At 34.2% G+C, this 144,179-nt stretch overlaps 9 protein-coding genes and 1 pseudogene across 12 annotated transcripts; 8 read left to right on the forward strand and 2 right to left on the reverse strand.

The window, feature by feature from the left end:
* The first annotated feature begins 1,966 nt into the window (after positions 1 to 1,966).
* Positions 1,967 to 9,173, forward strand: LOC132269524 (uncharacterized). Its single transcript, XM_059770756.1, has 10 exons — positions 1,967 to 2,373; positions 2,898 to 2,928; positions 3,059 to 3,207; positions 4,535 to 4,626; positions 4,736 to 4,743; positions 4,838 to 4,909; positions 5,121 to 5,288; positions 6,415 to 6,510; positions 6,831 to 6,953; positions 8,610 to 9,173. Exons 1-10 carry the CDS (start codon positions 2,354 to 2,356, stop codon positions 8,757 to 8,759), a joined length of 909 nt encoding a protein of 302 aa, XP_059626739.1. The 5' UTR covers positions 1,967 to 2,353; the 3' UTR covers positions 8,760 to 9,173.
* Positions 9,174 to 11,971: 2,798 nt separating this feature from the next.
* LOC132268426 (tRNA-splicing endonuclease subunit Sen2-2-like) lies at positions 11,972 to 12,613 on the forward strand. Its single transcript, XM_059769274.1, has one exon. The coding sequence runs from the start codon at positions 11,972 to 11,974 to the stop codon at positions 12,611 to 12,613; it is 642 nt and encodes a 213-aa protein (XP_059625257.1).
* Positions 12,614 to 18,979: 6,366 nt separating this feature from the next.
* LOC132268427 (LOB domain-containing protein 1-like) lies at positions 18,980 to 20,104 on the forward strand. Its single transcript, XM_059769275.1, has 2 exons — positions 18,980 to 19,256; positions 19,565 to 20,104. The coding sequence occupies exons 1-2, from the start codon at positions 19,029 to 19,031 to the stop codon at positions 19,895 to 19,897; spliced, it is 561 nt and encodes a 186-aa protein (XP_059625258.1). The 5' UTR covers positions 18,980 to 19,028; the 3' UTR covers positions 19,898 to 20,104.
* A 5,121-nt stretch (positions 20,105 to 25,225) lies between these two features.
* Positions 25,226 to 26,489, forward strand: LOC132268428 (LOB domain-containing protein 1-like). Its single transcript, XM_059769276.1, has 2 exons — positions 25,226 to 25,393; positions 25,781 to 26,489. Exons 1-2 carry the CDS (start codon positions 25,247 to 25,249, stop codon positions 26,099 to 26,101), a joined length of 468 nt encoding a protein of 155 aa, XP_059625259.1. The 5' UTR covers positions 25,226 to 25,246; the 3' UTR covers positions 26,102 to 26,489.
* A 20,091-nt stretch (positions 26,490 to 46,580) lies between these two features.
* Positions 46,581 to 47,491, reverse strand: LOC132269751 (LOB domain-containing protein 1-like). Its single transcript, XM_059771002.1, has 2 exons — positions 47,264 to 47,491; positions 46,581 to 46,874 (listed from the first exon to the last, which is right to left on the reverse strand). Exons 1-2 carry the CDS (start codon positions 47,486 to 47,488, stop codon positions 46,581 to 46,583), a joined length of 519 nt encoding a protein of 172 aa, XP_059626985.1. The 5' UTR covers positions 47,489 to 47,491.
* Positions 47,492 to 48,726: 1,235 nt separating this feature from the next.
* On the forward strand, positions 48,727 to 49,412 carry LOC132269752 (LOB domain-containing protein 1-like; annotated as a pseudogene).
* Positions 49,413 to 61,340: 11,928 nt separating this feature from the next.
* LOC132269753 (uncharacterized) lies at positions 61,341 to 93,545 on the forward strand. The gene is made up of 4 exons (XM_059771004.1): positions 61,341 to 61,970; positions 62,075 to 62,080; positions 74,203 to 74,397; positions 93,264 to 93,545. The coding sequence occupies exons 1-4, from the start codon at positions 61,341 to 61,343 to the stop codon at positions 93,543 to 93,545; spliced, it is 1,113 nt and encodes a 370-aa protein (XP_059626987.1).
* Positions 93,546 to 97,060: 3,515 nt separating this feature from the next.
* Positions 97,061 to 112,550, forward strand: LOC132269525 (E3 ubiquitin-protein ligase RSL1-like). 3 transcript variants are annotated; one of them, XR_009469522.1, is made up of 5 exons: positions 97,061 to 97,892; positions 103,472 to 103,654; positions 110,382 to 111,151; positions 112,011 to 112,254; positions 112,397 to 112,550. XR_009469522.1 is itself a non-coding variant. In XM_059770757.1 (4 exons), the coding sequence occupies exons 1-4, from the start codon at positions 97,158 to 97,160 to the stop codon at positions 112,201 to 112,203; spliced, it is 1,881 nt and encodes a 626-aa protein (XP_059626740.1). In that variant the 5' UTR covers positions 97,061 to 97,157; the 3' UTR covers positions 112,204 to 112,550. The 3 variants fall into 3 exon arrangements, 2 of the variants coding, with proteins under 2 accessions (XP_059626740.1, XP_059626741.1); XM_059770757.1 differs by having other exon boundaries at positions 112,011 to 112,550; XM_059770758.1 differs by lacking the exon at positions 103,472 to 103,654 and having other exon boundaries at positions 97,064 to 97,892; positions 112,011 to 112,550.
* A 4,640-nt stretch (positions 112,551 to 117,190) lies between these two features.
* LOC132269526 (uncharacterized) lies at positions 117,191 to 123,207 on the forward strand. Of its 2 annotated transcripts, none has more exons than XM_059770759.1 (6): positions 117,191 to 117,862; positions 119,777 to 119,983; positions 120,207 to 120,446; positions 121,177 to 121,394; positions 121,744 to 121,998; positions 122,621 to 123,207. In XM_059770759.1, exons 1-6 carry the CDS (start codon positions 117,451 to 117,453, stop codon positions 122,882 to 122,884), a joined length of 1,596 nt encoding a protein of 531 aa, XP_059626742.1. In that variant the 5' UTR covers positions 117,191 to 117,450; the 3' UTR covers positions 122,885 to 123,207. The 2 variants fall into 2 exon arrangements, with proteins under 2 accessions (XP_059626742.1, XP_059626743.1); XM_059770760.1 differs by having other exon boundaries at positions 117,192 to 117,862; positions 119,792 to 119,983.
* A 163-nt stretch (positions 123,208 to 123,370) lies between these two features.
* Positions 123,371 to 124,037, reverse strand: LOC132269527 (uncharacterized). Its single transcript, XM_059770761.1, has one exon. It carries the CDS (start codon positions 124,035 to 124,037, stop codon positions 123,615 to 123,617), a length of 423 nt encoding a protein of 140 aa, XP_059626744.1. The 3' UTR covers positions 123,371 to 123,614.
* Between the last annotated feature and the right edge of the window lie 20,142 nt (positions 124,038 to 144,179).

Here is a 144,179-nt window from a genome sequence, read left to right on the forward strand (position 1 = left end):
AATTTATTTGTTACTGAGAGGGATATTTCGGAGAATTCAATTTGAAATTTATTTCATTCTAAATTATAAATTGGTCCAACCAAATAATATATTGATTATTATCATTCCATTCCTACACATTTCATATTTATAACAGAACAATATAATAAGAATGGTTATTTCATTCCCACTTGCATTCCATTCTATCCTATTCCTGTGCACAAAAAACAATCCAACCAAATAATAGGGGTAACCTTTGGTTAGTTTGGGTTAATTTATCCATATGCTTAAAAAATCTACCAATTGAACTTAACCCTTTTTTTTAAAAATTTTATTTAAAGATTTAATTCTTCAATTAATTAGTTTACAGGATATTAGGCATTAAAAAGAGATCCCAAAAATGTTTCATCATAATTATAGAATATAAACTTGTAACAAAATTTCTTAACCAAAGTTGGAGTTTAGGTTAAATTCTTACTCGTTCATGATTTTTTTTTTCTTTCTTTTTCAAGGTTAGAATGTTAATGATTAGTGGTTAGTTGTTAGAAGAGTGGAAGGCGAAGGGTGCAAAATTCGAACACAAGCTCCTAAACATGACGAACAATCCAACAACTCGGACAACATAGTACTTACCTTATTCGTTCACAATAACATAGCCATGTGATTTTTTTAAATTTTCTTTTATGAATAAACATTTGTGAAATGTTATAAAATGTCACCCTAAAATTCTCCATGTCTAAATATTTATTTAATCCTCTCTTTCTTTTCTCTTTTACTCTTATTCTTCTTCAAATATCTAAATATTTATTTAATCATTTTTTTCTTTTCTCTTTTACTCTTATTCTTCTTCAAATTTATTTGATCTGTTCAAAAAATTTTGTATTCCTTTTACATCAAAGTTATCTCATTTTTCTTTATTTTTTTGTTCTCTTTTTTTTTTTTTTTTTTTTTTTTAATATATATTTTTCTCTTCTTAAATTTTTTTTTTCATACACGTACAATAACCTTTTATTTTTCTTCTTATTCTTTAACTTTCTGTATTTTATGGTTTTGATATTTTTTATTGCAATTTTTTTTTTTTATCATTTTTTATAATGTTCAATGTACACATGTAAAATAAATTCCTAGCACTGTCACTGTTCATTCCAGTTGCAAAACACATGAACCAAAGGTTAATTTGGATTGAGATTTTTAATCTAAATCTGACTTAAATTAGAAGAAAAGACACAATTTATGACGGTGAATTGTTAAATTCAATTCCAATATATTCACCTGAAAAAGTAACTATCCGAATTAGCATAATATTGGTGAAAAAAAAATAAAAAATTAGCATAATATTACAATCTAGAGTTATATCACAGTGGTATTTTTCTATGGCTCAACATGAAAGGTGAAAGTTGACAAAGGAGTGTGTTTTTTTTTTGCTAAGAAAAAAGAAAAAAAAAAGAAAAGAAAAAGAGAGGAGAATAATACAGTAAGCAGCCAAATCCTCTTTCCATTAGTCAAGGGAAGCCTATAGGTTCTGTTTGGTTAGTGAGAAATGAAGGAAAAATAAAAAATAAAGGAAAATAACATAACATGTTTGGTATAAATTTTTAAGAAAAATGATAAAAAGTCTCAAATCATTATTATTATTAGTTATTGATTTAAACACTTTAAAAGAAAAAAAAATATGTCTTTATTCATCACTAAATAAAAATTCTTATTAGACACCTGATTTAAACAAAAGGAAAAAAAATAAAAATAGATTGATTTAGAGGAATACAAATTATTTATCCTTTCACTTATATATATTTATTTTTAAAAGAAAAAATATATAGTGGGAAATTTATTAAATAACTTCCTTTTTCCCATACATAATTAAGTATTTAAATTATCATTATCATTTACTTATTATTATTATTATTATTTTGGTTATTCCAGCAATAAACAGAACACGTGGACCAAACAACCTCCGTTGAACAAAAGAAAAGAAAAGAAAAGTAGGCCTGTCAAAAAGAGGGAGGAGAAGAAGTCGATACGGAATCTTCCTAGTTGATGGAAGTTGGTCGCCGTCCGCGTTACGCATCCCCGCCAACGCGCAACGTCCTTCGCTGCCACCACCACCACCACAAGTCAAAATAAAATCCAAATCCATCTTCCAAACGCCTCTTAACGCGTTGTTTACTCAGATCAGATCGCCTTCCTAAAATTCACCCACACTCTCATTACTCATTACATTAGCCCTCCTCTCTCTCTCTCTCTCACACACACACACATATCTATATCTATATATATATATACACACATCATCATCAACAGTTTCTCTAAAGCCCAAGTCTATAAGTTTTCCATTGAAGCTGCTTATTTGCACGAATTATCATCGTCCTCAAAAATGGTTCAGATTAAGGAATTGTATCCTTTTACTACAATTTATATTTGTTTGTGATCTTACAAAATTCACGCTCTTTTTTCCTTATTTAGCTGTTGTGGTTGGTTGCTGGGAAAATTTGGGAAAATAAGAAGTTCAGATTTTATGAAAATCCTTGAAATTTTCATTATTCTGGAGTCCAAGGCCAAGCCCGAAAAGATTTACTCAAATTGGCGCCATATAGCTCAACTGGTTCAACTGATTGAACCAGAGCTTTCATAACTAAAACTCACCAAGTACATCAGCATATTAACTTTCCCCTCTTTTTCCTGGTAACCAAACGGCGAGGTTACCAAAAAAGGAAAGAAAAAAAAAAAAGTCATAGTTTTAACTTATACTTTAATTCAGAAAACAATTATAATGGTTAGAAGTTATATTATTATTCTTTTCTTTCCGGGAATATATGGATGCAAATTATTCACTTATTAATTTTCTCATTTTTTTATATCTTATTTCTAATTTTGATTTCCTTAACCTACACCTCTTTTCATTGGGGATTTTTCTGAAGTCGAATTGTCATGCCAGTGTCGTTGGATGAGGTATAGCAATTCAATGAATTCAACAAATATATTGTTCTTATACAATGATATATATAATATATACACACACAACATATAAATGAAAACACAGAGCTGCTTCTGTTTGCTAAGTGGGCTTGATGAATTGCAGTATCAAATAGCGCAGATGTATATGGTGATGAAAATGCAGCAAGAGAGCACGACAAGCACCGAAGGGGTGGAGATCTTAGAGAGGAGAACTTTTGAAGATGATGTAGTTGGAAAAGGTCAATACACCTCGAAAATTTATCGTCTGCAAAGGTAATTTGGAGCAATATGTGATTTAGAATTTTAAATTCAATTTACTTGCACCAATATGAAAGACTTGGACTTTTCTGTTCAAACATCATGTGTGTTTATGTAGGTGCTCTTGTTATGTGTTCATATTGATCCCAATTTATCTCCAACCTTATTTCAATTTTATTCATTTGATTACCTACCATTGCAATGGGTTTGCCTGATATTGTAATTGACATTAGAAATTAAGAAAAGTGTTCATGGTGTGTGTTCTATTAACTTGTTTTTTTTTACATAAAAACATTTTATTTAACATATGAAGAACTTATAAATGGATTCCTTGGAAAACGGTATGGAAGGCTTGTGGTAAAGCAATGGCGATTGTTTAAAATGGTAAAGATGTGGTGAAAAGGATAACTTATGCAACTGTGACCCACAATATTATGTACATCATTGTGATGATAATCATGATAGCATCAATGTTGTTCTTTCTATCGCCGAAGATGTCGTGTTGACGTGTCAATATCAGTCAATAATGTAGCTTTGAAGATGGTTTTTATTTTATTTTATTTTATTTTTTGTGACAAGCAAAATGAATTTTTATTGATCTAGCAATCATTACAAGATCAAGGAGGATAACACCACAATACAAAGTGAAACCATAGCATTCTCAACAAACCCAAGCAAACATCTAAAAGAAGAGAGACAAAAGAATAGATGAATTGAGAGAATGCAAATGGCTTTGTTTATAAAAGAAACAAGAAAACCCTTAAATCTCTTCATTGTAGTGAAGCCCCATCCAAGATCAGCTTTAAAGATGCTTAGGTGCAGAGATATGACGATTCCATTTTGATTACAAATAAAAGCACGTGTCTGCGCCTGGGCCTGGGGTAGTTGTAGGTTGACAGTGTTGCAAATGCAAATGATATAGGACAAACATTTTAGCGCATTTCAGATTTTGATGTTCTTCGAAATAATATTTGGCCAGTTTCCTTTGTGTAATGGTGTTTCACGGTATCAATGAACTTTTACTCTGTTTATTAAATTGCAGGTTCATTTCGCCGACAGTTCACTTCATTTCCCTTCATCTTCTATGACTTTTTTTTTTTTTTTAATGATTTTTTTCATCATCCATTCTATGACTTAGTTTTCGTGACATTGTTTTTGTGTTATCTCTACATCTAGAGTGTGTGATCATTGATATTGTGGCATGGATCAAGTCAGATAATTTTTTAATCCCTATGTAGTTGCTGTTTCTATTGAATTGGATCATAGGAGAACGCTCTTGACATTTGAGTATCATTTTTCAACTTAAATTTATTTCTCTTGTTCGGTGATCCACATTTTGCAGCAAAGTTCCTGCATGGCTAACTGCTTTTGCACCAGCAAATTCACTCATCATGCAGGAGGAAGCCTGGAATGCATATCCAAGATGTAAATCAGGTTTGTCTTATTTACATTGTTTGTCACTTTGTATCATATGCTTCTCCTGGAACTTCTACTGATGTAATTTTGTTTGTTGTTATCTGCTACTGAATGGCACATTATGCAGTAATTAAGGTAAGTCATTTTTAGTTCAAGCCCAACGTTTATTTTGTGGATAGGGAAGTTTTTTGGGCTGAATAACTAAGTCTTCTGTTCTGCATTTTTTCAGTGCCCTTATTTGACCAAGTTTCTCCTGACCATTGAAACTGTTCATAAAGCTGACAATGGACACTCGGAAAATGTAAGTTGTCTGTTTGTGGTCTTAGTTATGTTTCATTCAGATCCATAGACTTGGATGGACATTAACATTTAAATGCTCTGTAACTATTCAATAAACATGAAGTATATTGTGGGAAAAAAAAGATTTTTTTTTTTTTGAAAAAAGACCAATATGCAAATTTTCTGTGTAGTTGATTTTCTGACCTCATTAAGCAGAGATATTGACTGTCTAGGTTCATGGTCTTAGCGAAGAACAACTAGCAGCCAGGCAGGTGGAAATTATTGATATTGCTTCAGCTACCAGGGACTACTGGAGTTACATGATTGGAAGTAGCACTAGTGATTTATCGAAATTCAAATCAAGGAGGACTGGCCGTGGTCCACTTTTAGAGGGATGGCAGGTCAGAATCGGTCTACCAGTAATTTGACTATTCTATTATTTTTATGGATGCATCTATCTGTATATCTTGTTGTTTCTGCCGGTTATGAGAATTTGGAATCTTTTCGGTTTAGCTGTAGACATGTCATGCTATTCACTTCCACTATAGTATTCTTGGGATTTTAAGTATGCATCTCATCATCCCAGCTGCAATGTTGGTGTCTGAATTATTGTAAATGATTCTTTTCATTCTTCTTTTTGAATATGGTCCTGCATTTGAAAACCAGTAAACATGGCATGGAAGTTGGTAAATCAATGTAGGAGTACTGAAATGGTGCAATTGTCTCATACAACTATTAATGTAGGAGTACTGAAATGGTGTAATTGTGTCATACAACTACTTTCCATGTTGATGAATGATGGCAATCAACTTCTAGACTGAAAATTGGTGATATGTGTTCGGGATTTTCCAATCTACTTTAAAATGAATTCAATGAGGAAAAATAATAGAAAATCACGATAGCGACACCAAGATTGTTGCTGAATTTTGATTTCTCGCAGCACCTGGGAGTCATTATACATTGTCCTTAAGGAACACGGCATTACTAGCTCTGTTCTGTTTTGCACATTTTTCCGTTTTCATGCTCCTTTTTGGTTTTTGGTTTTTGTCATGTTGTGCTGCTCACATAGTTGAAGCCTTGATTCTTTTACTCACAGAAAAGACCTTTCAACTTCATAGGTACAGATTTAAATTAGTTGACACTTTAAGCCCCTTAAGTATATTAGTCCATGCAAGTGGAAAGTAGTTTTGTGTTCTTTGAGATTGTAGCTTTGGCTTTTGTTGTTGTTGCAGCTATTGTTTGCTTAAGGCATCTGTTTAATCCCTTAGAAAAGGAGAAGTTAACGTTTTCCAAAATTCAAACGCTAGAATTAGTTTATGTTTCAATCTCATGCTAGGTGGCTTGAATCCTGATGTTATCGCCGAAAATTTTGCACATTAGTTATTGTGATCATCTACTTACCATTTGTAATTTTAACAGAATTTTGAACAGATGGACGGAACCGTTTGCAAAGCTTGACTTAATTTATGTACAAATTTAAGAAAATTTTGATAATTTATTGACTTTATGCATGTATGATATTTTCAGGATAGGTGTGAGCCAGTTATGACAGCATATAAATTGGTGACTGTAGATGTTCAATACTGGGGATTTAGTAGTCGAATTGAACAAGCTCTGCTTATGGTATTACCTCTTGCATGTGACTTCTGATGCAATTTTTTTTGCTAAGGCTGAAAATATCCATGTCTTTCTCACACCTATATTTTTGCATAATCAATGTAAACATATGTTCTTGAAATGAAAATGTTCCAATCCTGTGACATCTTTGTGAAGATTACAAAAGCCATGTATCTTGGGGCAACCAGATTGGGCTAGTCACCTGTATTCTAGATGTATTGACATGTTTCACCGATTTTTATCGGTGGAATATTTTATAATGATTTAAATTGTCTATTGCATTAGAGATTGTGAGATATGTGTTGATTGTGTTAAACTACTTGTAGGGTGAAAGGGCACTTTTTCTTGAAAGCCATCGGAATTGTTTTTCTTGGATTGATGAATGGTTTGGGATGACGGTTGAAACATTACGCGAGCTTGAACAACAAAGTGATTCCTCACTGAACGCGGTAAGAAGGATCCAAAAACTTTAACAAGCATTGGCTAGATATTTATTTGATAAACAAATATTACTGTTTGGTGCAGATGTGACTCTTGAAGCCCATTCTTTTGCCAACATAGATGATGCCATTGTGAAAACATGAAGTCTTCACAAAAATGGCAGTAACGATTGTTTAATGTCACCTCTTGAGATCCCCAAGTAGTGATCCAATACTATCTATAAATATTAGGGGTGCAACTTGGGCGGGCCAACCCAGCCTAACATGCGCCTAGCCCAATTTTTTTGGGACTTGGGATTTTAAATTCACAAATTAGACCCAAATAGGGTTGGTATTTTTCAAAGCCCAGACAATTCGGGTTGGACTCGGACTCAAGCCGAACCCAACCCAAAATTTAAAAAACACTTCCTTTTTTTTTTTTTTAATTTTTTTTTTTTCAGCTTCCAGATCGTTGATATATATGTATATGTATATGTGAAGTGTCTCTGTCATTTACTGAAAACCTTAATTGGTCATTGATATATAGATGTGTGTGTGTGTGTGATTGCAGAAAGAGAAAACCCAAATGCAAACAAGTATCAATGAATTGCTGGCCCGAATAATTTTAAAATAAAAATTTATTTAATAACAAATAAAAAGAAAAAAGTTTTTTATTTTTATATTTAAAATGAAATAAGGTAAGTTTTATATTTTTGTATTAATAAAAATAAAATTAGAGTTGAAAAAACGCTAAAAATAATAATTGAATACTTCACGGCCACAATACTAATAGTTTGATAAGATTTAAAAAAAAAAAATTTATTAATGAATTAAAATTTTCTGGGAAATTTGTAATAACTTTCATTTAAAATAACTTCCAAATTTTTTTTCCCACCTTCCGATTTTTATTTCTTTTTCTTTTTTCTTTCCTTCCAAATATTTGATATAGTATATATGTATCTATACATGCGAAGTGTTTATATCTTGTATTGAAAATCCTAATTGGTCTTTGACATATATATATATAAATATATATTCATATCTATATATGTGATTGGAGAGAGAACTGGTAAAGAGAGAAACAACATATACACACACACACTCTTGCCTCTTCTGGTTTTGCTATTGCTTATTCTGATTGGAGCTATTGCCCACTTGGCATCTATAGAATTAGATATATGTACACGAATTGTTTTAGGGTTTTATTCGGAGTAATTTAAAAATAAAAATTTATTTTATAACAAATAAAAAAGAAAAAGTTTTTTTACTTTTATATTTAAAATAAAATAAGGCAAGTTTTATATTTTTGTATTAATAAAAATAAAATTAGAGTTGAAAAAACATAAAAATTATTCATTGAATATTTCATGATGTTTCAAATTGAAAAAGAAATATGATGTAATTTGAATATATATATATATATATTCAAATTACATCATATTTCTTTTTCAATTTGAAACATCATGAAATATTCAATTAATAATTTTTATGTTGAATATATATATATATTATCAATTTTAAGACTCGCACTCTCTGTTATTTTTCGACTACTTATGAAGCTGAATGGAATAAGGATTAAGCCTTGATAGTCTTTTGACTAGTAAAAGACTTGTAGAATATAAAACTAGATGTTAGAATTAATTGTGGTTGCTTCCAAGTTGATGATCAATAGTGTCTTTGAAACAGATAATCGGCAAGCTGGCTCTAGCAGGAAGCAACGAGGATTCAGATAGCAAGAGAACATGTTCACTTGAGAGTGAGGAGTCCTGTAGCAAGAGGTCCCAACTTAATTCTGAGATACATGATTCTGCTGTTTCTGCACCAAATGTGAATTAAATGGTCCTTGTTATATATCTAATTGTGCATATGGGGCAATTATTTATTGCATATCTATACACAAATCTGTACACAAGTTCATGGATCATACAACTGTGGAAGAATCGTCTGAGTTTTGTTTCCCACATGAAAGTGGTATTGATGGGTGGTTCAATTTTTTATTGAGGGTCAATGTCAAATTGATTCTCATGTATTGCTATGTTATCAACTAGAGAGAGTAATGCTGTGGAGAGTTAATTGTTTCAATCAAATTTATTGGGACAAAAGAATAGATGAATTGGAGAGTTGTGACTGATGCTGCTGGAAAATGTATTGCTACCTTCGGCTTCTGTACTTTCCCATGACTGTACTGCCAAGGCATTCGCTTTCTCGTGATTTACTAGCCTTGTTAATGACAATGAACCATTCTGACTTCATTTGTTTTGATAGAAAATATTTACTACATATTTAACAATAGATTTAAATGACCGCACACTCATTTGAGCACTTGTTTATTTATGTGATACAAAATTTATTAGAGCATTCCTAAACATTCTCTATGGATTGTTACATGATTCTGATTAGTCACAACATGAACAAAATTCTAAATAAATTAAATATGTTGACACAACTCGGGTGGCACATAAGGGTCGGGACCATATAGTTCTTAAGCATGTAAACATTTCTCCGCTGTTATTGGACCCCGCTCGGGAGACATGCAAGGGTTACTTATGGGACACATTCTGTAGGGTGTTTTCTGAAATGATTTTTTATGCATGGGTCTCAAATGTAAGTATAAAAGATGTTGTGGATCAATAGAAATTTTTTTTTAAAAACAAAACGCTGTAAACCGGCGCAAACGGGCCTACCTTCCTCAAATTCACGAGAGATCTGCGGGACTCTGCTCCTCCGCCGCCAACGGCGATCTCCTCCACCGCGAGTTCGTCAAGGTTTTTGCTCTCTCACTTTCTATTTCCTGTCCTTTACCCATTTATGTCGCTTCACGTCCTCACCAGCAGCCACCACCGCACACTTCACCCACATTTGGCAATTGTTTCTGCTAGGAACTTTCTGTTGCATTTTGCTTCTTTGTTGTTTTTCTTGTTGCTCATATTTGGCCTGCAAAATATAGCAAAAATGAATAGAATATTCCACATGTTTTACTGCTATTTGGATTAGGGTTATGGAGTTTCTATTTCTGCTTTCTTTTTCGATGTGTTTTGCTATTGAACTTATGACTTATATGTAATGAATGATGAAAGATGAAAATGATGGAGGTTTACTTTAAAGATTATTACTGAAATAATGAAATGAGTTTCTTGTTTCATGTAATTGCCCTTCTTATTTATGAACAAAATTAGTGTTTACATTCATGGTTTCGGGATAAAATGAACAAAAATTCATTTTTTGTGTGTATAATATTTTGCCTTAGGAAAGATCTAGCGATTAACGAAAATGTGATAAATTCATTATTATAGAATTTTGGGTGAACTACATTAAACCCTCATTTTCTATCTGTTTTTCACTAAACCCCCCTTTTCTATTTTTTTGTCAATAAACCCCCCTCAACTATTAGAGGGAGGTGATTTAACTAACGGAAGTTAGTTGAAAGGGAGCTGTTTGGGCATTTAGTTTCTCATATATTTTTTAGACAAAAATGTCCTTATACCTATTTTAATATACCCTCACATATATATCTACTCCATTATTACTATTAGCCGCATATCTTCCACCATTGCAACAACACATACTCTTCCATCATTATAATATTATATATAATTTGTATCATAATATAATGGTATATATAATATGTACCATTAAATATTATTTATACTATATTTTCATTTCTATCCAGCCTTCGGACCAATATAAATCTAGATTTTTTTCTTGAAATTTATCTACTATATATATATATATAAGAATTATATTGTGCATTCATTTATTTGGTTTTTATTAATTTTTATTTTATATAGATTTATTAAAGGGACACTTAGAGAAATAATGCCTATTTTTTTCCTTTTTTATATTAATATTTATGCCTACATGTTTTCTTCTTCTTCTTCTTCTTTTTTATTTTATTTTTATATTTCAATATCATTTTTTTTTATAAAAAAATAAAAAATTCCTTCCATGTGAGTAATGTGAACTTGTCAGTTTAGTAAAATGTTAAAACAAAAAAAAATCCTGTGAATGATGTCGTTTAGGTTATTTAATAAATAAATAAATAAGAAGCAAAGTAGATTTTCAAATAGGCTTTAATGGTTATTTAAGTCAATTTATATTTTAGTTCTCTTTCAACTAACTTCCGTTAGTTAAATCACTCCCCTTAAATAGTTGAGGGGGGTTTTTGGCAAAAAAATAGAAAAAGGGGGTTTAATGAAAAACACAGATAGAAAAGGGGGTTTAATGTAGTTCACCCTAGAATTTATATATCTTTAAATTTCCCTATTGTCGCCACCTTGTCCATGTCCTGTTTTGTTGAGATTTGTCAAATCTGTGGTGTCAGTATCTCCTTTTCCTACTTTCTAGACTGGGGCATAATGCCATTGCCCTTCAACAAACTAAGCTGATTTAGTCTTACTGGGCATTGTTTATGGTCTTTCGATTGATTTATCTCCCATTTTTAACATTGTTTCAAGACATTCATATCCATTTATGCTTTTGCTATTACTGAAGTTCTTTTTTAAGTTGAAAGGATGGAGTCACGTGGACTTTAAGTACAAAGAGATTTCATAAATTTAGTAAAACAAAGTTACGGATCTCTTTTTTATGTGTATACTCTTGTTAAAAAAAATTACAACAAAAAAAATATTTTTGAAGAACATTTTCATGATTTAAACCAAACACCAGAAAATATTTTCCTAAAATGTTTTACATAGTAAAATTTTCTGTGAAAAAAATGTTTTACCACAAAAAAATGGAGGCTTCGTTTCAATTTGATGGCTAAAAGCACCGTCTGAGTTAGTGTATTAGACTTGGTTATTTAATTTTTGATGTTTCCCTCTAGAGATTGGCTTGATTTGATAAAATATAGTTATTTTTTCTGTTTCGATATGTAATAAAATATTGTTTTTGGGTGGCAAATATTAGAGTATTTTGGTATTCCATTTACGTTGATGAAACTTTTGTCGTGAAGTTTGTGGAAAATTCATTGTGTCTGTTCAATTAGTCAAGAAGATTTACTTATAGAAGGCGGCCCTTGTTTTGCAGCTTCTTTTACATCGTGTGATTCAATGGGGCCGCGGGGGAAAGGAAAGGGATCAGAAGCTAAAGCCCTTGCTGATCGATCCCATGTCAGAGATAGTCTCACAGCTTCAAATTCTCTGATTCAATTGGATTCTCATGGACTGCTCTCAGGGTGTAGTGTACTTCTTGGAGCAGAAACAGAACAAACTGATTTTCTTAATCGTGCGTGTTTTGGTCGACCCATAATCACAACCGAGAAGGATAAACAGTGGTTTCAGTTGGGCATGGAAGAAGCTTTTTATCTGTTCTATTCTCTAAAATGTCTCAAGATTATTGGTGAAGATCAATGTACCAAAAACAATGAAGAGTTATGGAGTTATATGAAATCCAAGGAAGATACATTCCCTGAATACTTAAAGGCTTATTCTCGTCTTCGAAACAAAAATTGGGTTGTGAGATCAGGATCTCAGAATGGTGTGGACTTCGTTGCTTACCGCCATCATCCAGCTTTGGTGCATTCTGAGTATGCTGTGCTTGTTTTATCAGGAGATGGTGATGCAAATGATCGATTGAAGGTTTGGTCTGATTTTCAGTGCACACTTCGACTTTGTGGCAGTGTTGCGAAGACATTATTAGTTCTTAATATCTTTCGAAATAACACTGGTGCTGTCTCTCCATCATGTTTGTAGGCTTACAGTGTTGAAGAGCGCACCATTACTAGATGGAGTCCTGAGCAATGCCGAGAGGATCAAAAAACGATTGAAAACGGAATCAAGTAAGAGATAGATATGAATCTTATTTATTATTATTATGTACCATTTTAAAATTGTATATGCAATTTATTTAATCTAATAACGCTTTGGTTTTTATTATTTTAAGTATCATCAGATGTTATTATGGACCGGAGTTTATTTGTGCATGTCATATGCAAACATTATATTCTCGTATATATTTATTTTCGGGTACCATCTGAGTTGATTGTGTTTTTGAGCTTCAAACTAAAGAGATCCAAGTCTCCCGGAAAATGCTGAATGGTATTTATCATAGCTTTAGGAGGTACTTTAAAAAGTTTGTTACTGTCTTTTGGAAGAACTTCAACATCTTATATTGAACCTTCTTAACTCATTCATGTCCTCACTAAGGAGTAATTTATGTCTATATGGAATGGGTTTATGGTAATTTATGATAAAAATTTGAGTACATAATTTGATGTTATTCAAGGGCACTTAAATTTCCAATTGTACTGTAATGCATTACAAGTAAAGTGCATCATTTCACTTTTTCATGACATTTTATATATATTTCTAATTGTAATGTTACCCCTTAACAGTAAAAGATTACATCTTTGTTTTGTTATACTTTTGTGGGTAAAAGTTGTCCTTTGTTTTCGCAAATGTCTTATTAAATTTCATATGCCTATTTTAGAAAGTGAAGACTTGGAGAAGAATATGATCCTTTCACTCCCTGTGTATATACAGGTATAATTCTTCTCATTTGTTTGCTTTCTGTCTCTCCTAGTACTTGGTTGAGGATGATTGAATTGTCTATGTACCAATACAGAAAGATGGAAGGAGAGCTGGATCTCACCCTGAGCCACGTCCGCATCCATCCTTATTCCTTCACGACCATGTCCAAGTTTACGTCGGTAATAAGCAAACTCACAACCAGTCACCACCGCCCTGGCATTTTGGCTTGGCGTAGCGTACATCACTCTCGTCGAATCAACAAACAAGGACCTGTAGCAAAGTGACTAGGGCAAAAAAGCACTCGAGCCAGATAAGCGTCCCATACACTTGTATGCTTTTATAGTGTTACTTGTTACCTTAAGTTATTATTTCTTGCTTGTTACCTTGGCTTTCATGGTGTAGCTTAGAGTTGTTCACTTAGGTTTACATTAACGTTTGTAATAGTCAATGGTTCTACTAGCTCTAAGAACTTGTTGATCCTAGCTCAATGAAGAGAAGATTACAGTAACAGAATCCTTATCCTAGGATCCAAGTGAAACGTACCTTTGATCCTGGCACGGAATATTTGCTTGGCTTTCTCTAGGTACTCTAGCCACATATATGAGGATCCCGGCACGAACGCGCACTGAAAAATTACAAGCAATACCCTTGAGGGCACACTTAGAGCCAAGCACAATACCAGGTAGATTTAATGACAATAAATTTTGGTAACCATTGTGAGTCATGACCCTTTTTGCTCCCATTGTGACATTTCTATGATTCTACTGGGGTTTTGGTGTAAAATTATAAGTTTAGGCTTAGTTTTGATTTCTGGATTTGAAGTTGCAAAATTATAGATGATGTAATGAAGATAAAATATTTTCACTTTCTTATTTATTTATTTATTTTATTTTTATCCCCTTATAAGTATTACGAACTTTTAGATTGTCCTAAACAATACTTCGATTTAAGTGAAGTAACCAAGGCAAAACTAAGCTTGGTTAGTGAATACATTAAGACACGTAAAATATATTTTTTAAAATTTTAATATTTTTTCTTTATAAATATTTTATGACAACTAAACATTATAAAACACAAAAATTATTTTTTGAAAAATATTATAGGATCAAACAAGAAGCCTAAAGGTGGTGGGCTCGAGGGTTTCTCATTTATTGGGCCTTAAAGTGTGTAGGGGCCATGCTTGTTTACAAACCCCATGACATTGAAATTTCAATATTTGGCTACAGTTATACATTAGCATCTTTTAAGAATGAAAAGCCTTACCATCAGAATCAAATGCATCAATGGGTAGTCTTGTGACTTGGAACGCTAGTGATTTGTGATAAACATTCATTAATGCAGGTCAAGCCACCCTGTATGAAGATATGGGTGAGCTTGGTACGCATTGTCATTGGTTCTACGGTCCTATTTAAAAAAATTCTCAACCAAATCAATGACGTGATATGCGCAGCTCACCCCCAATATTTATCTACTTCCGTGAGTTTGAGAGAGAATAATGATTTCATAATCCATTTAGGCATGAGGGAGAAGCCTATAAGTAAGAAAACACTTCTTTCATCGTGTTTCTTCCTTCCGAAATGAAAAGACGTACCAAGTAGGAAAACACTTCTTTCATTAGTTAGTATAAAATAATTTTTGTTAGAATAATGATTTCATAATCCAGTTAATCATGAGAGAGAAGCCACCACATAAAGTGGATTTTCTTGCCATAAGCTTCAGTTTTGGACCCCCATGGAAGGATATGCTTTTGTCTACATTTTGTGAATCGGATCGCAAAATACCTTGCCGGTCTCGTTGTCATCCCTAGTCTTATGAAATAATTTCAAAGTTCTGGATGTTTCAAGGTTTTGAAAGACTGGCAACTTATCTAAGTAAACCACCATAATAAACCTGTAACAATATTTCTTTCCTTTACCCTGGTCCACAAAGAAAAGACCGGAGACACACACAGAATAAATTGTTCAACCTAGTAAACCACCGTACACAATAGGATAATATATGTTAATTTGGGTGATGATGCAATTAGGTCAATTAAGCTCAATTTTAAGCTTGATCATCGATGGATATGTATTTAACTATATATATGTGTGTGTGTGTGTGTGTGTGAGTTTTTGTTTCAAACCACGTCTCCTTTCCCTTTAAGTTCACCGTGTTTTCCTTCTGAAATGAAACGACTAGTAAGGAAAACACTTCTTTCATTAGTTAGTATAAATAATTTTTGTTAGATGCAAAATATTGTCCTCATCCTTATCTTGAACGTAGGATTTCTTAAATAATCTATGTTGTTCGAAACTAATTAAGTCTAACTATGAATTATTGACCATTGGATTTCAAGAATGGTAAATTTATAGTCTCAAATAAATTACTACTCTCTCTGTCTCGTCTCTTTTGAGAAACTGTGACTTACAAAGTTTTTCAAAAGAGACATTTTTTCTGGAATAAAGAAAATACATGTTTGTACGATTGCAAATGAATCGAACTGTTCATGAATAGTTTTAAAGTTTTACTTGATCTCTTTCATTAAGTAAACGCACAAAGTGATCTCAAGCTTGAATTTTTAGCTCGTTTATTAAATAAGTCATTTCCGTACATTATTAGGTTCGATTTGGCCCGTGTAAATATGTTAACATGTTCATAAACACGTTTATGAAGACTCGCATAAGTTCACGAACAAACCAAAGCAATTTTGAATATAACTTCAAACAGAACCTATTCTAAATACAAATATGATATGGAAGTTGATTTTTTTTATTAAACGAGTTGATTCGACTTCGGCTCAGTTTTTTTTTATCTCATACTGAATTCATAGCAGAGTTCAAACAGAGTTCGACTCACTTCATATTCATTTGGTCCTACCCACTTGAGAGTTATATATATATATATACATATATGTATATATATATAGTCCCGATCTCTTATTCTCAATGGAGTAAAAAAATTAATCCATACTTTTTATATAAATCGTTAACGGTCATTTTTCAAACCTACCTATGGTATTTCTTTTTAATACAAAACCACTCTCACCCTATTTTTAATTTCTATATTTAATTTTACCATTATCACCTATTAACAATAAAAGGTAATTATTAAAATAAAAATAGAAACCTTTGAAAAAAAATAATACCAGTATATTTTACTTAAAAAATTGTTTTTATTAAGATGTTTCTTTGAAAGAAAAATAATACTCGTATCTTTCAATTTTGTAACAACAGTATGATACTATAGCTTTTTCCTAAAAAAATCTTATTGTTCTCAGTATAAGTAAATTAATATACTTCTCTAGTATAAGTAAATTTACCAACAAATATACTTTAATATTGCATTTTGGAATATCAAATTGATTTATTGGACTTGAAATTGAAGAAAATTTCATTTAAAGTTTGAACTAAAATTCTTTCTATTTCAATTTGAAGTTGGGCATTTGGTGAAATTCATTATTGAATCTGTGAATTTGTGAGTTTGATTGTTGGATGATGATGATGTACTGACTATGGTGGGACTGCAGAATCCACCTCAGAAACAACAAGGTAACCCAAAAAAATTGGGTGAAGTTCTTCTCACAACCTTATTCATGGAAAGTAATGATTTGTCCACGGATTCAAATTCAACGCACGAAGAAATATAGAGAGCTGATAATTACCATTTATTGTTACATAAGTGGTAATGGTAAAATTAAATATAGAAACTAAAAATAGGGTGAGAGTTGTATTGTGTTAAAAGGAAAGGCCAAAGGTGGGTTTGAAAAATGACCGTTAGATTTAATCTAACGGTTTATATAAAAAGTATGGATTAATTTTCTTGTTCCATAGGGAGCAAGAGATCATGATTCATATATATATATATATATATATATATATATATAATTTTACAAGTTTCCCTTAAGCAGACATGTTATCCTTTGTGATTATTTTAAATCCTAAAACAACAACTTTCTTCCTTGCCTGATTAGGGCATGTGTATATTTGAAGAAAGTAAACAATCTTGATTTATGTCCTAATTAAGACATCAACGTGTTTAAAGATAATCAACAGATATTAATTACCTCTTAGAGCTTCCAGAATGGCGGCTGACATGTATTGTGGGTCCCTCCCTCTCATTCCTTTTAATTTGAGACCACAGAAGAAAAAATATCAAACGGGTCACAAGCGGCACCAGCGGCTGCCATCGTGCGGTCGCTACCATTCGCTCATTAATGACTAAAAAAAATAATTATGGAGTAATTAATATTTTATATTATAATACAATTATAAGTCATAAAAATCATTTATACACGCAATGAAAAAATCAAATCATCATCACCATGTTTCAACAAAAGGCACGTGGAAAGCTTTGATTTCACTTAAAAGAAAAAGAAAGCGATTTTTTTATATAAAAAAATTCAAAATATTTGCGGCGTGGTGATTCAACATTAGAAAATTTGATTTCATATATTCAAACTAATTTCACTTTGTTTGATTCACGAGAAGGATTAATTCCACCCATTTATTAATTTTCAACTCCAAATTCCAATTGAATAGTGTTTAATTTATCTCGGAACTCTATTTTATTCAATTTATTACGATACATATTGCTATTTTATTTTAATTAAATTCTAAAATTTAAAATTACCATAAGGTCTTGTCCAACTAAATAATTGCACAAGTAGTTAGAGAAAATTTAAATATTGTTCCATTTAAGACATAACTATCAATATTTTGTTGCATGTAATAGCACTTTAGAAATTAGAAATTACAACAAGGTCTTGTTAAACTCTTCGCTATTAATTATTCCTAAAAAGCTCAATAAAAATTAAATATCTTCCCAGTTAATTCTTACTTATACTATATATTTTTTGGGTGTCCAACTTAAAACCTCATGATAACTGAATCAAATATTTTTTATAAAATAATATTTAAAGTAAATATGTTTTATGCGTAAGTCATATAAAAATAATTTTGTAAATATTTTACTAAAATGTCCTAAGTCAAATTTCAGTATAAATTAATGAGATATTCTCCAAGAATTCCATATTGAATGCTTATAGTCTTACTTCTCCAACATTAACTTCCAAAGATACATTGATAAGACAAATTGACTGCAACCCACTAAACCTCTCACAAGTCGTGTGTCTAATTTTAAAGTTTATGATAATATCAAAATAATGACAATTAATTTGTATGATTTGATGATTGTTCATTTCAACTAGTTTAATAGTCAAGATTAACCCTTCCATTTTATAGAAATCAAGTATAACACAGTCTTATAGATAAAAGTAAGTGTTGATCTTTTATCATCAATCTCACTTATAATACAACTTGAAAAATATGAGAGAGTTCATACAAGCATATGAAATTAAAGGCCATGCATGAATGTATAATAACAAAGTGTCAAACTTATAACTAAATAATTGACTTTTAGGCAAATAATCCCGACAATCATAAGATGCCAAAATGGACCACAAAGACTCGCAACCTAACGGTCCTAAACAAAGGCACTTGTCGCAGCCCACAATTAATTGCCATGACATAATAATAAGAGTCCCATCCCCCTATAAATATGTTAATATGGACAAACGCTCATCATCATATTCTACTACCTGTAGAACTTTCTCTCTATATTCTCTCTCTCTATATTAATTTTGTATCTTTCTGTCTCTAATATGGAGAAGAGTGCTGAGAAAAGATCAACCACCACCCTGAACTCAACATCTCCATCTCCGCCTCCACCATCTCATGTTGTAATAAGCCCTTGTGCTGCATGTAAATCCCTAAGGCGTAAATGTGCCGATACATGTTTGTTGGCGCCATATTTTCCTCCCAATGAGCCACTCAAGTTCACCACTGCTCATCGCGTTTTCGGCGCCAGCAACATCATCAAGTTCTTACAGGTACCTACCTATTTTATTTATTCGATCTCTAATTAATTGTATATCTAATCAGTAAGCCTAGCTAGGATGCATGTCTATATATATATATGTAGTAGATTGATGCATAAGATGATAGGTAAATTTACATTGATCGATATGATCAGTCCAGGAATATATATATATAATTGTTGATAATAGGTGTAGGTTGTATAGAATTTTTTTTTTTTTTATTTTCTCAACCTTGACCTAGGGGTCAACTGTTAAGCATCCATTAATTCATGCAGCTAGTACTGGATAGAATCTAATTAATTCATTGAATTGATTTTCAGGAACTTCCAGAGTTTCAGAGGGCGGACGCGGTGAGTAGCATGGTCTACGAGGCGAATGCAAGGCTGAGAGACCCTGTTTATGGATGCACCGGAGTGATTTGTCAACTTCAAAAGCAAGTCACTGAGCTCCAAGCACAATTAGCTGAGGCACAAGCAGAGGTTGTCACCGTGCAATGTGAGCAAGCAAACCTCGTCAGCTCGATTTGCTCGGAAATGGCACAACAACAAACCTTCAACAACTACATAATTAGCAGTCCACAGAGTTTCGAAAATAATCTCAACTTCCAAGATGACACCAGTCTAGAGTCATTGTGGGAGCCTCTTTGGACATGATCATCAACAAATTATATCGTCTTCTACGTATGGCTTTGTGGGCTTCGCGGGGAAATCTCTATTCAAATCTCCTAACCCTGAGTTAATGGCATTGATGAGAAGGAGAATTTGAAGATCTACATTTGATTAAGAAAGTTGGTGTATGTTAGTAGGAACTAAATGTAATATTATTTACCGAAACTAGCTAAATGTAATATTGTGTGAACAAGTAAGGCAAAGTTTGGTTAATGTCGTTTTCTAAAGCAATGTTATGTTCAATGTTGGATAGAAGAAAACAATATTGTTCCATGTCCAGATTCATGCCATCATTGAATCTAAGCCAACTTTGTTGGTCACCTAATATATATCGAGTTCTGATTAGTCTTATAAAAACACAGAAAGATCAAATTATTTTCATAGGGTAATTTCAAGAATAAGCGCTTGTATTTTATTATATTCAGATTGCCAATTTCAAAATATCTATATATATATATATATATATAAGAACAGCATTAATGATGAAACATCGTGATTATATATATATGTGTGTGTGTGTGCATATATGTTTGACGTACGTGCTTTGAGAGAGAATATGAAGATTCTTAAATGGCATCTCTTAGCTAGTATGAGATTGCATGCATGTGCTTCGTAACATTGTTTTGGAAAATGATTCTTAAAGTGATTAGACAAAACGAAATAACAAGCCGATTATGTTGACATATATCCTCAGATACATTTCTGTGGTCGAATTTGGGTCAAGTGTCAATACATCCTACAGCAATAAACAGACTCGGTTGACACTTTTCGAACTATAATGAGAATGTTCAATGTTTACGTGTTTTGGCCACACATAAAATCATATGCATGCACCAGGTGCCGACCCAGAAATATTAATTAAGGCGGGACTGATTTAGTAATGTGAAAAAAAAATTAAAAAAAATAAAAAATAATAAATTTCGAAGTTGTATAATGAAAAATAAATATATAAAACAAAATATAAAAACTGTGCGTAGTTAATTTTGGGGTTAGTTTTCCACCGTCGCCTTAGAGATGGATTCATCTTAGTTACTTTTTCATTCCAAATAATTATCACTGAAAAAAAATTGTGATATTTATCATTTTCTTTTGCTCTCTCCCTCAACATTATATATATATATATATATATATATATAGTACAAACAGGTTCCAACAGATAAGGGAGCATCAAAGACTACAACAAAGCTGTTACAGTCAAACAACAGCTAGTCACAATCCACATTATCCATGAGGAACAAATACATGTTTAACAAAGCAGAGACAGGTAGGACAACATGCTTTTGTTTTCTAGGCTAGCTTGCAATACATGATCTTTAATTCGCTACAAATATATTACGTACTACATCATCTAATCATTATAATTTCTCAACAACCTAGTGATATAATTTCAAACTTGCCAATTATTGAAGTTTTTTCTTTTTTAATTGGGCAAGTTATAACTAAAAGTACTCTTTCATTTCAATTCTAAGTCACATAATCATTCATTTATACTCTTATTCAATTTAATATAAAATTTAGGCTCAAACTTTCATTTCGATACAATTCTAAAATAATAATACAGATAGACTGTCGAGAAGGCGAGTTGAATGGAGAGCCAGAAGGCTCTCCATACAGACACTTGTGTGTGGATTCAAAAAATGGACCTCACACGTAGAAATGTGTGAATGGGTAGCTTTCGACTCCTTCTTAGTCCATCTTCTCATTATTTTTCTTTAAAGATAATGTTGAATATCTAGGTCTGAGAAGGTGGCTAGGATTAACTCTTTAAATTGAATCTCAAATTATTAATAATCAATGCGTGCGCATTTATAGCCGTATAACATGTTGCATTTTTTTGGGTGCAAGCTTATGGCCGATGCATGCATGCAGTTGGGTAGTTTAATTAGAAAATTATTAAGAGGTCAAGAGTTCTAAGTTTGTACTATATATATATATATATATATATATATATATATATATATATATCTCGATGTTGTGCACCTCCGTACGCTTAACAAGTGAAGATTTGGTTGACGACTATATATATGTTACAATTTTAGTCCCCTTTTTATGATTCCAAATACTCCATTAATGTGAAAATCATGGTTATTAATAGTGCCAAAGAAAACACGAGGGTGACAACTATTTTTGGTACGAAATGGTATGAATTTAATATATAAATAGCTAATTTTCTATCACTCCCCCACTCTCTAACGACCAAGGTATTATTAGAACAAAATATGATGATGAGACCCATACATTCAATCTCTTCCTCATATGATGCTTAATTACATCATCGGGACCCATTATATACGATGTCCAATCTCATCATCATATGATGGTTAAGTCTTGATACTCACTATTTTTCTGTTGATAAGTCATTACATGGCTTTAATTCCCTTAATATTTTCACATGCATGATGGTATAATATAGCTATAACGATAGATAGGAGATTGTGTCAAGTCCGAGTAAGTCTACAGTACTCAAAATTATCATACCATAACGAAAGTGATCGAGATCTGTCAGAGTAAGTGTACAATATTTTGTGAATTATAGAAAAATAAGCCAATGTTGATTCACTATGTTCTACAATCAAAGGAAGATAGAATTTTCACTCCCTGTGTCTCATTTTCAATCTATTCATTAATTCAATTGTTAATTAGATACTACTTTTGATTAAACACTACAATAAAGGTGTTAATTAGAGACCAATTTTGTCATAAAAAGTACATATATATTTCTATTACCGACCATTGAGTCATTGACTTCCTTTCACTAAATTAATAATCTACCGACATATTTTCTCACAAATAATGTTTTTTCCCAATGGCTTTTTTATGAAATATCTAGTAGGAAAAAAAAAAGAAAAAAAAAAAAAGAAGAAGTCGAAAATTTTCAAAAAGAGTTGGGTAGAGTTAGACAAACCAATGAAACTGTTAAACTTAGAGGACACCTGCCTAAAAAATGAAACTATCTTATAGGGCATGTTTGCATTGACAAGTTGAGTGTGAGTTGGATTGGTCCGAAGAAAAAGAAAAATTGAAAATGTGTATGATATTCTTTCTCACAAATAAATTCATTATCCAAATGACTTTTTTTTATTTTTTTTATTTTTTATTATGAATTATCTGGTTTTAAAAATAAACATAAAAAAAACTAAAAATTTTCAGAAAGAGTTAGGCAGAGTTAGACAAACCAATGAATCTATTACACTTAGAGGACACCTACCCAAAAAAAGGAACTTATAGGACATGTTTGCATTGACAAGTTGAGTGTGAGTTGGATTAATCCGAAAAAAAAGAAAATAAAATTAAAAATATATACGTAACTTCTTATAGCTAAAATCACAGCTATGCTTAGGTTCCTTTCACGAGAGTTTTGGTTGTAAATAATCTACTGCGATGAAATACATTTTCCAAATAATTTCGTTTTCCATTTATTTATTATTTTTTCTTCTGTTTGGTTAATGAATTATCTAGTCAGGGAAAAAAAAATCGGTTGAAGATTTTCAGAAAGAATTCGGCAGAATTAGACAGTCCAATGAAGCTATTAAACTTAGAGGACACCTGCCCAAAAAACAGATAGTTAAAAGGATCTGTTTTGCATTGACAAATGACAAGTTGAGTTTTGGATAAATGCAAGGGAAAAAAAAAAAAAAAAAAAAACGTTGAAAATGTGTAACATCCCGCGACTAAAACCAGGGGTAATTTGTCAAATTTTTAACCAAAATTCAGCAATACTCCAAGAACGTTTGACTGAGTCAAGGGGATCATCTTATCTAGATATCTTCAGAAACTAATGATACATTGACAGTTGTCACATGCATGCATGCATAAGGATATATTGAGCAAATTACATATGGGACGTTTACAGCTATTGTTTTGACTTCCTTTTGACTTTTCCTAGTTGAGATCGGCACCCTGATACTCACGGAGACTCGGGCAATTATCGGGCCGATATTTGGTGTAATATTAGATTAAGACTTCTTGAGTTTGATTTTGATATCAACTATAGCGAATCGGGTGTTTTGTAATATAATTTAAAAAATTAAGTTATTAGTTAATACTCAATTCATTTATACTCATTTTTTTTTTATCCGAATCCGATGTAGGATTTGTAACACCTAGACTTTAGGCAATTAAACAGAAACTACCATTTGCCTATTTTATTTTAAATTACTACAATCCATAGGTTGTTAGGTGATAAGAAAGTTAAAAATCAAATTCCCTTAGACACGAAATTGAGTAAATTCATTTTCTATTAAGTTATAAACTCCTTCAGAAAGACTTCAAAAAAAGAATAAATAGTTTTTAATTTAAAAATATATTGAACCCCACTTTAATGTATCTAATGGAGAAGAAACTTCGATTCCTCAACTTGGTGCAATGTTTTGGACTCTTTCAAATAAAAGAATAATAGTTTTTGAGTCTATATAAAGTTGATTTCTGCATCTTATTATGTTATCACAATCTTCCATGCTCCAAAAGGGGTTTTAACTTTTAATTGGACTCTTGAGACCTTGGCCCGTGCAATTGTAGGCTTTGAATTGCAAATCGGTAGTGGGCTTTTGTTGGTAGCTTTTCTTATTCACTCCCTTTAAGAGTTAGCAATGAAGAGAGTTGAAGATTTTGGTCAATATTTCTGATTAGTTCAGTATATTGCCCGACTCCAAAATTTGGCCCAGTTTGAGATGAATTTGGACTGCACATAAAATGTCAGATAATACTTAGGTCTTTATTAGTGAGGATTTACAACATATTCACTGTTAATATGGACTAATAATAAATTGACACAATAAATATGTTGTAGATCTCACTAGTGAAGACCTAAGTATAAGTTGCGTTTGTGACATTTAGGCTTAAAAACCTTTTTCTTACGCTCCTCAAATGAGAGATTAAGGTTCAATTTTTAATAAAAATAAATCGCTGTATGAGTTTTTGGAGGATAAAATATATACATATTTTTTAAATATTCCATATGATTCATCTTCACCTAAATAAAATTTAAGTAGCACATTTTTTGTGATTGGTGGGCTTGAAGTGTTGACATTTGGTGAGAGTTATGTAAGGTTTAGTAAGGCATTATTCAATGGTCTAATTGAGCGAGAGCGAGTGTCACTGCTCTAATTTGCCCCCAAAAAATGAATGAAGTATCTATAATGCCATCTACATTACCTACCAGTAAACTCATATATATATATATATATATCTTTCATAGTCTGTAAGATGGAGAAGAGTAGTGGCAAAAGTGCAAGAATTACCATGAACACAACATCTCCTTCTGGCTTTCTTATATCTTCTTCATCAATATCTTCTCCTGCTACTAATGTAAGTACTCCATCATCTCATGTTGTAATGAGCCCTTGTGCTGCATGTAAAACCCTAAGGCGTAAATGTGCAGACAAATGCTTGTTGGCACCATACTTTCCTCCCACTGACCCACTCAAGTTCACCACTGCTCATCGCATTTTCGGCGCCAGCAACGTCATCAAGGTCTTACAGGTACCTACTTTATATGTATACATTCACAGTAAGCCTAGGATATGTCCATATATATAGTAGGTATACTTGGTTTAATTATATACTATATATATGTAGTAGATTGATGCAGAAGTTAATCTTAAGATAATAGCTAAATTTACTTTAATATATATGATCAGTTCAGGAATATATATGTAGTTGTTGATAATAATAGGTATAGGTTTAATTGTATAGAATTAATACTATTTTTTTTTTTTTTTCGTAAATAGAATTTAATACTATTAGTTAGCAATATAATTAATTTTTCTTGACAGTTCAATTATTATTTAAAATTTTACTTAATTACCAAAAAAATATATATAGTAGTTAAAATTATTAGCACCGGAATTAGTTTGTATTAATTCTCAGGAACTTCCGGAGTACGAGAGGGCAGACGCGGTGAGTAGCATGGTGTACGAGGCGAATGCGAGGGTGAGAGATCCTGTTTATGGATGTACCGGATTGATTTGTCAACTTCAGAAGCAAGTCATTGAGCTCCAAGCACAATTAGCTATGGCACAATCCGAGATCGTCACAATGCACATGCAATGCGAGCAACCAAACCTCGACGCCGGACTGATTTGCTCGGAAATGACACAACAATCATCACAACAAAATTTCATATCATGTACTACTACTACTCCACAGAGTTTCCAAAGTAATCCCAACTACTATAACAATCAAGGCTAGCTCATTTTTGGGGCGGCCTCAATATTGGACATGATCATCCATCATCGATCAAATTATATTATCTTCTATGTTATATATCGATCATATATATGGCTCTGTGTCCTAGGCGGGAAATTTTCTATTCAAATCTCCTAATGGCGATAATATTGGGCAGGCGAAATTGGAGAATATATATTTGATGAAAGAAAGTTTTTATTTATTTTTATTTTTTTATTTTTTTAATGAATAATTTGGTGTATATATGGTAATGGTAGTGGGAACTAAATTTAATATTTGGGTGAACAAATTAAGAGGTGTAAGATAGCTTGGTTACTGTCGTTTTCTAAAGCTAGTCGTGGAGTTGATAGATGTTTTCATTTTCATTTATGTGTTATGTTTCAATATTGGAGAGAAGAAAATAACTTTCCCAATAAATATATATATATATATATATAATTATTAATGTTAATTTTTTTTTTAAAAAAGATGATATTAGTTGACCAAAAAATTATCTTAGATATATATATATATATATATGTATGTTGGAGAGAAGAAATAAATATTGTTTCAAGTGCTCATGCTCATCATTAAATCTAAGATAATTTTTTGGTCAACTAATATCATCTTTTTAAAAAAAAAATTAACATTAATAATTATTTTATTATTATTATTATTATTATATATATATATATATATATATATATATATATATATATATATAATGTATGTTGGAGAGAAGAAATAAATATTGTTTCAAGTGCTCATGCTCATCATTAAATCTAAGATAATTTTTTGGTCAACTAATATCATCTTTTTAAAAAAAAAATTAACATTAATAATTATTTTTTTATTAAAACAGAATATACAAAATGTAAATTTAATAAAAATTAGAGTATTGATAATATAATGATTACACCTGAAGGTGGATTATTCAAAATAACCACTTTTGTTATTTAAAATTAATAATACAAAAGGATGAAGTGATATACCTAGTAAGATTGAAAGGCACTCATCAACTAGAAAACAAGAAAAAGTAAAATGGAATGGAATGGTTTGGACACATACATCAGAGACCTATAGATGTAAAGGTAAGGTTATAAAGTTTAATTTGAGTAGAATGTAAGAGACGGGAAGAGAAACCAAAGATAACGTGTGATGAAATTATTAAAAATTACTTTAAAAAGTTAAACTTAATGGAGATAGAAAATTCATGTCGGAAATAAATAGTATATATGTAAGGCAAGGATGACTTATTTATATAAAAAAACTAAATGTTTTAATTTAATATTATCCACTGCTTATCGGAAGTTCCGAACAAGATATTGTGGATTACCGTTATGAAATAACCAATACATGTCAAGTAAAGTGTAGTCTTTTATACAAACACATAAATCACAAATTAATTTGTTTTAACTTTAAAAAAGGGTAATTTCAAGAATAAGTAGTTGTATTTTATTATGTTCACAATTGCTGGTTTTTATATATATATATATATATGTTTGACTATGAAATTGAAATACGATTCTCGGATGGCATCTTTTAATTCCGATTGCATGTGTTTGATGTAATGTTGCTCTGACAGATTTCTAATACATCTTAGACCAGTGACACTTGTGATCGTGTCATCACCATCCCATTAAAGAAAATACTCCCTCATGCTTTTGTTTTCTACGCAATATATGAACTTTAAATTCGAATGTTATGTTCGATGTTGGAGAGAAGAAATCAATATTGTTCCAAGTCCAGATTCATGCCATCAATGAATCTGAGCCAACATTGTTGGTCACCTAACATATATATCGAGTTCGGATTAGTCTTATAAAAACACAGAATGCTCAAATTACTTTCAAAGGGTAATTTCAAGAATAAGCACTTGTATTTTATTATATTCAGATTGCCAATTTCAAAATAACTAGTGTGGCATATATATATATGTATATATATATATATGCATATATGTTTGACGTACGTGCTTTGAGAAAGAATATGAAGAGTCTTAGATGGCATCTCTTAGTATGAGATTGCATGCATGTGCTTCGTAACATTGTTTTGGAGAAATGATTCTTAAAGTGATTGGACAAGCCGATTATGTTGACATATATCCTCATATACATTTCTGTGGTCGAATTTGGGTCAAGTGTCAATACATCCTACAGCTGTAAACAGACTCGGTTGACAATTTCCGAACTATAATGTTTACCTGTTTTGGCCATACATAAAATTATATATACGCACCAGGTGCCGACCCAGAATTATTAATTTAGGCGGGACTAATTTTGTGATCTGAGAAAAAAAAAAAAAAAAATGGAAGTTGTATAATGAATATATATATATATATATATATATATATATATATATATAAACTGTAGTTAATTTTGGGGTTAGTTTTCCACTGTCACCATAGAGATGGATTCATCTTAGTTACTCTTTCATTCCAAATAAATATCACGAAAAAAAAAAAAGTAATATTTATCATTTCTGTTGATCTTAATAAACCAATATTACTCTCTCCCTCAACATTATATATATAAGAAAGATGTACAAACAGGTTCCAACAGATAAGGGAGCAATATCAAAGACTACAACAAAGCTGTTACAGTCAAACAACAGTCACAGTCCATGAGGAACAAATACATGTTTAACAAGGCAGAGACAGGTAGGACAACATGCTTTTGTTTTCTAGGCTAGCTTGCAATGCATGATCTTTAATTCACTAGCTACTAATATATTACGTACTACATCATCTAACCATTATAATTTCTCAACAACCTAGTGATATAATTTCAAACTTGCCAATTATTGAAGTTTTTTCTTGTTTAATTGGGCAAGTTATAACAAAAATTACTCTTCCATATCAATACATAGTCAACTAAAATATAATTTTTACAAATATAAATAGGCTTTATAATTTTCTTTTAACACTAAACTCCTAATTTTAAAATTTTCATTTCAATTCTAAGTCACTTAATGATTCACTTATACTCTTATTCAATTTAATATAAAATTTAGACTCAAACTTTCATCTCTGTACAATTCTAAAATAAGCTTACAGATAGGCTGGCCGAAAAGGCGAGCTGAATGGAGAGCAAGAAGACTCCCCATCCGCACACTTGTGTGTGTGGGTCCCAAAAATGGATCTCACGCCAAGTAATGTGTGGATGGGGAGCTTTCACTCTCCATTCCATCGCCTCCTCATTATTTCTCTTTAAAGATAATGTTGAATATTTAGGATTAATTGTTTAGGTTGAATCTCAAATTATTAATAATCAATGCATGCGCATTTATAGCCGTATAACATGTTGCTCTTTTTGGTGCAAGCTTATGGCCGATGCATGCATGAAGTTGGGTGGTTTAATTAGGAAATTATTAAGAGGTCACGAGTTCTAAGTTTGTAGTCTACAATTGAAGATTTGACCGCCTGTTAACGACTATCTATGTTACAATTTTAGTCCCCTTTTTATGATTCCAAATACTCCATTAATGTGAAAAATTGTGGTTATTCCTAATGCAAAGAAAACACGAGGACGAACTGTTGGGAAACGTGCAAGTTTAAAAACTTTTTGAGGGATTTTGATTCATAGATCTTGATTCATCACATAGAGACAAGTTTTATGCAAAAATAAAAATATGATGTATCATTCAATTAATGGATTGAATACTTACATCAAAGGTATGAGTAAACCTTTAAATCTTTCCTCTAAAGTGAGTGTTCTCACTTATTGTAAATCTCTTAGTAAGATACCTTCTCCTTGAATCTCCATCTTCTTAGTAATTGTTTTGCCTTTAGCAATCACTCATAAGCCTCCATGAATGACCTTGGAAAATTAGGCTTGTGGGAGCCTCCATTAGATGAGAACATAAACCCTAATTTTCTAGAGAGAGAAAATAAATTCCTTTTTCCTTCTTCTAAAAATCACTCATCAAATATACATAAACCATGTATATTTATAGGCAACATAAAGGTAAAGAAAAGGAAACAACGAATCCTTCTCAATCTCTAATTTACATGTCTCAAATCTAATATGATTCCAATATCAAGTTGGGCTATGAGTGAGAATCCATTGGGCCTATTATTTTATTGGCTACAATGAATTAATAATTGGCCCGGTCCACGGACCCAATTCAATTAATTTATAAATTAATTTCTACTCCACTAAAAGAAATTAATTGAATTCCAATTAAATAATAAATAACCTCTAAGTCAATATAACACTTTGACCCCCTATGCATAATTAGTTATCGGATAAATAAAGTCATCAATCCGACTACTTAATTAATATATTTATTTTGATATCTTTGATTATTTCTGGCTCGATCACAATAAAACATTTGTTTGACAAAAATAATAATTTAAATAAATAAATATATAATAAATCATTTTGTCTAAAAACACACGAAGGCCTTCGAATTTACTTTGTGATCAACCATAATCAATACAAAATAAATACAAGTAGCAATGATGCAAATATTGAAAATATAACCCTCTAATTATTAATTACATAACTACCCAAAGTGTCGGTCTAAGGATCCCGAAGAATCCGCCGAACAAATCAAAGTAATTATTAATTAATAAAAGAGTCTATAATTTTATCATACTTAAGAGTCAAATGCCATGACGGTGATAGGGAGCAATTGCATACGACGGCTCTCGCAATATATCTCAACCTAATGCGGTTCCAGTTCAAATTTTAATTAATTATGAGTCCATCCATAATTACCGACTATGAACCATTTATGATTACTATTTATATATCATGCATTTATTGCCATTACATACATATATATAAATATCTCTTGTAATCAAATGGATACTATCAATTCTATAATGAATCGAAATATAATACATTGAATTCACCAATTGTATAAAACATAAATATTTCAGAAACGTCAGGAACATATGTCACTTTAATCCAAACAGGAATTTGCTATGCCAGGGCATATAAATCCCAACAGCTCCCACTTGCCCTCATAGCCAATTCAAATTGCACCTAACTCCAATGTTATCCAGATGATGATCAAAATTATTGATCAATGACACCTTTGATAATGGATCAACAAAGTTGTGTTCCAATGCAATGTTCTAGCTACAAGTACATTTTCTTACCGGACAATATCATGTAGAACATGATACTTCCTCTCAGTGTATCTTGTTCCTCTATAGAACCTTTGGTCATTGGTTTGGACTACTTTTGCACTATTGTCACAACATAGCTCAATAGGTAGGCTAGTATACTCCACAACCTCCAAATCAGTGAGATCAAACCAATAGGCTTCATTTGCCGCCTTTAAGGCTGCAATATATTCCACCTGCAGGTTTGAGTCAGCAGTTGAAATCTGCTTAACAATCTACCAACTGATTTCCCTTCCATTAAGTGAACATATACTAAGTCATGAACCTCATAGTATCTACTTCTGATTGAAAATCAGAACTAGCATACCTGACTAGGACCATATCATCACATCCATAAATGAGTATGATATCATTGGTTCTCCTTAGGTACTTAATGATATTTTTCACAACAGATCAGTTATCAAGTTCAGGATTAAACTGATATCATCTGACTATCCCTGCAATGTAGCGGATGTCCTGTTCGGTATAGACCACGGCATATATGAGACTCCCATATGCCAAAGTATATAGTTCCAGTCTCATTTGCTCAATCTCCTCTGCCAGTCTTGAAAAACTACTTACTAGAGAGAGCAATTTATATCAATAAAGCAAGAACTCATTCTTTGAGTTATGCATACCAAACTTAATAAAAACTTTTCTAATGTAGGATTATTAAGATAAACCTATTTTCCTTTTAACCTGATCTTGCAAAAGCTTGATCCTAGGAATAAGCTTACATCTTGAAAATCCTTCATTTAAAAGTAATTGAACAACTACCTCTTTATCGATGACAAAACTTCCATATCATTCTAAATGAGTATGATGTCATATATATATATAGAATCAGAAAAATAATGACATTCCCTTGTACACTCATGATTTATTCACTAAAAAAATCTTCTGGTATCTTTTTGTAGATTAACTTGCCTTCCATAGGAATCACCCTACTAGAAAGTTCTACAAGATCCCAGAATTTATTAGAATACATAGATTCCAACTCTGATTTTATAGTAACTCGCCAAAAAGATCTGTATCCATATCGGTTCACGCTTCCGTGTAGCTTACTGGGTCCAACTCATGTTTAACAGGGATGTCCATAATGGTCTCACCTAAAAACATGATTCTGTCGGATTGGATGATAATTCTCCCACTACATTAATGTACCGATGCAGGAATCTGTGTACTAGATAATGCTGACGCATCAATAGGGAATTCATTTATTATTCTCAATCTCTATAATAAGTGTGTTCACATGTGGTACATCTGGTACTCATACCATATTCTCTAACATTATGCTACTAGGTATGTAATTCATAATATGATCCTCCTATAGATAAACAGTGAGTGTAAACAATCAACTTTTATCATTGAGATCATAAAATAATCCATCCTAGTGACTTTTAGAGTAGCTATCAAATCTATCATGCGTATGATCTGTTTCCAACTTACTTGTCCATATCAAGCGCACATGTGCAAAACTACCCCATATGTGCATGTGATTCAAACTAAGATTTAGTCAAAAACACAGCTCAACGGTATCCTTGAGACAGACTAAGATGGAATGCAGTTCATAATGCGCATCAATGTCATTAACGCTAAACTCTTAAATGAAAGAGATAATGTGGCATAACTGATCATAGATCTAACCATGTTAAGTGGAATTCTGTTATTCCTATTTGACACCTAAATGCATTTAGCGTCAATTGCGGAAAACTGGTACACAACACCCTCATTGACCATATAGTCTTTGCACTATCCCAAGAAATACTCATATCCTCGATCAGATTGAAATGTCTTGATAAGTTTACCTAATTTGTGCTCTATATCAGTCTTGACCCTCTCGGAATATACCAAAAGTATAAGACTTGTGTCGCAACAGGTAAGTTTATCCAAAACGTGAGTAATCTTGCTTAGATGTTCATAAGACCACACGTGTCTGTGTGTACCGACTCCAATTGTTCTTTATGTCTATTTCATTTGGCTGATTAAGCCCTTAGAGTTATCTATCTTTCAAAACAGGATTCACAAGTTTGGTTTAGGCTCCTCTGCCTCACTAGGTAATAAACCTTCTTTAACCAATCTTTGAATCTCATTTTGATTGATTACAACCCAAATATTGACACCAAAAAATACAATGAGTCAAGAATAACAAATTTTCTCTTAACATTCAATCTAGATATGCAACATTAGTTTCTACATCCTGCAAATATTAAGAGTTTGTGATTATAGTATATTAACCATCTTTCAATGCACCAGAAGTAATCGCATATCTATTCAATTTTATAAAACCAATTTTACAAAATAACAACACAGTTTTTTATAAACCACAAATGAAACAAGAATAACATAGCGTCTAACTTCTATGCATAAAGATAGTTCTCTAATGCTAATATCCTCATACTCTCTAATTTCTGATGTAAAACTCCCACTGACTTAGCTATAACCTTGACATCAGGTCAGGTACAAATATATTCCATATCATCGAGGCTTCTGGATTCCTGAAATCCTTGCAACGAATTGCAAAAATGTTTAGTGGCTCCAGAATCTATCCATCAGGAATTAATAGATACAACCACATAACATGGCTTAATGATTAAATATATATTTTCCTATGCCACGTCATTGCTTAGACAGTTCGTCCTTTAGTGTCTTCGTTAGCAGCAAAAGAAACAATTTAATTTGCCCTCAACATACACTGCCTTTTTCCCTTTAACCTTTTGGATATCCATGTTTTGTACTAGCCTAGTCCTATTATCATCTTTCTTCTTTACTTTGCCCTTCCACTTGGGCCTAGAAGAAGATCGTATAGACTAGGTTAGATTGATAGGAATACTTATACTATTTGATTATCCTTTCATTTGTTACCAATTCTATAAGAATATCAGCGAGTATGAACTCAAACTGATTCCTTATTTAGTTCACTCTAAAGGAGTCGAACGAGTTTGGTAACAAGACAATCATCATGTCAACTTGAAACTTACCACCCAAGTCAGCTCTATTGATCTCCAGCTAATTTTTAAATAATAAACAATCATTTTCCAAAATTCGATTTCATACTAGAGTTCCTTAGGCTATCTTGATGGTGTTCAAGTCTGAAATAGTACGTAGGCATATGCCCTATTTAATCTCACCAAAACATCATATTGACATTTAACATGATGCTTGAAGAAAATAAAATAATGTAAATGTTAGCTTTGGAGCATATTCGAGATAAACTCTAGAATATTGCACCAAGTCATCTCATTTGCCTTATTTCACTTATTCAAAGCATTAATATTCTCTTGGGTATCTTAAAGTAAAAGGATTAGGTTTAGAAGTAGTAAATACGTTTGTACCCTTACGTTGTGAATAAAATATCTAAATTCCTTTCCCAGTCAATATTAATGAGGTCCAGTTACATTGAATATGTAAGCAAGCAGATAAACTGGATTAGACATAATTAAATTGAATATAAATGCATTCATACAATATGCAAGGTGAATTATTAATACTGTCATGCATATTTAAAATTAAAATGAGTTTGTTTACCACATAATATAATAAATCTCAATCGAACAAGAGATTATTATCATTATTGGTGAACAATCCCTTTTAATTAATGCGGGTCCCTCAACTCTGTAGCATAATAAATCAACTAATCAATATGTCAATAACTTATCCTGTTGGAGGAGTTCATTATTACTATTGTAGAGATTCATTTGCTATTAGGTGAGCACTTCCATTAAAATAATAATATGTGGGTCCCTTAACCACTGCATGAAAAATCGGATAACCAATACGCCAATAACTTATTCGGTTGGCGAAGTTCATTATTACTATTGGCGGACAAATCCCATCATCTCCATATCTCTTAAGACAATGCCTTGTTTATCTATATGAAATGATTCCCGATTATGTTTAGCCTTTCTAAAATCACCTAATATAGACCACTCCGTTGGGGAGCTAACACTATTGATTTTAGATTGAGTGTATAACGTTATTAAAACTCTAATAAAAAATAAAACATTAAATATCTTGTCATTATAATCTAAACTCTTCAAATCATGCGTAGGGCCTTATTTTTAAAGATCTAATTACAATGAACATTTAATATTTTAATTTTCATGAGACAACCATTCTTGTAATATTAAGACTCTTCAAATCATGCGTGGGGCCTTATTTTTGAAGATCTAATTACAATGGTGTTAATAACGAAGGCCATGGGGCAATGTATAAAAATCCCCGCTCCTACTCAATTTTTAATCATTCATAATTAGGGTTTTCAATTTATTCAAACACATGATATGATGCATGCAAAACGTCTTGATTTTAATCCAATTAAATTTAGAAAATATTTGGACTTTAAACGATTCACTAATATTTAATTTGAGACACACTTTAAAAATAATTTACAAAAATAATTTTTCGTTTCCCAATAAGTGCACTCAAATTAATTAGTAATCAAATCCAATTAATTTTCATAATTTAATTAATATAAATCAAGTCATTTAATTAAATATCATGGATCCAATGCATGAATAATAATAATAAGCAATTAATTATTCCATGCATCAGTTAAATAAATAAATAACAGACAGAAGCAATTTAAATGGCCAATGGATTTAGCTTTTAACATTTAATTGCTCTAATCACTGCACGAGGGTCTTCCAAATGCTTGTATATACTTGCAGGAGGCTGTAACTCGATCCCACGTGCCACCAGACACAATTGGACGCCTCAAAACCCATCTGCACCACCTGCAAGCACTCCAGGAGGTTTCCAGTGCGTGTCACGCGCTCCCACGCGTTTGCACGCGCTGGGAGGAGGTCAGGGCGCGTGTCACGCGCTCCCCCGCGCCTGCATGCGCTGGGGAAGTTGCCAGCGCGTTCCATGCTCTGACATGCGCCATGTGGCGCTGACTTGCCTCTGGCGCGTGGTCCTCACGCGCCAGTCCATTGGTGGTGCATTCCAGCCGCGAAGCACCTGATTATTTCTTAGCCTCTAATTGTAATCCAATGGCTACTGATCCAAGCGCATATGTACTGTGCCTCACCTGATCAGCCTCCCACCTGCGATGCTGCCCTCGCCGCCGGTGACGCTCCGGTCGCCGGGAAAACGCCGGAAAAATTCCAGAAAATTAATTAAAAAATTCCAGAAATTAAATTAGGCCCTTTAAAAATTCAAAAAAATCCCAGAAAAATTCTAAAAAATTCCAGAAAATTCCTGAAGCCTAATTTAACCCTCTTGAACCTCCTTGAAGCTTCATAGCACACTTTGATGAATATTACATTGCTTTAAAAAATATTTACACTTTGAAATACAATGGAAAAAATTAAATTACATCATTGAACTTTCAAACGGCTAAATCAAAGCCTTAATTACATTCATCCAAAGATAAAATTACATTCAATATTCCTATAAACCTCATCCATGGCCCAAAACACATATCATCATCCATTCACAATTATACATACATCATCATGTATCAATATATATCAATATATTAATTCATACATCAACATACATCAATAAATAAATATATGCATATCAAAATTGGATCCATGAATGATGAATTTTCATAAAATCATGATCTCTAGTAATGAATCAAACCATGCTCTGATACCACTGTTGGGAAACGTGCAAGTTTAAAAACTTTTCGAATGATTTTGATTCATAAATCTTGATTCATCACATAGAGACAAGTTTTATGCAAAAATAAAAATATGATGTATCATTCAATTAATGGATTGAATACTTACATCAAAGGTCTAGTAAACCTTTAAATCTTTCCTCTAAAGTGAGTATTCTCACTTATTATAGATCCCTTAGCAAGATGCCTTCTCCTTGGGTCTCCATCTTCTTAGTAATTGTTTTGCCTTTAGGAATCACTCATAAGCCTCCATGAATGACCTTGGAAAATTAGGCTTGTGGGAGCCTCCATTAGTTGAGAACATAAACCCTAATTTTCTAGAGAGAGAAAATGAATTCATTTTTCCTTCTTCTAAAAATCACTCATCAAATATACATAGACCATGTATATTTATAGGCAATATGAAGGTAAAGAAAAGGAAACAACGAATCCTTCTCAATCTCTAATTTACATGTCTCAAATCTAATATGATTCCAATATCAAGTTGGGCTATGAGTGAGAATCCATTGGGCCTATTATTTTATTGGCTACAATGAATTAATAATTAGCCCGGTCCACAGACCCAATTCAATTAATTCATAAATTAATTTCTACTCTACTAAAAGAAATTAATTAAACTCCAATTAAATAATAAATAGCCTCTAAGTCAATATAACACTTTGACCCCCTATGCATAATTAGTTATCGGATAAATAAAGCCATCAATCCGACTACTTAATTAATATATTTATTTTGATACCTTTGATTATTTTTTGTCTAAAAACACACGAAAGCCTTCGAATTTACTTTGTGATCAATCATAATCAATACAAAATAAATACAAGTAACAATAATGCAAATATTAAAAATATAACCCTCTAATTATTAATTACATAACTACCCAAAGTATCGGTCTAAGGATCCCGAAGAATCCGCCGAACAAATCAAAGTAATTATTAATTAATAAAAGAGTCTATAATTTTATCATGCTTAAGAGTCAAATGCCATGACGGTGATAAGGAGCAATTGCATACGACGGCTCTCGCAATATATCTCAACCTAATGCGGTTCCAATTCAAATCTTAATTAATTATGAGTCCATCCATAATTACTGACTATGAACCATTTATGATTACTATTTATATATCATGCATTGATTGCCATTACATACATATATATAAATATCTCTTGTAATCAAATGGACACTATCAATTCTATAATGAATCGAAATATAATACATTGAATTCACCAATTGTATAAAACATAAATATTTCAGAAACGTCAGGAACATATGTCACTTTAATCCAAACAGGAATTTGCTATGCCAGGACATATAAATCCCAACACGAACACCATTTTTGGTACGAAATGGTATGAATTTAATATATAAATAGCTAATTTTCTACCCCTCCCCAACTCTCTAATGACCAAGGTATTATCCGTACAAATTACATCATTACGTGAGACCCATTACATGACATTCAATCTCTTTCTCATACGATGATTAATTGCATTGTCGGGACCCATTATATATATATATATATGATGTCCAATCTCATCATCATATGATGGCTAAGTCCGGATACTCACTATTTTTCCGTTGATAAGTCATTACATAGCGTTAATTGCCACATGCATGATGTGTATTGTGGACGGTATAACATTACTACAACAATAGATGGAGATTGTGTCAAGTCCATGTAAGTCTACAGTACCCGAGATTATTATACCATAACGATAGAGAGATCGAGACTTTGTCAGAGTAAGGCTACAGTATTTTGTGAATTATGGAGAAATAAGCCAATGTTGATTCACTACGTTCAAAGGAAGATAGAATTTTCACTCCCTGTGTCTCATTTTCAATCTATTCATTAATTCTATTGTTAATTAGTAAACTAAGACAAGGTGATTAGATACTACTATTGATTAAACACTACAACAAAGGTGTTAATTAGAGACCAATTTTGTCATAAAATGTACATATTTATTTCTATTAGTACCAACCATTGAGTCATTGACTTCCTTTCACTAAATTAATTATCTTCCGACATACTTTCTCACAAATAATTTTATTTTCCAGTGTTTTTTTATGAAATATCTAGTAGTAAAAAAAAAAAAAAAATGTTCTAAATTTTTCAAAAAGAGTTGGGCAGAGTTAGACAAACCAATGAAGCTATTAAACTTAGAGGACACCTGCCTAAAGAAGGAAACTAGCTTACAGGACGTGTTTGCATTAACAAGTTGAGTGTGAGTTGAATTAGTCCGAAGAAAAAGAAAATTTGAAAATGTGTGTGATATTCTTTCCCACAAATAAATTCATTATCCAAATGACCTTTTTTTTTCTTTATGAATTATCTGGTTGTAAAAAATAAAAAAATAAAAAAAAAACTGAAAATTTTAAGAAAGAGTTACGCAGAGTTAGACAAACCAATGAATCTAATTACAGTTAGAGGACACCTACCCGAAAAAAAACAAGGAACTTATAGGACATGTTTGCAAGGCAATGGGGCGGGGTGGGACGGGGATCTCATTCTTCATTCCCATTCCTGGTCAATTTTTTTTACTCCCATCCCCGCTTCCATATCCTTTTAAATTTCAACCCCCTCCCCCGTCCCCGCCCCATCCCGCCATATTAGCCCCTGTCCCCGCCCCACCCCGCCTCGCATAACTTTTTTAAAATTTCAATTCACCTTCAACAAAATCAACACAACTATAATATTTTTCAACCTAATAATTTAATAAAGTTTCAGCACAATTATAACAATGTAAAACATATCATTTCAACCCGATCAAACTTATAGCAAAATCACATATAACATTTTTGGGAATAGTCTGAAAATTTTCAATATGATCAATCAAAATAAATAACATTCTTCCAATAACAACTATACTGTGAGGGAATAGATTTAGAGTTTCAGAAGTGAATATATTATATATATAGTTATATAATTTAGTAATATTTTATAACATGTAAGGACAGTTTTGTAAAAATGCACTATAAATGGGGCGGGAAGGGGCGGAGTTACCCTCCCCCAGCCCCGCCCTGTCTCCCACCGGGATTTCAATACAATCTCCATCCCTTCCCCATTTATATAAATGGATCCCCAAACCCGCCATAACAGGGGTGGGGTGAGGCGGGGACCCACCGGGTATGGGGATTTTGCTATTCCTAACTAAAACCACAGCTATGATTAGGTTCCTTTCACGAGAGTTTTGGATGTAAATAATCTACTGCGATGAAATACGTTTCCCAAATAATTTCGTTTTCCAATTTTTTTTATTTTTTATTTTTTCTTCCTGTTTGGTTAATGAATTATCTAGTCAGTAAAAAAAAAAAAAAAATCAAGAATTAGGCAGAATTAGACTAACCAATGAAGCTATTAAACTTAGAGGACGTGCCCAAAAAAAGATAGTTAAGAGGACCTGTTTTCATTGACAAGTTGAGTTTTGGATAAATGCAAGGAAAAAAGAAATGTTGAAAATGTGTAACATGCCTAGAGTAATTTGTCAAATTTTTAACCAAAATTCAGCAATACTCCAAGAACATTTGACTGAGTCAAGGGGATCATCTTACCTAGATATCTTCAGAAAACTAATGATACATTGACAGTTGTCACATGCATGCATGCTTAAGGATTCAGCAAATTACATATATGGGACGTTTACGGATATTGTTTTGACTTTTTCTAATAGTGGGCGGGTGACCCTGTTACTAACTAATTAATCCCTATTAAACATTGGATGTGACAGAATTAACTTCAGAATGGTACTCCAAGCAAAGCATTGCGAGACCTCTGGCCAAACCACCAGATCAGAGGAATTGAAGTTTGAAGACTCGCAGCAGGGGTATGAGCCCCATGTTCACCGGATTGCAAGGAAGACTATAACAGTCATATATTGAGCATTTGAATGCTGTTCTTGGGCGGGGTGTAACTGAGTTATTGGGCTTAATGTACACTTGGCCTATTACGTAGTTGTTGGGCCAGTCTGCCTTTCTTGGACTTGTAATACTGTTCATTAGGGATGTCAATTTTTACTACCCCGTCCCGTACCGTTAATAACAGATATGGAAACACTTTTTATACTGTTGGGACAGAAATAGATACAAATTTTGTACCCATCGTGGGTCACGGGGCGGGTAAGGGTTCAGTATACATATCCTAGGGGCCCGCCCCGTCCCACTAAGCATATAACTATATATATATATAATATTAATACTTCATTTTAGCGGCTTACTCAGTTACACATCTCTTACAATCTTAATTTGGGATGTAAACTTGGTATTAAATTTGTTTTTGCTTTGGCTATGGTCAAAATTGGAGTTTAGAACTTCTTGTGATTTGGTTGTATTAAACTTTTATTTTTGTTTATTATGTTTTCTGCATTATGTTATGTGCATGTTATTTTTTTTATTTTTGTTAGGATACATTATTTCATTTATGTTGTATCATTTACAGGATTTCCATATTTAAATAGCAGGAGCTTAAGTTCCAAAAAGTGGGAGAAAAAAATTTGTTAGCTGGGCAAGCACAGGGGCACAATATTTCACAACTGGATGGGAGTAGACATGAAAATCCAACCCGTTGAGGATCTCGGGGCGGGTATGGACTTAAAAAAAATTAAAAGGGGTAGGACGGAATTTAGAAAAACTCGTTTCAAACCCATCCCGTTGCCATCCCAACTATTCCTATCTGTTTATAAATTGAAAATCTAACTTTCAAAAAAAACAGAAAGGAATTAACTTCACGCGCCTATCATGTGTGCGTCGGAGAATTTGAACCGCACACAAAATAATGTGAGAAAAGAGAAAGTGTGCAATTAAATCATTTAAATGTGTGCAACAAGTTTTGTGAACGTGAGGTGTGCGTGGGCAACAAGCATTTGAAAAGAGAAAGTGTGCAATTAAATCATTTAAGGGACGTTTAAGTGTGCAAGTAACACATCTTGTTGTTTGTACCCGAAAAGTGGTAAAATCTTTGTGTTTGTCTGTATATGTCAAAGGAGGAAGATTAATTCTTAACTTATATATATATATATATATATATATATAAAACAATACAATATATATATATATAATATAATAACTATAAAATTCAAAAGACACGGAAGAAAAAAATTATTCAAATAAAGAGATAATTTTAAGAACCACAAAATTTAGAGCATGTGCGAAGGATTAGCAGCCAGTCAGTAGTGTATAATTTTTTTTCATATATATGAAAAAAATTTAAAAAATTATTACATATATTATAGAGTGCGAGCCAACTCAGGGGGCACATGCCCCCCTTAGGTTTTCATTGGTTCCGTCCTTGTGTATATATATACTAATAATGGGTAAAGAGGAAAAGAAAATAATAATAAACCATGTTATTTACAAAATGTGGAAAAATTTCCCTCGTGTATAATAATCCCTCTTACATTTTTCAAATTGAAAAAAAAATTCAAATTGAGGCATAGTATCTTTGTTGGCGATTAAAGTTTCAATCACCGTGTATATCAAATTGTATATGTGTTTTATATATACATCACATTACATCTCTCTAAGGCATAGATATTTAAGATTGCATCTCCTACATATAATTAGATAAACATTTGTTCATTACTATAATGATCAAAACTAATGATCTATATGACTCAATAAACAAAAACAAAGAGAGAAATTTAAAGAAAAATTGTAAAGTATTAAAAAATTAAAAAATATTATAGTTTTTGTTTTAGATTTTGTACCAATCAAATTCTTATATTTGAGTACCATGAAAGTTGATATGAAAAGTTATGAAAAACTGAAAGATAAAGAAAGAGAAATTAACGTATTTTATAGAAACAAATAAAAGTAGTAATGATGTTTATTTAAGTTAAAATTTTATAATAACACGTCATATTTTTATATCTGTCGATTTTAAGTTGGGATATTAAAGTCGTTAAAAATATCATTTCCCTTTTTTTTCTTTCACCTTTTTTTAAAGGAGATTATAACATTGAAAAACAAAATTTTGAATTTGCTCAATTTGGTGTTTAAAGAAATATAGTTTTTGGTCAAGACAAATCTACTACTTTAGGTACTTGGTCAAATAAATCAGTCTATAATTTTCAAAAACAATCATCTTTATCATAATCATTACAGATGTAGAAAATTAGCTATTAATATGCTAAATTCAAATATTTCTTACAAAAAAGGTGGTCTTTCTGATCATATTTTCTTTGGCACCATCAATAACCATGATATTCACGTGAATGGAGAGGTCAAAACTTAGCTTGTTAGTTGTTACACGTAATTGCACAACTTTAAAACTTGAACTCATGACGAAGAATAGAGCCCAAAATGGGTCCAGGGGTGCTCCGGGCCATGTTGGCCCTTAATTTTTTTAGTTTTAGGTACATGATATATAAAAAATTATATAATGCCCTCCTGAAATTATATTTTTTAAAAAAAGTTGTCTAATTTTATCTTTTTCTTTTTCATTCGTACTCTTGTTTTTCATTTTTTTCCCCCTAAATTCTCGTTAAAAAACTTGTATTCCCCTTTAATAAATAAAAAGTAAAATTTATTGATCTTAAGAGAAAATATATAAAGCTTATTTGGAATTAAGTAAATCACTACGTTTTTTTTTTTTTCTTCTTTTTTTCTTTTTTTCTGTAATTAAATGCTTTAAATCACTAAGTTGTTGAGGCGTTACAGTGATTAGATTGATGTAGTGCGTGTTAGGCATTATATTGAAATTTAAAGATCATATGTTGCGTAGAAAACAAAAGTATGAGCTGTGTCTGGTTAGTTAAACATGCCGTTTTTATCTCCCTCAGTTTCAATTTTCGAGGTGGACTTTTAATATAAAACAAAGGTAATATTTTCTATAGATCTCAGTTTTCGAGGTGGGCTTTTAATATGAAACAAAGGCATGACAGGTATAGAAGGACTATGACACGTATCAGTGGTCTATGACTATGAGGTATTAGAAATATGTCAAAGCAACAATAAATCAAACACATGCAATCGGAATTAAGGGTTGCCATTCGAGAAGCTTGTATCAATTTCATATTCAAACATATTTCAATTTCTTATTTCTTTTATTCTTGAAATTACCTTTTTTAAAGTTAAAAATAATTAATTTTTGATTTCTGTGTTTGTATAGACTAAGCTGTAATTGATATGTATTGGTTATTTCATAAGGCTAATCTACAATACCTTGTTCGCATAAGCAATGGATAATATTAAATTAAAACATTTAGCTATCATAAAAGTGTTGTTAGTAAAAACATGTTAGCTGTTTGGTGATGATATAAAGCACTTTTTATACTTAAAACAGTGTTAAATTTGTTTGGTAACAATGTTACTTAAAACACTTTTATTACTAATTTTATTGTATTACTTATACAATAATAAAAATGTGCATTAGCCAAATGCAATTTCATTCTCTTAAAAATACTCTTAACAAATAAATAAATACAAAATTTTCAGATACTATGAATGTCTTTAAAAAATCTAAGTTAGAATTTTTTAGATAAATGTAATTTACAAAATATTTATAATTTAGAATATTATAAGCTAAATGTAAAATTGTGTTATAAATGTAAAAAATAAAAAATTGGGCTATAAATATTCGGAGGAGATTGGATATGAAATCAGGCTAGCAATAGTAGTCCTGACCCTATTGAAATACTTATTTTTAAATGTTCAATTTATATATATATATATATATATTAATTCTTCTTATCATGAATAGCCTTGTAATTATGAAAATGAAAGAGGGTTATATTGTACAAAAAAAAAAAATATTAGGCATCAAACTCTATTCAAACACAATTTTAAACGCTCCGATTTTTAGCTTTATCAAAATGCACATTTTATTTATTTATTTATTAAACCTATTCTCCTAAAAGTGCGTTTTTTATTTACCAAACATTGCTGAACTTTTTTCAAATTGAACTTGCTTTTACAGGCTACAAATGCAATCCCAAACGGGCTCTTGCATATGACTTATTTCTTATCAATGGAGACATGAATTCTCTGTCTCCATTATATTTAATTTTTTAAAGTAATTTTTAATAATTTCATCTGACGTTATCTTTGGTCTCCCTTTCCGTCTCTTACATTCTACCGAAATTAAATTTTATATGCTCACCATTACATCTATAGGTCTCTAGTGTACGTGCCCAAACTATTTAATTTTACTTTTTCTTGTTTTCTAGTTGATGAGTGCCATACTTTTTTGTTTCCTTACACTTTCATTTATGACCCTATCTTTTTCTTACACTTTCAATTTTACTAGTTATATCACTATATATATCTCTTCATCCTTTTGTATTATCAATTTTAAATAACAAAAGTGGTTATTTTGAATAATCGATCTTCACGTGTTATCATTATATTATAAATACTCTAATTTTTATTAAATTTAAATTTCGTATATTCTGTTTTAATAAAAAAAACTATTATTAATGTTAATTTTTTTTTAAAAAAAATGACATTAGTTGATTAAAAAGTTATCTTAGATTTAATGATCAACCTGATCAGCACGGACTTGAAACAAAATTTATTTCTTCTCTCCAATATATATATATAGGGAGGCGATATCCGCACCCTAATTTTCAACATTTGCACTACAATCTTAAATGAAATGACAATTCTAACCTTAACTTTATAAGTAAATAATTATTACTTTTTAAATAACACAACTACCCTTTCATATTTTCTTATCTCTAATCTTTAATATTTTAAGTATTTTTTGACAACACAAATAAAATAAAATAAAATAATTTCTGAAAAAAAATAAAAAGTAACTATTTAAAAAAATTATCTCTTTTCATATGAAAAAAAAAAATCCCAAAAAAATATATTTATTGAAGAAATTATCTCTGTGAAGATCCAAAAAAACAAAGTACAAAAAGAAGATGATTAAAAAATATATTTATCACTATTAAATAAATTATCTCTTTTGATAAGACCGAAAAAAACAAAAGAGGTTATTTTTATTGAATAAATTATTTCTTTTGACAGGACCTATAAAAATATTACCAAAAAATAAAGTTACCTCTTTTGACAGAATTGGAAAAAAATAATTTTGTTGAATAAATATCTCTTTCGATTGTAAAAAATAAAAAATAAAAAGTTACTATGGAATAAATTATCTATTTTGACTGTCAAAAATAAAATTATTAAGTATGGAATAGAAAAAAAAATGGTTAAAAAAAAAATTAAAGTTGTTTAAAGGGTAGTTATGACATTATAAATTAAGGAATTATTTCAATGATTTTTTTGTTATTTCTTTTAAAAATAATAATAAATAGAGTGTAATTAGAAAAAAGTGAAGTGCGAATATACAGTTTGGCAAGGAAAGAAAGGGCCTCTCTAAGCATCCTTCTTCTTCTTCTTCTTCTAGTCTGACAGTGCTCATCTTGGGTAAGTGATTCTCTTCTCTCCAATATTGAAACATAACACATAAATAAAAATGAAAATGAAAGTATCTATCAACTCCATGACTAGCTTTAGAAAACGACAACAATAACCAAGCTTTACCTTATCTTACCCCTCTTAATTTGTTCACCCAAATATTACATTTCGTTCCCACTACTATTACCATATGTACACCAAATTATTCATGAAAAAAAAAAACTTTCTTTCATCAAATATATATTCTCCATTTCTCCTGCCCAATATTATCGCCATTAGGAGATTTGAATAGAAATTTTCCCGTCAAGGACACAAAGCGGCCATATGATATGTAGAAGATAATATGATTCGATTGATGATGGATGATCATGTCCAATATTGAGGCCCCAATAATGAGCTAGCCTTGATTGTTATGGTAGTTCGGATTACTTTGGAAACTCTGTGGAGTAGTAGTAGTGCTACGTGATTGTTGTGCCATTTCCGAGCAAATCAAGGCGTCGAGGTTTGGTTGCTCGCATTGCATTGTGACAACCTCGGATTGTGCCATAGCTAATTGTGCTTGGAGCTCAATGACTTGCTTCTGAAGTTGACAAATCAATCCGGTGCATCCATAAACAGGATCTCTCACCCTCGCATTCGCCTCGTACACCATGCTATTCACTGCGTCTGCCCTCTCATACTCCGGAAGGTCCTGAGAATTAATACAAAGTAATTCCGGTAATAATAATTTTAAATAATAAATATTTTTTTTGGGCAAGTAAAATTTTAAATAATAATTGAACTGTCAAGAAAAATTAATTATATTGCTAACTAATAGTATTAAATTCTATTTACCAAAAAAAAAATAGTATTAATTCTATACAATTAAACCTGCACCTATTATTATCAACAACTACATATATATTCCTGAGCTGATCATATCAAATTAAATTTAGCTGTCATCTTATGATTAACTTGTGCATCAATCTACTACATATATATAGTATATAATTAAACCAAGTATATATACCTACTATATATGTGGACATATCACATTTATATCCTTGTCTTACTGATTTTATATATATAGAAAGTAGGTACCTGTAAGAGCTTGATGATGTTGCTGGTGCCGAAAATGCGATGAACAGTGGTGAACTTGAGTGGGTCAGTGGGAGGAAAGTATGGTGCCGACAAGCATTTGTCTGCACATTTACGCCTTAGGGTTTTACATGCAGCACAAGGGCTCATTACAACATGAGATGATGGAGTACTTACACTAGTAGCAGGAGAAGATATAAGAAAGCCAGAAGGAGAAGTTCTGTTCATGGTAATTGTTGGTCTTTTGCCACTACTCTTCTCCATCTTAGAGACCATGAAAGATACATAATATATATATATATAGAGTGAGACTTTTATAAGTTGTTGAAATGTTGAATATGAGAGCATATTATATATATAGAGTAGTAATCCCTTACTCTATGTGGAGTAAGAAAATTTTTTCGCACTTTCTATAATGACCATTAGATTAAATTTAATGGTCAAATTCTAAACCCACCTATATACTTTCATTTTGATATAAAACGCTATCACAATTTTCAGTTCTAAATTTAAAATTTATCAATACCATTAATTACAATAATAAAAGATAAGTATCAAAAAAATAAAAATAGAAATAGCTTTACCTCTGGAACCTCTCACCACCACCACTAATCGGAATTTTTGTTTTCTTTGATGTCTTTGATAATATAATAATAGGAGTATTAAAGTAAACATTAAGAAAAACAACTAATTTATAAGGAAAAATTGAAATTTCATATAATAATAGAATTTTTTGTCGTGAATCTCCTTATCACGTCAATAAATTTTTGATATTATAGTAGAACTAGAGAAAAGATTTTGTGTGACTTATTATGACATATGAGTAATTAGAATGTGTTTACAACTAGTTAGAATTTGGAATAAAATAAAACAAAATTAACAAAAAAAATAAAACAATTTGTGACAAAGGGTTAGAGAAAACTAGATTGAATTTTTAATTTTTAAATAGTATGCATTTAGGGAGGTATACAATAATTTAAATTGTAATCTATTAAATTTTTTTACGAGTGAAGTGTTGTGCAGATCACGAATTACCTTAAGTTAATCAAATGGATAAAAAAATAGAGATTTTATTTTTAATTTTTTATTATTTTTTGGTCTATGTTTTGATCGAGCGAAAGACTCAACCTAGCTAACAGCCTAAAAGAAACTGGAACTCGGCGCAGCCACACTTCCATAATGAACCCACTCCCCCTAGGTGCCTATATTAGACCGAGTATATAAATATAGATACACAATTATTCATATGCTCTCATATTCTCCTACTATTTATTAAGGGTTCATTTAGCATGCGTTTTGTAAAATAAAATAAAATCGCATTAAACATATTTTTGTTGGTAAAATCAACGCTGTAGCAGCTCAAAAACATACAAAAGTAAAAACAGTAGAAACAAAAAGTTTGCCAAACGGAGCCTAAATATCTCTCTATATTATATATATATTAAATGTATCTTTCTGTCTCTAAGATGGAGAAGAGTAGTCGCAAAAGAGCAACAAATACAATGAACTCAACATTTACTCCATCTCCATCTCATGTTGTAATGAGCCCTTGTGCTACATGTAAAACCCTAAGGCGTGAATGTGCCAAGAATTGTTTGTTGGCGCCATACTTTCCTCCCACTGAACCACTCAAGTTCATCACTGCTCATCGCGTTTTCGGCGCCGCCAACATCGTCAAGTTCTTAGAGGTACCTATTTTTTATATATTCTGTAATTAATACACTAGTTAAGATCCGTAACATTAATTGATTGTATATCTAGCTAATCAGTAACCCTAGGATGCATAATTAATTGATAATTAAGTTGGTTTTATAATTAATTAGCAAATGGTTTAAGGCTTTAAGCTAAGCATCCAATTCATCTAATTAAGGCGGAATTTCTCTGAACTAATTCTCAGGAACTTCCAGAAATTTAGAGGACAGACGCGGTGAGTAGCATGGTTTACGAGGCCAATGTCAGGCTCGGAGATCCTGTTTATGGATGTACCGGATTGATTTGTCGACTTCAAAAGCAAGTCATTGAGCTCCAAGCACAAATAGCTACTGCACAAGCCGAGCTTGCTGTCACCAACCAACAACCAAACCTCGACGCCTTTATTTTCAACGACTTCTTCATAAATTCCTATGGGGGAAATGATCGATCATCAAATTAAGTATATTATCTTCTACGTGTGGCTTTGTGTCCTTGGCGAGAAATTTTCTATTCAAATCTCATAATGGCCGGCAATATTGAGCAGGAGAGATTGGAGAATATTAATTTGATGAAGAAAGTAGATGTATGGATATGGTAGTAGGAACTAATTAAAGGTATTAATAATTGTGTGAAACAAATTAAGAGGTGAAAGATAAGGCAATGTTTGGTTAATTTTGTTATCTAAAGCAAGTCGTGGATATTTTTTTCTTTTTTTTTTTTTTTTTTTTCGGTGAGTCACGGAGTTGATAGGTCTTTAAATTTATGTAATGTTTCAACGTTGGAGAGAATAAATCAAATATTGTTCCAAATCCATACTCTTGAGCATAATTAAAAGTTGATTTCGTGTAGAAAGGTGTAATCTAATGATACTTTTATCTCATTTCGAAGTGTAAAAAAATTTTAACATTAATAATACTAATACTAGTAAATGTCAAAACTATTCTACAAATATATATATATATATACCAATGAGGCAGATAGATATATATATATATATATATATATATATATATATATATTGCATGTGTTTCGTATTGTTTTAATTTGACAAATTTCTTCTACAACAATGATAATGATTTTTAATATCTACTTTAAATTGTGAGTAGTTGTTAGGACACTCGTCTTCACTGATTGGTTGAAACTTAAAACTAATCACTGATATTGAAATGTATACTTATAAAATTATAAAATTGTCCCCACTAAAATTACAAAAAAAAAAACTCTACAATTGTTCATATCTCATGGTTTGAATTTTTTTTATCTTCTTATTTTTAAAGATCCTTCTCACATAATTTTTTGAAATTACCCCTATACAAGAATGTAATGATATAGTACAAATAATTATTAGTATGGTAATAATTTCGATTGAACCCGATTGTGTGAGTTGATCTTAACTTATATCGTTTTTCAATTTTATTTTTATTTTTCATTTATTTCTATATATTGAAATTGTGAACGGTCTTATACAAAACTCGTTTAACAAATGTGACACAGTTGAGATGACATGGTTTTGTTTTCTACCCTTGCCAGCACGCGATACGTGATCTTTAATTGACAAATATGTAGTACAGTACATCAATCTAATCACTTTAACAGCTCAACATGCATGACTATGTGAGACAAAAATATACATACAAACATACATATATATATATATACACAACCATGTATCGCGTGGTGGCAATTATCGGATATAACTTCTTCGAAAAAGAAAAACTATACAAAATTACATCGGTTGTTGAGCTGTTGAAGTGATTAGATTGATGTATCGTAATACATATTTGTCAATTAAAGATCACGCATCGCGTGGAGGCAAGGGTAGAAAACAAAACCATGTCCTCTCAACTGTGGCATGCATAACTTGTTGCCCATTTTGGTGCGAGATTATGAAAACACAACTTTTAAAAGTTTGTTTGGGCCTAGGGTTTTTTATTTATTTTTGTTTTGTTTTGTTTGGTGGCCGGGGTAATGAAATTAATTGTCAGGATGCATGTATATTGTGGTAGTAGAATATTTACAGTCAAAACTCTCTTTCAAGGAAGTCAGTGGGCAATTTGTCACTCAAACAGTTAGTTTGTTTTTTTTGTTTTTTTTTGTTTTTTTGAAAGTTAAAAGCAAGTGACAGATGGAGTAAGAATTTGAATATGACCTTTTGGCCACTCAACCAATTTTTTTTTAACTTAAATGTATGACCTTTTTTGGTTCAATACATATTTTTTTAATTTTTAATTAGAGTCACGGTGAGATTTGAACTCAAAACATTTTGCTCTGATACCATATTAGTTTTTAGATGAGATTTAAGTTTAAGACATTTTGCTCTGATACCATGTTAATTTTCAGAGTAGATGGGTAGTTAAATATATAAAGTTTTCTCTTTTTAGAGAAGAATTAATAAATTGTACAAAAATTCTGTTTGATTCACATTTTGGAAAACTTGATTATAGAAGACATGTATTTAAATAATTGTGTTTTATAATTCTCTCAAAATATTTTTCAATTTTTAAAATTATTGAGAAATGTTTTAGCTATGGTATGTTACACATTTTAAACTTTTTTCTTGGGATTAATCCAACTCACACCCACTCTGGTCAAGGCAAACACGGCCTCTAAAGTTTCCTTCTTCTTCTTTTTTTTTTGTCCTTTTATTCTTGTGGACAGATAATTCATCAAAAAAAAAAAAAGAAAAAAAAAAAAAAACATTGGAAAGGATTGATTGGATGAAAATTTTTCATCTGGAGATCCTAGTAAAAATAAAAAAATAAAAAATAAAAAATTATTTGTGAGAAAATCATATCATTGCAAATAATTAAGTAGATTATTTACAACCAAAACTCTCGTAAAAAGAATCCAATCCTCGTCACATATGGAAATAAATATGTACTTTTGATGAAATGAATTTCGTTCTAACAAAATTAATTGGTCACTAATTAACATCTTTATTGCAGTGAATATACCTTATTAGGTGATAAAAATTCCTTTAAAAAATAAATGGAGCATATATATATTAATTTCTTATAGATGTGCAATCTGTGAAGAAGGAACTGTTAGCATATAGTATCTTTCAAATATTTCTCCAATTTATCATGTAGTTTAATGATATTTCTTGTGCAACCAAAATTGAGAGAGGAAGGTTTATATTCTGGTAAGGATAAATGGGTATTTATTTTACCAATAAAAATATATATATATATATATATTCCAAAATATAAAATTTCCCAAAGTGTAGTTCATCATAACTTAAATAAAATTTAGTTAATACACTTTTTGAGTGGGCTTAAAGTGGTAATATTTGATAATTATTATTTTAGATTTTATGATAAAATGATTCCTCCCGTCAAGTCTACTCTGTCCCGCTTCATTTTGTGATGATTTTAGATAGTGGTGATTACATATTGGATTAGACATTAAAACTAATGTAATTCGAAAGTTATAATTTGATGAAAATTAAATTCAATTTGAATCGTGAAAAGATTTAACCCGATTCGTAAAATATCAAACTAGATCAAAATGGTTCGGACCGAGTTTTCTAAACAACTCAATAATTTATTTTTTTTTTTTGCTTTGACTATGGCCCAATGAAAATAATCAGCTCTGACCCATTTAAATTTACCATGAATTTCTCATTTTGGAATTTATTATAATTATTTTTTTAATAAGGAAATTAAAACAGAAATATTTTACCAAAGAACTGATGTTCTATTTAAGGGTGACCACCAATCGAATTGGGGCATCAATCCTAAATCGATCCGCTCTATACTGATTGAAAAAATCTTAATCCTTCACCGATCCGTGATATAACAGATTGAATTGGATTTAATCGAATCGAATTTTGGATTAAAATTTTCCTAAATAGTTCAAATGTTACCAATTTTTTTAATCATAGCACAATAGATAAGATTTTAATTCATTAATATTCATTTATATATTTAAATAATTATTAACTAATACATATTTAGAGTTAATAATCATTAATTAATTTATTATTTATATATATATATATATATATATATATATAAGATTGTAACAGCTCAGATATCCTGTTTATGGATGCCCTGGATTGATTTGTTGACTTCAAAAGCAAGTCATTGAGCTCCAGGTACAATTAGCTATGGCACAAGCCGAACTTCTCTCCAAGCAATATTGACAAGGATCTTTAATGCTTACTCTAAATTACGAAAAGTGCTAGAAGCAGTCCTTGGGGCATTTGCCTTCACATTTTGAAATGTGGAGCGACAAGACAACCGTGATAAAAGGTCAAGTCACGGTTATCACGGATCTAAAAATTTATATGGTGAATAGAGAGATTTTTTTTTTTTAGTTTAGTGGAAGTAATTTTAAAATGACAATAACAAAAAAAATTCAGTGGGAACGTATCCTCCCACTACATCCTTGCCTGATTATAATAAAATATTATAAATAATTTTAAATAATAATTCTGATTGAACTAAACCACGATTGTATGGAGATCTAGGTAAATTCTTCCACCCTCACATGAGTTGATCTTAATTAATACCTTTTCTCAAATTTTTTATTTTTCTTTTACTTTTAAATGCCTTCAAGAGCTTCCAACTCAAGCAAATGTGATCGTTCATACAATCCGATAAATGATGAACTTAAAAAAAACAATCGTAAAATAATTACCAAAATCATGCTTTTTCATATTAAATGACAATTAAGTTTTCTAAATTTTCTTTAAAACTAACAAGTTCTATTTTTTTTTTTCAATTATTAATCTTCCATTTATTCCCTTAAGCTCAGTTTAGTTAGATGGAAATAGCATTAAAGAAAAAGAAATATAAAATTTTTAAACTTTTTAAGAGCTTGGATAGAGGGAAAGTGATATTTTTGTGGGGAAGTAACTTTCCGTAACCAACTAACTTTCTCACAAAATTATTCTACAAAAACACACTAAAAATTTGCTTTCTTGAGAATAATACACTAATTTTCAATTATAACCCCTTTTAATTTCTAAAATAAAATGTATTTGTGCATAACTTTGGATAAGAAAAGTATCATAGTTCGGTTTGGGCTTCAGGGTTTTGGGCCTCTTTGTCTCTTGGACTTGTTGGGGTTGTTGGTTGATTTTGGGTTGGACCTTTTCATGGTCTTTTATCTTTTCTTTTCCCTTCTTGGGCCTGTTCTGTACATCCTTTTCATTAATAAATTGCTTAACTTTTCGAAAAAGCGAAAAAAAAAAAAAAAAAAAAAAAAAAAAAAGTAGTATCATATTTGTGCATAACTTTGGATAAGAAAAGTATCATAGTTCGGTTTGGGCTTCAGGGTTTTGGGCCTCTTTGTCTCTTGGACTTGTTGGGGTTGTTGGTTGATTTTGGGTTGGACCTTTCATGGTCTTTTATCTTTTCTTTTCCCTTCTTGGGCCTGTTCTGTACATCCTTTTCATTAATAAATTGCTTAACTTTTCGAAAAAGCGAAAAAAAAAAAAAAAAAAAAAAAAAAAAAAGTAGTATCATAGTTTATCTCTCTCTAGGTGTTCTACAATATATATATATATATATTAAGGTTCTTATATTGCTTTTATTTTTTAAAATATTTAATATAATTTTATTTAGACCAATTGTCATATTTAATAATGATATGGACAATTTTGGTAAGACATAATATTTTCATAATCCAAATTATGAAATGAGATGACTTTCTCATAATTTTTTTGAAAAATTAATGAAGTTTACAAAATTTATATTCTTTTTCTTCTCTTCACTTTTATTTTGCAGTATTAATTTTCATTTCACCAGACGGACTCTTACAAAATTCAATAGAAAATTTAAGCTCAGTCTTTCATATATACATTTCAAAAGGTACTTATAAATTAATTTTAAAAAGAAAAAGAAAAATAATGTCTAGGTCTCATAACTGGCTAGCTAGGATCAACTTTTTAGGTGGAATCTCAAATTCTCAATACATGGCATGATTATATATGGGTGTGTATTGTCACACATAGCCACGCGTGCATAAAGTGTTCTATTTTGATGCATGCTTATGAAAACATGAGGGAGATCACATACCATTTTTGGTAAAAAAATATTTGAATTTAACGTATAAATAGCCAATTTTCTACCTCTCTAATGACCATGGGAAACATGTATCGAAAGAATAGGCTTTTGCAGATGTAAAGTCATTGTTTTTGAAAATTATAAATTCATCTATTTGACGAAAAATAATATTACTTTCGTCTCATTTTAAATATCGACTTCGAAAATTGTGACTCATAATTTTCAAAGTCCACATTTAAAATGAAACAAAGAAAGTATTAGACACATTAAGCACGGAGAGAACTGTATCAAAATGATTTGTTCCATCCACACCCCAAGCTACCACCAACTAACACCATTAATTCTTATTTCAAGCTGGCCCCATTTAACAGTACTTCAGCTTGGAGAGAGAAAGCCATGGATGAATGGAAGAAAAAGAAATGAGAAAAATGACATGTACTCCAATTGTTTGATGTGCGTAAGGCTAATGTAACCATAACATCAGTGGTGGCCTACTAATGCAAAATCGTTCTCTAAGTATTTTTTATTTTTATTTTTTAATGAAAAATGATATTTACACCGAAGCAATACACCGATTAGTCTTACCAAATTTATGTGTTTGTTTAGATGGATATCCACGTCAGAAGTCAAAATAGTAACCTTAAATTCTCTCTCTTCCGTTTTTCTCTCTCCGTACTTATCTTCCCTGTAAAGCCGTAAATCATATTTTTTCTCTCTCCTTTCTCATCTGTACCACTATTAATCTCTTTTTACCATATCGCTGACCACTAGCGGCAATCTAATCTTTTATATGAAAGATATAATATCCATATATATGGTATATGAAGTTATAACAGAAAATTGCATATCGCGTACTGATATTTTTCTTGATTGATGAAGTAATTATTTAAAATTTAATTTTAGAGAAAAATTGCAGGGACGCCAGATTTCCCTTTGATTTCCAAAAAGACACCGGGATTTAAAAACCCTAATGTTTTAAAAAGATTACACACCATACAAGTACGAACTATAATAAATAAATAAAAAATTAAAAAAAAATACCGAAGGAAAAGAAAAATAAGGAAAAAAGGTTTTTCTAATGAAAAAGAGGTTTAATTTGTAATATTTCTGAAGTTAAATTTGCAGGGTTATGAGTAGTGCTCATTGCCGTGCTTGGATGACCGGTGGTTGTTCGTATTTTGGGAGAGACGACCCACGTGTTTTACTAATTATTTTAATTAATTTATCGAGAAACGCGTAACTTTTGATAAATAAAAAAAAGATTAGTGTGAATCTTGATGACATGGCATCCATTTAGATTCGGCTAAGGAAATAGGTTAAAGTCTTTGGTCTGAGTATCACTACACTTTTTTTATTGTTAGATATCTCTTTCTCAAAATTTAAACTTTTTAAATTTTTTCCGATAAGATAATTAATAAATACATATACAGTGATTGAGTCAGAATTTGGACTCACGAGGGGCACAACTCTTGACTTGTATAAGCACTTATATATGCAAAGACTAAGAACAAACTCAGAGAGAGCATTTTTGTGATATTGCAAAACATATATATGGTATTTTGTGCTATTATAAAAAAGTATATATATAAAAAAAATTATAAAAAAAAAAAAAAGAAAAGAAAAAAAAAGTCACACGGTACGGTTCGATAAGGTTCCGATAGGAACCGGTCACAACGGTTCCTTAAAAATGAAACCAAAACTTGAACCGTGTGTATATGGAACCTAACCGAACTGTGAGGTTCCACGGTTTCCCACCTATGAACTTTTTTCCTTTTGTTCCCTTACTTATTTGAAGGCTTTGAGCCCAGGAGCCACATATGCTAAAATAATTAAACATAATACATTCATACAATAGCAAAAATAAAAATATAAATAAATACAGAAAATAAAACTTCAATAATATTGGAGAAGCCGTGTGACCGAGGAAGATGATGAAGCTGTGTCGCTGACTGAGATGGTGTGTGGGTGTATATCCAAGAAGTTGTGTGACTGTGTTGCTGACAAAGAAGTCTGAGATGCCAAGATGGTGTGTGGGTGACTGAGAAGCCATGTCGAGAGGACCGATGAGAGATGAGGATTGAAGATGAGAAGAGTAGAGGATTGATGACTGATGAGGACTGGGGACTTGAGGAAGGGAGGCGAGGGTGAGGCGTCTTCAAAGTTCTATGAGATGAGAGTTGAAATGAGAAGAGGAGGCGAGAGTTATGGTTATGTTTAAGTTTAGTTGTTAGATGAGAGAGAGTTGAGTTTTTAACATTTTGTGGTTTAGTGGTGGAACACGTGTTGGTGTAATGGTATGATTGACAATTACTCAATTAGTAAGTATGTTATTGATAATATATATACAGTTTCGGTTCTTACGGGTCTAGAACCGAAACCGAAACAGTAAGCCCACGATTCTTATTTTCAAAACCGGGACCAAAACCGTGAGAACCGGAACCAAAGCCATGGTTCGGTTCGGTTCAGTTCGGTTTCACGGTTCCATAGTTTTTTTGTGCACCCCTAGCATTAGCGACCTCCATCCCTGCACATATACAGGTATTGGAAAATGAAATTAATTGTGAGGAAATATTTCATTGCAATAGAATATTTACAATCAAAACTCACTTTCATAGGAAATGGATGGTTTGTCACTAAGTAAATAATTTTTTATTTTTTGATAATTAAAAATTTAAAAATTATAAAAAAATTGTGCTTAGTTCAAACTCGACAGAATTGTATTGAGTTTATTTATTTATTTATTTTTATTCGATAAGTAAGAATTTGTATTTAGTTTCATCGATTACGTTATGATAGTAATAAAAAATGGAAAAAGATAATTTTACATTGTGATGATCCTAATAAAAAATATTTTCATCTTTTCTTAAACCTTTCTTTTAGTTAAGGTTGTCCATCTGTCTTGTGTTACATACATGGTTATTACTACATCTGTATAGGTGCATTTCGTTCTTCTCCCCATCATCATCCATGTTCCAAAAAAGGGTTTTGATTCGACTCTAGGGACTTTGGCCCATGCAACTGTGGGCTTCATCGAGCAAATCAGTGAGGATTGCTAATAGGCTTTTCTTGGTCGCTTTTTCTTGTTCAGCCCTTTAACACTTGCCAGATTAACTCCAAAATTTGGCCCACTTTGAAATAAGCTTTGACTGCACATAAAATGAATAGGATTCAGTTTGGGCTTTTTTTATGGATTTGCTCAAGTTGAGTTTGTGCATATTTAGGCTTGAAGCCCATTTTCGTATCATGAAACCAGAAAGGTCCTCTGCTGGTATTATCTGGGATGAGGTTTTTTACCATCACAGTTTGTAGTTTAATGATATTTCTTGTACCTCCTAATTTGAGAGATTATTATTATTATTTTTTTGTTAGCTGCTAAATTGACAGATGAAGGTTTATGTTCTCGTAAGTACAAATGGATATTTATATAATTATATCCCCACTAAAAAATATGTACATTTTTTCAAAATATATACATTTCTCCAAGGGTAATTCATCTTCACTTAAATAAAATTTAATTAATACATTTTGTGAGTGGGCTAAAAGTGGTAATATTTGATGAGGATTACTGTTATAAGTGGTTGTCTGACATCGGATTGGTATCAGGGTCAGATTCAATCTTTGATTCAGTGTCACGTCAAACGCTCGGGTTGACGTCCGAGTGAGCCCACATCGAATTCGAATGAAAAATGAAATGAGTATAAATAATTAGATATGTAACATTATCTAATACTAACTTAAATTTTTAAATAAATAGATAAACATCCATTACAATTACCTTATAGTAAAATGACTCAAACTATTTAATTAAAAAATGATATCATCATAATGATTTTACAGACTAAGAATTGATTATTTAGTATCTTTCCATTTTTCTTTTTTGCTTATCAATTGGGGCAGAAGCGCCCTTTTGACTTGAGTAATAAAGCCACAGCTCTACTTGAAACTAGAAGGGGTGAAAGAGAAAGAAATTCTTAATAGATTTGACTTATAATATATATATTTTTAATTCGAAACAACTCAATAATTTTTGTTACGTGTGAAAAAATTAAAATAATTTTTATTACAGAGTATTATTTTTATTTATTTATTTGACTTATGGTCTAATGAAAATGAATCTGCTGTAACCAAGGGTGCGTTTAATAACTCTTTTGTTTTCTGTTTTTGCAGTCTTAAGAAAGCAGAAACATGATTTTGTTTTCTTGAGTGAAAATAAAAAACAGAAATGATGTTTATTAACACTTGTTGTTGCCACAAATTTGAAAATATAAAACAATAATTGTGTTTAATAATATAACATATTTGTTACAAAATATACATAATATTCTTAAAATTTTTTTTTTTTTTGTTTTTTTGTTTTTTTTTTTTCATGGCAAGAATTTTATGAGTTATTGATGAGAGGGGAGGGTATGGGGGAAGGTAGATGACTTGAACACGAACTCTCGGACATAGGGAACAACCCAACCACTCAAGCACGACACTTGCTTCCATTAATATCAAAAAGTCATAAATCTAGAAAATTTAATTTTAAATTATAAATCTTAAATATACCCAATACATTATAAGTACAAAAGTAGATATATCAAGACAAAAACATTCACACCAATTATGTATATAAATATATATATATATATATATATATATATATATATATATATGCATAATGCATACATTTATTATGTGATGCATAATATATTTAGCATATGAATAAAAAATATTAAATAATATATCTTATATGTAATAAAATATATATTGTGTGATAATATTGTAAATTAATTATAATGTAATATTTACTTATAATATAATATAGATATGATATATAATAATATTAAATATCTACTGCTTAGTAATTTAATAACATTATATTCTATATCAAAAATTATTTTGTCACAAAAAAATAATTTATATTATTATTTAATATATTATATATTAAAATATATTTTTATCAAATAAAAAATAACATACAATATTTAATTTATATTATAGTAAAAATATATATTTTTATTAACATTTAATATGCAACTTAGTATATAATACAAATAATATAAATTTTATTTGAAATGAATAGTGTGTAACATTAGTGAAAACGTTTCTATGCTACAATGCCAAAAACATAAGAAATATTATTTTGATGTTTTCTTTTTTCTTCACAAAAATTGAAAACGTTTTATGTTATAGAAAAATAAAAATATTTTATTAAACGCAATTTTTGTTTTCTTTTTACTTTTTTAGAGGTTAAAAAAAACCGTTTCCGTTACTAAACGCAACCCAAGATATATTTACCATGAATTTCTCCTTTTGTTAAAAAAAAAAACAAAAAACAAAAATACATAAAGACGGTTTTGCCCTGAGCAATTGCATTTTCTCTCACTTAAGAGTAAGTTGTGGACCTCGTGGTGCAAACTGAATGCCGAACAGGTACTATAAAGGGGTTAGGCTTTGTCTCTTGAAGCCGAACAAAAAGCCAGAGAAAGACAGGAGTTGGGATTGGGACGTTGCCCCATTTGTCAAACAGAAACAGAAAGGTGAGTGTTGTGTTTGAGAACTTATAATTCCCCTTTCTTCTTAGCATAGTGAAATTTAAGTCGATTCACGTATACATTTGTGTTCGTGTGTACATGGTTTAATGATTGTGTTGGTAACATCAACTATCAGTTCCTCTGAATGAGGAAGATGACACCGTGCACCTCTCCTTTCAAGCAACGCAAGGTGAGTTCTATTGCAAAAGCCCGTAGCAACTTAACTGTTCTCAGAAATTTTTATTGTTGTTATATTTCAATTTTCATTTGTAACTTTCAAGCTTTTAACTCCAATGGAATAAAAAACTCCTCCCACATGGGAAATTGAGATTTGAGTCCTAGCAATGGGCGTTTGTCTTACATACCAAAACAAAATTCATTGCTTACCTAACCAACCCAAAACTCTTATGATGTTCTTTTGGTTGTTGTAGTGTTGTGGTTATTAACTTTGACAAAGTAGTATTTTTTATTTTTATTTTTTTATGAATAGATAAATACTCATTGGAACTTTTGTTTGTTTTTTCCCAATCGTATTATTTTATTTTTGAAGATGATGGTTTCGTTTTCTTGTGTTTATGATTATTTGGATCTTGATCAGAGAAAAAAGCAACATATGAAGAAGGATGTAATTAGTGGATTGCCAGACGATATCCTCGTTGCCATCCTGTCTCTTTTGAGGCTTAAGGATGCAGATATCTATGGAGATATATAACTGGTAGTTTGAGCTTTCGTTCAATGATATTACCAAAAGATCCTGCAGATTATAGGACTTTATCATCTATTTTTGAAGAAAAGCGTACGTACTAAGTAAGTTGGGTGAATGAAGTCTTGAAATTGCATCTTGGTACCTGTATAGACGAAATGAGGATTTCTTTTGATTTCCTTCATAACTACCCTCCCGATATCAATGATTGGATTAAGTTTGCAATGGAAAAAGGTGTTCAAAGGTTTGAATTGGACGTGTTGGCTGGCTTTTTGCCCGATCGCCAGCTTCAATTTTACAATTTTCCAAGCATGGAAAACTTCAAATTCTCTTTTAGAACTTCACAAAGTCATCATGAGTCACGGACTATTGGTTCTGCAGCTGGCTTTTCTTCCCTAAAATCCCTTCGTTTGGTTGGTGTTAATATCATGGTGGAGGTGCTTGAGAATTTCCTATCCGACTGTGCGTTTCTTGAACAATTATGCATCTTGGGTACAACATGTCTAGTGAATGTAAAAATTGCTTGCCCATCACTCAAATTGACTCACTGCCACTATTTGGAAAATCTAGAAATTTTTGCAATAAATCTTGTTTCATTCACCTACATGGGACGAGATATAAGTGTGCCTTTTGAAAACGTCTCTCTTCTCTCTAAGCTATCTATTGGGGGACAATTCTGTTCGTCCTTTCTTTCTGGATCTTGCCAGCATTCCAGCTATATTCCTCAAATTAAAAAGCTCAAAATAAATTTGTCTTATTTGCTTAGAATGCGCAATAATTTTATAACGGTATGTTTTTATTTTATTTATTTATTATTTATTTTATATATAATAAATTAATTAATTAAATAGAATGCACAATAATTTTATAACGATATGTTTTTATTTTGTAGTTTAAGGTGTGTTTGCTGATGAAAGTTCTATTTATTTGTTTCTTTTTATGTATCATGTGTATGAATTTAAATAGACTTTAAATGTAAAGGATAAGAAGAAGAGAGGGAGAGATGAAAGCAAAGAGAACGTGATACTATATTTGTTGAAGAGGTTGAGGAGGTGAAAGGGACCATCACCCTGCCACCCTCGCCTCTTTAAGTAAGATCACATCTACTACTTTAAAGAAGAAACAAATTGAACTTGATTTCTTACTAAATTTATTTTATTTTATTATTTTTTTTTTTGATCCAAATGAAATTTAAAGAGCAAGATTTTTATATATTTTTTTGTGGTAAAGAATTTAAAGAACAAGTTAAAGATGAAGAAGATAACAATTAAAAGTAATGCATTCCAAAAAAATGCCATTCCAAATACATCCTTAATTTTGAAAACTTTGTGGTTTTGTGCTTATACAATTAATTTGAAAGGCAAATTGAATACAAATCTAACATTTCCAAGTAAGAAGCATGGACACAGGACATAGGTACGAACACAATACAACATGAATACAACGACATGCCAAATTCTAAAAAGTAGGACACTGAAATGGTGTGAACACGGCTAATATAAATATAAATTTTGATTTATATATCTATTGAGTGAGACAATCATAGAACTCTAGTTAATTTAAAAAATTCTATACTAGAGTTACATAAGTGAGAAGACAAGTCAGTTCGAATATAAAAAGAATATGTTATATTATGTATGATATTACTACCCGATCTTGTCATTATAGCATGTTTTGTTCCTTTATAGGTTGGACACTAAGATATATATTCATAATGTTATTTCCAGGAGTGTCGCGTGTTTGTTTATACAAGCAAACAGCACGTGCATTTGCACATGATTCAAGATCTTTGAAAACTTGTAAACAAATTTAGTTAGGCCTATTTGGCAACAGCTTATGCTTCATGTTTTTTTCTTTGGATAATGTACTATAGCGAAGCAAAACAAGAAAACGCGTTTGGTAATATTTGTTGTGATTTGAATAGTACCGAAACGTTTTCGAAAAAGAGGTGAAAACCGGAAGCACCAAGATGGTGGTTCCGGTTGCTTCCGCATACCCAAATAAATAAAAAAGGTCTTAAATGTCCTTTTTAACTAACCATTTTATTTTTCAAACTTAACAACACTTTTTTACTAAACATATTTTCATGTTTTTTGCTTCCAAAAATCTTGTAACAAATATAACGTTATCAAATGGTTCCAAATAATATTGAGCATACACCAAAGCAGAAACGTTACTTCTGTTTCGAGTTAAAACATAAGCATGAAGCAAAAGTGGTTGCCAAATAGGCCCTTAACCAGAGGTTAATGCAATGGTTGAGTAAAGTAAAGTTATAAATTTAAAAAAGTAAGTTTTTTGAAATCCATATTGTTGATCACCCAATCTTAAAAATCATAAAAGAAAAACTTATAACACATTTCAAAACAGAGAAAAGAAGCACAAATAAACATGGAACCTATAAATTTTAGGATATACCTACATAAAGTACAATAACATGAAAAAAATGGCACATACAACGTACTAAAGTACAAATATCTAATGCCGTAACATGATTATTCACTTCAAAACTTAACAAAGAGGTATATAGACTAACCAAACCAAAAGAATGAGCTTCTCAAAATTTGAGAATTTCAAATACCCTGTTTTGTTCTCTTTTACCCGCATACAAGCAAAACAGAGGTTTCAGTGTCTTTATCACAAATCACAATTGTATTAAGGAGAAGAACCAAATAAAAAAATAAAAAGTACATACATTTAATGTAAATCTTTTAATGAAAATGATTTTGTATACACGTGTTTAAAGAGAGAGAAAGAAAAACAGTGTAAAAGGAAAGAGATTGAAATTAGTGATTTGAAATCAGGGTTGCCCACTCTGGAATGGTAAAAGTTTGGATTAGGGTTGTCTTGTGATACCCCTCGATTCTAGAGTCACACGTGATCAAGTCCGAGCACAGAATACAAGGTATATCAAACAATTAATATTTAAATAAGCATTTGAATACAAAAAGAATAATAAATAAATAATAAGCTGAAGAAAACTAAATAATAAATCCCTATTTCAAAAATCCTCAAATAAATAATAATTAAAAATTCCATAATAGAATCCTTCAATCCTCTGATACCAATAGTTAATTAAACTACAACTCGGGAATCCATAATGTGGACCCCTAATAATATCCTAACTGACATAACTGAACTGAAATAAAAACTAATAATTAAACCATGTAGAAGAGTCCTACGTAAAGCCGAAGAGTGAATGACTGTCTCTGCTCGGCACGAACAATCTCTAAGACTGAAACTGACGAACACCTGAAAAATAATGGTGGGTCAGGCCCACATACAAGTTCTAATCTACTACATCCCAAACAGAGACCCGATACACATACACATCTTAATTAATTCAACAATAACTAAATAATCCATATATAGATATATACACACTAAAGGAACCTCACTAGACTATAGAGTTGTCTCACCCTGAATAGTAGGCAACATGCAAAAACGCACATATAGTGGACATGAATACCTAAACCTACCAGGGTACACAACTACACTATATCTAACTACACATCCCTGGCAATATACGCACCCTAACCACTGATCCTGAAACTCAAGCTCATATCATGGCGTATAATTATATATTTAAAATCCGTTCTATCCAACCATCAAAATAAACTATCTAATTATTATCTTAATAAAATGTCATCCAACTATTCCGTTGACCTGACACGAATAAGTAGGACTTAACACTATGGTTAATCTGTTCCCTTATTAAAAATAGGTAGGACTTAACTCTTAAGTTAATCCGTCCCTAATATGCCCCCATCCCATAATGGTGCATTAATCCATAACATAACCAAATAAAAGTTTCCAATCCAAGGATAATGTAAATAATATTTACATCTAATAATCCAAATAAATATGATATAAATCATATACACGTTATTTGCATTTATTTGAGTAAAAATATCAATTCTAATTAGCATGCATTTAATTTACATCACAAGAAAATAACATGCATCTCAACTAAATTGTACATCCCCATGTACTCATTAAATTAATTTAAATCTAAACAATTGATTAAAATAATTTAATCCAACAACATATAATTAATTTATACTTTTACAATTAAATTTTATATTTAACATGTAAACTTAAATCATGTATTTCAATTCTTAATGAATCTATTAAATAACTATTTAATACTAATCCATAATTCAAACACAATGGCGTCAGTTTAATATCCAACATTAATTAGTTTAACTTTTAAAATATTTAGTGCATAACTAACTTTTGTTACATATCAGATTCCTTTCTAACAATTTCTAACAATATAAAATTGCTCTAAGTTGACCTTTACTTCCTCATGCCGCGTGTAAGTCTTGGAAAGAAAGTGAAACTTAAATTGCAAATTTCGTGAAACAAGCTGAAACCTTCCTAAAGCTATTCTTTCTCGTTCGGCGTGCAGGACAAAAACACAAATTCTCATTATCAATTATATCACAATCTGATTTTTTTTTATGAAATCCGTTATCAATGGTTTCCTCGCTCGGCGTGCATGAAAACAAAATTAATTCATACATACACAAAAATGATTTCATACAAATACACAAAACTAATTAATTTAGAGCATTTCTCGTTCGGCGCGAACACTATATATAAATCAACTTTGATTTAATCTTAATTTATATACAAACTACTTCGCACTAAATTAATAATATATTACAACACATGAAAATTTAGCACAAATCCATTATTAATTTCTAAATAAATCCTTGTAATTAAATTCAACTAATTTATTTAGCATACCTAGAATTAATCTAGCATGCATAGGGTATGAATCAAAGGAGAAGAGAAGAATTAAAACTTGCCTTTAGTGATTTAATAAAAACCCTAACCTTCTTCTTCCTTTTTCTCTTCCTTCCTCTTCCTTCTTTCTCTCTCTAAAATATAGTACGTGATATATTTTCTAACCTCTTTCACAACTCTATAGTTATATATATTTATAGGCAACTAAAATAACCCTAATCCTTTTTCCATTCCAAGACAAATAAAAAAAAAATAAAATAAAATTTAAATACTAAAAAGGTAACTTAAATATATGTTACGTATAATCTATGTGTACTCCTTTTTATATATAATATATAAATATATATCAGATTATTATTTAAGGACTTTCCTTATATATATATATATATATATATATATATATATATATATATTTATTTATTAAATATACATATACATGGGTAATTATCCGTACCCAATAAACCCCTTATCCAAGTAGTCCATGGAGCCCAATTGATTGGTTATTTACTACTATCCACATCCAATTCCTTAAAAATATAAAAATAAAAATAAAACAATTAAATTTCTAAATAAATACACATCATCACAAACAATTCAATTTAAACAAATAATTAAATCAATTAAACAAGTAAACAATTAGCCAAGAAAACAACTAAATAATTAAATGCAATTAAAACTATTAAAATAATACCGAGACTATCCTTTTTAAATTAGGGATATTACATTCTTCCCCCCTAATAAAAAGAATTTCGTCCTCGAAATTCGCCCTTACCATCTTCCATTATATCTGGAAACTGTGAGTGAATGACATCCTCTTGTTCCTAAGTAGACTCAGCCTCATTATGGTGATTTCACTAGACACGTACTAACGATATGACTTTATTGTGAAGAACATGATCCTTGCGGTCAATAATTCGACACGTTGGCTCCACATATGTTGCATCCTGTTGCAACTCAATCTCACCCACATCTATGTGCTGATACCTATCCTCATCGCGTAAAAATTTCTGCAACATGGAAACATGAAACACGTTGTGGACTCGATCCAAATGATCTGGAAGTGCTACCCGATAAGCTACAGCTCCAACGCGATCGATAATCATGAATGGACCCACAAACCGTGGTGATAACTTCCCTTTCTTCCCAAAGCGCATTACACCTTTCATTGGAGACACTTTGAGTAGAACCTGATCCCCAACCTGAAACACCAATGCACATGTACGACGATCCGCATAACTCTTCTGCCTACTTTGGGCAGTGCGTATACGATCCCTAATAAGAGCAATCTTCTCAGAAGTATCCTTAATGAACTTAAGACCCAAGAATCTGCTCTCTCCAACTTCCATCCAACAAACAGGCGATCGACACGGTCGACCGTACAATGCCTCAAATGGTGCCATACCAATAGTCTTTTGAAAACTATTGTTATAAACAAACTCCACAAGTGGCAAATAATCCTCCCAGTAGCCCTTGAAATCAAGAACACGGGACCGAAGCATATCTTCCATGATTTGATTCACCCTCTTAGTCTGTCCGTCAGTCTGAGGATGATAAGCAGTGCTAAGATGCAATTCTGTACCCAAAGCCTGCTGAAAACTCTTCCAAAATCCAGATACGAAGCTCGAATCCCTGTCCGATATAATAAACAATGAAATACCATGTAGCTTCACAATCTCCGAAATGTAAAGCCTCGCCAACTGCTCCGAAGTGAAATCAGTGCGAATAGGCAAGAAATGAGCTGATTTGGTTAACCTATCAACGATGACCCAAATGGAATTGTGATTCTTGAACGAATTAGGCAATCCCTCCACAAAATCCATAGAAATGCTCTCCCATTTCCACGCTGGTATCGGCAGTGGCTGTAGAGCTCCTGGCGGCCTATGATGATCAATCTTAACCATCTGACAAGTACTACATCGTGAGACAAATAGAGCAATGTCCCTCTTCATACCTGCCCACCAAAACTGTCGCTTCATATCCTAATACATTTTGTCACCTCCTGGATGAACCGAAAACTCAGAGTGGTGAGTCTCAGTCATTACATCCTTCCTTAACTCATCAGCAGAAGGTACCACTAACCGTCCCTTGTACCTCAAACCTCCATCAGCCCCAACATAGTAGAATGGAATCTCTCCGGAAGCTATCTCTGCAACTTTATCAATGCACTGCCGATCTGTGAGTTGTGCCTTCAACACTTTTTGAATGATAGAAGGTGTAACTACCATACAAGCCATGAAAACATCCGACAACTCATCCACCGTCTTCAAAGCATCCCACTCAGTAGTAAATAGAGCAGAAAGACTACTAACAGGTCGACGACTGAGTGCATCTGCCACCACATTCGCTTTCCTTGGATGATACTAGATAGAGAAATGATAGTCTTTCACAAACTCCAACCATCGGCGCTATCTCATATTCAGCTCTCGCTGAGTGAACAAGTACTGCAGACTCTTGCGATCACTAAATAATCTGAAGGATTCACCCAACAGATAATGCCTCCAAATACGTAAGGCAAAGACCACCGCTGCCAACTCCAAATCATGCGTTGGATAATTAAGCTCGTGAGGCTTAAGCTTTCGAGATCCATACGAAATCGGTCGCTCCTCCTACATCAAAACACATCCAAGCCCCTGCAACGAAGCATCTGTGTACACAAGATACTCTATCTCGCTCTGTGGGGTAGACAAAACTGGTGCAGAAGTCAACTTAGTCTTCAGCTTATCAAAAGCTTTCTGACAATGTTCATCCCACACGAACCGTACACCCTTCTTAGTCAAATGAGTGAGTGGTCCCGCTATCTTTGAAAACCCCTGGATGGACCTCCTGTAATATCTTGCTAAACCGAGAAAACTCTAAATCTCAGTAGGTGATGTAAGCTGTCCCCACTCAACCACTGCTGAAACATTGGCTGGATCCACCGCTATTTCCCTTTCTGACACCACGTAACCCAGAAATTTCACTTCCCGCTGCCAAAATTCACATTTCTCAAACTTGGCATACAACTGGTGCTCACGAAGTGTCTGTAAGACTATCCGAAGATGTCTAGCATGATCGTCCTCTAACCTCGAGTAAATTAAAATGTCATCTATAAAGATAATGACAAATTGATCCAAGTAAGCCCTGAAGACTCTGTTCATTAAATCCATGAAAACCGCTGGTGCATTAGTCAACCCGAATGACAACACCCAAAACTCATAAGATCCATATCTAGTGAGAAACGCTGTCCTCGGAACATCCTGCTCTCGAACCCGAAGTTGATGATATCCAGACCGCAGATCAATCTTAGAGAAATAAGTAGCTCCATTCAACTGATCAAACAAGTCATCAATCCTGGGCAAAGGATACTTGTTACGAATAGTAAACTTGTTCAACTCCCTATAATCTATACACAAGCGGTGCGAACCATCCTTCTTCTTCACAAATAAAACCGGTGCTCCCAAGGGTGAAGTACTCCTGTGAATGAAACCCTAGCTGAGTAGCTGTTGAATCTGATCCCTTAGCTCGCGCATCTCCACTGGTGCCATCCTATACGGTGCACTAGCAATAGGCGTTGTGCCTGGAGCTAAGTCTATCACAAAGTCGATCTCGCGACTAGGCGGCAACCCTGGAATCTCCTGAAATACATCTGGGTAATCATGTACAATTGGTATGTTATCCAATAATACAGTAGTCCCCTCCTTTGTTTCCTCCTCCATATGAAACAAATATGTGCTAGTGACCCCCTTAGAACGCGGCATAGCGACGACGTACATGTCTTGACCGGGTATGGTAAAAACAACTGACCTATCATAACAATTAACTTGGGCATGGTAATGCGATAACCAATCCATCCCAAGTATCACGTCATAAGTGTGCATGTTCATGACCAATAGATTAGCTAAAAATCTGAGTCTACCAATATCTAGTGTCACAGGCCCATCACTCTCATGAAGAATGGCTGTATTGCCTAATGGTGTAGAAATTCCATGTGGTCTACTGCATACCCGAGTCATCATCCCAGACAAAACAACAAATGACCTAGCTACAAATGAGTGTGTAGCACCCGCATCAAATAAAACACGTCCAAGTAAACCATGAATAGGAAATTTACCCTCAACAGCCTGAGGTGCCTGCATATTCTGTGGCATGGGGTTGTACACCCTGCCATAATGTAACTGCTGCGGTGCCTGTCCTTGAGGTTGCTGATCGGTTGATCAACTATACATCAACCTTCGCAATAGCACGAATCATTGTAAAATAGGGCTATTGGTCGGGTAAGTCGAACCACTGCGACTGCGCTAGTCTTACGGCAACCTTAGTGTCTAGAATCTTTCTAGAATGATGAAGGGGTGTTCATAAAGGTTTTGTTTGTTGTCACTTAAATTAGGAATTCAAAGTGCATAAAACACTAATTTGCAAGGAATTTAGGATGAAATAGAACAATAGAGAAGAGACTAGGGAAGAGACTCCACAACCATCAATAAGCATGCTAGGATATGATTTACTTAGGGGAATAACATATATGTATAACCATAGGATGCAACAACACAAATTATTACATTCCCTTCAAGAAATTTATGAAATCAATAGGTAAGAATAACCTATCAAAGCATTGCATGTTTTGGTTACCTAAACTAGGTTGTAACCTTAGACATACTCACTAAGCATAGAGTTATCAAGCCCTTAATCACATAGTAGAAGCACATGACATAGAATCCAAGAATAATCTATCAAAGGAAGATCCTAAGCAATAGATTATCAAATCTCCTAAATATCATGCCATTAACAACACTTCCATAAACTCCATTCCATTGTCACTATGAAAATGTAGCAATATAATCATAGGAGAAAAACCATCTAAGACAAGATATTTAACTCAAGATGATTATGTATAGGTATTGAAGTTCATTACATCAAATAAAGAGCTCTAGTTCATGGAAGGATTACATACATATATTAACCCCCAAATATAAATCAAAACAAAGCAAAGCTTACAAAAATGGAGTTTCATCACCTCCCTAGAGGAGGTTTAGTTACCCATGGTGGCCCTAGATGAAGGAAGAAGCAAGGCTTTCCCCTCCATTTTTGAGCTTCCTCCTTGAAGCTTCAAGAACTCCTCCTCTTTGCTCTCTTCTCTCTCCTCTATCTTGCAAAAATTAAAGGATATGAAATATGTGGCCTTTGGTTGCCTTTTGTCCTCCAACAAAACCCTCTCTCTCCTCCAAAAAACATCCCCAACCACCTCATTAATAGGGAAATCCAAAGTTGGAAATTTCAGAGCACAAGTGGGCTGTCTCGTGGAGCAAACTGCCCAAATTTTGAGTGCTCGAAATAGGGCCTCGAGCACTCGAATTTAGTGTAAAAAGCTCCATGCTTCACTTACTCCGCCCAGACCTACTTTGATGAAATGGCCATAACTTTGCGCTCCGAACTCCGAATGACGAACCGTTTAAAGATTTAGAGAGCTGATTCAGAGCTTTAAAAACTTTATGTTTTGATGAAGACCCAAATCTTAAGTCTGATTGGTCGAAAATGGGGAGAAAGACAGTACTTCAGTGCTGCCAGGCAGTTCTGCGCACCTCTGGTAACAAGGCTATAACTCTCTGTTCCGAGCTCCGAATGATGAACCATTTGAAGATTTAGAAAGCTAATTCAGAGCTCTAAATCTTTCATGTTATGACAGAAGTCCATTTCTCGAGCTTTTTGGGTCAAAATGGCGAGCAAAGTCCTAACTCCACTGCTGATCTCGTGAAGCAATCTGCCCTAATTTCGAGCACTCGAAATAAGGCCTTGAGCACTCGAAAATTGGCCAGAATGCCTTATGCTTGGTTTGCTCCGCCCAGACCTACTTTGGTAAAACGGCCATAACTTTGCGCTCTGAACTCCAAATGATGAACCGTTTGAATATTTGGAAAGCTAATTCAGAGCTCTAAAAACTTTATGTTTTGGTGGAGATCCAATTCTCAAGGATGGTTGGTCGAAATTGAAGAGCAAGGCAGAAATTCATTGCTGCCAGGCAGTTCTGAGCACCTATGATAAGAAGATCATAACTCTCTGCTCCAAACTCTAAATGATTAACCGCTTAAAGATTTGGAAAGCTGATTCAGAGCTCTAAATATGTCATGTTATGAGGGAAGTCCAGTTCTCGAGTTTTTAAGGTCAAAATGGCGAGAAAAGTCCAGGTTCCACTGCTGCCAGAAATTCAGCATTGTGACCTTTGATGTTCAAAACTCCACAAAGCATCCTTCTTGCTTCTTTTTGGCCAATGAACCTGAAAATACGCAAAAACGTGCATATGAAGGTAATCTACATAATTAAACAAACAATGAACTTAAATAATGCAATTAAGGGCGCTTGAATATGCAATATTCGGCGATTATCACACCCCCAAACTTACATTTTGCTAGTCCCTTAGCAAAACCAAAATGAATACTTCAATGAAAATACAACCATGGGCATGCTACCACAAAAATATCATCCATGGTGAAATGAAGTGCAAACATAGCTCAAATACAATTTGAAACAACAAAGAACTGGAGATGGGGTCATTGGGAAGACTACCTTGCATTTATGAAGCATTGATACTAAACACATTTCAACATGTATGTATCAACATCATAAACTATATAAATAACTCAATTATCATCTCTTGAATGAAAATCAACTCTAACTTCAGTGAAAGTGAATTGGATTCTCAACATGCGGCTTTTACTTTCTTTTCCAATTCCAAAGCACAAGTTTTCAAATCATTGAATTCCCTTTTAAATGAGGTCCCTAAGGCATGATTTTATTTACAAGACAACTTTTGTTGCTTGTTGACAATTTATTGTAACTCAGAAGTGAAACATAAGATGGTTGTGCAATGCTGAAGTCCCTTAAGCTTTCTAACCAACCTATGTAGCAAGCGTTAGGCCAACAACTCCCAAACCAGATGGCTTTAGGGTGTTAAGTGTAAAGACACTCCAAAGGGCTTAATAGCTCAAGTTGGAAAGGCTACGAACTCTAGCGAACCATGTTTATTACAATTTTTTTGACTGACCGTGCAATGTTAAAGTCCTTTAAGCTTTTTAACCAACCCTTGTAGCAAGCGTTAGGCCAACAACTCCCAAACCAGATGGCTTCAGGGTGTTAAGTGAAGAGACACTCCAAAGGGCTTAATAGCTCGAGTTGGAAAGGCTACGAACGTCAACTGGTCATTTTTTCTTTCTTTCTCAGTGTTTTTTTTTATTTTTATTTTTTTTAGACAACTTAAATCATGCCAAAGATATTCATCTATTAGGTTCATCAAATCAGATTAACTAGGCCAAGGTCAAGGTCGATTAAGTTGCATGCCTCACAGTTAAGTTTCCAATGTGCATCTGTGCATTGTGAAGCTTAAAAGAGTGTCAAATCCAGCAAGAATCTAATTGAGACATTTATACAGACTAATTTGAATCCACATGATCATTTCAACTCAAATTTTTCTTTATTTTCAAAAATGTCCATTGCTTCTATACACAAGGTATTAAACATATGTTTTGTCTCCGACAAGTTCCAAGTTATACTATCATTGCTTAGCAAAAATTATGAAACCAAAAATGCATAAATGCACCCCCAAACTTGAATGTCATATTGTCCTCAATGTGAGAAGACAAGTAAATCAAAATAAGAGCAAAAAGGGGGGAAAGGAACAATAATACCAAGTGGAGTGACGACGACGTAGATGTTCAGCCATGTGAGTGCGCAACGGCGTCCCCCAAACTTGGATATGAAGACCTATCAAAATACAACTAATATACACATGTAAAAGCATAAGCTCTTAAGAAAAATCAAAACAGAATTAAAAACACTAACCTGAATTGTAGTGCAAGATAAAAATCCAAACAAAACACAAATGCAGACATTAGCCACAAGTGTAAAATGGATAGCAAAAGAATGCCAAAAGTGTGCTATTTTTTTTTTTTTTTCGAATGGCATGCATGAGGGTGTTGTGGAGGAATTGAAGGTGGGGTTGATTGAGTGTGAAGGATGGTAGGTGGTTAGGGAGTGAATGTGCCGAGAGAGAGATGGTGGCATGCATGGTGGGGTGAGGTGAGGAAGTTTGGTGAGGTTGGTTGGATGGTTGGGAAAAAAGAAGATGCCGAGAGGGGCATGCATGGGGGTTGCATGGTGTTGGTGTGTGTAGATGCCGAGAGAGAGAAGGCTTGTGTGAGGGTTGGTTGGTGAATGAGAGAGGGGTGAAGGTTGGGGTGGTGGTCGGTTTGGTTGGTGTATGCATGGTGTTGATGTGAATGGTTGTGATTGTGTTGGGAGGGTGGCCGTGGAAGGCATGCATGGTTGAGGATGATGAGGGGTTGCCGAGAGGTTAGTTTGTGGGTTGAGGTGGTGGAAGTTGATGGTGCATGCAAGATGCCGAGAGGGTGGGGTTGGTGTTGGAAGCTGAGGGAAATGAGGTGTGGGTTGCTTGGGTTGCATAAGGATTGCATGGTGGATGAGATAGAGAGATTGGTGATTGGGTGTGTTGAATGAGAGAGAGAAAAGGTGGAGGTTGGTTGGTTTTGGGTTCATACATGGGAGTTGCCGAGATGAGGGGGCATGGTTGTGTGGCTTGGTAGGGAGAGGGATGGTTAAGAGGGATGTCATGCATGCTGTTAAAGGAGGTTGTGGGTTGGAGAAGAGAGAAGATTGTGGTGTTGGTGTTTGATTGAGGTTGCATGGTGGAATGGGTTGAAGGAGGGAGATAGGAGTGGATGCCGAGAGGGTAGGGTGTTGTGAGGTTGGTTGATGCTTGGTTTGCATGGTTGAGGTGGTTGCCGAGAGTGAGAGGTGTGCAGGTTAGTGGAGTTCGAGCATGGTTTGTGAGGTGGGTTGGTATGTGGAGTTGTGGGTGGTGGCTTGGTGATGGGTTAGTTTAGTGTGTGCAAGGTGGTGTGCCGAAGGTAGGTGATGGTTTGGAGTGTGGATGAGTTGCAGGCATGGGGTTGTGGGTTGCTGCTGCATGCTTGAGAAGATGAGGGTTGGGGTGGTGTTGTGTGGGCTGTGAGGTTGTTTGGTGTGGGGGTGGATGCCGAGAGTGGGGATGGTTTGTGGGTGATGAGAGGGTGGCCGAGAGGTGTGGCTTGGAGTGTGGGATGAATTAAGAGGGACGGGTTAGTGGAGATTGCATGGTGGTGAGGGTGAAGCTGCCGGGTGGTGAAGAGTGGATGGAGAGGTGTGTGTGATGTTGGTTGAGAGAGAGAGAAGAGCATGCATGATGGGCATGCATGAGGGGATGGTGGTGAGGTGAGAGAGAAAAGGAGTTGTATGATGAGTGTTGGGATGGTTGGGGAGAGAGAGAGAAAATGCTGTGTGTGCGAGGTTATGGGGTTAGGGAGGGTTGGTTGGTTTTGCCGAGGGGTGCTTGCATGATGTGTGGGGTTACTTGGGTTGAGAGAAATGAGGAAGAAAGTTGGGTTGATGAGAGGGTGGTTTTGGTTGTGGGAGCTTTGGTTGGAGATGAGAGGAATGGCAATTTTCGAGCACTCCACAGGGGATCTAGAGTGCTCGACAATTAGGCAGCGAGCAGGCTAAGGAAATGGTGAAGCTTCGAGCACTCGAAGCTTGGCCTACGAGTGCTCGATTCTGAGGCAGTAGCTGCGGAAGTTGGGCTGAAAATTTAGAGCACTCCAAATGGAATTTAGAGTGCTCTAAAATTGGGCAGTGAGTGCATGCAAGATTGGTTCACATTTAGAGCACTCCAAATGGGAGCTAGAGTGCTCTAAATGAAGGCAGTAAGCTCGTAATTTTGGTGTTGAACCTTGATTGCATCTGTAAGGAATTTCAAGCACTCCACATGGAAATTGGATTGCTCTAAATTGAGGCAGTGAGCTAGGATTGATGCTTTGAAAGCTGCGAGCACTCAAATGGGGAATGGGATTGCTCAAAAATTGCAGCCAAATTAAAGTGAAGCTTGAAAACTAAAGCACTCGGCATGGAGCTTGAATGCTGTTGCATGGCCATGCATGAGCTTGCATGGATGGTTCAAGGAATGAGATCATTAATACATGGAAGCATAAAGAATTTGAGCAGTGGGCTCGGATAGGGAGGAATGCATGCATCAGAGAAATGCATGCAACCATGCATGAAATATAGAAATGCATGAAATGCATGCAAGCAAGGAACTTTGCGGATCATGATAAAATTTTTGAGGAGCATGAAATTCCTATGCATGCAATGTTGATGGATTCAAGCCAATGTATGGGAAAAATTTAAACGTTGCAACATCCTCTCATTCAAATGGATGGAAAATTTGGAAAGCACTCTCTCTCTTTTCTTTTCTTTTTTTTTTCAAACTTTGCAATTTCTAATGCATGGAAAAATTGCCAACTTTCAGAACATCACACAAAGCATGGGTGGATGTAAGAAAATTTTCAAACCTTTGCAACGTCACACAATGCATGAATGAAATTTCTGGAGAAAATTTTAAACTTGCAAATTCATTCTATTCCAATGCATGGGAAATTTTGAAAGTTTTGTTTTGAAACCTTGCAATATTTTAACTTTTTAATCATCTCAAATGCATGAAGAATTTTGAGAAAATTTTCAAACTTTTCATTGAAAATGAGAAAATATGCACATGAGTCGCATTTGAAAAATCTAATGAAATTGCTAGAAAGCGATGGAGACTTCCGGGAATGAAAAGTAGAGTTGAGAAGGTCTAAGAAAAATCAAATTTTTGGCTTTTCTAAACCGTTTCCCAGAAAATTTGCAAGGCACGAGCAATTTCAATGAGAAGGAAGCTTGGAAATTGAAAGAATTGCTTCCCTTGAGTTGCTAAATTTAATGTCGATAGCTAGACGAAGTTAGAGCAGGCACTAATCCTCAAAAATCTCGATAGCTAGACACACCGAGATCGATTAGTCCTCCTTACCATATACCATGTCTGTCTAGAGATTCAAGCTTCCCTAAGTAAGAAAGTTCTTTTGGAAGCGGAAGGAAAAGAGCTTGAAGACAAAAGTTGGAAAGAGGTAATGGAAAGACCTCAATCCACTCTTCATCCTCAATGAAGAACTTTGGACTATGGGGCTGATTTGGATTAGGGAAAGGTGGATCAAATGAAGGCACATCAAGCAAAGACTTGTGAAGGGCCATATTGAGCACGGGTATGCTCGACCAATTATCCTTCAGAATTTCAACATCCTCCTCACACTTATCTGGCGGCTCAGGCTCAATAGCTTGAGATAACTCAAGTAAAGGAATGAGAGGAGGTGCAAGCTCCCAAGAGAAGGATACATTTGATGCTGCCCAAGGAAGAGAGTGAATGGGTGGAGGAATATTAAGCAAAGAATTCACCTCCGAAATAGAATTGTCAACATTAAAATCCTCATAATTGAAATGAGCCAAACAAGCTTTTAGAGGATCCTCCATTGAAGGAGGTGCATCAAGTAAAGGATTATTTAGGGGTTGTTTAGGAGTAGGGTAGACAATCTCTACATCATTATTTTTCCCATTTTGAACCACAATTGCTTCATTTTGATGTGGGGCAACAATTTGATCTTCAACCACCATTTCATCATTTTCACATGTAATAACCACTTGATCATTCGCATGATGAAAGTTACTAGGAGTAATCTCATCATTCATAGAATTTTCTTTTGGATTGGCCATAAATTCAAATGAAAATGTTTCCTCCTCTTCATGATTTTTAGCATTAATCCTTTGTTGAATTTGAGATATTTGGTCATCTATCATTGCACTAACTTGGGACTGGTGATTTGGTACCACTTGATTGATGGACTCTACTGTGGATTGCATGCTAGCAAGGGAAGCCAATAGTTGATTGTTGGAGTCCATCATTTGCGTGTGCATAGACTCCATCATTTGTTTGTTAGCAACAATTAGCTCATCCAATGGAGACGGTGGACAAGGAGAAGAGGGCGGGAAAGAATGATCATTGGGTTGAAAAGGTTGCATATGAGATTGTGGGGTTGAATTTCCTATTTCATGCCACAAGAAGTTTTGTTGGTCTCCCCAACCCGAGTTATAACCATTGAAGTATGGATCACTACCCGGTTCAGAGAAATTTGCATTTGGTTGCTCTAGATAAAAATCCGAGAATTGTCTCGTTAGAAGACAATCTCTTGTATGATGTGTATTACTAGAGCAAAAAGCACAAAACGCATGTGGTGTGTAGAATTGAGTTGGAAGATAACTACCCTCCATCTAGGACTTAAACATCAACAACACACAACATAATCAACACAATAATTCTTTATTATCAACTCCACATACAATGATCCCTTTCTCCTCAATTATCAACAAGATAGGAAATAAATGGCCATGACAAGGACCGATGCTTTGCAATATAGTAAAACAAAAATAGCCTCAACAAGGGCTTCACAAATAAATTAACTACTTCTAAGCTTAACACATGCACAATATCCATAATTCGAAACTAGAAGTCACGAGACTTACCTGGGGTCCTCTAGACTCACAATTTGCTAGCATTCCCACGGCGAGCTTCGAGTCCCTAGGATCTCACTTACAACACAAAGATAGTTAAAACACACAAGAAATATTCACAAAACACAATATGCACAATCAAGCTAAATTAACCCTAGAACTTTGGTCGCTAAACCGTTTGCAGTCCCCGACAACGGCGCCAAAAATTGATCGGTTGATCAGCTATACATCAACCTTCGCAATAGCACGAATCATTGTAAAATAGGGCTATTGGTCGGGTAAGTCGAACCACTGCGACTGCGCTAGTCTTACGGCAACGTTAGTGTCTAGAATCTTTCGAGAATGATGAGGGGGTGTTCATAAAGGTTTTGTTTGTTGTCACTTAAATTAGGAATTCAAAGTGCATAAAACACTAATTTGCAAGGAATTTATTATGAAATAGAACAATAGAGAAGAGACTAGGGAAGAGACTCCACAACCATCAATAAGCATGCTAGGATATGATTTACTTAGGGGAATAACATATATGTATAACCATAGGATGCAACAACACAAATTATTACATTCCCTTCGAGAAATTTATGAAATCAATAGGTAAGAATAACCTATGAAAGCATTGCATGTTTTGGTTACCTAAACTAGGTTGTAACCTTAGACATACTCACTAAGCATAGAGTTATCAAGCCCTTAACCACATAGTAGAAGCACATGACATAGAATCCAAGAATAATCTATCAAAGGAAGATCCTAAGCAATAGATTATCAAATCTCCTAAATATCATGCCATTAACAACACTTCCATAAACTCCATTCCATTGTCACTATGAAAATGTAGCAATATAATCATAGGAGAAAAACCATCTAAGACAAGATATTTAACTCAAGATGATTATGTATAGGTATTGAAGTTCATTACATCAAATAAAGAGCTCTAGTTCATGGAAGGATTACATACATATATTAACCCCCAAATATAAATCAAAACAAAGCAAAGCTTACAAAATGGAGCTTCATCACCTCCCTAGAGGAGGTTTAGTTACCCATGGTGGCCCTAGATGAAGGAAGAAGCAAGGCTTTCCCCTCCATTTTCGAGCTTCCTCCTTGAAGCTTCAAGAACTCCTCCACTTTGCTCTCTTCTCTCTCCTCTATCTTGCAAAAATTCAAGGATATGAAATGTGTGGCCTTTGGTTGCCTTTTGTCCTCCAACAAAACCCTCTCTCTCCTCCAAAAAACATCCCCAACCACCTCATTAATAGGGAAATCCAAAGTTGGAAATTTCAGAGCACAAGTGGGCTGTCTCGTGGAGCAAACTGCCCAAATTTCGAGTGCTCGAAATAGGGGCTCGACCACTCGAATTTAGTGTAAAAAGCTCCATGCTTCACTTGCTCCGCCTAGACCTACTTTGATGAAATGGCCATAACTTTGGGCTCCGAACTCCGAATGACGAACCGTTTAAAGATTTGGAGAGCTGATTCAGAGCTTTAAAAACTTCATGTTTTGATGAAGACCCAAATCTCAAGTCTGGTTGGTCGAAAATGGGGAGAAAGGCAGTACTTCAGTGCTGCCAGGCAGTTCTGCGCACCTCTGGTAACAAGGCCATAACTCTCTGCTCCGAGCTCCGAATGATGAACCGTTTGAAGATTTAGAAAGCTAATTCAGAGTTCTAAATCTTTCATGTTATGATGGAAGTCCAGTTCTCGAGCTTTCTGGGTCAAAATGGTGAGCAAAATCCTAACTCCACTGCTGATCTCGTGAAGCAATCTGCCCTAATTTCGAGCACTCGAAATAAGGCCTCGAGCACTCGAAAATTGGCCAGAATGCCTTATGCTTGGTTTGCTCCGCCCAGACCTACTTTGGTAAAATGGCCATAACTTTGCGCTCTAAACTCCAAATGATGAACCGTTTAAAGATTTGGAAAGCTAATTCAGTGCTCTAAAAACTTCATGTTTTGGTGGAGATCCAATTCTCAAGGATGGTTGGTCGAAATTGAAGAGCAAGGCAGAAATTCATTGCTGCCAGGCAGTTCTGAGCACCTATGATAAGAAGATCATAACTCTCTGCTCCGAACTCCGAATGATGAACCGCTTGAAGATTTGGAAAGCTGATTCAGAGCTCTAAATATGTCATGTTATGAGGGAAGTCCAGTTCTTGAGTTTTCAAGGTCAAAATGGCGAGCAAAGTCCAGGTTCCACTGCTGCCAGAAATTCAGCATTGTGACCTTTGATGTTCAAAACTCCACAAAGCATCCTTCTTGCTTCTTTTTGGCCAATGAACCTGAAAATACTCAAAAACGTGCATATGAAGGTAATCTACATAATTAAACAAACATTGGACTTAAATAATGCAATTAAGGGCGCTTGAATATGCAATATTCGGCGCTTATCAGTTGCGGCGGCGTTGGTAAAGCCGGATATGTCTATCCCTGAATTCGTGGAACCTGTGGAGCTGGTAAAGGCACTGGCGCCCTCTGCCCCTGCTGCACATTGTAATACCCCTAATTTCAAAAGGATAGTCCTGGTATTTAAATTATTGTTTAAATTGCGATTTTTATTTATTATTTGACTACTTGTTTTGTTTAATTGATTATTTGCATAAATGGTTTTTAATTTCATTATTTGGTTATTTGTTTTGAATTTATTTGATTATTTGTTTTATTTGAAATTAATTATTTTAGTTTATTTAATTGGTTGTTGTAATTAGTTGTTTAAATTATTGCTTTAAATGGTATGCATTTATTTAATAGTTTTTATGTGACTTTTATATAGTTCCATTTGGTATACACATAAGTAGCCGGCATGATTTTAACCTAGGATTACTTATGGGCCGAATTATACATGGATTAGGGTTTATAGTTTAAGGTTAAAAATAGGCTTATATGGTGGTTTAGGGTTTAAAAAAAATAAACCTAGTACGTCTTTGGAAGCAGAGAGGAGGAACAGAGGAATTTTTCAGTTGGAATTGCCGAGAACCTTCGAAGACGGCGTGGAGATTTTGAACAAAAGTCTCAAAGACAAGTTCTATCCTTGCTCTCTCCCTTAAGCTTCGTGTTCTTTGCATACTTAATAGTTCCAGGATGAATTACATGTTCTAATAAAATAAAATAAAACATTACCTGTTCATGGTTCGAATTTTAATTGTGACAGTATGTGTTTTTCCTGCTAAATCGTATAACCTTGAAACTTGCCTGTATAGTTCTTTGTTTAAACCAATCTTAGCAATGTAGTAGGGACCTAAACAAGGATTGAAACATACTAGGATCTAGGTATAGTTTCTAGGAACTTACACAGTGAAGCGCCGGAGGTGTAGACGAAGTCGGAAAAGAGAACACGGAGAAGAGGAGGGAGAGAGCCGGCTCTTTTTTTGGATTGGAGCTGGCTCCTTTGGACTTGGAGGCGGCTCCAAGTGTTTTTGGAGCCTGCTCCATTCTTTGTTTTCCCGTTTTTTCTTTCTGTTGGCTTCTCTTTTGATTTTCAGTGAGACAGAGGCTTGGTTATGAAGTTTCTAAGTTTTTCCTAAGAGAGTTCAATACTTTAATGAATGGTTTAACAGTGGACTGGTGTGGGGATAAAGATTTAAGGGTGGTGAGTCTGCTCCATGGGTGTTCTCTTTGGTGTTTTATTTTCTGTTTTGCTTTTTCTTCAATTGCAGTGATAAGGCTTCATGGGGGTTGATTTCCTATGTTTTAAATGGAAATTAAATACTATGAGAAATGTTTTAGAGTAAATTTAAATTGCCAAGAACATAATATTATAAAGCTGCACTCAGAGCATCTAACGGTAAAATTGTATGGAATCAGTTTAGGTGTTCTGCAGAGAGGTATGGTTTTGGTTAATTAAATTTCTTAATGTTATTAGAAGTTTCTGTGAAAGCTTATTTCACTGTTAATGGAATGTGTCTGTGCAAGTATAAAAACATATACATGTTTTAAGTCTATGTTGTGCTAAGATTTTATTGTAAAATTGAGTGCATAAACTTGTTGGACAGAAAACTACAAGTATGATAAATTACTTATAGTTATTTTTGCATGTCATGGAATTGAGTTAAACAATATCTATTTATGCTCTATTGGTTATATGGAAACTGGAAATGGAGTTATAATACAGTTACAGTCCGGTGTGATCAGGTTATGGTTTCTGTGTTGATTTAATTAAAGCATGTCTGTTAAACTACTTTATCATGCTTAGTTTAGAATTCTTGGGATTGACATTCATATGGTCAGTATGTTTATCAACTGGTTTAATTAAAGCATGTTTGATAATTACTTTACTATACCTAGTAGGGACTTGTTGATATTGTTATTTAATTGTCAATACATTATCAACTGTTGGATGGATGGAATTGTATGCACCGGTATGGGACGGTGTCATACTAGGTTTGGATTAGCTCAAATTGCTAAGTCCTACCTATTTTGGAGTAAGGGCACGGGTTATAAAATACAATCCTCCTTATATATATAAGTCGGTACGGTTGAATACGCCGAGTGACTTACTGGATTTCGTTGAATACGCCGAGTGACTTACTGGATTTCTTGTGGATGGTTAGAAATGGAGTTTAGATATATTTTTATGTTACCGTGTCATGAGCTTGAGTCTCAGTGTCGACGGTTAGGGTGCGTATATGCAGTTGGATGTGTAGCTGACTGTGAAGGTTGAGGTATACCCTGTTTAGGTTTAGGTACTCATACCCACTCAGGTGCGTATTGTGTGATGCCTTCTATCCAGGTTGAAACCCCCTTTATAGCCTAGCGAGAGTCCAGTAGTGTGGATATATTTATGTGCGGATTGTTAGTTATTGTTGAACTATTTAGTATATACATGCGTATCGAGTCTCTGCTTGGATTGTAGTATGATAGAACTTGTTCGTGGGCCTGACTCACTCCTATTTTTCAGGTGTACGTCAGTTCCAAGCTTGAGCTTGTTCGTGCTGAGCAGAGACGATCTTCTATTCTACCGACGATGTAGGATTTCTTTCCAGATCTTGGATTCGGATTTTATCTTCCATTTTACTTTCATTCAGTGTGAGATTTTTATTAGGGGTCCACTAGAGATGGATTCCCGAGTTGTTCAAATTATGGATTTTTGGTTTATCAAATTTAAGTATTTAATTATTTAAGGATTATCTTTTAGTTTTCTTTTCAGCTTTAAACTTTTATTCTTAAACTCATATTTTTGTATTCTGTGTTCGTTATAACATATTAATTGTTTGATATCCCTCGGGTTTGGGCCTGGGCCTGATCAACCCGTGTCTCGGATCCGAGGGGTATCACACACATGCTGTCTCTGTCCCTGTCTTTGTCCTTGCCTGGCTGTAGGACATTGCCTGGAAGTGTGACCATACTCCCCACAAGTATAACAACTACCCTGGAAAGTACCAAATGACCTCCTCTGTCTGTTAGCCTGTGGCTGACCATGTCCTGCCTGTGGTCCCCCATTCTGCTGTCGCTGAATAGGTGCCACATCCTTGGGAGCATCTGATCCACCCTTGTGCTTCTTCCAAGACTGTTGTCCCTGGAACTTGCCCTTGTCATTCTGTCGGTGACCATTCCCATTCCCTTTCTCAGCTGACTGATTAATAGAGTCTCTGTCACCTCGCTTCTCACCCTTGGCCTGTTTGATATCCATGATCAACTGATACTGCTATAAAACGGCGTCAGCCCCTTGACGAAATAGCTCTCTTGATAGGTAGTATAGGCTGGACTACCCGTGATAGCTCTCTTGATAGACCACATCAGTCCCTTGACGAAACTGTTGCGCTTCTTCTCCTCTGTATCCACCTCCTCTGGTGCAAAGAGAGACAAGCGTGTGAACTGCTGCTCATACTTCGCTACTGTCATGTTCCCCTATTGCAAATTAAGAAACTCAGTCTTCATGGCTGCCCTGATTGCATAAGGGAAATATTTTTCATCAAAGCGTGCACTGAACTAATCGTAAGTCAATGCCATCCTCTCCTCTGCTATGGTAACTAACTCCCACCACTGTAGTGCATCCCCAACTAGCTTGAAGGTAGCAAGCATCTGCTTCTGAACCTCCGTGCACTAAACCAAGCGAAGATGTCGCTCGATGTCCTGTTTCCACTGATGAGCTGCTCTCGCATCGGTAGAGCCTGTGAACTCAGGTGGGCTCCCCTTTATGAAAGAACTCCTAGCCTTCTCCCAAGTATCAGTCTGAACAACCGGTGCTGGTAACGATGCCGGCTGTACCTGAGGTTGATTCCGGAGTGCAGTGTTTACCCTACTTCTATAACCCGAGCAATAAGGTTATTGATATGAGGAGGAAACTCTGGATCTCCTCCCTGATCCCAAGTCTGCTGAACTTCCTCATGCTCCTCATAGAACTGACCCTCATCCTCCTGACGCTACCTATGGGCCGCCTCCCTTCATTGCCTGTTTCTCTGATTGTCTCGTCTTCTTCTAGCGTTAACTATTCTATTAACATAGAAAGACAGACATTAGTACGATTTAACCGAACCGCAAAGAATACAACGAATCCTAATCTTAAGCTCTAAATAAAAGAATACGCTACGCGGAAGTCTTAAAACGATAGATCCCTAGAGACACTTGAACCTGGAGTGCTCTGATACCAACTATGATACCCCTCGATTCTAGAGCCACGGGTGATCAAGTCCGAGCACAGAATACAAAGTATATTAAACAATTAATATTTAAATAAGCATTTGAATACAAAAAGAATAATAAATAAATAATAAGCTGAAGAAAACTAAATAATAAATCCCTATTTCAAAAATCCTTAAATAAATAATAATTAAAAATCCCATACTAAAATCCTTCAATCCTCTGATACCAATAGTTAATTAAACTACAACTCGGGAATCCATAATGTGGACCCCTAATAATATCCTAACTGACATAACTGAACTGAAATAAAAACTAATAATTAAACCATGTAGAAGAGTCCTACATAGAGCCGGAAGAGTGAATGACTGTCTCTGCTCGGCACGAACAATCTCTAAGACTGGAACTGACGAACACCTGAAAAATAATGGTGGGTCAGGCCCACATACAAGTTCTAATCTACTACATCCCAAACAGAGACCCGATACACATACACATCCTAATTAATTCAACAATAACTAAATAGTCCATATATAGATATATACACACTAAAGGAACCTCACTAGACTATAGAGTTGTCTCAACCTGAATAATAGGCAACATGCAAAAACGCACATATAGTGGGCATGAGTACCTAAACCTACCAGGGTACACAACTACACTATATCTAGCTACACATCCCTGGCAATATACGCACCCTAACCACTGATCCTGAAACTCAAGCTCATATCATGGCGTATAATTATATATTTAAAATCCGTTCTATCCAACCATCAAAATAAACTATCTAATTATTATTTTAATAAAATGTCATTCAACTATTCCATTGACCTAACACGAATAAGTAGGACTTAACACTATGGTTAATCTGTTCCCTTATTAAAAATAGGTAGGACTTAACTCTTAAGTTAATCCGTCCCTAATATGCCCCCATCCCATAATGGTGCATTAATCCATAACATAACCAAATAAAAGTTTCCAATCCAAGGATAATGTAAATAATATTTACATCTAATAATCCAAATAAATATGATATAAATCATATACACGTTATTTGCATTTATTTGAGTAAAAATATCAATTCTAATTAGCATGCATTTAATTTACATCACAAGAAAATAACATGCATCTCAACTAAATTGTACATCCCCATGTACTCATTAAATTAATTTAAATCTAAACAATTGATTAAAATAATTTAATCCAACAACATATAATTAATTTATACTTTTACAATTAAATTTCATATTTAACATGTAAACTTAAATCATGTATTTCAATTCTTAATGAATCTATTAAATAACTATTTAATACTAATCCATCATTCGAACACAATGGCGTCAGTTTAATATCCAACATTAATTAGTTTAACTTTTAAAATATTTAGTGCATAACTAACTTTTGTTACATATCAGATTCCTTTCTAACAATTTCTAACAATATAAAATTGCTCTAAGTTGACCTTTACTTCCTCATGCCGCGTGTAAGTCTTGGAAAGAAAGTGAAACTTAAATTGCAAATTTCGTGAAACAAGCTGAAACCTTCCTAAAGCTATTCTTTCTCGTTCGGCGTGCAGGACAAAAACACAAATTCTCATTATCAATTATATCACAATCTGATTTTTTTATGAAATCCCTTATCAATGGTTTCCTCGCTCGGCGTGCATGAAAACAAAATTAATTCATACATACACAAAAATGATTTCATACAAATACACAAAACTAATTAATTTAGAGCATTCCTCGTTCGGCGCGAACACTATATTTAAATCAACTTTGATTTAATCTTAATTTATATACAAACTACTTCGCACTAAATTAATAATATATTACAACACATGAAAATTTAGCACAAATTCATTATTAATTTCTAAATAAATCCTTGTAATTAAATTCAACTAATTTATTTAGCATACCTAGAATTAATCTAGCATGCATAGGGTATGAATCAAAGGAGAAGAGAAGAATTAAAACTTGCCTTTAGGGATTTGATAAAAACCCTAACCTCCTTCTCCTTTTTCTCTTCCTTCCTCTTCCTTCTTTCTCTCTCTAAAATATAGTACGTGATATATTTTCTAACCTCTTTCACAACTCTATAGTTATATATATTTATAGGCAACTAAAATAACCCTAATCCTTTTTCCATTCCAAGACAAACTAAAATAAAATAAAAATAAAAATAAAATAAAATTTAAATACTAAAAAGGTAACTTAAATATATGTTACGTATAATCTATGTGTAATATTTATTTATTTATTAAATATACATATACATGGGTAATTATCCGTACCCATTAAACCCATTATCCAAGTAGTCCATGGAGCCCAATTGATTAGTCATTTACTACTATCCATATCCAATTCCTTAAAAATATAAAAAAATAAAAAATTAAATAAAATAAAAATAAAACAATTAAATTCCTAAATAAATACACATCATCACATACAATTCAATTTAAACAAATAATTAAATCAATTAAACAAGTAAACAATTAGCCAAGAAAACAACTAAATAATTAAATGCAATTAAAACTATTAAAATAATATCGAGACTGTCCTTTTTAAATTAGGGGTATTACATGTCGGCTCTTTAATTGAAAAAAAAAAAAAAAAGAGTCTTTAATGGAGATGTGATTTGTTTGGATTATTAATGTAAACTGTAACTCTTTAATGGAAAAAATAAAATAAAATAAAACAAAACACACATTTAATGTAAATCTTTTAATAAAAATGATTTTGTATTTTTAAAATTAATGTTTAGAGCTACCGTATTGCAATTGTATTACTTTTAGCATTTGGTCGGAAAAGTTCTATGATTTTTCATTTTTTTGGTAAGTAGTTCTATAAAGTTCTTACTATGATAAACCTAGAAATGGGACTCATTGTGAGGTTAGATATTATTGTTTGTTATTAGAAAAGTATGAAATTTTGGTATGAAGTTGATGTTTTGCCACTAATTGGATAGGCAAGACAGCTAACATAAGCCCCTTGTGATTTTAACTTTTTTCCTGGATAATTTGGAAGTATGTGTATGAATCACTTGCTATTGCAGCCTTTTTCTTATATGGATCAAAGGAAGATTTTAACCCAATGATTTGATCAGTTCAATAAGGCTCTCTTAGGAAAATGGCGGTGGCGTTTTGGAGGTGGAGATGGATGGGCTTTGGATGAAGGTTTTAGAGCAAATTTGGGAAGGATTGGGAAGGTTGGAGTTCTAAGGAGTCAACAGCCTAGGTGGAGTAGGGTAGGGGGTTTGGAAGTTGATTTGTGGTGTGGTGTGGTGTGGTGTGGTGTGGTGTTTGGGGGGTGGGAGGGAGGGTTGTGAGAATGGAAGACATTGTTGAGTTCTTGGTGGCATTTTACCATCAGAGGGTGGTAGGAGAGGGGGCAAATTTATGGGTTTAGGCAGATTTCAGGCAAGGTTGGTAACGTGTTTGAGAAGTGCTCTTTTTAAAGGAGGCTTCTAAATATTCTGGGGTCTACCATTCATTGGAGGGCATTTTGGAATACCAAAGGTCCCTTCAAAGCTGTTTTTTTTTTATGGATGGATGGCTGTTTTGGGGAAGGTTTGACATTTGACAACATGAGAAAGAGACGTCATATCTTGGTAAATTGGTATTGCATGTGTAACGGGGATAAGGGGTCAATTGATAATCTTCTCTTATATTTGTGCAGTGGCTAGGGATGTGTGGGACATGCTCAAGGATGGACTTAAAGAGGCTCCACCTCAAAAAAAAAAAAAAAAAAAAAAAAAAAAAAAAAACTAGAAATTTTTCCATATTACAATTATATACCAATGAAATTTTAGTGTTGCCCCCCCTGAAATTATAAAAACATTTCACTTTTGGCCCCCATCCAATTTCCTGGGTCCGTCCCTAGACATGCTCATTTCCTTTTTTGGTTAGCTGGGTCTCACCAGCTTCCACGTTTAATTGAGGCTTGCAACAGGTGTATAGTCTGGTCATTAGTCTAGGATGCATGGAGCCTCCTAATTAGTAGGCTGGAATTGATAAAGAGTACAGGAACAGTAAGATGGTGTCAGGGACAGGGTGAGAACATTCTACTTTGTATTTGGTGGGGCTTATATGGTGTAAGCAAGATAGGAGATCCGGAAGGAATCTTCTATTTGGGTGTTAAAATCATCCATTTTTTCGTTCTCTTTTTTGTTGGGTTAATGGGATGGATTGTAGAAGATTTTGTAGCCTTTGTGGATAGTTTGAGGGTATAGGGGATTCTTATGGCTTGGAGCTTATTGTTTGTAGGTGTTTCCTTGGGCGCACTCCCCTTGGTCATTCCCTGAGGAATTAACTCGAACACTTAAATTTTATGATGGTTTTAAGCATGCTCCATCTCCTTGGACGGCTGAAAGTAGGTTTGCATGGAGAATTTTACACTTGAATCATCCCCCCATCTTGAATTGAATTTTGTTTTCATAATAGAAATTGAATAGAGATTGAATTAAAATGTGATTGAGATTTGATAACAGAGTCAAACTTCTGGTATAGCAAGGAATTTTATTTTATAAGCAACATCAACTACTAATCTACAATTATGTTCTGGGAGTGGGTATTATTAGAGTGTTTAGTAGCTTCCAATGCCAGTCAAAACAACTGGGGATAGTTTTTGCAGGCATATTGAAAATAACCAAATTGTGATGGTGTTGAATCCTTTTTTCAATCCCAAGTCTAACACTCTGATGGATTTCTTTTATGGATGGTTCCTGATGTTATAACGAATATTGATGACCATTATGTAATTCGGTTCATTTGTTTGACAGTGGTTTTGATGACAATAGTTTGTTGCATAACCCAATGGCATTACTTGAATCACAATTGAAAGAGAAAAATAAAATTAAAAAAAAAAAGGAGGGGAAGGGGGAAAGGATGGATGGCATAACCAGTACATAAGCCTCTTGCATTTAACAGGGTTTGAGAGAGGTGAATGGTAGACAGTCTTGCTCCAATTTCTTAGATAGGCTGATTTTGGGACTCAAACCCACGTCATTGCGGGGGACGGTTAAGCATTTGAATCACCATGGGAATGTAAAAACAAGGTTATTTGTTGAATTCCTTTAAAACATTTAAAAAGTTATCCAAAAAAGGAAAATTTCATATTGTTATTCGATACAACTTGCTCATTTGATATACAGTGCTAAACAATGTGCAATTTAGTTTTCAACCAAATCTTCTTGTGAAAAATAACTGTTGCTCTAGCTTTTAATTCATCTTATAGTTTGTTCTTATTTACTTTATGCAATCTTCTTTGTGCATGTAAACAAATTTTTATGTGATTATCTTCCTCTATGGCAGATGGATCTATCTCCTCGATCCAAAGAGGGCCAGGCACTAAAAACTACAAATCTGTGGGTCTAAAAGTTTGTGATATTTTGTAATACCCCTAGTTTTCAAAAGGATAAAATGAAAATTTAATTTTCAATATTAATTTGTAATTCACTTTTATTTTTTTTATTTAATTATTAGACTTATTTGTTTAAATTAATTGTTTTATTTGCTAAATTGATTTATTATTATTTGTGTGTATTTAATTGAATAGCTGAATTGAGATTGTTTTAATTTAATTATTTGATAGATTGTTTTAATTATATTATTTGAATTTATTTAAATTAATTGCCTTAGTAATATGTAACTGGTTGACTGTTTATAATTATTTAAATTGTTTTAAATTATTGGATCTTAAGTTAGGGTTATGGTTTTACGTATTGCCGACTTAGCGTTAGTCGGTTCTTTTCCAGAGTGTATTAGGATTAGGGTTATAGATTTACTGAGTCTATAAATATGTTGTTACATTAGGCTTAAGGTTTTGAAATAAATACAACCTTAGTCTGTTCACATATAAACAGACTGTTCACCTAAAACAGAAAGATACAGAGGTAAACGGAGAATGATCTTGGGTGATTCACAAAGCAGAGTCACGAAGGGGAGTTTGGTGTATGCTACTGGGTTGAACTAGGAGCAGCAGAGGTCGTTTAATACAATCGACGTTGCCGGAGTTGATAGAGACGACAGTTAGAGATTTTAATTTAAAGTCTCAAAGGCAAGTATCTGTTCTTCTCTTTCCCATAAACTTATGATATATGCATGCTTAGATGGACTCTAGGAGTTTAAATAAATGCCTAAACAAATGTTTATGTATGCTTGACTGATAATTAGACTCGTTGAATGAAGCTGTTTCACAAAATTCTTAAAGTCTCTGTTTGTTTGGTTCTTTTTGTTTATGTGTTTGAGCTTTGCTATTTGAGATTAATGATGCATATGGATGGCTTGTAGTTAGTCTGGAAGGTTAATTAGATGTTAGAACAAGAATTTATTACAGTGCAGATGGCTGGAACATCACCGGAGTTGAAGGAGACGAAGCTGAAACAAACGAGGGCTGTTAAGGGGAGGGAGAGCAGTCTCCCAAAACCTTAGAGCCGGCTCCCAAAGAGGGGGAGCCAGCTCTAGAAGCATTGGAGCCAGCTCTTAGGGACCTAAAACCAGCTCTAAGTCATTTAGAGCAGGCTTCCAATTTTGGGAGAGCCTGCTCTCTCCTTAGGCTGCAACAGATTTGATTTTAGGGGTTGTTTGGCTATACAGGGTATTTGTACTTTGTTTAACTTGTTTTAAATGATGCTTAGGACTGTAACAAACCTGTATTATGATGAAAAAACACTAATTCATAATTGGACTAGGGAATGGAGCAAGTTGCAGTTAAGGAACAATGGTAAAACGCACACTGTTTTGGTTATTTGAATTACTTACTGAAACTTGAGATGGAGAAGGCTCTCCTTGAAATGAAGAAAGCTCTCCTTGAGATGGAGAAGGCTCTTTTGTTTCAGAGCCTTTTCTTTCTCTTATTAAGACGTAAAACTGTTACTTAGGGTCCGTTTAGCTGAACTGGGGTTTGTCTAAGGTTGTCTGGATGCTACTAAAGAGTGTATATCATTGCTAAAGACTTATAAAAATATTGGGAAGCATGGTTATATTCAGACATTGCAAATAGAAGTAACCTAAGGTTAAAAGTGAACTTGTATAAGGATGGTTGGATTATAAGCTTGTAATTGCTTATTGTGTTTGGAATTTAACCTCTCTGCATGAACTGGAATGGTTAATCATATTCTGATCTGTGTTATAAGTATGTAATGGTTTAAATGCATGTATGCTTAGATAAAAGTAATTGAGGTTTAAATCTGTTGTATTTTGTATCAGTTAAAGTACTGTTTGGAGGAGCTAATTTCTTAATCATATTTTACAAATTTAAAGGACTAGAATAGGATGTTTAAATCTTGTATTGGATGCATAACTTGGTTATATACATGTTAAATTGTATTTATGCTTGTTTTGGAAGGTGGTTGATAGATAATTATACTGTTTTTGTCAACTGTGTTAGCTGGAGGATAGTATGCACCGGTATGGGACGGTGGCATACTAGGTATGGATTAGTTCAGTCACTAAGCCTACCTAATCTGGATTGAGGATTAACAATAAAAGTTAAGTCCGACTTCTGTTAGTGTTAGGTCAGTAAATAACTGAATGATATAATTGAATTTCTGGGATGAATTGTTGTACAGCTATCAAGCCACTATATCAGATGGATGATATTTTGTATTAGAAGAACATAGACTTTATATATTTTTGTTATGATGCCATGGTATGAGCTTGAGTCTCATGACCATAGTTAGGGTGCGTATATCGCCTGGGATGGATAACTGGACAGAGGTGTTGTTCCCTGGTAGGTCTAGGTACACATGACCACATTATGTGCAATTTGCATGGTACCTCTACTCAGGCTGAGACAAACCTATTGGACTAGTGAGCGTCTTATAGTGTGTACTTATACATATATGGACTACTCTAGATATTGTTGAGTCTATCTAGGATGTATCTGCGTATCAGGTTTATGTATGGATCGTAATAGAATAGGACTTGTATGTGGGCCTGACTCACTCTCTTATTTTTCAAGTGTTCGACAGTACCAGGCTTAGAGCTTGATCGTGTTGATGTAGATACAAACACTCACTCTTCCGGTTACTTAGGATTTCCTTTCTATTTTAATTTTAGATTTTAATTCTGTAAATTTATTCAGGGATTTGGGATTAGGGGTTCACTAGGTGGATTCATGAGTTGTACGAATTTAAATTATATTAAATTATTATTTAAGGTTGAGAATTTTTTATTTTTAGTTTTCTTTCAGCGCATTATTCTTTCATTATTAATTCAGTTTTTATTCCTGCTTGTTTACATATTGATTGTTTGGTATCTCTCGGATCTGTGCTAGGACTTAATCACCTATGGCTCTAGAATCGAGGGGTATTACATATTCTTAACCTTGTTTGCAAATAATGCTTTCTCTTATGGTGCTTGCAGGTAATAAAGAGTGATCAAAGTCCACAAATGGATGCTGAAATAGAGGCTACTAAATGTCATCATAAATGCCTTAAGGTGGTGGAATTGGTTCGGTTTGATGGGAGTAACAACAGCGAAATTTTTCTTCTTTTGCACATACTTGAGATTGCCACATCAGTGGAGAAGATAATTATCGATCCCCGTCAAAATCCACTTCAAGCGGAGAAGACGGAAGCTGCTAGAGAACGCGCCAGGCAGCTAAAAACAAGATTACCTGCAACCGTTGAATTAGTGATTCATTAGGTAAAACAAATAAAAAGAAACAAATCCCAGTCCATGTGATCCTAAGTCCCTTGTCAACCTTTTAGATAAGGGAGTTTGTGGGCGTATTGACTTGTTTTGGTGCCAAATGATTATAGCAAATGTTATTTTCTGAACATGAACCCGAGAACACACACACACATGTACAAGGAACAAAGGGTCTTTTGGAACGTTTGCATGTTGATGTCCTTGTTTGAATTGGTTAAAATTTTAAATTATGGATTTCTCTTAGAAATCGCTCTCGTTTTGTTGGGTATTTCAATAAGGAACTTTCATTTCTTTTATTCTCAATGTGTTTAATTTTTGGTGAATTACTTCTTTTTATCGTCTGGCGAGGCATAGTACTTTCTTTACTCTGTTGCATCTATCAAGTAAAGCTTAGGGAGCCCAATTTTAACACGCCTGCTATATTTGAATTGGCAGCCCCATTGGAAATGCTCTAAGCTGCTTTTTATGGTTGAATCTTCTTGTTTTATGGTTGAAGTTCAAACCTAATAGTATTCAATGACTTTATTTACTTGTAGTAGAGTCAATTCTTAACTATTGGATACATGGTTTAGCCTTTTTAGACTTTCAGATGATTTGCAAATCCTTAATATGTCATTATGAGCAGGTTACATGTATTATTTAAATTTGGGTGATTTTGTGCCTTGTAAGAACTGAACTAGAATGTCATCCGGGATCGCCCCAGGAGTCCCTTTATCCACTGAGCCACTTATACGGGTTAGAAATGGTTGAATATTGCATAATGTAATTGGAAATTTGATGAACATAATATAATAGTAGTAGGAAATTTAATTAGAGAAGTAAATATATAATATTAAAAAATTGATTTATTTAATTCAATAAAATAAAATCTAATTAGAGGAGAAATACTAAAAATAATATAGAAGTAGGAAACACTGAAATTTAATAAAAGGAAATCTAAAAAAAGACGAAAATATATAATTTATTTCAATAAATACAAAATAACAATTTTATATCAAAATATATCAATAAAATCATAAACTAAGAATTCTATACAAAATTATTTTTATATTTAATTTTTAAAAAAATTTACAATATCATTTATTTCAATAAATAATTTTTTTATAATATTATTTATATATAATAAATAATAATAGAAATTTATTATTTTATATACGTTTTTTATTCTTTACAATTTATTTGACTTTATAATTATACACACACTTCCTCTCAATTGTATTGCTTTACTAGTAATTATATATGTGTGTTGATAATATAGGCTAAGAATTAATAATCGATGATTGTGGTTATGATCGGTGGCTGGCAAAACTGGCAAAACAATATATATATAAAGTCTGATTAAATTCATACAAAGGTAAAAAAAAAAAAAATTGAAATTTAAACAACAAATTGAAGATAAAGAAGATAATGTACACACAAATTTTATAATCTGCGAATAAGAAACAAAATTGGGGCAAAAATAATATTTTATTAATTTATAAAAATGGAGTACAATCCTCTATAATAATATTCCAAAAAATAAGGTCATCTGATTCGATCTCCTTTTTGGTTGGTTGGATCCAAGGGCTGCACGAACTTGATCTTGAATCACCGTGGGATTTGGATGAAGAATAGCACGTCTTTGGCTTTGCTTGTTGTTGATCACTGTGGAATTTGGATGAAGAACGATACGATTTGATGTGCTTGTTATTCTTCGTCTTCAGAGAGGATTTGTTGAATTTGGTGCAAAAAGGGCACGACTTTGGATACGCTTGGTATTCTTCGCCTTCAGGTTTGCCCTTTGAATTTCTGGTCCTCTGGATTTCTGATTCCCTTAATTTTTGGACCTTTTGGATTTTTGAGTCTCTGGATTTCTAGACTCTAAATTTGTGTCTGAATTTTTGGACTTCTGAAATTGTCTCTGAATTTCTGGACTTCTGAATTTTGAATTTGTGTTTGAATTTCTGAACTTCTGAATTCTGAATTTGTGTCCTTTGTTGAATTTGAGGAAGAACGGTATGTCTTTGGATGTGCTTGTTGTTCTTCGTCTTCAGAGAGGAGAGAATTTGTTGAATTTGGTGAAGAACGGCACGACTTTGGATGTGCTTGGTGTTCTTCGCCTTCAGGTTTGCCCTCGGGATTTCTAGCCCTCTAGATTTCTGATTCTCTCAATTTTTGGACCTTCTGGATTTCTGAGTCTCTGAATTTCTGAACTCTGAATTTGTGTCCCCTTCTTTCTTCCCTATGCCTCTATTTATAGGCTTCTTGGATTAATAGGATGATGACACGTGTCCTCTCCTAATAAGGAAAAAATCATAACAGGCCGGGCCGGTTATATTATGATAATTATCATTAAAAATAATTATTTCAAATATATTTTATTAGGAATAATTATCTTTCCATTTAATCATCTAGGCTGGACTAATTAAATAATTTAAGTCCTCTCCTGATAAGGAAAAAAATCATAACTGGGCCGAACCGGTTATATTATGATAATTATCATTGAAAATAATTATTCCAAATATATTTTATTAGGAATAATTATCTTTCCATTTAATCATCTAGGTTGGACTAATTAAATAATTTAAGTGAACCAATTTTGGGCCAATTAAATAACTTAATTAAATATTGACCCATATTTAATGGTCAATTTGTCAAAACAACCTTTTTCATGTGGGGGGATGGATAAGCACATGAATCACCATGGGAATGTAAAAATCATGCCGTTTCTTGAATTCCTTTGGAAAACTTTTAGAAAAATATTGAGAATAAGAAAATTTGTTATTGTTATGAGATACTATTGCTCATTTCACATCCAGTGCATAGCGATGTTCATTTTAGTTTTCAACCAAATCTTGTGGTGTGAACCAACCGTTGTTCTGGATTCTAATTCATTCTTCAATTTATTCTTATTTATTTTATGTAGATCTTCTTTGTTTGAATATGACCGCTCTTAAGGGTATGTTTGATACAGTAGAAAAGAAAAGAAATGATAACATTAATTAGGAGAGAAAAGAAAGGAAATGAGAGAATAGTATTAATTAATTATTGTGTTTGGTTGATTAATAAAGAAAAAAAAAGTAAATGATACTAATCATGTTTGGGAAAAGAAAAAAAAAAAAAAAAAAAAAAAAAAAAAAAAACTAAAAAGCCATAATTGATGCCTTAATTGTTGAGGGCATTTTTGAAATAATAAAAATACTATTTAAACACTACACTGCCCTTTCTTTTCTTATAAGAAATGAGAGAGAAAGTATCCCTCACTTATTTTTTCTCATTTTAAATAATCCAACAGACTTAAACCTTATCTTTTCTTTCTTTCTTTTCTTTTCTTATCCCTCCAAATTATCTTATTAAGGGCACTTTCAAAATTATGAAAATAATCATTTCTTTTTTTGTACTTTTACTTTTTGCGAGACAAAAAAAAAATGAGTTTAAATTATCCCTCACTGTCCTTAGTTTCCTCTCATTTTAAATTACCCAACCACACTTAAGTCCTTCCCTGTTTTATGTTTTTTGCCTTTTCTTTTCCATCCCTGTGCCTCCAAATTATGACATCCAAACGCACTCTTAATCCCAAAGAGAGAGAGTTACTCTCAAAAGCACAAGTGAAAGAGAGTGGGGAAAATGGCGACTACAAACGACCCAGACGAAGAACTCCACACAATCACCGCCGAGCAACGCCGCGAGTTCATGGTGGCGCGAGCCGTTGAGTCCGACCTCGACCTCGCCTTCCACCTCCAGATGGAGGAGGCCATTACCGCCTCGCTCTCTCTCCAACCCTCCTCTTCCTGTTCAAGCCCACCCCCACTCCCACCACACCCACCAGCCGCCCAATCAGTCTCTTCCAGTCCCTCAAACGACGACGTCTTCAACGTCGTCGGCCTCCAGACCGATGAGTTCGAAAAGTTCGCGCAAGAATTCTCCGATCGCTGCCTCACGGAAGCCGAATCGAGGAAAACCCAAGAAGATCTCCTCCGTCGGATTCACGATCGCAAAGTAGCCCTAGAGATTGAGCATATGTCCGAGGACGAGTGGGACGACAGCGGTGACTATTTCGAGAGGCCTTTCGGCGAGGGGACTTCCAAGAGTGTTAATAACGAGATTTGTAGGGTTTACTTCAAAGGGTTGGTGGCGGAGGAGAGGCTTAAGGATTCCAAGGTCTCTTTGACAGGGATCGGTGTCGCGATTTGCGACTCGAGGGATGGTTTGATTTTCGAGCTGAAAAAGCCTCTGCTTGGGGATGGGAAATGCCGCCTAGTCGCGGAGGCCAAGGCTTTGATCGAGGGGTTAAATGCGGCTCTTGCTTTGGATTTGAAGAGGGTCGCATTTTACTGCGATTACTATCCGCTCCACCAATATGTGAGTTTCATATGCAGATTTAGTAATTGTTTCTGTTTAAATTGTGTTTGAATTCTTTGGGTGATCCATTGTTTGGGAATTTTAGGGTTCATTTGGTTAAATGAATGGATTTGAAATTTGAGTTCCATAACATTTTGACTATAAAAGTTGGATTCTATTGTCTTATCATCTTTGATGGTGACCACTTCGCCTACAAGTACTGGTACTGGTTTCCATCCAGAAAAGAATGGAATTCCATTCGTTGTAACCATCCATCTTGATGAATTGGAGGGAATCCCAGTCCAGTTGCGGAAACCAGAGAAAATCGGGATCAATACCTAGAATCAAAGTAGCCACCAGCCGAGTACTGCTAGTGAAGTTAGAAGAATATAAAAGTATAGTATATATTTATATATATATAGATCTGACCAACTGCCCATCCTACCTCCTCTACGTTCTTGACAGCCGTCTTTGTCTCATTAGAGTCTTCCTTGGCCCTTTTCAGTTTGGGGTATCAACGCTATTGGACTAGTCACTCCAAAAGCCTTGAATGGCAATAGATTCGTTTTTGTGGTTATCGACTATTTCACAAAGTGGGTTAAAGCTGAATCTTACACAAACATCTTTTGTAGATTGTTTCACTAAGCATAACATCATCTGCCGCTATGGGGTGCCAGAAGCAATAAATTCAGACAATGCCAAGAATCTCAAATATGATCTTAGCAACCTGGTTAAGCCGCCCATGCTTGTGTTTCCACACTCCCTTACTTAGGGGACAACTTCTGCGTCTTGAAGAATGTGCTAGCAACATCGTCAGTCACCACAACAAACTTTGTTCCCAACAAGTGGTTCTGGTTAATGCACCAAAACTGTCATTTCCTTCTCATTTAATGAGTACTTTGCTCTGCAAAGCATAGAGGTATTCATATTACAAATCTTACTACAATGGATTTAATAAGTTCTTGTCAATAACCACGTCCGCTAAAGAGAAATATTAAACTAAAACCCATACAAAATGAGCACCTAGGGAAAAAAGGCTGATGTATTTTTGAGTTTTTGCCATTGGTTACTGGTTGAGCCACTGGAATGGAATGAGATAATAATAAAAAAAGAGGTCTGCTCTTCCTTATTTTCCATATATAATTCTAATAAGAGCCTGTTTATTGAAATAGAAAATTTAGGAAGAACATGGAAGCCACAGAAGTGCCACCACAATATGGTGTTTAGTCATCTTGCAAAAGTAGAACTTGGTGGAGCCTTTGGAACTCATATCCATAACCGTGAAGTTTAGTCTACAGAATGTGGACTTTATTCACAGCAGAACTTGTCTCTATTATGCTATTCCCTTTGGTTGGAAAGGGATGTTTATATGTCAGCAACAGAAGCTCAAGTTTCCTCGCCATCTTAGTGGGAGTCATGGGACTAGTCTAATAAAATTTCACTTGAACAGCTAAGGCGGATTAGTCGACATTTTTCATAATTTTACAAACAGAAGCCCTTATTTTCATATTTGTTATTCCTTGCCAGGGAGATGGCTAGTGGAACACACCCAAACTCATAGGCAATGATGTTTCCGAGTACCACATTTGCACATTGCCACGGAAGATCATATGCGATTTCCTCGGTTCACATGTTCAAGCTAGTGCTTGCAAGCGGCTAGGCATAATAGCCCATCTGCCAACTATTGGAATAGGTGAGCCGTCTTGCCACCTTATTTTGAAGGAGCAAGCCAGCAAGTTTTCCGGTGACTAATCTCCCATCGCTAGAAAGCCCAATGGTAACCAAAATAAGCAAGTCAGCTTCGATAGTGGTAGTAGCTTCAAAGGAATTGGTAGTATGTCTATATCTCCAAAATTCGATGTACTTCTTTAAGTGATGGACACATCTCATGTTTGCCAAATCTAAAAACCATTGCCTTTGCATCCCAACACTTCACTGTGGCTATGATCCGGACAGAAGGATAAGTTTGATTATGGCGTGGTTCTTTTTCATCTATCTCCGAACATCCTCGATACAGGATACTACTGGCTTTTAATGTAAAAGACTGCTACAATTATGTCAAACATTGCCACAAGTGCCAAGGATTCATTAGGATTCTCAAATTTTGAAGATGGAGTTGGAAGTTTTGCAAGACCTACTATCACGATTGATTGCTTGCATGTGGACTGCCCATTTCAATTGTTGCGCTTTCTTAAAGTGCATAGCATTCCTGACATACTGGAGTTACAACATTTGAATACGCTCTTTAACTTCTATTCTAACGAACTAAATATCTTTTATAAGGAATTGGAGGAAGGTGAGACGATTTTTTCCTGGAAATGAAGTTGCAGTCGGTTTGGATGATAATGCCGGTTGATTCAGTAGCGATTGAAGCTCAGAGGGAACGGGTTGCTCAGTTTGAAAGAATTTCTGCAAAAACGTGCTTCAACCTTCTTCTTTGTCTATAAACTAGATGATGGACTCGAGGCTTACTTTCTCATATATAGTGAGAGTTGGGACCATTTCGGATTATAGGTTAAGAGGTTTGTTAGTTCCATCAACCAACACTACTCTACACACATAGGTGACCTTTTAATTTAGACATTGTTAAGACAATTAAAAATTGATATAAGTTACAATGTACCCTACCAAATAGGGTGCCACCTCACTTCGATACGTGGATAACCATTGATCTAGTCTAATCATGGGATTAATATTACTCAATTATTTATATATATATATATTTATATATATCTATATGTATATAAAAAATTTAAGAGACTATTATCTTGCTTACATAAACTTCAAGGTGAAGATAGGTTAGAGGTATGTGAAAAATATTTTATCACTTATCAAAAAATAAAAAAAAATGAAAAATATTTTATTAAAATCATTATGCAACTTGAAGCATTGCCGATATGGGTTCAAATTGCTCCTTGTTATTTGAAATCCACCTTAATGGTTATGTTCACGTGAAGTAAAAATTTGTGTTTTAAGGCTCTGTAGGTTTCGGCGTAAAAAACTTATGGGGTAAAACATTTTCCATGAAAAACTTTTTACATGTAAAATGTTTTTTTTTTTTTCATTGCATTTTCCTGTGTTTGGCATAAAGTGGACAACGATATGCGAAACCGAACAAGAATGGAGCTAAGTGGGTCGCACAGCGTGTGTGAATTTCATAAAGTACTCTTTTTTTTCCTGAAAAGGTCGAGCAATTTTATTGGTGAAAAACTGTAAACTTCTTCTAGGCATTGAATTGAAAAATGAAGAACATATGAACACACAATGTGTGTGAATTGCAGAGAGTAATATGCTTCTACATCTAGAATATGAATTTATATGTGTATATACGAGTTATATATGTATACATGCGTATATATAAGGGGTCCCATAAATAGAATTTTTGGAGGGATTGGAGGAATACAGAAGTAAAGATGAGCACTAGTCTGGCTTTCCTTTTTTGATTTCTCTGTCTGGAGGTTTGTCGATGTTCATGAAGATGCCAAGCATGATGGTATTTGGGATGAGTTTCAATTTAGTAAAACAACTTGCAAGAAATTTTTTGGTAAGTCATTTTTCGTTGTTTAACGTAAAATAATTTACAAGAAAAATGTTTTCCCAACTTTTGGATTGTGCCAAACATCGGAAATTTAGGAAAACATCATGATCGTCATCCTTGCCTTTGCCCCTGTTGAAATATCTATATTATTATTATTTTTATTTTTATTTTTATTAGCTGTTTTCAGCCTTTTATTAGGTATTTTATGTAAGATCCTTATTATAATGGGATCATGTAGATAAGATCCCCATAATCATTGGATCACGTAGGTTTTGACAATTTTTTTTTTTTTTTTTTTTAATTTGGTTTCCTTTCTTTGTACCCTATTCTTGTATATAAATATAGTTCTTGGCTCTCGGTTTGAGTACGCTAAAACCCAAAACTTCTTTTTGATATTAGAGCAAAACAAAAACCTTCACCTCCCCAACACCGTCCCCTTCTCTCTCCCTTTCTCCATTTTCCCTCACCTCCGGCGCACCTCCATCTCCTCCTTGCCCTTGCGCCGGACCCCTCGAGTTACCCTCTGTTTTTTACTCCTTTTTTAAGAGAATTCCCTTAGGTTTTTTATGACCTAAGGTCCTTCTAGTGTTTTTTTTCTTTGTGGGCTGTCGGTGTCTGTTCGGCAGCATATTTGGAGGAAAGCACCAATTTTTCCGGGCCTTTTTTTTTTTTTTTCTTTCCACGTGTGGACCGGCCTTATTTTGGTACGATGACTGATTCTAGTAGCCCAAAGGAGAGTTTATACTCGGTCCAGCATACTTATCTTCGGCACATCATACTCCGACACAACAGGTTACTAGTGTGCTGTTGAATGGGCGCAACTTCGTATCTTGGTCCTGTTCTCTTCAACTCTGTATTGGAGGGAAAGAGAAAATTGGTTGGCTTTTGGGTCTAGCCAAGGAACCGGAAAAGACTAAATATATTGCATGGGACATTGACAGGTGCACCATTTTGGGTTGGATCTTCAACTCAATGGAGGAGCGTATCTATAATATGTTCATGTTTCACACTTCCATTTTTCGTCTATAGCGAGCCCTTAACAAGATGTATGCCCATTCCTGCAATGACGTTCATATCTTTTAACTCTATCAAGAGATTGCTCATGCATCTCAAGAGACATCAAACTGAGTATTTTGGGTACTTTCAGTCTACGTGGGAAGAATTAGCACAGTATGAACCTCTCTCCGATTTCTCTGAAGAAGCTGTAACTCTTTTGGTCAACAGACTGGACCGCCAGCATACCTACCAGTTCTTGATGGGTTTACGATCTAAGTATGATGCTTTTAGAAATCAGATCATAAACACCTCTCTTATGCCTGATTTATATGATGCCTTAGCTACTGTTGACCATGAGGAGCATAGATGTCAGATCTCTCAGCCAGTAGTTTTACTAGAGATTCCAGTTCATCAGATGGCTCTTGCTGCTAATTCTAGACTTTTAGAGGGAAAGATTAGTTGTCAACATTGTGGAGCCACAGGTCATGTAAAGGATCGTTGCTTTAAGCTTCATCCCGAGCTAAAGCAAAAATTTTCTCGCAATCGTCCTTCTGGTCGTGGCCGCAATAGACAATACTATTAGTGGGTATACTACTCAACATATTGTTGTCCTCCTGCTTCAACTCTTCCCAGACCATCTTTTCAGGAGTTCAATTAGTTATAGTCCCAGATTGGTCAGCTTCAGCTTCAGGAGCAGTTTGGAGCTTTATCTACCAGGGCTGGCTCTTCAATTCCCACGGCTACTATAGCTATAGGTACTCTTTCTGCTTTTCATGTTAAAGTGGGAAAACCTACTTGGGTTCTAGATTCCGAAGCCAATGATCACATGACTGGTGAGTTGTCATTATTTTCTACTCCCGTTACCCCTGTTAATCGGGCTGTTAGTCTAGCGGATGGGTCAACCACCATTATTCGTAGTAAAGGAGATGTTCATCTATCCTCTGATATTATTTTGCCATCTGTTCTTCATGTTCCTTACTTTGCATTTAATCTTCTATCTGTTAGCAAACTTGCCAAATCACTAAACTGTACATTGATTTTCTTTCCTCATTACTATGTTTTACAGGACCTGTGTTCGAAGAGGATTTTTGGCGGGGGATATGAGCACGATGACCTCTACTACTTTAGGGATCCTCCACCGACACCTCCTTCACTTGCTTCAAGCCTTCAAGCCTCTGTTCTTCCAGTTTCTAGATCTTATGATTTTTCTTTTCAGACTTTAAATTTATGGCATGCTCGCCTTGGGCATGTAAACTTTCAGTATTTATGTCTGTTTTTCCCTTCATTAATAACGGTTTATAAGTATAATAAGTTTCAATGTGAGGTTTGTGAGCTTTCTAAACATACTAGAACTAGTTATATTTCTCATATGCATCGTGCACCTAGTATGTTTGATCTCATACATTCTGATGCGTGGGGCCCTTTTCCTGTTACTGCTTTTTCGGGGCATCGTTATTATGTCACATTCATTGATGATTATTCCCGCTGCACATGGGTATATTCACTTTGTTCACTTAGTTCCTCCAAATGATCAAAACTCAATATAAAACTGTTGTTAGGAATATTAGGTCTGACAATGGTCATGAATATGTTTCCGATGAGTTTCGGTCTCAACTTAACCAACAAGGACTTCATCAACTTACTTGTCCATATACCCCTGAACAAAATGGTGTGGCAGAGCGTAAAAACCGCCAACTAATGTCAGTTGTTCGATGTCGTTTAAGTGGTATGAATTGCCAAAGTCATACTGGCACATGGTGGTTCTTACATCTACTTTTCTCATTAATCATACCCCTAGTAGAGTATTAAATGGTAAGGCCCCCTTACAAGTGCTTCAGCCCGATATTACTCTTTTTTCCATCATGCCTCTGGTTTTTGGATGTACATGTTTTGTTCAGAATCGTAGCCCTTTTCATACTAAACTTGATGACAAGGCCATTAAATATATCTTTTTAGGATACTCTTCAATGTCAAAAGGTTACCGGTGTTATGATCCTGTACACAAACACATGTATCACTCTCTTGATGTCACCTTTCTTGAGCATACCCCTTTTTATGGTTCTAACACTATCTTGCAGGAAATTTCTACTCCCGATCAAGAGGTTTCTCCTCTTGCTCGTCCTCTTCCTGTTTTTCAATAAAAGTCTTCTCTTGTGTTTTCCTTACCCCTTTTGCAGGTTTATTCTCGCCGCCCTCGTGCTCTACCTCCACTGCCTTCATCCTCCTCACATACAGGTTCAGGTATATCTCCTCTCTCTCCTTTACATTTCCCTAACCCTATTCCCGAGTCTCGGTATCCCACTCGGGGAACTTTGTGCTCTATTTGGATTCCTAGTATATCTCTTATAATGGTCTTTCAGGGTCTTATCGAGCCTTTTTAAGCAAACTTGATTCCATTTCCATTCCCAGAAATGTCTCTGAGGCTCTCTGGAATCCCAATTGGATGTCTGTTATGATGGTAGAAATGGATGCTCTGCAGCAAAATGAAACATGGGAGCTTGTATCTCTCCCTCCTGGTGAAAAGACTGTTGGTTGCAAATGGATATTCAATGTTAAATATTTGGCTGATGGCTCTATTGATCGGTATAAGGCCCGTTTGGTGGCCAAGGGTTTACTCAGATTCCTGGTAAAGACTTTAATGATACCTTCGCTCTAGTTGCTAAATTGACCTCAGTTCGTTTCCTTGTCTCCCTGGCTGCCTCTCACAATTGGCCTTTTTTTCATCAGCTTGATGTGAAGAATGCTTTCCTTAATGGTGATCTTCTTGAAACTATTTATATGGATCCTCCACCTGGTTTTCGGGCCGAGGGAGAGTATGCTGGAAAGGTTTGTTGATTGCGGAAGTCTTTGTTGGGTTAAAACAATCTCCTAAAGCTTGGTTCAATCGCTTCAGTGATGTAATTCTATCCATGGAGTTTGTTAGATGCATAGTTATTAAAGGCCCAAGGCGCACCAAGGTGCTAGAAGTCCTTCGGAGTCTAGGCGCGAGGCGTGCGCCTGAGTAAAGTGAGGCGCACAATTGAAAATTTAAACTACCATAATTACATTCATATCTCATAAGTCATATCAACATTCTAAAAATTAATATCAAATATAAAAAAGTAAATCCATCAACTATACAAGCATCCAACAACCATAAAATAGAGTACAAATTTGTTTTCTTGAAAGGCAAAGCAAAATGTGTTTTTTGAATGGCAAAGCAAAGCATAAAAAGAAATAAATATGTTAACAAAAATAAATTGTTAACAAGAATAAAAAAGAAAAGAAAAGAAAAAACAGAGCAAAAAAAAAAAAGACAGAGAGATGAGAGAACTAGACGAAGAGAGATGTAAACAAAGATAAGAAGAGAGGAGAGATCTAGAGGAGGAGAGGGAAAAAAAAAAAAAAAAAAAAAAAAAGAACTGACGTGGCTTCGTTGTTCATCTCTGCAACTAGGGCTCCGTCTTCGTCTCATAATCTCATTCTATCGTTGTTTGGTTAACACTTGGACTCGTGGGCTTTCTTATTTTTTGTATTCTTTTGAACAAAAGTTTCTTATATCGTATAATTGAGCTTTCTTTTTTGCTTATTAAGTTGCCAAAAGTACCCTTTTTGGCTTAAGAAATAGAACAATCATATTTTTTTAAACAAATATAAGTGAGGCGCGTCTAGGCTCACCTCACAAACAGGACGAGGCGCAACCGAGGCGCGCGCCTAGTAAACGTCAGTGAGTCTGAGATGACAACAGGCGCTAAACCTGAGCCTCGAGCCTAGGTGCGCCTTTAACAACACTGGTTAGATGTCATTCTGACCATACATGTTTTATCCACCGTTCCTCCACTGGTCGATGTATCATTCTTCTTGTCTATGTTGATGATATCATCATTACTGGCAATGACATTCCTGGAATTGCTCAAGTAAAGCTTTAATTGGCTAAAGCTTTTGATGTGAAATACCTTGGGTAGCTCAGATATTTCTTAAGAATTGAGGTTGCTAGATCTAAAAAGTGTATCTCTTTATCGCAAAGGAAGTATGTCTTGGATTTTCTTCGAGACACGGGTATGCTTGGGTGTAAACCTGCTTTCACTCCTATGGATCCTAATATGAAGATCTCGACTAAGTCTGGAGATCTCCTCTCTAATCCCTCGTAGTATCAACGCTTGGTAGGAAGATTGATTTATCTTACCAACACCCGTCCTGATTTGGCTTTTGCTGTTAGTGTTGTGAGTCAGTTTATGCACGCTCCTCATACAACTCATATGAATGCAGTATATCATATTCTTCGATATCTTAAGTCCTGTATTCTATTATTCTAGCAGTTAGGTTTGGTTATCCTGTTTCAGTGATGCATACTATACTGGCAGACGTTCCACGTCTGGCTTCTGTACTTTCTATAGAGATCATGTTATATCCTGGAAAAGTAAGAAGCAACTTGTAGTTTCGAGATCTTCAGCAGAGGCTGAGTATCGTGCTACGGCCCAGGGTACTTGTGAGATCTCTAAATTCGATCTTTCTTGGAGGAACTAGGGCTAAGTGAAAAACAGTCCTCAGACTTGTTTTGTAATAATAAGTCAGCCATCATGCTTGTTTCAGATTATGTTCTTCGTGAGAGGACTAAACATATAGAGGTGGACATTCATTTTATCAGAGAGAAGGTTCGTTGGGGGATTATCAAGCCGTGCTTTGTTCGGTCCTCTAATCAGTTGGCAGATGTGTTCACTAAATCTGTTGGTCCATCTTTGCTTCATTCCTCGATTATCAAGCTGGACTTGATTGATATCTTCACTCCAGCTTGAGGGGGAGTGTTGAAATATCTATATTATTTTTATTTTTATTAGCTATTTTCAGCCTTTTATTAGGTGTTTTATGTAAGATCCCTATTATCATGGGATCACGTAGATAAGATTTCCGTAATTTATGGGATTATGTAGATAAGATTCCCATAATCATGGGATCACGTAGATTTTGGCATATTTTTTGTTTTTCTTTTATTTGGTTTCCTTTCTTTGTACCCTATTCTTGTCTATAAATATAGTTCTTGGCTCTCGGTTTGAGTATGCCAAAACCCAAAACTTCTTCTTTTGCCCCGTATAGATGGGGTTGGCTGCATTAATTCTCTTTTTCCATTCTTTCCCACTATATACTATGTCTTCTCTTAGATTTTTTTAAATTGTTTTTAATTACTTCATCTCACATAAATTTTGGTCGGCCTCTTTGTCATTTCCCTTCTAGGCAAACATCTCTTCCTCTTTTAATCGGTGCATCATCGGATTTACGTTGAATATGGCCATACCAACTAAGTCTACTTTTCATAAATTTATCATTTATAGGCGTTATACGTAATGTTCCCCTCACACATTCATTATTTATCTTGTCTCCAGTGTGTCTTCTTGAGCCTAGGCGTGCACGTGAAGTGAGGCTCACATTAAAAATAAATAATTTATTATTAAAGCATTTATATTCCATATTAAAGGCCCAAATGTTGTCAAATGCGCGCCTGGGCACACAACAGGTGCATGCACGCCTTTGACAACACTGCTTATCTCTTCTAATTATTCCTATCATCCAACGTAGCATTCTCATTTCCGCTAAAGAATGTGTTGGATTTGTATCTTTATCAAAGGGCAACACTATGCTCTATACAACATTGCCTAATAACCGTTCTATAGAATTTTTCTTTTAATTTATTTGGTATTCGTTTGTCACTAAGGATTCCATTAGCTTGCCTCCATTTTGTCCACCCTCCTCCAATCTTACCTACTACATCACCATCTTTTGTAATATTGATCCTAGGTAACAAAACTAATTATTTCGAGTAACTATTTGGTCTTGAATTGTAATATTTATTTTGCTAATGTTTGCTACTTTATCAAATTTACATTCCATATATTCTGATTTAGTTTTACTAATTTTTAGTCCTCTTGATTCTAAAGCCTTTCTCCATGTTTCTAATTTTGTTGCTAAGGCTTCCGTAGATGTTTCTGCTAATACTTTGTCATCCACAAATAATACACACTATGGAATCTTTTCTTGAATTTCTTTCATTATTTCATCTAATATTATTGCAAACAAGTATGGACTCAACACCAATCCTTGGTAGGGAATTCGTTAGTTTCCCCGCATGTAGTGTTAACTCTGGTCAATGTCTCACTATACATATTATGAGGAAAACAAGTACCGGTACAACTTAATGTTTAATATGCAAGTCTTTTTGTTTACTCCAATATTCTCCTATTAGTTGTGTTATAAGTATATGGCTTTCATAGTGGATCTACCTGGCATAAATCTGAATTGACTATCAGAAGTTGAGGTTTCTTTCCTTTGTCTTGGCTCAATTATCCTTTCCCATAATTTCATTTTATGAATCATTAATTTAATTCCTCTATAATTTTCACAACTTTGTATATCTTCCTTATTTTTATAAATTGGTGCTATTGTGTTTTTCCTCCACTCACCAGCCGTCTTAGAATTTTGTTAAACAACTCCGTTAACTAATCAATGCTTATCTTTCCTAAAGTTCTCCAAACTTCTATAGGTATGTTATTCGGTCCAATGGTCTCATTATTACCCATTTTTTGTTCCTAATTTTTCATATAAATGTTTTTTGTAAAAAACATTGGCAAGAAATTCACTCAAAAACCCACGTTGCACCTTTAGGGGACTTGAACCTCGAACTTCGACTTTGAAAGGTGAGGAAGTATCACTAAGCTCCAACCTTTGGTGGTACATTTTGTTTACTTTTGGCTACTATCTTTTTAGCTTCATTTTTTTTTTCCCTCTAAATCCTCTCGTTTCTTACTTTTTTTACTCTTTATTTTATTTTTTATTACTAGTTGTATTTTATCATTCCGCCACCATATTTCTTTTTTAGTAAATTTCTCTCCCTTAGTTTCACCTAAAGTTTCTTTTGCTATGCTCCTAATACAACCTACCATTTTGGACCACAAGTTTTTTATATCTTCCTTCCATTCCCATGTTGTTTCTTGTAGTATTTTTTTTCTCTAAGGACTAGTTTGGTATGGTGGAATGGAATAAAAGAAAGTGAAATGGAATGGTTTTTTTTTCCATTCTCGTGTTTGGTGCCAATTTTAAAGTTGGAATCATCATTCCCCACTATTCTTGGAGAATGCCCATTCCATCAAAATCATTCCACTTTTAAACAAAAGGAATGACCATTCCATTCTCTTCTCATTCCATTCCCCACCTCCATTCTCATTCCATTCCAATTCATTCCACCACACCAAACTAGCCCTAAAAGTTATCCCTTTATTACCTTCCAAATAAACACATTTGTTTTTTCATTACTTCTTGATTTTTGATTCTTTGATCAATAATAGGTCTAATACTAATAGTCGATGTTGGTTTGTCAAACTTTCTCCCGGAATTACTTTACACATGCCTCATTCTTCTCATAAGCAATAGTCGATTTGGGTTTTATTTGTACCACTCTTATAAATGTTTAAATGTTCTTTTCATATGCCTTTGCAAATTCTAAGAGTGTTTTCCCGTCCTCATTTCTTTCTCCGAAGTCCCCTCCCTACACGCCCATTGAAATCACCTCCTATGACTATACTTTTTTATATAGTTTGTATTATTTCATCTAAAGATCCCAAAATGTCGTCTTTATATTTTCATCTAGTGCTCCTTGTGGCACGGAACCACTTATTATGTTTAATATCATTGTATCTAACACTAGTTTAATGTTTAATATCATGTTGTAGTGTCCTTCATTACCCTTTTCTATGTGATGTATATTGTTAAAGAATTGCTTTCTGAAGTTAATCTATAAATTTCATATTCTAATAGTTGGATTTTTGTGCTTCTTTCATGGAGAAGTAAGATGCGTTTCTGGAGCTCCCTTGCAATGTTTACAATGTTTAAGAAACTTGTGTTCACAGTTCAGCACCATTTATCATTGCTTTCTATAGTTATTGTTTTATGTTGTGATCGTAGACTACCTAAAATGCAGATTGTTAGCATTTTATTGGTCAATGCAGGTCACAAGACGATGGTCTCCGAAGCAGCGCAAGATGATAGCATTAGTCAATCAGGTGGCTCTCCTTCAAAAAAAATTTAAGTATTGCAACTCATTCCTTAAGGCTCGAAATGATATTAAGTTTGCAATTAAACTTGCAAGAGAAGCAATCGACTCTCAGATTAATAGACCTGCAGAAGCTAGTGGTGTTAAGAATTTGCGCGCTAATTGTGTCATCTGTTTAGAAGACACTGATGTTGGGCAGATGTTCTCAGTTGATGGTTGCATGCACCGCTTTTGCTTTTCTTGCATGAAGCAGCATGTAGAAGTGAAGCTGCTTCACGGGATGGTGCCTAAATGCCCTCAGGAAGGCTGTATTTCTGAACTCAAACTTGAAAGCTGTAAAAAATTCTTGACACCTAAATTAATTGAGATTATGAGCCAACGCATCAGGGAAGCTTCAATTCCTGTTACCGAGAAAGTTTATTGCCCATATCCCAAGTGCTCAGCATTGATGTCGAAAAGTGATGTTTTTGAATATTCTAGAACCGCATTTGGTAGCGTTAGACATGCAGTCAGGAAATGCACAACTTGTCAGGCTGACTTCTGTATCCATTGCAAGGTTCCTTGGCACAGTAACATGACCTGTTTCGAGTACAAAAGAAAAAATCCAAATCACCATACAGAAGAATCAAAGTTAAAGACTCTTGCAGCAAAGAATTTATGGCGTCAGTGTGTAAAGTGCAACCATATGATTGAACTTGAGACAGGGTGCTACCACATGACTTGCAGGTGCTTAGCTAACATTTCCAAGTTTACTCATCTTTGCTGTCTTGTTCATGTAGTGTTGTGGATTACCTCGAATGCTTACTCATGAAAAGAAACCAAAAACCAAAAATAAAAATACAAAGACAGTGAATGCTTCCTGAGATTTTTGACATTTGTAGTTTAAAACTGTTTATATTGTTTCCATTTTAAGGCATGGCTGCAGTCAAATTAGAACTTACATTGCAGCTTACTTTTTCTGACCACGCTGATATTACTCTCATGCTTCTTATTTTACATAATTAGAAAGCATAGATTCAACTATCTTCAAATGTTTGGCTGATTTGCTCCATGTTTTTCATTTTACATAATTAAAAAGTTGGGGGCTTCCCTTTTGGCTTTTTTTTCATCATCGTCTCTTTCTTTTTCAAATATAAGTTCCTCATTTATGCGAAACAATGTTATAATTGTTCTTTACCTTATTCAATTTGAATATTTCAGTAAAAAGCAGAGTGGTTTTCTTAGTTTTTAAGTTTTATGTGCCATACATAAGAAAATAGTAGAATTAATAGATTGAAGGAAATTTTCTACATTTGGCGGTAAGCCGGTAACAATAAAAAATTTATTTTATACGTTATTTTTGTTTATAATGTTTTTGGTGGTGGTGGAGGTGGGGGAGGGGTTGGGTTGGGAACCAAGAAAAGTTTGTGTGAGGATTCATTTATACCCCGGCTCTTACTCCCATATCTATCTATTATTAGTTTAAAATGCCTTTTTTTAAGAATGAAAATAATGGCAATAGGAAAATGCAAAGTAATATCTTCCTTATAATTCTTCCCGTCTGTTGTGACAACAATTGTGTTTCATGCTCGCGTTGTTCTTGCAGATGTGGGTATGAGTTCTGCTATAACTGTGGAGGTGAGTGGAAGGAGAAGAAAGCTACGTGTTCCTGCCCATTGTGGGATGAGGATAACATTGTGGATGACGAAGACTTAGACGAGTTTGATGAAGAGGATGAAGAGTTTGATGAAGAGGATGACGATGATGGCTTTGATTCTGATTCAGATGATTATTATTGAACATAAAAATTACCTCAAGGTCTCCACCTTTTCTTCTGCGAGGTTTTGATGGTCAGTATGTATGTTTATATTATTTTCTTTCAATCTTCTCTTCTCCTCTCCTCTGTTTGTGGTGGTGGTGATGGACTCGAGGAGTCAAGCATGAAATGCAATAAACCTTTTTGCTTATAACTCTTTTATCTTCCTTTTCTAGGTGCACAAACTGGTTTCGGGTCCATGAAACATGTAATTTGAAATTCTATATATTCTTATTTGTCGCTCCATATCTCTCTCCCACGAGGGTTATTACTTGGTGCAATAATATAAAATGAGAATGACAAGCACGAGGCTCGTCATTACTTAATGCATTTGATTGTTGTATTAATTGGCTTATAGATTGTGAATTGTGATGATGCCATTGGAATTGGCCCTGGCATACATACATACTGCAACCACTTCAGTGTATGTATTATGTATATGCAGATTGTGGCGTGGAGGGTGAAGAAGCAGCCCTAAACAAAGGGCCTAACTGCTTTGTCCATGTATACATATTTTGATATCAAGCACACGACAAACACTCTTGAATTTTATGTATGGTTTCTTATATATAATTGGGTGGATTAGGAATAATGTTGTAGAGGGGGAATTTCAAACAAAATTTTCTTTTTTGTCTCTCCTTGTGATCCATTTATTAGGAGGAAGGAGTCCAATGAAAGAAATGAGGAAAATCAGGATTCTTAGCATTCTTGCTCATCATTAGAAAGTTTAAGTTGCTCATCCTTGTATCAAAGAGAGAAGGGTTTTCTGGAAAGTACTCGATGATCATATGATTTGTAATCAATTGGCCGATTGAAATTTTATTATTATTATTATTTTTTATTGTTTCTCTTGTTTTGCTTTCCAATGTCAACATTTCAAAGAAACACAATTAAGACATTTAAGTTCTATGTTTGGTCCAATTAGATTGAAGTGATTGCATTATAACACTTGGACTGCACATGTGCATGGTCTAATAGATATAATTTGACTATGTGAATATTAAAACATTTGGGGAGGAACATAATTTGATGACAACAATTAGATTGAAGACATCAAAGTGCCATGCACATGTGCTGTCCAATTGTTGTAATGCAATCACTTCGATCTAATTGTAATCTTCAATAATGGTTGAAACTTGATTTATTCATATAGGGAATGAATGCACCCATCTTCCTCAGCAAATGTTTTAATATTCACATAGTCAAATTATATCTATTAATCTCGATTTACTTGGCAAAAACTTAACTATTTGGTGATAATCCAAGGTGCCACCATCTTTGAACTCATAAACGAGATATATAATTTGTCCGTCGTATCCAATTAATTTGATGATGTTTGGGTGAATTAGCTATGGTAGCCATTGTACCTCAGCCTGCAAAAAACAGAAATAGAAACAAATAGGTTGTCATTTACATAAATTAATACAAGATGCCTCCAAGCCTCAGCATGTGAAACTTTTTAATTTTCATTATTTATAATGATATTTATGGTAATTTATCAATGGTGCTTCAGGCATTCAGTGGCTGCGTTTGGAGTTATCAAATCAATAATTTTTGTAAGTTATACACCATGACAGAATTTGGTGCTCCTTAAAGTATGACTAATCATGGTGAATTGAAACTAGCAAAGCCTATTTTAATTCACTTGTTTCTCCTACCGACATTCTAATTGGTCACACAACCATCATACATGTCTTTATTGCGTCAATGTATCCCATTGTGACGTCTTTTTCTTTTCTAAAATCTCCATATTAAATCTCTAGGTACGGCTTTCTTCGAATCAATAAAAACCATATAGAGATCTCTCACCTTCTCACTATATTTTTCCATGAGTCTCCTCAACAAGTAAATAGTCTCCATCATTGACCTTAACTCGGCATGAATCTAAATTGATTTTCTAACAATTCAGTCTCTCGTCTTAGGCGTTCAATCACTCTCTCCCAAAATTTCATAGTGTGACTCATTAATTTAATACCGTGATAATTATTACGACTTTGTATGTCTCTATTATTTATATATATAAGCATTATGATACTTTTGCACCACTCATCAGACATCTCTTAGTTGTTGTTATCTTATTAAACAATTTTTGTTAACCGACACAAGCCAATTTCTCCTAGAATTTTCTTGAGTAGGATAATATACATATCATAATCATACTGTAATTATTTTTTTAGAGTTTGTTGATTTGCCTCTTATTATTTCTCTTTTATGTCATATCAATGATTTGGTGATAGTGGAGGAAGAATTGGTATAAACTATGAAGATTTTCTTATTTAGAAATAATGGCAGGCTAGTTTAGCTGGCTAGGCATTTTTGTTTTGATGGCACTTCTCTTTAAAAAAATCTCCATAAAGTATTCAATTGTTGTCGTTTATTACCAACCATAAAAGGATAAGGGATTTATTGACTTTATGAAGATATTATTCATTGTTCAATTTTTGCAGTATTTCTTACTCCATCTGCTTTCACAATTGATTTAGGGTAAGATAAAAGTAAAACCAAACAGATTTCAATTTTCTTTATTATCTGGAAATTTGTATTAATGCAATCTATACAAATGACACATCCTTATATATATATATATATATTGATAAGTACAAAATGACACATACTTATATATTTCTGGGGCAATCACTTAACGTGATTCTTCCAACCTGTGATACGCATCATTCGTGTTGGAGTTGGACTACTCAAATCATTATAACCATTTGTTACGCTAACCAGCAGTATGGGGGCAAAAAGGACATTCAACTTTTACACGAAGGTATAAATTAATATTCCAACTATTACGAGAAGTAACTTATATCAAATGTGCAGTTTAATTTCCCAAATTTTTTGCATACAAGTTCATCTCCATTATGGCTAAGCTACCATTGATGGTTTATAATTTTAAGTCTTATTTTATTTTGAATACACAAATCAAATCAAAGTTGTATTTGAGAGTATCGAATCGATGCATTAAATTTGAAATTGGATTCGGTGCCTTGCCCACTAATTTCAAATCCAATGTGCTCGTTCTGTAATTCTAAAAAAAATAATATATCTTTCGAATCTGAATAAATATTGTGTAAGTTATACTTGAATTTCATCACTCTGACATGATATGATGGGGCTCACACCTTCCCTTTACGTATCTGACATTTTTTTGGAGAATTATTCATTTCAAAAATATTTTAATTAATCGCAGTCACAACCTCTCCCACAGTCTATTAAAAATATATATATATATATATATATACACTCCGTATATAAAGAAGGGTCTGACATGTTTTAGTCTAATTGCTTTGTGCTTGTACCACTTTCTCTTTCAACCTAGGCAGTACATTTGACAAAGCTCTTAAAGAGACTTCAACTTTCAATACAAAACGTAGGTGGATCCTCTCATGCACATTTTGATGAACATGCATTGAGAACGTAACACATATCGAGTGTCAACGTAATACTTGTTGCATTGAAAAATCACACACACAACATCATTATATTAAAAAGCGACACATCTAATGCTATTATAAAATTTAAAAATCATTCTACCGAAAAATAATACTTATAATATCATTACATTGGTAACGTAACACATGCAATATTCTCGAATACGATTGCATTGAGAACGGAACACATGCAACATTCTTGATCATGGTCGTATTTAATTATAGACCTACCGCATCCAACGGTTTAGAAACAACCGTCCTAATGGCATCAGCAAGCATGTAACTCACATTCTCTCTTAAGCGTTAGTAGGTTTTAGAGAGTCGTCCAACATGAACGCACATGGGCATCAAAAAAGGTCAACCATGGTCCATAATTGTTCCACCTTTTTGCACCCACAAATGAGAGCCATACATTATGATACCCCTTACAAAAAGAAAGAAAACAACCCTAAACCAAACCACAAAGGGAATTTAAAATAAAAGCCAAACAAAAACCATACCATGATACACTACAATTTAGTGAATTTTATACGGCTTGCCCACTGTAAGTCTAGGCTTGTCCACTGTTTGGTGACTAGGGCTGTCTTTGGACCGGTAGGATTTCAAAGAAATTGAATTTCTTAAAGAATTTCAGCAAGCTAGAATGGAATAAGTTTATCTAAATTCGTACCCGTCCTATTTAATTATGAAAAAATTCATACCCGTCTCATATCCGGCCCCTCAAGAAATATGTGTACCTATGCTCGTCCCGCCCTGTTTACTTTTTTTTTTTTTTTTACTTTCTGTGTTATCTATATAAATAAATTAATAAAATCTATACAATGTAAATAATTATATATGTGTGAATACAATAATGTACATACATCTATAACACACACACACACATATAAATAAAGTATAAAGAGCCGGACATATGTTTTTCAGAACTCGTACCCGCGATGAGGACGAGTTTAAATTATAAATCCTTATCTAGGGTTTATGTAAGTATTAAAAAAAAAAAAAAAAACATTTATTAAATAAATAAATAAAAGAGTGGTTACTTGGAAAAAGGATTTATAATTTTGAATCTAATTTTTTTTTTTTTTCCCTGTCCAACATATAATTTTGAATCTAATAACTCATGGTTAAAGTATCCATGAAAAATTGAGATATTAATATCTTTATTAAACTAAACTAATTATTAACCTGTAAAAAGATATTAATTTCTTTATTAAACTCAACTAATTATTAACTCGTACCAAAATATTAATTTCTTTATTAAACTAAACTAAAGTATTAACTAGTAGTAATTGCGTCACTTTCCAAAAATTATTCTTTCACCGGACGGTAACGGCCGTTGCTCCAACCAAGTAAACCACCAACCCCACCACATGCAAAATGCCAACCGCCGCTGACGCGTTACCTTGCCCACGTGGACAAATCTCCACCCTTAAATCTCCTTTGTACCCTATCTCCTCACCAACCACCCCCCAGACTCTCGTTAAATTACACTCTGGTCCCCTCTCTTCACCTAAAAAACTCAAAAACAACCATTCATGGCAAACAAAAAACAAAATTCTCTCTCTATATCTGTCTCTCATTCTCACTCTATCTCTTTCTTTCTCCATCTCTTTCTCTCTCTATATAGAGAGTTTGTCCTTGTCTTCACCGAATACATATGGACCTTTCGCACATCAATTTAGTCATCGTCAAAGTGTCAATGGTCCATAAATAACCATCAGTCAAGCTTAAAATTCACGCCATTGAAGTGGTTTTTGATCGTCCTAGAGTGATTCAATTCAATTCTCTCAGTTCGAATCATGTCGGAGGCTAACGATACAAGGTCATGGAGAGAAGAGTTTCCAGGTCTAGTGGGGGACACAGGGATTCGATACGCCGCCGCCTCCGGCGGTGGCGGAGGAATCGGAGTTAGGACCTCGGCGGCGGCAGAATTTGGAGTCAAAAGCGGTGGCGAGTCGGAGACTTGGAAGTATCATGCGGTTGAGTTTGCGAAGGGTTTGGGGGAGATGAGTGTAGAGTTTGGTAGAGGTTGTAGAGATATAGTGAAGCAGAATTTTCTAACAGAGGATTCGTATGTCGTGAGGAAGTTTAGGGGTCCATGTGTGAAGGCTTGTGGGAAATTGAGATTCCTGAATGAGTATTTGCCGGAGGATCGCGATCCAATTCACTCCTGGACTGTGATATTCTTCGTTTTCATTCTTGCTCTTGGAGGTACCTTTGAGGATTTTAATATAGAATTGTTTCGTTACTTTTTGCTCTGTTTGGTTGACGGGAAAATGTAGGAAAACGAGAGAAACTATTAATTTCGTATCTTAAATTCTTCATTAGCTGGACTCTAGAACAAAAAACAACAGTTGAGCGGAATATAAACATTTTTGGCTTGATTGATGTGAATTGAGTTTATCATTTTTCTCGGTGACCATAATGAAGTTTAACAAAAGCAGCTTGGTTTTGTTTATGTTATTATTATTTATTTATTTTTCTTGCTCTCTTCACAACCAAACAGAATATTAGAGAATCTTGGGACTTCTATTGTGGTATTCCAAATTTCAGTCATGTTAGAAGATCATAATTCATTTTCCATTGGAACTTATTTTGTTGTGTTGTGGTTTGGGCTCATCATTATTCGTACATCTTGGTACCAATTCTTTCTAAATCCCATGTTGATGGAGTTTCATGCGCTTTTATAGTATTTTCTCTGTGAGTGGTTAATCAGTCTTTCATCAATTGTTCAGAAATTAGTACCTCTTATTTGATTAATTGAAGTTCAATAGCTTAGTGTGACACATTATTTGTTCAGAAATTAGTACCTCTTATTTGATTAATTGAAGTTCAATAGCTTAGGGGGAACACCATATTGCGTCACAGGTTACTAGTCCCAGTAGTCAACTATTTAATTTTTCATGAATGATATGAGAGAACTGGCTATGCTTTTGGAGAATTCTACTGTGTCATCCCTGTACCCCAAACCAGAATATATAATTTGGTCATATCTCCTAACTATTTTGGTGCTGATATTGTTCTCTTTGGTTATCTATTTTGATTTGAATTGCCATATCTCAGTTAAACTCATTTTCCACATCTGTTTTTTCCCAATTTTATAGAGGACTTTACTAGGCTATCAATCAGAAAATTGAACTCTTGTACTTATCTTGCAAAACACTTCCCTACCAACATGTTGTGGATATTATTAGAGCACTTGCTGAATCAGCTTTGGTTGACTGTGCATGGAGCCCGTGGGATTCGGGATGATGAATTCCATGAAGCAACTATGCAGGGGATAGTCATATGGTATGGCATTGCTTTCATAAGTCATACAGGCATATCTATAATAAGCTTTTTTGTCCCCACTTCCAGTGTCAATTTTTAAGTGCTCCTGCAGCAACACAAGCAGCGGATATTTTTACTTCTTTTTGCGTTTGTAATGACTTAATTAGATGAAAGGCAATGGAGCTCTTGGAACTGGGAATGATGCCTCGTTGTCTTACAGAAATTGAGATTCTAGGAAAAGTTATGGAAGGGCTTGCGGAGAGTTGAAGCTGTTAAGAACTTTCTCAATTGTCAAAGTACCCATGATATTTGTGAAGCTAATGCAAATATGGGATTAAGCTCTCCAGTCTGTCATATACAACTACAGCTTAATTAACCGCTGAAATTTTAAGGAAACTGAACATGGAGGAGTTTGCCAAAGACTAGTGATGAAATTTTAGGGCTTGATGCATTTGCTATAGACTGGTGGTGATTGTTGCAAATAAATTTGTATGTCTTACTCTGCCTATGTATCTGTATAAGTTTGTGGGTGTGGGTGAATAAATTTTTTTAGATAAATATGACGTCTCTCAGCGCTCTGCATAATCAGTGGAGACTGGAGAGAACTGAACCTTTATAAGAAGTGAAGCGGATTTGTTACTCATTAATCATTATGTATGAACCTTGTTTCCTCCTGGATAATTTCTGTTTTTGCTCACTAGCTCAGTAGTTTCGGTGTTTCTTTATTGTCTTGTATAATATTTGAGTATTTGATGTTCTTCCACAAGATTAGTATTTGAAATACTTGAGTTATCGAGTACGCGACTGATTTTTTCTTTGTTGTCATACCATCATTGAGCATCTTACCCAACACAGTTAACTGGTCTGCAGCACTGTATGCAAATACTGAATATGACACTACTACACCATTGGTAAAGAAAATGCGTATACATCCTCCTAATGCTAGTCGTATATTGCTACCGGATGGCAGACACTTGGCTTATCAAGAGCAAGGTGTTCCAGCTCAGAGAGCAAGGTTTTCCATGATTGTTCCACATTCTTTTCTTTCATCCCGACTTGCAGGTAGAAATATCTTTCCATCGAATGTTTTTATCAAAGTGGCTTAATTAAAGAGTTGATTAGTAACTCCTCTTGGGTGCAAACAATTCCTTGGGCGGGGTTGGGGGGGACGGTTGTGGTGGCATGCGTTAGTATCAACTAAGAAAAAAAAAAAGAGTTGATTAGTAATACCTTTTCATGCTGATATGTGCACATATTCAATTTGTTATTTATTATGTTAAAATAGGAATACCTGGTTTAAAAGATTCACTTCTGCAAGAATTCGGCATTCGCGTGGTGACTTATGATCTTCCGGGTTTTGGGGAAAGTGATCCGCATCCAAAGAGAAACCTTGAATCATCAGCTCTTGATATGTTACATTTGTCATATGCTGTGGGTATTACTGAAAAGTTCTGGGTGGTGGGATACTCGGGAGGTAGCATACATGCTTGGGCTGCACTCAGATACATTCCTGATAGACTTGCAGGTATTTGCTCTTTTTCATCTGTATTTCTGTTCATTTGTCATGTTCATACTGAATACTGCTCTGAAATGGTTGCTTAGGATCAGCACAACTGCATTTGCATCAGCCGATTTTTGTGGAATAAATTTGGCTGTAATTAGGTTATCTTGGTATTGTATTGTTCAAACAGTTAGAACCAATACATTCTTTTTCTTTCCCTCAGTATATGATTTGTTTTGGTACAATAATGGACAAGAATTCTGGTTTCTTACTTTAGGGTTCAATATGGCACTCATACTTGCAATAAATGAATATTTGAAAAATTGTACTTAATGATCTATTAAGAGTATGATCCTCTCACTAGGACTTATAAAAGCTTTTGAATAAATGAATGGCATGTGTGCAGCCAATTCCAGATGCTTTAATGAGGGTGTAAAATAGCAGTTAAACTCTGAAGCTTGCAAATTCTTAAAAAGGATAAAGCCTTAAGTACACCCTTATATTGGAATGGGATATCCAATTCATACGTTATTACGTGATTTTATCATGCTGCAATCCAGTATAGTTGTAGCAGTTGAGGAATGACAATATATTTTTGTTTAACTGAAAACACGTATGGCAGTGTGCATCTGCAGGAATGCTACCAAGTGTGTGTAAGAGATTTTTAAAATGCGTTTTAGGCAGGATGGATAATGAACTGATTTTTATTCTATTAGATGAATTAGTCTCTAATCCAATTTTGACCAAATTTCAGGCGCAGCAATGGTTGCTCCAATGGTTAATCCATATGAACCAAGCATGACTAAGGGAGAGAGGTCTAGAACCTGGGAGAAATGGACACCAAGAAGGAAACTGATGTACATTTTAGCTCACAGATTTCCTAGATTACTTTCTTGTCTCTACCGCCGAAGCTTTTTGTCAGGAAAGCATGGTCAAATAGACAAGTGGTTATCATTGTCGCTTGGAAATTGGGTGAGCTATCTTGGCTACTTATCACTGAGCTGTACCAACTTAGGTCTTGATTACATTCTTATACATTAGTCTTCTAGTCGTTTATAAATTTTGATTGAGGAGATATATTTTAATAAGATATTAGAAACAAAATTACTTATCAAAAAAAAAAAGATATTAGAAACAAAATCATTACAAAAAAATCGACTGACAATTTGGCTTGGGAACACTGATGGTGTTGGCACAGCTAACAAAACATGGCAGGTGCTTGTACTGAAGGGGAATTGTTTATATAAATACACACACACACAGATGTATTCATGCATATTCATTTTATGGTTCTTAGTGAAGACATTGTTGATTTGTCTAGGATAGAGTTTTGATAGAGGAACCGAAGTTTGAAGAATTTTGGCAGAGGGATGTGGAGGAATCAGTGCGACAGAGAAATGTAAAACCATTTGTGGAGGAAGCTGTCTTGCAGGTTTCAAATTGGGGTTTCAGACTTGCAGACCTTAAAATACAGAAGAAACACCGTGGTAAAGGCATCATTCAATGGCTTAAATCTATGTACAGTCAGACAGAAGAAGAATTGACAGGCTTTCTTGGCCCAATACAGATCTGGCAGGTCAGTGGACGTCTTCCTGGTCTTGTTACTGAGTCACTAAGAGTAAGACTTTAGGCAGTAGATGCTATCAAGATAATTTGGTATGTATACTCTTGTGTGATCCTCCCCATCTTATTCTGTGTTTCTTGTATTTTGACCATGTTGTAGTGATCATGTAAGATCACCAACATGGAGATATATATATTGCGGAGCTTGCTTTTCTTCATGCTAGATGAAATGATTGTGGCCACTCTCTTAAAGCAGGGTTGTAGTTTAAGGTGGTTAAGGGAAAAAGGATAATGCTTGAAATCGCTTGAAACTGGGCTTACTTTCTTCAGTGTCTCAAACATTTTCCCATCCTTTTCCTACTTTCCAAGATTTAGACAGAGCTTAAGAAAATTATTTGCCGAAATGTTGTAAATTCTGGATGCATGGTGATATAGATTGCAGATAAAAATAGTCGTTTGTTGTGAGCTACTCCTTCTGGAAACTATCTTAAGGCCACAAATTGTGTAATGAGAATCAAAGACTTAGATATGTATTATATATGTTCTTCAGAGGTATTATCAGTTTCAAATGTCAGTTAAAAGTTTTATTTATGCTGACTTCTCTTTTCTATTGTGAACGTTTCAATGCTGAACAGGGGATGGATGATATGGTGGTCCCACCGTCAATGACTGATTTCGTGCAGCGAGTTCTACCAAGTGCTATGGTGCATAAGCTCCGTTACGATGGCCATTTCAGCTATTTTTATTTCTGTGATGGATGCCATAGACACATTGTCTCTACACTTTTCGGGAACCCTCAAGGCCCGCTTGCTATTCAAGTGGATATAGATGATACTCACGTCAAAGAAGATACTGAAGACACGGGAGAAATAAACCTCGGCATTTCTGCCTTGGACTGATATCATTTTTGCAATTTGATTCAACAAATCCTGATGTATATACCATAGGCTTGCTCCACCAACCGTGGAGCTAAAAGTTCTAAAATTAGTGTCATTAGTTTTACTTCAGTAATAATAGACCAATACCAGTTGATGGGTAGAGTATACTTGGAAACTTGTAGGAAGACACTTTGGCCGCAAAAAAGAGAACACAATTCACTCTTGTCATATTCCTATTCACTGCAATATTATATAATGACTCCTGAGCTCAATTATGCTCAGTTTGGCTATTATCAGAAGTGTTAATGACCTGTGAATAGAAGATTAATTTTGTTTCTGGGAAACCAAGTTTTTTTTCTGCCCAAAGTTTTGTTATTGGCCAGGAATTTAGCAGAGAAAGAACATTAGTAGCCATTGATTTAAGCCGGTTCTGCGATCTCTGTACTCAGGGCTGAGATATCATGAGGATCATAGTATGTCAAGCTAATTTTGAACGAATTTAACTAAAGTAACTTCTTTTGTTAATCCCGTAGAGTTTGAAGTTTAAACAGGTACATTGCTCTTATAGAACCTTCAACCTTCTATTTTGGATAGTACTTTCATGTTGCTTTTACCGGGAATGATACAATATGTAACAACTAAAGTTTAAAGAAGATATTTCAAAGAGAAATTCAAATTTAAGCAGAGCTTGAAGTTAAAGATTTTATTACGATTTTATTGCTCCAACCCCAAGCAAATTCAAATCCGCAGATCAAACTGTGTTGCTTCTTTGCAATTGAGGACCATTTCTTCCTTCAACTGGGACCAGCAGATTAGATCCAAAACCATTAGCAACTCTGTTCCTTCCGTAGATTGGAATCAATCCTCGACCATCCTCGATGTCTTCATCCATGGCTGTTGAACCCTCCTTGCACGGTGGCCCGATGAGCCACGTGAGGTCACATATTCCGGCATTGTGGGACAAGATGATCACAAAGGATAGGAGCAGCTGAATGATCCATGGGGCGGTGGCGAGAATTGTGCCGGCAATGGCGAAGATTTCGACGTAAATGAGTTGTTGGGTGTTGGCGGTGGCGAAGCGGAAGAGCAATGCACCAAGGATGGTGATCCAGAGAGAGTGGATTAGGATTGAGCGGAGGCTAAAGCCTTTGGTGTTAGACTGTTTGGCCTTCATTTTCTTGGGTTTTGTGTTGGAAATGAGAGGGAAACCTTTTTAAATTGAAGTTTGGTTTTGTCAAGAGTTCCATTCAAGTGCAAAGACTATCCTCTGAATTTAAAAAGAAACACTCTAATCCAATAAGGAGGATATGTCAATTTCAAAAAGCTTTTAATAAAATTATTGTTAAATTTATGTAAATTTATTACTTTTACGCTGGGAAAAGGTTTTGTTGTTGTGTGGTTTCACGGTAAAATCGTATAAAAGTAGGTAATCTAATTACTCCATATTGCATTTTGCAATTTATCCAGAATTTACAATTTTTGTATGGAGATGGATCAAATTGAAAGACATGTTTATTTATTTATTTTTTTTCACCAGCGAAGCTGGATTTTTATTATTGACAGTGATAAGATGTAAAATTTAAATCACATTTCTCTTTTAGACGTGCTATAATGCTTTGACATTTGTTTTTCATAGAAAATTAAAATTCAATACAAAAATTCGTTTGTGCCATCTCCTAAAGCCGATAAAGGCTAGAAAAATTTATTAAAAAGTTATTGGGTTCTTTAAAAAAAAAAAATTAAATAAAAAAATAGATGGACAACATAGGGTGAAGAATTTGGATTTTTTTCCTTTTTTTTTCTTTTTTTGCTATTAGCAAGAAACAATTCTCACCATTTACTTTAAAAAATAAAAAAATACCGATGAGTCCACAAGACCTCTATAAAAAAAATTGATAGAATGTAAAGTAAATCCCTTGTAACAACACCAAGTCAAGTCCTTAACTAAAAAAAAAAAACACCAACTCAAGTTAATTACAATAAATTAATGCCACCAACTCAAGTTAATTACAATAAATTAATGCCACTATTCCACCATGACAATAAATTAATGGCACTATTCCACCCACGATCGCCTGTCCTTAAGCCTGTTTGCGATATATAATAGTATAATACTCCCTAGTATTAATATTTGATGGGAATCACATAACATATTATGATGGAATGCACGTGAAAGGTCTTGACCAATCCAACCCTTGAAATATACATACATATATATATATATATAACATATTATGATGGAATGCACGTGAAAGGTCTTGACCAATCCAACCCTTGAAATATACATACATACATACATATATATATATATTAGTGTTACAAGGGTAGATTTGTTTCTTATCGGATTCTAATAAGGAAATAATTGAGTATAAATAGGTAGATATGTATTGGTGGATATGCAATTATTCAACAATTTAAGTTTTTGAATAAATGGGCAAGCGCCCACTCGTTGCAGTTAGTATCAAAGTTAGACCCAATCTTTGATCTGGTGCCACGCCAAGCGCACGATCCAGAAGGCATCCTGGTGAACCATCCGGATAACAAGGTGGCCCGATCGCAACAAGGGCGTTGCCGTTGCGAGTTCGGGAGGGGGAGAATGTTACAAAGAGAGATTTGTCTCGTATCGAATCCGGATGGAAGAGTGATTGGGTATAAATGGGTGGGTATGCAGCACTACTCAATAGTTTTAATTTTTAAGTAAATGGGCAAGCGTCTACCTGTTACAATTAGGTAGTACAAGTATTGAAAAATTAGTAAGAAATTGGTCATCTTCTAACGGTTTAATTATTCTAAAATTTCAACTATTGACTTGTCACTATAGGGACTCAAATTCTTATTAGTCCATTTGGGAGGTTGAGGAGATACAATTAGGCCACAAAACTTTTATGTTGTCTTTAGTGTGCAGGAATGAAATGGAATGGAAGTGAGAATGGAATGAGAATGGGAATGGGAATGGAATGGTCTTCTCATTCTATTATTTATTTGCAAATATGAAATGTGTTGAAATTGAATGATAATAACCATTCTAGTGTTTGATTTGACTGCTTTAAAATTTAGAATATAATGAATTTCAAATTAAAATTTTCAAAATACCTCTCTTATTAATAAATAAATTAAATTAACAAAATAACATTATTTTTATAATTTTTTTAAAAGAAATGGTATATGTTGGTGGAGGTAGAAAGTGGTAGTGGTAGAGTTAGAAGGCGGCGGTGATAGTAGTGTGGTGGTGGAAGGAGATAGTGGTGTATATGGTAGTAGTAGAAGGTGGCGGTGGTGGAAGATGGCGATGGTGAAAGACAGTGAAGGTAACGGTAGTGGTGGTAGAAGGCAGTGAAGGTGGCAGTAGTGGAAGGTAGTGGCTGTGGTGAAAGTTGTGGCGGCGATGGTGGTGTTGGAAGGAAGTGGCGGTTATGAAAGTCGGTTGCAGCGGTGGAAGGAGGTGGTAGTGGTGAAAGTTGGTTGCAACAGTGGTGGAAGGTTGTGGTGGTTAAAGGTGGTAGTAATGGTGGTGGAAGGCGGTTGCGATGGTGAAAGTCGGTGGTGGTGGTGGAAGGCAACAGTGGTGGTGGTGAAAAGCGGTAACAGTAGAATGTGGTGGTGGTGGAAGGTATTGGAAATGACGATGGTGGTGGTGGGAGGCGATGGCGGTGGTGAAATGCAGAGGTGGCTGTGGTGGAAAGTGATGACGGTGACGAAATGCAGAAATGGCTGTGGTGGAAGGCAATGGTGGTGGGGGGGATGATAGTGGTGTTATTGGTGGTGGTTTTTGGACTTTGAACATGAGGGTTTTTTAAGAAGTTGATTTTTTTGAAAAATATTACTTGGGAATGGAATGGTATTCCATAGGTTTACAATGGAATGACCATTCTAACTTTTAATTTTATATTAAGGGAAATAATTTTATCAAATATATATTAAGGGACATTTTCATTATAATAACATCATTTTGCAACAAAATGGATAGCTAAGGGATTTTATGTCAACTTTTTTCTAGGGGTTTTTTGTCATAAATTGAAAGTAGATAAGAGTATTTTGCAATTTGTCTTATAAACAAAAAAAATTGAGGAAGAAGAAATTTAAATATAAGAAAATTTGAATTGTTTCATGAAGTCCAAGGTAAAAAAATACTGGTGAAATAATTTGAAATTGTCATGTCCAAATGGGGCACCCATGTGCCCGATCCGATAAGAAAGTGTAGGTTATATCAAAGAGTGAGATAGGTAGCTAATGGTTAAGGAGTTTTAATGAGTGAGTTGTAAACTTGGAAGTCCTTTGTATAGTTCTTCTACATTGCCAAATTACATGTTTTTGAATAACAATCACATCAAAATGGTAATTTGACTTTTTTATTGAATATAGGGTAAATTACACTACCACCGTTTGAGGTCAGGTCAAATCTCATGTAACTTGACATTTTAGTTATTGTCAGTTACAAAATGACTACACTACCCTTTTGTCTTGTTGTCCACTTAAATAAGGATGTTTAAATATTTTTATGACAAAAATACCCCCAATTCCCAACTCCAAACATACCCTCATGTATAAACATGAAACAATCTGCATTACCATATGATCGACATCTCCTACGTACATGACCAAACATGGAAGAGATTAAGCGAGAACTGGTTGCAACTGCCGGTTCTGGTGATGATGGTGCAAAAATCCATCAAAAAACAAATAAAAACAATCATCTTATGATTCCATTTCATTACTTTGTTGTTGAAATTCCTATTTATTTCATATGACTCCTGAATTCCTTATACTGAGACTGTATATTTAGGTCTTATATATAATTGTTTACTGCTTAGTTTGTTTATAATTTGTGGCAACCTCGTGGGCGGGTGTGCCGTGGGCGGGTGCACCACTGGTAGGCTATCACACTGGGTGAGGTACGAGTGCACAATCCCACATTGCCTGGGTAAGGGAAAAGTCAAGTGCTTATATGTGGTGGTATTATCTCCAATTGGTATGAGGTTTTTTTTGGGTAAAACCCAATAGCAAAACCGTGCGTGCTCGGGCCCAAAGTGGACAATATCATATCATGTGGCGGAGTGGGTCGTTACAGAATTTGATACATGTGTGTGTGTGTTTCCTTTGCAGTTAGAGGCCTGAAACCACCATAACTTGGCCAACAAGGATGAATGTAGTTATGGGCATCACAAAAGACTTGTTCTTCATTTACGCCCAAGAGAATATAATACATGGGAATCTTACATTTACTACTTGGCGAGCAAATCAATGCCAATATTACAGATATTGGGCCCTAGCTCCAGGATCATAACCAATGCTACCAATACAAATGTGATTGCCACTGTCGGCACATGAGATACCCCTCGATTCTAGAGCCACGGGTGATCAAGTCCGAGCACAGAATACAAGGGATATCAAACAATGAATATTTAAACAAGCATTGGAATACAAGATGAATTAAAAATAAACAGATAAGCTGAAAGGAAAACTAAATAATAAATTCTTATTTAAAAATCCTCAAATAAATAATGATTAAAATTCCATAATAAAATCCTCCAATCTTCTGATACCAGTAATTAATTAAACTACAACTCGGGAATCCATACTGTGGACCCCTAATAATATCCTAACTGACATAACTGAATCGAAAAAAATAATAAGTTACTAATGAAGAAAAGTCCTACGTAGAGTCGGAAGAATGAATGGCTGTCTCTGCTCGGCACGAACAATCTCTAAGACTGGAACTGACGAACACCTGAAAAATAATGGTGGGTCAGGCCCACATACAAGTTCTAATCTACTACATCCCAAACAGAGACCCGATACACGTACACATCCTAATTAATTCAACAATAACTAAATAGTCCATATATAGATATATACACACACTAAAGGAACCTCACTAGACTATAGAGTTGTCTCAACCTGAATAGTAGGCAACATGCAAAACGCACATATAGTGGGCATGAGTACCTAGACCTACCAGGGTACACAACTACGCTATATCTAGCTACACATCCCTGGCAATATACGCACCCTAACCACTGATCCTGAGACTCAAGCTCATATCATGGTGTATAATTATATATTTAAAATCCGTCCTATCCAACCATCAAAAATAATCTATCCAATTATTATTTCAATACTATGTCATCCAACTATTCCGTTGACCTGACACGAATAAGTAGGACTTAACACTATGGTTAATCCGTTCCCTTATTAAAAATAGGTAGGACTTAACTCGTAAGTTAATCCGTCCCTAATATGCCCCCATCCCATAATGGTGCATTAATCCATAACATATCCAAATAACAGTTTCCAACCCAAGGATAATGTAAATATATATATATTTTTACATCTAATAAACCAAATAAATATGATATAAATCTTATACACGTCCTTTGCATTTATTTCAGCAAAAATATCAATTCTAATTAGCATGCATTTAATTTACATCACAAGAATTTAACATGCATCTCAATTAAATTGTACATCCCCATGTACTCATTAAATTAATTTAAATCTAAACAATTGATTAAACTAATTTAATCCAACAATATTTAATTAATTTATCCTTTCTAAAATTAATTAAATTCCATACTTAGCATGTACACTTAAAACATGCATTCCAACTCTTAATGAATCTAATTAAATTAAATAAATATTTAATTCAGATTCATCAATCAAAAATATATTAAACTGACTTATACTTTATACAAATTTCGTTCTGCGTGTACACTTTATGAATAAAACAAATTTCAATTATAATTATATTATAAACTAGTTTATGTTAAAGTCATATCTTGCTACAAACAGATTGTTGCTTACAATTAATGCATAGAATTCTATAATGCAAAAGTGACCAAAACTGATGGTTACTTCCTTTTTCGGCGTGCCAAATTTACAAAGAAAATTTAGTTTTGAATTCTTATATACTTCATTCATAAACTGATTAATGGAAACATATATAGTTGACCTCGTTCGGCGTGTATACAAGGAACCACACTGATTCGTATATATATATATAACTGGTGCATGCCAATTTGATTCATGCTAATGCTAAAAGAAATTTCTCGTGACGCGTGCATGAAGTAAACAAACAGAAATTCTAATTAACACTAAATTACAATCTGTTTGTTTGTTTTTTTTTTTCAAAAACAACTATCAATGGCTTCCTTGTTCGGCGCGTGTGAATCAAATCTAATTCCATCTGAATTATATAAATTACTCTATACTAAACCCATAATATATTACAACATAATTAAAACCCAAACTATAATACAACACATGAAAATTTAATTTATCAAAATATGAAAATTATTTCAAACCCATTAGTAACACATGAACTGAATTTTTCAAATAAATTTATATAATTAGATTCAATTAATTTATTTAAAGAACCTAGAATTAATCGAGCATGCATAGGGTACGAATCAAAGGAGAAGAGTTAGAAAAGAACTTGCCTTTAGGGATTAGATAAAAAACCCTAACCTCCTTCTTCCTTTTCTCTTCCTTCCTCTTCCTTCTTTCTCTCTCTAAAATATAGTACGTAATATATTTTCTAACCTCTGTCACAACCCTATAATTATATATTTATAGTCAAATAAAATAACACTAATCCTTTTCCCAATCCAAGCCAAACTAATAATAAAAATAAAATAAAATCTAAATACTAAAAAGGTAACTAAAATATATGGTACGTATAATCTATGTGTAATCCTTTTTATATGTAATATATAAATATATATGACTTTCCTTATATATATATATATATATATTTAAATTCCTAAATAAATACACATCATCACACACAATTTCATTTAAACAATTAAATCAATTAACACATTTAACAAATAATTAAATCAATTAAACAAGTAAACAATTAGCCAAGAAATCAACTAAATAATTAAATGCAATTAAAAAAATTACCGAGACTATCCTTTTTAAAATCAGGGGTATTACATTCTTCCCCCCTAACAAAAGGAATTCCGTCCTCGGAATTCGCCCTTACCTTCTTCCATTATATCTGGAAACTGTGAGCGAATGACATCCTCTTGCTCCCAAGTAGACTCAGCCTCATTATGGTGACTCCACTGGACACGCACTAACGATATGACTTTATTGCGAAGAACATGATCCTTACGGTCTATAATGCGACACGGTGGCTCCACATAAGTTGCATCCGGTTGCAACTCAATCTCACCCACATCTATGTGCTGATACCTATCCTCATCGCGCAGAAATTTCCGCAACATGGAAACATGAAACACGTTGTGGATGCGATCCAAATGATCCGGAAGTGCCAACCGATAAGCTACAGCTCCCATGCGATCGGTAATCATGAATGAACCCACAAACCGTGGTGATAACTTCCCTTTCTTTCCAAAGCGCATTAAACCTTTCATAGGAGACACTTTGAGTAGAACTTGATCCCCAACCTGAAACTCCAAAACACGAGTACGACGATCCGCATAACTCTTCTACCTACTCTGGGCAATGCGCATGCGATCTCTAATAAGAGCAATCTTCTCAGAAGTATCCTTAATGAACTCAGGACCCAAAAAACGACTCTCGCCAACCTCCATCCAACAAACAGGAGATCTACATGGTCGTCCATATAATGCCTCAAACGGTGCCATACCAATAGTCTTCTGAAAACTATTGTTATATGCGAACTCCACAAGTGACAAATACTCCTCCCAATGGCCCTTAAAGTCAAGGACACAAGAACGAAGCATATCCTCCATTATCTGATTAACCCTCTCGGTCTGTCCATCAGTTTGAGGATGATAAGCAGTGCTAAGATGCAACTCTGTACCCAAAGCCTGCTGAAAACTCTTCCAAAACCCTGATACAAAGCTCGAATCCCTATCCGATATAATAGATAACGGAATGCCATGCAACTTCACAATCTCTGTAATGTAAAGTTTCGCCAACTGTTCCGAAGTGTAATCAGTGCGAATAGGCAAGAAATGAGCAGATTTAGTCAACCTATCAACGATGACCCAAATGGAATTGTGATTCTTAAACGAGTTAGGTAATCCCTCTACAAAATCCATAGAAATGCTCTCCCATTTCCACTCCGGTATCGGCAGTGGCTGTAGAGCTCCTGGCGGCCTCTGATGATCAATCTTGACCATCTGACAAGTACTACATCGTGAGACAAATAGAGCAATGTCCCTCTTCATACCTGCCCACCAAAACTGCCGCTTCATATCCTGATACATTTTGTCACCTCCAGGATGAACCGAAAACTCAGAGTGGTGAGTCTCAGTCATCACATCCTTCCTCAACTCATCAGCAGAAGGTACCACTAACCGTCCCTTGTACCTCAAACCTCCATCAGCCCCAACATAGTAGAATGGAACCTCTCCGGAAGCTATCTCTGCAACTTTATCAATGCACTGCTGATCCGTGAGTTGTGCCTTCAAAACTTTGTGAATGATAGAAGGTGTAACTACCATGCAAGCCAAGAAAGTATCCGACAATTCATCCACCCTCTTCAACGCATTCCACTCAGTAATGAACAGAGTGGAAAGACTACCAACAGGTCGACGACTGAGTGCATCTGCCACCACATTCGCTTTCCCTGGATGATACTGGATAGAGAAATGATAGTCTTTCACAAACTCCAACCATCGGCGCTGTCTCATATTCAGCTCTCGCTGAGTGAACAAGTACTGCAGACTCTTGTGATCACTAAATAATCTGAAGGATTCACCCAACAGATAATGCCTCCAAATACGTAAGGCAAAGACCACCGCTGCCAACTCCAAATCATGTGTTGGATAATTAAGCTCATGAGGCTTAAGTTTCCGAGATCCATACGAAATTGGTCGTTCCTCCTGCATCAAGACACATCCCAGACCCTGCAAAGAAGCATCTGTGTAGACAAGATACTCAATCCCGCTCTGTGGGGTAGACAAAACCGGTGCAGAAGTCAACTTAGTCTTCAGTTCATCAAACGCTTTTTGACAATGTTCATCCCACACGAACCGTACACCCTTCTTAGTCAGATGAGTGAGTGGTCCCGCTATCTTTGAGAACCCCTGGATGAACCTTCTATAATAACCTGCCAAACCGAGAAAACTCCGAATCTCGGTAGGTGATGTAGGCTGTCCCCACTCAACCACCGCTGAAACCTTGGCTGGATCCACCGCTATTCCCCTTTCTGACACCACGTGACCCAGAAATTTCACTTCCCGCTGCCAAAATTCACACTTCTCAAACTTGGCATACAACTGATGCTCACGAAGCGTCTGTAAGACTATCCGAAGATGTCTAGCATGATCGTCCTCTGACCTCAAGTAAATCAAAATGTCATCTATGAAGACAATGACAAATTGATCCAAGTAAGCTCTGAAGACTCTATTCATTAAATCCATGAAAACCGCTGGTGCATTAGTCAACCCGAATGGCATCACCCGAAACTCATAAGATCCATATCTAGTGAGAAACGCTGTCCTCGGGACATCCTGCTCCCGAACCCGAAGTTGATGATATCCAGACCGCAGATCAATCTTAGAGAAATAAGTAGCTCCCTTCAACTGATCAAACAAGTCATCAATCCTGGGCAAAGGATACTTGTTACGAATAGTAACCTTGTTCAACTCCCTGTAATCTATACACAAGCGGAGCGAACCATCCTTCTTCTTCACAAATAAAACCGGTGCTCCCCAGGGTGAAGTACTCCTGCGAATGAAACCCTGGCTGAGTAGCTGCTGAATCTGATCCCTCAGCTCGCGCATCTCCACTAGTGCCATCCTATATGGTGCCCTAGCAATAGGCGTAGTGCCTGGAGCTAAGTCTATCACAAAGTCGATCTCGCGACTAGGCGGCAACCCTGGAATCTCCTGAAATACATCCGGGTAATCCTGTACAATTGGTATGTTATCCAATAATACAGTAGTCCCCTCATCCGTTTCCTCCTCCATATGAAACAAATAGGTGCTAGTGATCCCCTTAGAACGCGGCATAGCGACGACGTACATGTCCTGACCAGGTATAGTGAAAATAACTGATCTATCATAACAATTAACTTGGGCATGGTAATGCGATAACCAATCCATCCCAAGTATCACGTCATAAGTGTGCATGTCCAGGACCAATAGATTGGCTAGAAATCTGAGTCTACCAATATCTAGTGTCACAGGCCCATCACTCTCATGTAAAATGGCTGTATCGCCCAATGGTGTAGAAATACCTTGAGGTTTAGTGCATACCCTCGTCCTCATCCCAGATAAAGCAACAAAAGTCCTAGCTACAAATGAGTGTGTAGCACCAGTATCAAATAAAACACGTCCATGTAAACCATAAATAGGAAACTTACCCTCAATAGCCTGAGGTGCCCGAACATCCTGTGGCATGAGGTTGTACACCCTGCCATAATGTAACTGCTGCGATGCCTGTCCCTGAGGCTGCGGCGGCGCTGGTAAAGCTGGATATGTCTGTCCCTGAATCCGTGGAACCTGTGGAGCTGGTAAAGGCACTGGTGCCCTCTGCCCCTGCTGCACATGTTGTCCCTGTCTCTGTCCCTGTCTTACTGTAGGACACTGCCTGGAAGTGTGACCATACTCTCCACAAGTATAGCAACTACCCTGGAAAGTACCAAATGGCCTCCTCTGTCGGTTAGCCTGTGGCTGACCCTGTCCTGCCTGTGGTCCCCCATTCTGCTGCCTCTGAATAGGTGCCCCATTCTGCTGAGCATCTGAACCACCCTTGTGCTTCTTCCAAGGCTGATGTCCCTGGAATTTGCCCTTGTCATTCTGTCGGTGTCCGTTCCCATTCCCTTTCTCAGCTGACTGATTAGCAGAGTCTCGATCACCCCGCTTCTCACCCTTGGCCTGTCTAAAATCCACGGTCAACTGATACTGCTGTAGAGCGGCGTCTACCACCTGAGCATAAGTAGTATAGGCTGGATTACCCGTAATAGCTCTCTTGATAGACCACATCAGTCCCTTGACGAAACTGTTGCGCTTTTTCTCCTCTGTATCCACCTCCTCCGGTGCAAAGAGAGACAAGCGTGTGAACTGCTGCTCATACTCCGCTACTGTCATGTTCCCCTGCTGCAGATTAAGAAACTCAGTCTTCATGGCTGCCCTGATTGCATAAGGGAAATACTTTTCATCAAAGCGTGCACTGAACTGATCGTAAGTCAATGCCATCCTCTCCGCTGCGGTGGTAACTGACTCCCACCACTGTAGTGCATCCCCAACTAGCTTGAAAGTAGCAAGCATCTGCTTCTGAACCTCCGTGCACTGAACCAAGCGAAGATGTCGCTCGATATCCTGTTTCCACTGATGAGCTGCTCTCGCATCGGTGGAGCCTGTGAACTCAGGTGGGCTCCCCTTTGTGAAAGAACTCCTAGCCTTCTCCCAAGTATCAATCCGAACAACCGGTGCCGGTAACGGTGCCGGCTGTACTTGAGGCTGATTCCGAAGTGCAGCGGTTACCCCCGCTTCTATAGCCCGAGCAATAAGGTCATTGATGTGAGGAGGAAACTCTGGATCTCCTCCCTGATCCCGAGTCTGCTGAACTTCCTCATGCTCCTCATAGAACTGACCCTCATCCTCCTGACGCTGCCTACGAGCCGCCTCCCTTCGTTGCCTGTTTCTCTGATTGTCCCGTCTTCTTCTAGCGTTAACCATTCTGTTAACATAGAAAGACAGACATTAGTACGATTTAACCGAACCGTAAAGAATACAACGAATCCTAATCTTAGGCTCTAAATAAAAGAATACACTACGCGGAAGTCTTAAAACGATAGATCCCTAGAGACACTTGAACCTGGAGTGCTCTGATACCAACTGAGATACCCCTCGATTCTAGAGCCACGGGTGATCAAGTCCGAGCACAGAATACAAGGGATATCAAACAATGAATATTTAAACAAGCATTGGAATACAAGATGAATTAAAAATAAACAGATAAGCTGAAAGGAAAACTAAATAATAAATTCTTATTTAAAAATCCTCAAATAAATAATGATTAAAATTCCATAATAAAATCCTCCAATCTTCTGATACCAGTAATTAATTAAACTACAACTCGGGAATCCATACTGTGGACCCCTAATAATATCCTAACTGACATAACTGAATCGAAAAAAATAATAAGTTACTAATGAAGAAAAGTCCTACGTAGAGTCGGAAGAATGAATGGCTGTCTCTACTCGGCACGAACAATCTCTAAGACTGGAACTGACGAACACCTGAAAAATAATGGTGGGTCAGGCCCACATACAAGTTCTAATCTACTACATCCCAAACAGAGACCCGATACACGTACACATCCTAATTAATTCAACAATAACTAAATAGTCCATATATAGATATATACACACACTAAAGGAACCTCACTAGACTATAGAGTTGTCTCAACCTGAATAGTAGGCAACATGCAAAACGCACATATAGTGGGCATGAGTACCTAGACCTACCAGGGTACACAACTACGCTATATCTAGCTACACATCCCTGGCAATATACGCACCCTAACCACTGATCCTGAGACTCAAGCTCATATCATGGTGTATAATTATATATTTAAAATCCGTCCTATCCAACCATCAAAAATAATCTATCCAATTATTATTTCAATACTATGTCATCCAACTATTCCGTTGACCTGACACGAATAAGTAGGACTTAACACTATGGTTAATCCGTTCCCTTATTAAAAATAGGTAGGACTTAACTCGTAAGTTAATCCGTCCCTAATATGCCCCATCCCATAATGGTGCATTAATCCATAACATATCCAAATAACAGTTTCCAACCCAAGGATGATGTAAATATATATATATATTTACATCTAATAAACCAAATAAATATGATATAAATCTTATACACGTCCTTTGCATTTATTTCAGCAAAAATATCAATTCTAATTAGCATGCATTTAATTTACATCACAAGAATTTAACATGCATCTCAATTAAATTGTACATCCCCATGTACTCATTAAATTAATTTAAATCTAAACAATTGATTAAACTAATTTAATCCAACAATATTTAATTAATTTATCCTTTCTAAAATTAATTAAATTCCATACTTAGCATGTACACTTAAAACATGCATTCCAACTCTTAATGAATCTAATTAAATTAAATAAATATTTAATTCAGATTCATCAATCAAAAATATATTAAACTGACTTATACTTTATACAAATTTCGTTCTGCGTGTACACTTTATGAATAAAACAAATTTCAATTATAATTATATTATAAACTAGTTTATGTTAAAGTCATATCTTGCTACAAACAGATTGTTGCTTACAATTAATGCATAGAATTCTATAATGCAAAAGTGACCAAAACTGATGGTTACTTCCTTTTTCGGCGTGCCAAATTTACAAAGAAAATTTAGTTTTGAATTCTTATATACTTCATTCATAAACTGATTAATGGAAACATATATAGTTGACCTCGTTCGGCGTGTATACAAGGAACCACACTGATTCGTATATATATATATAACTGGTGCATGCCAATTTGATTCATGCTAATGCTAAAAGAAATTTCTCGTGACGCGTGCATGAAGTAAACAAACAGAAATTCTAATTAACACTAAATTACAATCTGTTTGTTTTTTTTTTTCTTTTCAAAAACAACTATCAATGGCTTCCTTGTTCGGCGCGTGTGAATCAAATCTAATTCCATCTGAATTATATAAATTACTCTATACTAAACCCATAATATATTACAACATAATTAAAACCCAAACTATAATACAACACATGAAAATTTAATTTATCAAAATATGAAAATTATTTCAAACCCATTAGTAACACATGAACTGAATTTTTCAAATAAATTTATATAATTAGATTCAATTAATTTATTTAAAGAACCTAGAATTAATCGAGCATGCATAGGGTACGAATCAAAGGAGAAGAGTTAGAAAAGAACTTGCCTTTAGGGATTAGATAAAAAACCCTAACCTCCTTCTTCCTTTTCTCTTCCTTCCTCTTCCTTCTTTCTCTCTCTAAAATATAGTACGTAATATATTTTCTAACCTCTGTCACAACCCTATAATTATATATTTATAGTCAAATAAAATAACACTAATCCTTTTCCCAATCCAAGCCAAACTAATAATAAAAATAAAATAAAATCTAAATACTAAAAAGGTAACTAAAATATATGGTACGTATAATCTATGTGTAATCCTTTATATATGTAATATATAAATTTATATGACTTTCCTTATATATATATATATATATTTAAATTCCTAAATAAATACACATTATCACACACAATTTCATTTAAACAATTAAATCAATTAACACATTTAACAAATAATTAAATCAATTAAACAAGTAAACAATTAGCCAAGAAATCAACTAAATAATTAAATGCAATTAAAAAAATTACCGAGACTATCCTTTTTAAAATCAGGGGTATTACAGCACACTAGGATATCAGGCACCAGAGCTCTCTAAGCTCAAGAATGCTACCACGAAGACTGATGTTTACAGCCTTGGGGGTGATATTACTAGAACTCCTAATAGGGAAATCTACATGACCGTTGGAGATGAAACCTATAGTGGATGGTCGGGGATGAATAGGCCGCTGGAGAGGTTGCAAAGGGAAAGAGGTGAGAAGAAGTTGCAGAGGAAAAGAGAGGAGAATAAAGAGAAAGATGTATTTTTATTGCGTTCCATAATGGTTTTTGTTTCTTAGTATGTTCCTTTAGGTAATTTTAATTTTTAGGCATTTTTTATCAATTAAACAAAGGGCATTTTTGTAGTTTTATTAGGTAATTTTAACCTGAAAAAAAGTTTTTTTTTGCTCACTTTACATACTATATGTGATACCCCTCTGATCTGAGACACGGGTTGATCAGGCCCAGGCCCAAAACCCGAGGGATATCAAACAATTAATATGTAACCGAATACAAAATACAAGATAAAATAAGAATTAAAAATAATAAGCTGAAAGAATCTAGAAATAAAATCCTTTATAATTAAATACTTAAAACTTGATAATCCAAAACTCCATAAGTTTACAACTCGGGAATCCATCCATTGGACCCCTTATTAAAATTCTCCAAAAGATACTGAAAAAAACAATCAAAATAGAATCCAAAACTAACATAGAGAAGATTCCTACATAATCGGAGGAATGAATAGCTGTATCTGCTTTGCACGTCCAAACTCTAACCCTGGAACTGACGAGCACCTGAAAAATAAAGAAGTGGATCAGCCCCGCATGCAAGTCCTGATCTACTACAATCCAAATAGTAATCCGATACGCAGATACATCCTAGGAAAACTCAACAATATATAGAATAGTCCATATATGTATATAGTACACACTATAGGACGCTCACTAGTCCAAAAAGGATTGTCTCAGCCTAAATAGAGATACCATGCAAATCGCACATACTGTGATCATATGTATCTAGACCTACCAGGGAATAACACCTCTGTCCAGCTATCCATCCTAGGTGATATACGCACCCTAACCATGGTCATGAGACTCAAGCTCATATCACGGCACCATATAATATATATATAAAGTCCGTACTCCTCCTAATACAAAATACCATCCATCTGTGTAGTGGTCTGATATATGTATAACCAACCCATCCTGAAACCAAAGTAGGCCATTCAATTCTCAATTGATATGACACAAGTAGGTGATGGACTTAACCTATATGATTAATCCATACCTTAATCCATACCTTAATCCATGTTGGATAGGACTTAGTATTTAATCTAGTCCATATCTAGTATGTCACCGTCCTATACCGGTACATACCATCCTCCAGTTAATACGGTTGATAATACAGTATTAAATAGTCATCAACCAATCCCAGAGCAAGCACAAATACAGTTTAACATATATATAACCAATTTATGCATCTAATATAAGAATTTGAATCCCAATTACAGTCCATTAATATGGCAAAGTAAAACTATACACTTAACTCCTCCGAACAGTGTCATAATAGATACAATTGATAACAGATTTAATCATCAGTTAATCCCCACTGAGCATGCATATTATTAAACAACAGTATGCTTATAACACAGTTACAAAACATGATTTATAATTCCAAGACATGCGGAGAAACCAACTTACTAAAACAATGAGCAATTACCAATTTATGTTTAACGTTACTCCATACAGGTTTACTTTGAAACCTAGGCTAATTCCATCCCAAATTCCTGGATATAAGCTTGCTTCTCAATTCATATATAAGTCCTAAGCAGTGTATTACATCATTCAGTAACCTTGAAACAGTTTCAGAAACTCAGTCTCAGCCAAACAGTCCATTCAAACTCAATATGCGCAAAAACAAAAGAGAGAGAAGGCTCTGAAACTTGGAGAGCCTTCTCCATTAAAGGGGAGCCGGCTCCCCACCCTTGGGAGCCGGCTCTAGGCTATTGAGAGCCGGCTCTCAACCCTAAAGAGCCAGCTCTAGCTTTGTGGGAGGCGGCTCCCTCCTTTTGGGAGCCGTCTCTCACACCCTTAAGAGCCGTTTCCCCTTGTACTGCTTTTCTTCTCCGTCCCCGATGGTTTCCAGACACTGAATACAGTTTTAATACATGTATTAAGGTTCCATCCTCATCCTAGATTGATCACAAGGCTGAATTATACAACTTAGAATTGAATTAAACATCAACTTTTAAAGCAACGATAACAAGATTCAATACTGTACTGTTAAAACAATTGAAACCGGATTTATTCAATGCTTCAATATTCTGATTAAACATGTTTAAAAGATGTAATTACAACTTTGTTTAATCCCTGGAGTCTTCCTAAGCATGCACAGACACAAATTAAAGGGATAGAGAAGAACAAAGACTTGCCTTAAGTTTCAAAGTTGAAACACTGAATCCACGTCTCTGAGTTTTAGTTTTCCTTACTCTGCCTTCCTAAGCCCTCTCTGTAAATTACTCACTCTCTGTTTCTTTGCCCTCACAACCCTCTGTATCACTGTATACGTGACTATGGTGAATAGGGTTTAGCAGACGTAAGCATATGTATTTATAGGCTTAAGTTGAAACCCTAACCTTAATCCTAAACCACCTACAAGTCTGTTGCCCAAGTATTGACTCTAGAGGGGGGGTGAATAGAGTCAATGGCCAATTTTTGCAATTTATAAATATGATTACTAACTAGTCTCTTAAAATAATTATGTAATAATCAAATGAACTAGATAATCAATTCAAAGCATAAAAGTAAAAGAGATAGGGAAGAGAAATTGCAAACAATGACTCGGCGATTTTAGCGAGGTTCGGAAACTCCTACTCCTCGGCTCAAGACCCCTCTTAAGACTTCCCAATTCACTATGGCTTCTCCTTAAGGGTGGAGAGCAAACCTTTACATGAAGCAACTCCCTGCTTCGCCTTGCTAAGAGAACAACCTTCCCTTAGTCTTCCTTTGGGTCACACTAACCCGGTGGCTCAAACCAACCCTTACAATAGATAGTAACAAGAACAATGAAGTACAAGAAATATCTCTCAAAGATTGATGTACACACTTTAGCTCTCAACTAGAGTATATATGAATATAAGTGAAGCTCAAACTCTATGAATGAAATGAATGAGAGGAGATAATATAAGTGAATAATGTAAGCTCTTATAATCTCTCAAGTGTATAATAGAGCAAAAACTCTATGAAGATTCAAGCAAGAGCAAAAGCCTTTTAAGTGCTTAATTAAATCTCTCAAGATAGAATAATAGTGAATGAGAGAGATGAAGAGAAGATTTGAGAACAAAAGCTCTCTTTAATGTAATGTGAAGGCTTTCAAATAATGTCACTTTTTTATTAAGACATTCCCCACTCTATTTATAGAGTTTGCAAGCTCAATATAGCTATTAGGAGTTAAATGCACAAAGGTTGAGGAGAAAAGAGCCGTTGCATTTTGAAATCTGTAGATTCGACAAGAACCGGTTGACGTATGGCACAAACCAGTCGACGTATGGCACAAACCAGTCGACTTAAAATCCAAACCGGTTGACGTGAAAGTTATGTTCCTGAAATATCAGTACTGCCTAGATACCGGTCGACATGAAGCTAGAACCGGTCGACGTGTGTATCTGGTTGCATACAGCTTATTTCCATTGAAAACATTTAAGTAAATATCTTTACAGTATTTATATGTCCATTTCCTTTAAGTTTACAATGTAAATAAGGAAGTAACCCCCATTTGGATTCAATAAAAAATACTAAAAAATTGAAATCCAACTAAATCAAAATGTAAAAATTCAGTTTTAGTACAAATTTGGATTTCCGACAGTTTTGGTAAAAATGAATCCTTATGTAGACCAATGTAGACTTGGTCAAAAATTCTAATAAAATCAGTTTAGGCTAGTTGAAGTATAAAGAGTTATTACCGGAAAAAATTATTTTGAAATAATCATTATTTCAAAAATCCATTTTTCACACTTAGCCAAAAACACAGTTTTTCATGACGCACATTCTGGGGTCCTAATGTCCGTTACCAACTCATGGTAATAAAGGTTTCTCATACCTTAATTGTTGACCAATATGAATTTTATAATTGATGTGCATGGTCTTAGCATTTCTAGCACAAGTGATGAGTTCTTTCAAAGCTTATGCAAGCTTGAACTAACTCACTCTTTAGCAAAGACTCCATATGTCAATTGTATATGAATAAAGTGCATAGTCAATTGTTAATGGATATAGGAGCATACGAATGATGATATGATATGCATGGTCCTATAGAGATGAGTTTCAAATGGATTCATAGATACTTTGACATTGAATCCTAAACACTCACCATCCTATCTACCATTTTTTTCAAGTTTTGTCAATGATCTTTAGGCTTTGAGGTAGTCTCGCTTCCTTCCTTCTTTTGGGTTGCTTTCTTGCTCATTGTAATCCAAGCTATATTTCTTTGCAACTTCAACTCTTCTTTGTATCCATTTCTTTCCTTGATGTAATCTTGAATAATGGAATACTTGGAATGGTCTTTATGATCTTCATTAAGGTTCTTCTTTGAATATAAGTCATCTATAACACTCAATGTGAACATTAGTCCTTAAACACCATTAATGGTTTGTTATCATCAAAACAACTAGATTGTCGTTGGATGAAATCCTTAAGTTCAACAAGGTCGGCTCAGAATAAAACACGATAAAATGAACAAAACCCTAATAATTTAAAACAGTTAAGTTGCCTCTAAAATAATTAAACCAATTACAAATAAATCAATAAAAAAAAAATTTAAATAAAACAATTTAAGCAATATTAACAATTAAACAGGTAATAAAATTAGTCACAAAAATACAGCACTTAATGTAAGCTAAATAAATCTAAGAATTCAACAATTTAATAAATCAAAGAAAACAAGTAAACCAAAGAATTAATTCAAATAATACAAATAAGTCAAGTACGTCAAATAATTCAAAACAATTAAACAATTAAAAAGTCAATTAAAACATAAATTGAAAAATTAAATATCAGGACTATCCTTTTGAAATTAGGGGTATTACACTATATGAGTGTTATTTGATCATAAATGATGTTATTTGCATTTTAAAACTACCCCATACAAACACAAATCTTTTAGAGCATCTCCAATGGGCTCTCCGAATTTGCCACATTAGTATTTTTTAATAACCACGTTAGCATTTCCTATAGTCACGTCAGCATTTTAGAATCTCCAAATTTTAGCTATCGGATGTACTCCAATGGTGCATTTTCGCTCACCAAAAATATTAATATTTTAATATTTTTTAAATTTTTAATAAATTTTATTTTTTAACTTTTTCCTAACGGCTATATTTTTAAAACGTCTATATCATACAAAAAATTTAAACAATATAATATTTATTATTAAAAACAATACAATATGACATAAATCCAAACAATACAATAAAAATAAAAAATAATACAATACGATATGAATTAAAAACATAGCAACTATGAAAAACAGAACAATCATATGGAATGCTTGAGATAATCTTATGGAAAGCTTGAGTTACCGCGTGCGCGTATAGATGCTAATATTTCATTTTGACGTTCAATTAACCATGCTTTTCCGGCTTGTGTTGGCATTGATTCTGCATCTTTTTGCATGATTAACATCTCTTTAGCTCTTTGTTTGTTTTCAATCTCTTTTAGTTTGCTTTGAAGCTCGAGTTATCTGGTCTTTTCTTTATCTGTTTTGCGTGCCTCTCGTGTTATTTGAGCGACTTCATCAGATTGTCTTTGATAAAGGGTTGTTGCATGATCGAATTTGCTAATAAAATCATTCTGGCTTTCAGATTGTCTTTTATCCTTATTTCATCTCTGTTTCGCTGCTTTTCGTTCTTCTGGTCGCTGACATTCTTCAACATCCGTCAGATCATTTTCGCC

The sequence above is a fragment of the Cornus florida genome, unplaced genomic scaffold, assembly GCF_030987335.1.
Source record: "Cornus florida cultivar Cherokee Brave unplaced genomic scaffold, ASM3098733v1 CherokeeBrave_3.0.0_Hap2_Chr08, whole genome shotgun sequence".
NCBI classification, from domain to species: Eukaryota; Viridiplantae; Streptophyta; class Magnoliopsida; order Cornales; family Cornaceae; genus Cornus; species Cornus florida.

What these genes read in the sequence shown, in the direction of transcription:
- LOC132268426 (XM_059769274.1), top strand. Translation starts at nt 11,972, where the DNA reads ATGGGGCCGCGGGGGAAAGGAAAGGGATCAGAAGCTAAAGCCCTTGCT.
- LOC132269751 (XM_059771002.1), bottom strand. Translation starts at nt 47,488, where the DNA reads ATGAACAGAACTTCTCCTTCTGGCTTTCTTATATCTTCTCCTGCTACT. An exon ending in ACATCATCAAGCTCTTACAG is followed by an intron (nt 46,875 to 47,263) that starts GTACCTACTTTC and finishes ATTAATTCTCAG; the next exon opens with GACCTTCCGGAGTATGAGAG.
- LOC132269525 (XM_059770757.1), top strand. Translation starts at nt 97,158, where the DNA reads ATGGCGACTACAAACGACCCAGACGAAGAACTCCACACAATCACCGCC. An exon ending in GGCATGCTCGCCTTGGGCAT is followed by an intron (nt 103,655 to 110,381) that starts GTAAACTTTCAG and finishes TGGTCAATGCAG; the next exon opens with GTCACAAGACGATGGTCTCC. An exon ending in TGCTACCACATGACTTGCAG is followed by an intron (nt 111,152 to 112,010) that starts GTGCTTAGCTAA and finishes TTGTTCTTGCAG; the next exon opens with ATGTGGGTATGAGTTCTGCT.
- LOC132269753 (XM_059771004.1), top strand. Translation starts at nt 61,341, where the DNA reads ATGAGGATTTCTTTTGATTTCCTTCATAACTACCCTCCCGATATCAAT. An exon ending in TGGATGAGATAGAGAGATTG is followed by an intron (nt 74,398 to 93,263) that starts GTGATTGGGTGT and finishes TGGTGCTTGCAG; the next exon opens with GTAATAAAGAGTGATCAAAG.
- LOC132268428 (XM_059769276.1), top strand. Translation starts at nt 25,247, where the DNA reads ATGAGCCCTTGTGCTGCATGTAAAACCCTAAGGCGTAAATGTGCAGAC. An exon ending in ACGTCATCAAGGTCTTACAG is followed by an intron (nt 25,394 to 25,780) that starts GTACCTACTTTA and finishes ATTAATTCTCAG; the next exon opens with GAACTTCCGGAGTACGAGAG.
- LOC132269527 (XM_059770761.1), bottom strand. Translation starts at nt 124,037, where the DNA reads ATGAAGGCCAAACAGTCTAACACCAAAGGCTTTAGCCTCCGCTCAATC.
- LOC132269526 (XM_059770759.1), top strand. Translation starts at nt 117,451, where the DNA reads ATGTCGGAGGCTAACGATACAAGGTCATGGAGAGAAGAGTTTCCAGGT. An exon ending in TTTCATTCTTGCTCTTGGAG is followed by an intron (nt 117,863 to 119,776) that starts GTACCTTTGAGG and finishes TACCCAACACAG; the next exon opens with TTAACTGGTCTGCAGCACTG. An exon ending in CATTCCTGATAGACTTGCAG is followed by an intron (nt 120,447 to 121,176) that starts GTATTTGCTCTT and finishes ACCAAATTTCAG; the next exon opens with GCGCAGCAATGGTTGCTCCA.
- LOC132268427 (XM_059769275.1), top strand. Translation starts at nt 19,029, where the DNA reads ATGGAGAAGAGTGCTGAGAAAAGATCAACCACCACCCTGAACTCAACA. An exon ending in ACATCATCAAGTTCTTACAG is followed by an intron (nt 19,257 to 19,564) that starts GTACCTACCTAT and finishes ATTGATTTTCAG; the next exon opens with GAACTTCCAGAGTTTCAGAG.
- LOC132269524 (XM_059770756.1), top strand. Translation starts at nt 2,354, where the DNA reads ATGGTTCAGATTAAGGAATT. An exon ending in ATGGTTCAGATTAAGGAATT is followed by an intron (nt 2,374 to 2,897) that starts GTATCCTTTTAC and finishes ATTTTTCTGAAG; the next exon opens with TCGAATTGTCATGCCAGTGT. An exon ending in ACAATGGACACTCGGAAAAT is followed by an intron (nt 4,910 to 5,120) that starts GTAAGTTGTCTG and finishes TTGACTGTCTAG; the next exon opens with GTTCATGGTCTTAGCGAAGA.